The sequence below is a fragment of the Lithobates pipiens genome, unplaced genomic scaffold (genome assembly GCF_037356315.1).
Source record: "Lithobates pipiens isolate NorthernLeopardFrog02 unplaced genomic scaffold, aLitPip1_a1.2 Scaffold_16, whole genome shotgun sequence".
NCBI lineage: Eukaryota > Metazoa > Chordata > Amphibia > Anura > Ranidae > Lithobates > Lithobates pipiens.
Window position 1 is genome coordinate 495,510,059 of NW_027507748.1, and position 144,179 is coordinate 495,654,237.

General features: G+C 42.0%; 1 protein-coding gene across 1 annotated transcript; it reads left to right on the forward strand.

Annotated features, from left to right (window-relative positions):
- The first annotated feature begins 15,078 nt into the window (after nucleotides 1–15,078).
- On the forward strand, nucleotides 15,079–120,262 carry RBM26 (RNA binding motif protein 26). Its single transcript, XM_077483059.1, has 24 exons — nucleotides 15,079–15,375; nucleotides 21,419–21,537; nucleotides 28,267–28,403; nucleotides 36,159–36,244; nucleotides 38,943–39,092; nucleotides 49,117–49,322; nucleotides 51,250–51,510; nucleotides 53,193–53,435; nucleotides 53,922–54,062; nucleotides 54,261–54,425; nucleotides 55,413–55,521; nucleotides 56,987–57,146; nucleotides 62,567–62,746; nucleotides 63,656–63,727; nucleotides 71,128–71,250; nucleotides 77,658–77,732; nucleotides 81,754–81,921; nucleotides 84,567–84,671; nucleotides 88,224–88,424; nucleotides 98,135–98,221; nucleotides 112,198–112,311; nucleotides 114,507–115,468; nucleotides 116,458–116,517; nucleotides 117,784–120,262. The coding sequence occupies exons 1-22, from the start codon at nucleotides 15,317–15,319 to the stop codon at nucleotides 114,594–114,596; spliced, it is 3,051 nt and encodes a 1,016-aa protein (XP_077339185.1). The 5' UTR covers nucleotides 15,079–15,316; the 3' UTR covers nucleotides 114,597–115,468; nucleotides 116,458–116,517; nucleotides 117,784–120,262.
- Nucleotides 120,263–144,179: the final 23,917 nt, after the last annotated feature.

Below are 144,179 nucleotides of genomic sequence, written 5' to 3' on the forward strand. Positions count from 1 at the left end.
ACAGCTAACCATTGATGTCCAGTGGCATCCAGCTTAGCAGAAGTCAAAAGGTAGGTCAAAGGATTATTGTCTGCCTTCACTACAAACTTGGCCCCATATAAATAATCCTTCAGCTTGTCAACTACCGCCCACTTCAAGGCCAAGAAGTCTAATTTGTAAATTGGGTTATTCAGAAGGAATGAGGCTGCAGCTGACACATGTCACCAGTCTGAGCCCACCATTTTGTTCTTGGTAGAGGACTCCTCCCAACCCATCACGACTAGCATCCACATGAAGCTCATAGGGCTTAGTTGGGTTGGCATAGGCCAGGATTGGGGCTTCTGTAAGACTCCACTTCAAATGCTGATAAGCATCCTCACCTGGACGTGTCCATTGTTCTCTGATGGATTCTCTCTTCCCTCTTGTTCCAGGCTTCTTCACCTTCATCTTGTCTTCTTCCTCACCTGAAACAACTTGCAACAATTTATTGAGAGGTCTGGCAATCTTCACAAATTTAGTAGGAATCGTAAAGTGTAGTGCTAAATAATTATGCGTGAATCTGTGCACACATTAAACTTGTGACAAAAAAAAGTACAAATGATTCCAGTTTTCCAAAAAACAGTGCACTCCAATATTACTGTGTATTGGTGTCTATTTCTATATATGCAACAGTAAAATAACCAAACACGTGAATGAAGTAAAAAGAAATATTCTGAAAAATTTGTGAAAAATAAAGTCCCAAATGTGAAATAGGGATTCTGAAGAAATAATCCAAGAAAAATTCTGCTGAAATATCACCCAGGTGGCGATACCACCACCTTAGCAGATGTAGGCTTACCGGATGGTGTTGACCCAAGTGAACATATGTTCAAAGGGTCGTACGTGCTTATCACTCTGGTTGTGCAGGACACGCTTCCCAGATTCTAAGTTGATCACTCTCACTATGGAACTTGCCTTCCTCCAACTCCTAAATATGTTTGATCTTTGCCACTTAAAAGAGATCTCCGACACCAACCGAAATCCACACACTGGGTGAAAAAAATATGGCCAAAATAGCGTGATACCATTTAAAAATAAAATTTATTAAAAATGGTAACAAACTTACATTTATGTAGTTACTCAAGCGCTTATCAATAAAATGTAGGCAGTAATGGAGTCCTCCCGACGCGTTTCGTCCACTAGAACTTCGTCTGGGGTATACTGCCACTACTGCCGAGCTCCCTTATATAAGATACAACCTGTAAATGAGCCAGATTCCATCTCCCTGTGTCACCGCTGATCACTTCCAGTTTGTATCTAAGCTGGCCGCCTGGCGTGCGTTCCACGCCTCTTTACTATGGTGTAATTATGCGTTTCATTTAAAACCTGTGCTTAATATATTGCCAAACAGAAGGTACTATATGCCAGAACCTCAGTTAGCTTGTTGGTATACTTAGTTCATTATTTTTATGTCGAGGGAGAACGTATCAAGGCTCTCTTATCCGTCTCAGATTGGTATGTGGAGGCGATGACCGGAAATAGCCCTGGCGTCACTTCCGGACGTTATAAATCACATCGAGGCTTGTGTTCCAAGCCTCGATGTCAAGACTACTGTGAGCCACAAACAACTATTGGGAATGTTTGTGACGTCACTTCCGGGTCCCTCCATCACTTCCGGGCGTTCCAAGATGGAACCTGCGTTCCAAATTCATACCAGAAATGTCAACAACGTCACCACCGGCCATCCTGTATCACATCGAGGCTTGTATTTCAAGCCTCGGTGCCAGTACTGATGTGAACCAATGACTACTATTATTAAGAATCTTCACAAAGTTAGCCCCAAACCTTCGGTAATATGAGCAAAACCCCAGAAAGCATCTTAATTCCTTCACAGTCTCAGTCTAGGCCATGAAGTGACTGCTTCTGTAAGTGACTCTTTCTGGCCCCCTCTCCTCTGTACTGATGCGTGTGCTCAAACTTGTACGTCAAGTGGGGGATCTTTTCTACTCTCCCATAGACTGCACACAAAGCTTAGATATAGTCCATGGCTTTACAGTCTGGCTTCTCCCTCTTCAAACTCCAAATTACATCTGCCGCAGGGCTTCTGAGGCTCTCTCTTATCCTCTGTCTTTTCACTGCCTCTAGCACACTCCATTATTCCACTGGAAGGATGGCTTGATCCATCCTATTTTCAAACTCCTCTTTTCCTTCTGGGGTTGGTGTGCGACCAGAGAAGAACTGTAGCTTTCTGTACCCTTGATTTGCCAAAATATTAGTACTTTTTATCAGACTCTTAAACAGCTGGCTCATGTCCATATACAAGGAAGCAGGAAGCATTCCCACCACAGAAGCATCTACTTCTTCCTCTGATCCAGAACTTGCTGAACCATGTCTCGAATGCTCTTCAACATGAGTACCCACTGTCAGCAAGGGTATCACCTGAGCCTCTAATCCGTCAGCTAAACTCACTGTATCTTTCTGGAATCCAGTGGGAACACTCTCTCATCAATCTATCATGGCATAGGTGTAATCTTCCTAAAATTCAGGCCTCACATCCACGACGTAGGATCCTTGCTCTGGAACAGCCCTTCTTATCAACTGTCTCACCTCTCTTTCAGCCCATCCAATTCCAGGTACCTTCACCACAGTGGCCAGTTCCAGTTGACTTCCCTGCTCCCACGCCCAACTGGTCGCAGTGACCAAGTCCATCTTCCCCTTCTCTCTGGGTTGGTCACAGGACTCGCTTGGGCTTCCCATGAGGGGTATCCCGGATGTGCCCCCAAATGTAGCGCTGCCCTCTTGAGGGTTGCAAGTTATATCAGTACCCCCCCTCCCCCCGGTTCCCCTGGCCCTGTGAGCCCTCTGCCACCTCGGGTTCATACATTTTGCCTTTTTAAATGACAACAAGAAGGAAGTAAATACACCAGAATTGATTAAACCAGTAGTTTGTTTACTTAATGAAATGAAGAAGAAATTAGAGAGTCAACTCAAGTTTACACTTTGAAATGCTATTTCCTGTATGACTGTTGTCAGTGACTAAATGACAATCACCTATCAGATTTAAACATTTAGCAATAAATATTATAATTTCTGTACACAACAAAAAGCATTTAATGACTATGTGATCAGACTACAGGAGAGTAGAGCAATGGCCCTTATTAATGTCAAACCCCTCACTACTGATCCTACACACATAACTTTTAGCAATGAGAAACTGTATTGGAATTCAACCTGCTCTTTCAGAGAGTTTTTGGTGAATTATAGCTCTATGAGCTCAGTAAAACAAATCTCTAAAGGGAAGGAGGTAAAAAGTAGTCCTGTATTGCTGTGCGGTGGTCCAGTTGATCTTCAGCTAGCCCTTGATGATTAATTGCATGCAAGGAGTTTTTGAGTGAAAAAGCAAAGCAAACTGAATCAAGAGTTGTGAATAAACTGCAAACAATCTTCCTGTATAAAACAAACTTTAACTGGATTCACAGTGATCACTGACTTAAAAATGTTGCTCTCTGTGGAACTACAAATAGCAGCAGGCAATAGGAAGTAAAGATGTCTTTATATAGTGTCTATGATGTTTGGTCTAGATCCTTGGCACTAAAGATGATAAGTTGTGCAGGAGACAATGGTGTCTATATACAGTGTCTATAAGGATGGGCTATTGCCCGCTCACCACACTGGAACAAGAGATGATGATGATGATTCTTGGGAATGTCGCTCAGGGGATGGTGTCCGGCCTCCGCTGCACCATGCTACAGCCCACCCGAATCTGATATCACTGCAGAATAAAGGAAATAGGAGCGTCGCCAGGCTGTCACCGAACAGCTAAGGGCAGTTGCCTACAGATTTCCCTCCGTATGTCCGCTGGATAGTTCTGCTGGTGCAGGCCACGACTCAGCTGCAGCTCACACTATGACAGAATCCCTGCACACAGATCCATGCCGGGTCCCAAGAGTGCGCAAGCCTCAATCCATAATTTTTATAGTCTCTCCCAGCAGTCTGTTCTTCATCAGCCAACTGATAGCCATACGAACTATATATCCCAAGATGCTTTGCTCTGCCTTATCTCTGAATAAGAAGGTACAGTAACAGATCAGCATCACACTCAACACTAGAGGGAAATGGCTCCACCTGCAGCAACACTACACAGTGTCTCCTGATTGCAGGAATATGTACATATCCAGCTCCTGGCTACACTTCCCCGAGCCCAGGCTCTGTCCAGCGATTTCCACAAGTGTCCCGGCAATTCGGGATTCTCCCTCCTGATTGGTTGACACACAGCAGTGGCGCCATTGGCTACCGTTGCTGTCAATTAAAGTCAGTTAGCCAATCAGGAGAGAAAGGGGACAGGACTGAACTGCAACTCCGTGTCTTAACGGACACACGGAGCTGTGACTCGGCTCAGGTGCCCCTATAGCAAGCTGCTTGCTATGGAGACACCAAACGGGAGGGGCCAGGAGCACAGGAGAGGGACCCAAGAAGAGGTAGGATCTGGACTGCTCTGTGCAAATCCACTACACAGAGCAGGTAATTATGACATATATGTTATGAGACTTTACAATCACTTTAATCTGATTTCACTACACTACACTGCCAGTGTTACATGTCAACTAAATCAAAGTTCAGATTATGTTATATCAGATGAATAAATTGCAGGGATGCAAATTCATGTGTTTTCGGTGTACTCATCTTTACTAGTGAAATGATGTGTTTGTTGTACCATGAAATACAGATCACAGTGGGGAACAGAGCTAGTGAAATTGGCCCAGTTTCATGTGATAGCTGGAACCAACGACAGCGATCACATATGTATACAAGGGCTGCATGTTGCAACCAGTACTTTGTTTCCTCGCACACCAATTGGTGGCATACTGTTTTTGGAATACTATATGCATGCAAGTGCTGCTAGCTAGTGCCTCTAATCACTAGCCACACCAGCACAATGTCACTATACTAGGTCCTCCATCCAGTGTCTCTGATTGCCAGCCACCCCAGTACAGTGTCACCATACCAGTACAGCCAGCCAGTATCCCTAAACATCACCACATCAGCGCAGTGTCGCCAGATAAGTCAGCTAGCCAGAGTGATCGCTGCCACCAGTACAGTGTCTATTCAATATATATTTTTTGAAAAGAATGGCATTGTAAAACAACAATACAAAGAAAAAAAAAAGGAAAGAAAAGGGAATAATTATGCTTAATGACCATGGCGTAAATATTCTTAAGTTAACCAGATTTGATAATTCCCATTCCCACTTGTATTTTCACAAAAGAGAAAAATTAAAATTGCCTAAATATAACATGCCAACATTTTCGCTATCAATGGCAATTTTTATATACATATACTGTATGCACGCATAAAAAAAAAAAAAAAAAAAAAGACATAAACAAACAACAACACCAAACAAAAACAAACAACAACAAACAACCCACAAACAAAAAAAGGGGGAGGGGAAGAGCAAATTTAATTAAATATAGCATCGAACAGACAGGATCCCAACAGTTACAAAAAAGATAACATCTGAGGAGACTCCAGCAACTCCACCCACAGGGCCCAGACTTCCCGGAAGTTACATTCACCATTATTTGCCATACATACCAGCTCTTCCATCTGCATTATATGATTCATGTCTACTACCCATTCCTGTATTGTTGGTGTTATTTGGGACTTCCAATGTCTTGGAATTAAGGCTCTTCCTGCCATCAAAAAAAAAAATCCCTTTTTAATTGATTTATTTGACCCAGGAATTAAAGAGAGAAGCGCTACCGTTGGGAGTCTCCTGCCAATTTTTACCAGTGACCACATGATTGAATATTAAATATATTAAATATAGCCTACCAAAATGGATTTATTTTTGAACAAGACCACCATAGATGTAATGATGTGGCACTCGATTCACCGCATCTCCAGCATAGGTCAGACATAGCTGGATTAATTTTATTTAGTAAGACTGGACAGTGATACCACCTCGTCATAAACTTATAGTTACGTTCCTGTGAATAAGACAACAAATTTATTCTAAAAGTGAGGTAGAACACCTATTCCCAATCTTCATAGAACAGATTTTTACCTAATTCTCGCTCCCAGTCTCGGACATAGAAAAGGCGATCTGGAAATTGAGTGCAATCATAAAATACTGTACGTTTTAGATAATGCATGAGAACATTTTGAGTCAGAAAGGCACATCTCCTCAAACTGAGTTAAGTCCCTACAGATACTTAAACTATTCAGCCCTATAAATTACATAGCTGAAAGATGAAGCTATTCAACTGCTTGCGGAGGTGGGAACTAAGCTCACCCATGGTTTTCAAGTCTCTATCCACACATGAAGGACAAATAGGCAAAGGATGTAGTGGTTGACAGCAAAGACATTTTTTTATTGGCATTCCCGGTGGAAACCTTAGGTTACCCAATATTGGAGTCAATGGCCCTGGGAATGAAGATACATTGTATGTTGTGATCAGATATGAATCCCCAAATAACTGAAAGAATACTGGGCCCATTGGAATGAAAATTTATCAGCAAGAGAAACTTGAATGTCCTCCGCAAGAGTAATATTTAGACAATGTGATTTTGCTGCATTCATTTTAAAATTGCTTAGAGTACCAAAAAGTTCCAATTCCTTTCAAAGTACCAGAAATGCAATTATTGGATTAGTTATGTGGAGCAAGAGATTGTCCGCAAACAAACTTATCCTGTATTGCTTACCAACAATTTCAACACCGTCCGTATTGAGTTTTTAGCATGCAAGGCCATTGCCAAATGCTCCATTGCTAGTAAATACAGAAGTGGCGAGAGGGTACACCCATGGCGGGTTCCATTCGATAAATTAACTAGTTCCAAAAGTAGGCCGTTCACTCTAATACAAGCTGATGGAGCAGAATACAAGGCCATGACTTTTTTAATTAACCCTGAAGATAAACCTAGTTGTTCTAATGTTGCTTTCAAAAACTCCCAATCTAGGCGATCAAATGCCTTTTCCGCATCTAGCGAAATACTTTTTGTAGCTGGCAGTGTGAGATAAGAGATGATATTTTAATAGTGTTATCTCTTGCTTCTCGAGTTGGGACAAAGCCCACCTGACCTAAACCAATAATAGAAGGAATAACTGTTTGTAAACGATCTGCTATTATTTTAGCATATATTTATTCAACATTTATTAAAGAAATTGGACGATGAACATACGGCAGGGTCTTTCTGGTCTTTATGAATGAGAGTAATATGAGCTTCCTGCGCTTGATAAGAGAAAGTGCATGAATCGGAAATTGAGTTGAATATAGTGTCCAAAATTGGTGATAAAACTTCCTGAAATTGTTTATAAAACACAGTTGAAAAACCATCAGGACCTGTACTCTTACCTGATGGAAGGGCCTTAATTGTTTGTTGAATTTCCAGTGTAGTGAAAGGCATATTCAATAAGTTAGCAGTATCCTGATCTAATCTTGGAAGGGCCGTATTCAAAATGTATTGGGCCATTATTTTGCGTCCCTTTGTGTTGGTAGGTACCGTGAGGGGATTAGTACTATTATAAAGCGTCCTATAATATTGTTGAAAGGTCAGAAAAATTTACAGTGGTGTGAAAAAGTGTTTGCCCCCTTCCTCATTTCCTGTTCCTTTGCATGTTTGTCACACTTAAGTGTTTCGGAACATCAAACCAATTTAAACAATAGTCAAGGACAACACAAGTAAACACAAAATGCAATTTTTAAATGAAGGTGTTTATTATTAAAGGTGAAAAAAAATCCAAACCATCATGGCCCTGTGTGAAAAAGTGATTGCCCCCTAAACCTAATAACTGGTTGGGCCACCCTTAGCAGCAACAACTGCAACCAAGCGTTTGCGATAATGTGCAATGAGGCTTTTACAGCGTCCTGGAGGAATTTTGGCCCACTCATCTTTGCAGAATTGTCCTAATTCAGTTACATTAGAGGGTTTTCGAGCATGAATGGCCTTTTTAAGGTCATACCACAACATCTCAATAGGATTCAGGTCAGGACTTTGGCTAGGCCACTCCAAAGTCTTCATTTTGTTTTTCTTCAGCCATTCGGTGGTGGACTTGCTGGTGTGTTTAGGATCATTGTCCTGCTGCAGAACCCAAGTTCGTTTCAGCTTGAGTACACGAACAGATGGTCGGACATTCTCCTTCAGGATCTCTTGGTAGACAGCAGAATTCATAGTTCCTTTTATCACGGCAAGTCTTCCAGGTCCTGAAGCAGCAAAACAGCCCCAGACCATCACACTACCACCACCATATTTTACTGTTGGTATAATGTTCTTTTTATGAAATGCAGTGTTCCTTATACGCCAGATATACTTGGACACACACCTTCCAAAGAGTTCCACTTTTGTCTCATCGGTCCACAGAATGTTGTCCCAAAAGTCTTGGGGATCATCAAGATGTGTTGTGGAGAAATTGAGACGAGCTTTGATGTTCTTTTTGCTCAGCAGTGGTTTTCTCCTTGGAACTCTGCCATGCAGGCCATTTTTGCCCAGTCTTTTCCTGATGGTGGAGGCATGAACGCTGACCTTAACTGAGGCAAGTGAGGCCTGCAGTTCCTTGGACGTTGTTGTGGGGTCTTTTGTGACCTCTTGGATGAGTCGTCGCTGCGCTCTTGGGGTAATTTTGGGCGGCCGGCCACTCCTGGGAAGGTTCACCACTGTTCCATGTCTTCGCCATTTGTGGATAATGGCTCTCACTGTGGTTCGCTGGATTCCCAAAGCTTTGGAAATGGCTTTATAACCCTTTCCAGACTGATAGATCTCAATTACTTTCTTTCTCAATTGTTCCTGAATTTCTTTGGGTCTCGGCATGATGTGTAGCTTTTAAGGATCTTCTGGTGGACCTTACTGTGTCAAGCAGCTCCTATTTAAGTGATGCCTTGATTGTGAACAGGTGTGGCAATAATCAGGCCTGGGTGTGGCTATAGAAATTGAACTCAGGTGTGGACAACCACAGTTATAGTATGTTTTAACAAGGGGGGCAATCACTTTTTCACACAGGGCCATGATGGTTTGGATTTTTTTTCACCTTTAATAATAAACACCTTCATTTACAAATTGCATTTTGTGTTTACTTGTGTTGTCCTTGACTATTGTTTAAATTGGTTTGATGTTCCGAAACACTTAAGTGTGACAAACATGCAAAGGAACAGGAAATGAGGAAGGGGGCAAACACTTTTTCACACCACTGTATGTACCAAGCCCTTTTTAGGGCATCGAAAGTTTGGTTATATACATACAATTTGGTTTAGTGTGAATTGACCTGGCCAGTGATCTACCTGCCTTATTACCAAATTCATACATAGTTCTATGCATTTGGTCTTTATGTTTAAAACATGCCATGTCAAGTATATGTAAGAAGATCTTTGTGTTTCTTTTCTAATAGCTGAAATACATGAGCCTCAAGCAGGGCCGGACTGGGAATAAAAACCAGCCCTGGAAAAAATGTCATACCAGCCCCATAGCATTATTATACCAGCCCGACATCATCATTTTAAAGCACATTTGAAGAATGTAATATATATATATATATATATATATATATATATATATATACATACATATATATATATATATAAAGATTGGGGTTATCAGGCTCAACCGGTAGGTGCGTTTACCAGTGAGTACGCTAGTACAATATTGTATTTTTAAGGGCCTGGTAGCCCACTTTTATTTAAAAGCATGGAAAAGTTCACAAATACATCAGTACCCATGCAGGGGGGTTCCACCATTACTGTATCTTACACACTCAATATTTTAGCCTCCTGGCTTACATTCTTCCCATACGGCTGATTCCTAGGTCTTAGGTCTGCTCCTCAGATGCAAAAGAGTTTCCTAGAGTTAAGCTCTCTCCTAGCTCGCTCCTGATCAGCGCCATGCTGCTCTGTCACCAAGTACGTCTGCCTCTTGCAGACATGCATACTCTGGCTGCCCCCTGCAGCCTCTAACTCCTCTCCGAGCAATGGGAGTCCACCTGACTTCCATGCACAGACTTCCTATCTGTTGGGTGGAACCCTGAGCCATAGGCAGGTCACAACTAAATAGCCCAGCACACAGCATCCAGGTAGCACAGGGTCCTCCTCAGAAACCTGAGAAAAGTCCTGTTTGGGGTTCATACGTCTCCCAGGCTCCTCCCATACACGTTCAGGGATCTCTGATCCATGGTCCAGTTCGGGTCTTGGTCCTCTTCCCCCAGGCTAATTTAAGCTCACCTGAGACAGACAGCCTTTGCTCTCTGCCTGGGAAACACAGACAACACTGGTCTGTGAGAGCGAAAGGTTGGTAAAAAGCTGTTAAAAGGTATTTGTGGAAGCTGACAAGCTGTAGGCTTGCTCAGCCTGGTAGTTAGGGCCTGTATATATTGTATAGTTAGTGCCAAGACACGGCTAGGTTTTTGTTTTGTTATTTTGTTCCCATTTGTTTCCTGGAACACTGTACATATATAGCATACAGACATATATAACACAAACAAACACCACACTGTTTGTCACTACCTCACTTCTCACTTTAGTTAGTATCTGTGCCTGAAAGATTGCTCATTCCAGGGAGCTTTGTACCTGCTACCTGACCCCCAGGCTAATATATATATATATATATATATATATATATATATATACAGTGGTGTGAAAAAGTGTTTGCCCCCTTCCTCATTTCCTGTTCCTTTGCATGTTTGTCACACTTAAGTGTTTCGGAACATCAAACCAATTTAAACAATAGTCAAGGACAACACAAGTAAACACAAAATGCAATTTGTAAATTAAGGTGTTTATTATTAAAGGTGAAAAAAAATCCAAACCATCATGGCCCTGTGTGAAAAAGTGATTGCCCCCTAAACCTAATAACTGGTTGGGCCACCCTTAGCAGCAACAACTGCAACCAAGCGTTTGCGATAACGTGCAATGAGGCTTTTACAGCGTCCTGGAGGAATTTTGGCCCACTCATCTTTGCAGAATTGTCCTAATTCAGTTACATTAGAGGGTTTTCGAGCATGAACGGCCTTTTTAAGGTCATACCACAACATCTCAATAGGATTCAGGTCAGGACTTTGGCTAGGCCACTCCAAAGTCTTCATTTTGTTTTTCTTCAGCCATTCGGTGGTGGACTTGCTGGTGTGTTTAGGATCATTGTCCTGCTGCAGAACCCAAGTTCGTTTCAGCTTAAATACACGAACAGATGGTCGGACATTCTCCTTCAGGATCTCTTGGTAGACAGCAGAATTCATAGTTCCTTTTATCACGGCAAGTCTTCCAGGTCCTGAAGCAGCAAAACAGCCCCAGACCATCACACTACCACCACCATATTTTACTGTTGGTATAATGTTCTTTTTATGAAATGCAGTGTTCCTTCTACGCCAGATATACTTGGACACACACCTTCCAAAGAGTTCCACTTTTGTCTCATCGGTCCACAGAATGTTGTCCCAAAAGTCTTGGGGATCATCAAGATGTGTTGTGGAGAAATTGAGACGAGCTTTGATGTTCTTTTTGCTCAGCAGTGGTTTTCTCCTTGGAACTCTGCCATGCAGGCCATTTTTGCCCAGTCTTTTCCTGATGGTGGAGGCATGAACGCTGACCTTAACTGAGGCAAGTGAGGCCTGCAGTTCCTTGGACGTTGTTGTGGGGTCTTTTGTGACCTCTTGGATGAGTCGTCGCTGCGCTCTTGGGGTAATTTTGGGCGGCCGGCCACTCCTGGGAAGGTTCACGACTGTTCCATGTCTTCACCATTTGTGGATAATGGCTCTCACTGTGGTTCGCTGGATTCCCAAAGCTTTGGAAATGGCTTTATAACCCTTTCCAGACTGATAGATCTCAATTACTTTCTTTCTCAATTGTTCCTGAATTTCTTTGGGTCTCGGCATGATGTGTAGCTTTTAAGGATCTTCTGGTGGACCTTACTGTGTCAAGCAGCTCCTATTTAAGTGATGCCTTGATTGTGAACAGGTGTGGCAATAATCAGGCCTGGGTGTGGCTAGAGAAATTGAACTCAGGTGTGGACAACCACAGTTATAGTATGTTTTAACAAGGGGGGCAATCACTTTTTCACACAGGGCCATGATGGTTTGGATTTTTTTTCACCTTTAATAATAAACACCTTCATTTACAAATTGCATTTTGTGTTTACTTGTGTTGTCCTTGACTATTGTTTAAATTGGTTTGATGTTCCGAAACACTTAAGTGTGACAAACATGCAAAGGAACAGGAAATGAGGAAGGGGGCAAACACTTTTTCACACCACTGTATGTACCAAGCCCTTTTTAGGGCATCGAAAGTTTGGTTATATACATACAATTTGGTTTAGTGTGAATTGACCTGGCCAGTGATCTACCTGCCTTATTACCAAATTCATACATAGTTCTATGCATTTGGTCTTTATGTTTAAAACATGCCATGTCAAGTATATGTAAGAAGATCTTTGTGTTTCTTTTCTAATAGCTGAAATACATGAGCCTCAAGCAGGGCCGGACTGGGAATAAAAACCAGCCCTGGAAAAAATGTCATACCAGCCCCATAGCATTATTATACCAGCCCGACATCATCATTTTAAAGCACATTTGAAGAATGTAATATATATATATATATATATATATATATATATATATATACATACATATATATATATATATAAAGATTGGGGTTATCAGGCTCAACCGGTAGGTGCGTTTACCAGTGAGTACGCTAGTACAATATTGTATTTTTAAGGGCCTGGTAGCCCACTTTTATTTAAAAGCATGGAAAAGTTCACAAATACATCAGTACCCATGCAGGGGGGTTCCACCATTACTGTATCTTACACACTCAATATTTTAGCCTCCTGGCTTACATTCTTCCCATACGGCTGATTCCTAGGTCTTAGGTCTGCTCCTCAGACGCAAAAGAGTTTCCTAGAGTTAAGCTCTCTCCTAGCTCGCTCCTGATCAGCGCCATGCTGCTCTGTCACCAAGTACGTCTGCCTCTTGCAGACATGCATACTCTGGCTGCCCCCTGCAGCCTCTAACTCCTCTCCGAGCAATGGGAGTCCACCTGACTTCCATGCACAGACTTCCTATCTGTTGGGTGGAACCCTGAGCCATAGGCAGGTCACAACTAAATAGCCCAGCACACAGCATCCAGGTAGCACAGGGTCCTACTGAATAGAAATATATATAGAAGGCAGATTTAAAAGCACATAGGGCTTTATATATATCTATATATATAGATATATATATATATATATATATATATATATAAGCAAGCCCCGCCGATGGTGGATCGCACGCTAGACACGAGGCAGATAGCCCGAGGCAAGGAAACTAAAGAAAGGATTCCGAGGTGGTCCAGCACCGTCTCCGGTTGTGGAGAGGCCCAGCAACTTCGTAGCTATCCAGGGGAGGATCCTTCAGAAGAAGGCGCTGTACGGGTTGGCTTCTTAGCAAGAGCCTGGTAGGGCTGAGGGACCTAAGTGAATCCAATCTCGTAGGTATCACCAAACCGGCTGAAAGATCCAGGTATCACACAAGTGTTCTACAAGTTCTAGTTTCCTACATGTTCTACATCAACGTCTGTGGCAGAGACTTGTTCCTGATTTAAGCACCTTGTTGGTTGCTAGGCCTTGTGAGAGAGGGACTATTCAAATTGAGTGAACATCCAGCTGTGAATAGCTATTCTCTGGATTTAGTCAAAGTAAGAGAGTTCTTTATTATTGACTTTGACGATAAGAGTACCTGAACCTTTCCTCTTAAACCTCTGATCCTATACTAAGAGACTGTTCGTTAACTACATTTTTGCAAATAAAAATCCCTTTAAGCGGATCTGTCGTCAGTCTCTAAAGTTTCTGGGACATCTACCACAGGAACCCCTAGACACAAATCGAGGTGAAGAAGGTAACGGTAAGCCCAATCAAACCAGAATAATAATAATAAAAGTGTGTCTTTACTAGCTGCTTTATATCCTTGGCACCACAACTGCTTTATAACATGGGTACCCCAACAGTCAGGCTGCTTTATATCATTGGGTACCCCAACTGCTTTATATAATGGGTACCCCAACTGTCCAGCTGCTTTATATCATTGGGTACCCCAACTGCTTTATATAATGGGTACCCCAACTGTCCAGCTGCTTTATATCATTGGGTACCCCAACTGCTTTATATAATGGGTACCCCAACTGTCCAGCTGCTTTATATCATTGGGTACCCCAACTGCTTTATAGCAGGGGTACCGCAACTGCCCAGCTGCTTTATATCATGGGTACCACAACTGCCTAGCTGCTTTATATCATGGGTACCACAACTGCCCAGTTGCTATATCATGGGTACCCCAACTGCTTTATATCATGGATACCACAACTGCCCAGCTGCTTTATATCATGGGTACCACAACTGCCCAGCTGCTATATCATGGGTACCCCAACTGCTTTATATCATGTTTTTTTTTAAAAAGCCTATGGCGTGGAAAACACACCCAAAAACTTCCACCCGGTGCCAAAAAAGTGCACACACATCAAGAGTGAACACAAATACGTGCAACAGGTGTCTGCTGTCCTCCACAAGAAAGGGCCTTACCCTGATCCCCCGGGTACGCCAACTGATTTATATCATGGGTACCCCAGCTGCTTTATATCATGGGCACCCCAACAGCCCAGCTGCTTTATCTCATGGGTACCCCAACTGCCCAATACCATGGATACCCCAATAGCCCAGTTGCTTTCTAGCATGGGTACCCAACCTGTCCAGCTGCTTTATATCCTGGGCACCCCTACTGCTTTATAGCATGGGTACCCAACCTGTCCAGCTGCTTTATATCTTGGGTACCCCTACTGCTTCATAGCATGGGTACCCAACCTGTCCAGCTGCTTTATAGCATGGGACCCCAACTCACTTTCAAGCTGATTTGCATACTGGGTGCCACAATTGTGCCCCTGCTTTAAATCATGGGTACCCCAAACGGCCAGCTGCTTTATATCATGGTTGAGCAAACTAGCCATGGTTACCTAGAACTGTCCAGCTACTTTATAACATATTCCCCACAAGGCGGACGTACTGCTGTCAATAACAGCTCCTAGAACCAATCCTATCGTGTTTAGAGTCACTGCCAAACAGCGATCACTCGTCTCCGAAGTCGCCGGTAGTGCGCATGTGCGGACGTACGTGCTGACGTAGACGTAATGTGGTGTTGCGGTTGATGGTGGCCGCCATCTTACAGATTGTGGGTCTTCAATGGTTTACATTATACGGTATCGTTAGGCTGACCAGACCCGAGTCAGTGGCGGAGCCGTATAGTTCGTACATTGTACAGCAAACCGTCTACCTGAAATAGGAAGCAAGCAGGACAGCGGCTTGTGTGTTGTAGTTCTCCCCTCCGCTCTCCGAACACAGGAGAGGCACGAACATGATCATAGAGGACTTCGAGGCCCTGAAGACCTGGCTCTCTAAGACCTTGGAGCCCATGTAAGTGACCGGACGATGGGGAAGGGGGCAGCCTACACCGTGCATGAGCTCTGCTCCCCCCAATAAATACCGTGTGACCCTCCCAGTGTACTGCGCCCCAACTTCTACACAGCAATCAGAACTCAGGGAATGCGTCTGATCCTTATTACCTGACTGCAACATTGATTGGCTAATAAGTGGGAGACTTCCAGGTCACCTTCCCCATCCCCTGTCCCTATGTCATCTCAGTGATTGGGGGACTTCCAGGTCACCTTCCCCATCCCCTGTCCCTATGTCATCTCAGTGATTGGGGACTTCCAGGTCACCTTCCCCATCCCCTGTCCCTATGTCATCTTAGTGATTGGGGACTTCCAGGTCACCTTCCCCATCCCCTGTCCCTATGTCATCTCAGTGATTGGGGGACTTCCAGGTCACCTTCCCCATCCCCTGTCCCTATGTCATCTCAGTGATTGGGGACTTCCAGGTCACCTTCCCCATCCCCTGTCCCTATGTCATCTCAGTGATTGGAGACTTCCAGGTCACCTCCATACCCTCTGTCCCTATGTCATCTCAGTGATTGGGGACTTCCAGGTCACCTTCCCCAGAAGTGCGTGATTAATCGCGAAACGATTGTGATCTCGATTCACCCCCCCCCCCCCACGCGATCTAAGTTCTGGGTGACCCGCGATTGTGCCGCTGGTTCCACGTAACCAGCGTGGAACGCAAATGGCGGATATCGGAACTGACGTCAGCCATCGGAACTGACGTCAGTCATTGGAGCGTGCGATGTGGCGTGCCGCTGTCTGGTTGTGGGTGGGTACAGTGGCCAGGAAACAGCACGCTGTTTGCACTGTGATCGCTCAGACGGAGTGATCACTTGTAAACAAACCGGCGTCATGTCATGACGCCGGTTCCTCTCTCCCCCTCTGTACTAATCTGTATAGTGGAGGGGAGAGATCCAGAGATGGAAGCAGCCATCCCTCCATACCCTGCCAATACTCAGCGATACCCTGCCTGTTCATTTTTCAAATAAAACAGTTTTTTGAGAATCGTGATCTTCATTCTAAGCAAAAGAATCGTGATTCTCATTTTTCCCAGAATCATGCAGCTCTACCCTGTCCCTATGTCATCTCGGTGATTGGGGACTTCCAGGTCACCTTCCCCACCCCCTGTCCCTATGTCATCTCAGTGATTGGGGGACTTCCAGGTCACCTCCCCACCCCCTGTCCCTATTTATCTCGGTGATTGGGGGACTTCCAGGTCACCTCCCCACCCTATGTCATCTCAGTGATTGGGGGACTTCCAGGTCACCTCCCCACCCCCTGTCCCTATGTCATCTCAGTGATTGGGAGACTTCCAGGTCACCTCCCCACTCCATGTCATCTCAGTGATTGGGGGACTTCCAGGTCACCTCCCCACCCCATATCCCTATGTCATCTCAGTGATTGGGGGACTTCCAGATCACCTCCGCACCCATATCCCTATGTCATCTCAGTGATTGGGGGACTTCCAGGTCACCTTCCCCATCCTCTGTCCCTATGTCATCTCAATTATTGGGGGACTTCCAGGTCGCCTTCCCCATCCCCTGTCCCTATGTCATCTCAGTGATTGGGGGACTTTCAGGTCACCTCCCCACCCCATTTCCCTAAGTCAACTCATTGATTGGGAGACTTCCAGGTCACCTCCACTGCCTCCTGTCCCTATGTCATCTCAGTGATTGGGGACTTCCAGGTCATCTCCCCCACCCATATCCCTATGTCATCTCAGTATTTGGGGGGACTTCAGGTCACCTCCCCGCCCTGTCCCTATGCCATCTAAGTGATTGGGAGACTTCCAGGTCACCTCCCCACCTCCTGTCCCTATGTCATCTCATTGATTGGAGGACTTCCAGGTCACCTTCCCACCCCCTGTCCCTGTGTCATCTCAGTGATTGGGGGACTTCCAGACAGGGTGGATTTGTTTTAAATCAAGTTGATTTCAATTACAATTTAAATCATAATTTAAAGGTAAAGTCCAGCTGCAGCTTGTTTGGCTGGGTTTCTCCTCTGGGTCACAGGAGTTCAATTCGTTTTGCACTCATGTGACTAATTTTCAGCAGAAAGCGGACTGAAGTCTGCTCTCTGCTGACTTCACACAGATCAGTCCAGGTACCGTGCCATCCCAACTCTGGAAGTCTGGATCTGCCAGGTGCCTGGACTGATGGCTGTCTCAGCCTCTCAGCGAGCCGCTGAGATGGCTGCTCCCCACAGCTCAGCGCTCCAGTGAGCGTGGAGGAGGAGAGCTGCTGATTGACAGTCAGCAGCTCTTTGCTCGGGGAGGTGAGAGAACCGAGCCATCAGCGGTGTTCGATGGCTCGCTTCTCAGTGCAGAGACACCAGGGGGCCGATGCTGCATCCATCTAGGTAAGTATAATGGGGAAAAAACCCAAACCCATACCCCTTTAAATCTCTAGTAAAAAGGCTTGATTTAAAGCCACTCCGATTTTAAAACATGATTTTAAAAGAGAAACTTTCATCTCTGTCCCGCAGTGTCTCCTCCAACCCGCTGTTGATTTACCGCTGGACAGAGATGAGGTTCAGGTAAGTATTAGGGGAGGCTGCTACACAGAAGGCTTTTTATCTTAAAGTCGTGTTTCACTTTAATTGAAAAGTGAACTCATTGCCTAAATATAAGTCCAGAGTTCTTAGAAATGAAAAGAAAATGTCAGTCCTTATTCTTCGATCATACTTGTACATTGTTATGCTACTCCTCCACTATTCACCATTTATTTAAAATCGGTGGTTAAAGTGGTTGTAAACCTCCATCTCCAAACCGCAGCCCGGGGGTCAGATGCGTCCCTTTGCTTGCTTTTATGTGGCCCTTGGGGTGCTATTTTATTCATTAACAACGAAGGGCACAGTTCCTACCAGTGACATCAATGATGGGGCACAGTTCTCCCAATAACACCAACGATGGGAGCACAAATCCTCCACTGACACCAATAATGGGGATTAATCATTCCCACTGATGCTGGGACATATTGTACTCCCAATGGTCACAGTCCACCCCCACCCCCAAATTGTAAATTGGCTCTTTGTTTAGAAAGTTTGGAGACCCCTGTTCCATAGTGCGTACTTGACTCAGTTAACCACTTGACTTCCGTAAGCTTTTACCACCTTTGTGACCAGGCCATTCTTTGCTTTTCAGCACTGTGCTACCTTAAAGGGGAGGGCCACCCTGAAAAACAAAAAAATGTTAAAAATTACAAAAAATCTAAAAATGAAAAAAATTATTTTTTTTTACTTACCAGAAATGCCTGTTGCTAGACACTTTCTCCTAATCTTCCTCTTCCTCCTCCGCGGAGATCTTCTGTCTTCTCTCTTTGTCGCGGCGTCTTCTGGGTAATGAGTCGCGCTGTGTTCTGGGAACTGTGTGTTCCAGAACACAGCGCATCCCATTCAGAAATCGCTGCGGGACTCGCACATGCGCAGTAGCTGCGGGACTCGCGCATGTGCAGTAGGAAACGGGCAGTGAAGCCATAAGGCTCTGCTGCCTGTTTCCCTTACAAGGGATGGCGGCGCCGGGACCCGAGAGCCGAGGGACGGGTCGGCCTCGGGCGGCCGACATCGCGGGCGCCCTGGACAGGTGAGTGTGTTTATTAAGTCAGCAGCTGCAGTGTTTGCAGCTGCTGACTTTTTTTTTTTTTTTTTTTTTTTTTTTTAATAACCGGCCCTCCGCTTTAAGTGGCAATTGCTTGTCATGCAACACTGTATGTAAATGAAGCGCTGTACCTAAATTTAATTTTATATCCTTTTTTTTCACTCAAATAGAGCTTCTTTTGGTGATATTTGATCACCACTGGGTTTTTAATTTTTTGCTATATAAATAAAAAAAAAAGAATTGCAGATACTTTCTATTGTAAAACATATTCAATATAATCAAAATATCTTCAAAAATTTAGGCCAAAATGTATTCTGCTACACGTCTTTGGCAAAAAAAATCCTAAGTAAAATCCCACTTGTCAACCTGCTGCAGTACGTTTACTGGGGCAGGTTGGCTCAAACAGGCAAAATCACCTACCTGCATATTAGAGCTGCACAAGTAATCGTCAAGAATCGTTATCGCGATCTTGACTAATGTGTTTCACAATTCTTTCTATGCAAAGAATTCTCTCTGCTCTTCTGAAGCCACAGAAGCCTCAAAGGAAGAAAAAAACTGAGCAGTCTGCCAAGAATCAAAACATTCTTTATCAGTTGAACTTAAGTATAAACATTGTAACAATTTGTCAATGGAATAATCTGTGTGTGAAAAACTAAACCTTTTTCTGACATTTGTTGGTTTTAATTTAAAATAATTTTTTATTTTTTTTTGCTAGGAAATTACTTGGAACCCCCAAACCTAATATATAGGTTTGTGTTTTAGTTGCACAATTAAGTGTAAAAAAATTGTGATCTCAATTCACCCCCTCTGATGTTCTATATTGCAGAGTTTGCGGATTCTTTCATATAAGCTCACTCAGCTGTCCAAAGAAAACATCCAGGCAGTCGGCCAAGTTTTTTTTTTTGTAACTTGCAACATTGTAACTAAGCTTCCCTCTTAGATCAAAGAGATAGAACTTCTGTGTAAATAAGGCAAACTGCCAAGTTTTCAACAACTTATAAATGCAGGAAGCTTAAAGGGATTGTAAAGTGAATTTTTTATTTATTTTTTTGTAAATAACAAACATGTTATACTTACCTCCACTGTGCAGCTCGTTTTGCACAGAGTGGCCCCGAACCTGCTCTTCTGGGGTCCCTCGGCGGCTGTCTGCTTCCTCCCGCAGGTGCTTCTCACGTTCATGCGAGCTCCCTCGCATGGTGAGAAGCATCTGCGGGCGCGCTCCCGTGATACAGCCGGCGGCTATAGCTGCTCGCTGTATCACACGGCCCGGCGCTCCGCTTCAGTGGATGTGATCGACAGCAGCGCGAGCCAATGGCTGCGCTGCTTTCCATCCACTCCAGCCAATCAGTGGCCAGGCTGAACGGTGGAAAGGACGTTGGGGTATGAGCGCAGGACTTTGGAGGGGTGAGGTAAGTAAAACGGGGGGGCTGGGGGCGCAGGCACTGTGAGATGTTTTTTCACCTTAATGCATTAAGGTGAAAAAACATTTACCTTTACAACTCCTTTAACCACTTGAAGTCTAAATCTTTTTCTGACACTTCTTTCTTAAGTTAAAATCAATATTTTTTGCTAGAGAATTACTTGGAACCCCCAAACATTATATATATTTTAGCAGAGACCCTAGGGAATAAAATGGCAATTGCTGCAATATTTTATGTCACTCTGTATTTGCCCAGCGGTCTTTCAGATGCAATTTTTTGGGAAAAAAATACACTTCAATGAATAATAAAAAAATGAAACGGTAAAGTTAGCCCAATTTTTTTTATTTATTTTTTGGTTTTAATGTGAAAGATGATGTTACACCGCGAGAATTGTGATCCATCTTCCACGCAAAAAAAGTGTGATTCTTATTTTCATCAGAATCGTGCAGCTCTACTGTACATCGTGACTGCTGTCATTTGCTGCAGCACAAGCCGATCAGCGGGTATCGGCCAGTGATTTACAGCCAGCACCCGCTGATCGACTGAGTGAATGACAAAAGAGAGCCCTGTGTAGGTAAGCAACACAGGGCTCTATACAGACAGCAGCAATGTGCTGTTATGTTTTGTTTTTCTCCCTGCAAAGCAGCTCTACCCAAAACAATTTTTTATGCTTTGCTTAGTTGGGACGTGAGAATTTCGTTTTGTTGATGTCTTTGACACAGTTAGAGAAGTTTCCATGCTTTCTTTAGGACTAGCATCGGGTCAGAAAGTGAGGGGAATTAAAATGAACAATAAAAATAATTTGTAAAAAATAAAAAGTAAGCAAGGGAAAATCTCCCCAAGTATTGGGTAGCAATCAAAATCTAACCTTTCCACCATATTTACAAAGCTAAAATAAAAAGCTATAAAAAAGTTTTTGATTGCAATTGAACTTTATTGTATGTTTACGTTCATTCCCTTAGCGTTGTCGTAATTTTTATGTTTACTTTGTTTTTGGATTTCAGTTGTGATGCTGATCCATCGGCTCTTGCAAAATACGTTCTTGCGTTGGTGAAAAAGGATAAAAATGATCGAGAACTGAAGGCGCTGTGTATTGATCAGCTTGATGTTTTTCTTCAAAGAGGTACCTTTCTTTATTGAAAGTTTTTTTTTTTTTTTTCTCTCCCTATTAAGAACACATGCAAAGCTTTTGTGTTGACTGATCATGGTACTTTTTCTGTATGAGAAACGTTTGCTATTTATGTGGCCTCAAAACACATGGGATAGAATACAAATCTTTTGTGGCTCCTCCCTCTACTTATCTTCATTTTATCATGCATTCTTTTCATTTTATTCTATTCATGCTGAGCACCAGCTTTTAGTGAATTGTAAATGATTCGTTTGGACCAAGCTATTCTAATCACTATCACTAACTGATGAAATAACTATATACACCGTTCCTACAGCGCCTCAATGATGCAGGACATTTTTTAGCGTCCTGCCAGCGCACCGTTCCAGTGTGCAAGCACTCTGGCTTTCACACTGGAGTGAGAGGAGAGGCGCATTGCAGGCACTATTTATAACTCCTTTAAAGCACCTCAGTGTGAAAGCAGCATATTTTGCGCTGTAATCCAGCAGTTCCATGGGAACCTCCTGTTCTGCTCCTGCAACAAAATCGAGTAGTGCTTAGCACTGCTCAGCCATTCACATGGAATCTTTGTATTCTACGAATTAATATACAGCTTCCTCTAATTAGTAGAGAGGTGGGCAGATAAAATCCCAGTGTCTGCCTCAACCTGAGGAAGCTTTTTATTCCTACATTGAATACATAGCTTCCCTGTGAATGGCTGAGCAGTGCACAGCCCAAATGCATTTTGTTTTGGGGGCCGGAAGTTCCTGTCTGCTTCTTGAATACAGCGATGTATACTGTATGTAGCTGAGTCTATATATTATTAGTATGCAGGATTTATATAGCACCAACTGTTTGCACAGCTCTTTACTACATGAGGGCAGACAGTACACTATCAATACAGGAGGGATCAGAGGGCCCTGCTCGTTAGTTTACAATCTCTAGAAGGGAGGGTCAAGTGGAAACAAAAGGTAATAACTGTTGGGGTGTGAGCTGATGGAGAAAATGGGGGGGGGGGCATTGTTAGGTGTGGTTAAGGGTAGGCTTCTCTGAAGAGGAGGGATTTCAGGGATCGTCTAAAGGCTAATAGGGTAGGAGATAAGCGGACAGATTGGGGTAAGGCATTCCATAGGATTGGAGAGGCTTTAGAAAAGTCCTGGAGGCGAGTATGGGAGGAGGTGACAAGAGAGCTAGAGAGCAGGAGGCCTTGAGAGGAACGAAGAGAAGGAGTAGGTTGGTATTTATAGACTAGGCTAGTGATGTAGCAGGGGGCTAAATTGTGGATGGCTTTGTACATAGTTGTTAGTATTTTGAATTTAATTCTTTGGCCAAGTGGAAGCCAGTGGAGGGATTGACAGAGAGGAGTAGCAGACACAGAGCGATCGGTAAGGTGGATGAGTCTGGCAGCAGCATTCATGATGGATTGAAGAGGTGATAGACTATGTAGAGGTAAGCCAATGAGAAGGAAGTTGCAGTAGTCGAGGTGAGAGAGGACAAGCAAGTGAATTTAGAGCTTTGTTGTGTCATTGGCTAGAAAGGGGCATATTTTGGAGATGTTGCGGAGGTTAAGGCGGCAGGATTTGGACAGTGATTGGACGTGGTGCTTAACCACTTCAGATCCAGGCCAATTCTGACATTTCTCTCCTACATGTAAAATTCCAAATTTTTTTGCTAGAAAATTACATAGAACCCCCAAACATTATATATGTTTTTTTAGCAAAGACCCTAGAGAATACAATGGCGGTCATTGCAACTTTTTATCTTGCACGGTATTTGCGCAGCAATTTTTCGAACGCATTTTTTTCAGAAAAAAAACAGTTTCATGCTTAAAAAAAAAACAGTAAAGTTAGCCCAATTTTTTTGCATAATGTGAAAGAGGAGGATACGCCGAGTAAATAGATACCCAACATGTCACGCTTCAAAATTGCACGCGCTCGTGGAATGGCGCCAAACTTTGGTATTTAAAAATCCCCATAGGCGACGTTTTAATTTTTTTTACTGGTTACATGTTTTGGGTTACAGAGGAGGTCTAGGGCTAGAATTATTGCTCTCGCTCTAACGTTCGTGGCGATACCTCACATGTGTGGTTTGAACACCGTTTTCATATGTGGGCGAGACTTACGTAGCAGGGGCGCTTAAAAATGTTTTTATTTTTTTTTTTATTGTTAATTTTTTTTTTCATTTTTTAGTTTTACACTTAAAAAAAAAAAAAAAAAAAAAAAAAAAATTGATGACTTTTATTCCTATTACAAGGAATGTAAACATCCCTTGTAATAGGAATATGGCACGATCGGACCTATTTACAGTGAAATATGGGGTCAATAAGGCTGGGAAGAATAAAAAAAAAAAAAAAACGATCATGGCTTCCTAGCCAGATCGGCGTCGTTAATTTGAATACCGAGGCCGGGCGTGACGTCATAACATCGCGCCCAGCCTCCGAACGATCATAGAGACTCCGGGGACAATCTAGTCTGCCGGAAATCTCTATGATCACATGCTGGGGCCGGCGGATCCTGTGACCGACTCACCGATGGAAACGGTGAGTCGGTAGAAGCACCGGAGGGCGGCGGGAGGGGGGGCGTCCCCTCCCGCCGCCCGTTAGAACGATCAAGCAGCGGAACAGCCGCTATGATCGTTCTTATGGTGTAGGGAATCACCGGCTGAAAACGGCAATATCTGAATGATGTCTGTGGACCCAGGCATCATTTAGATATAACCAGCGAAACCCCATGACGTCAATAGACGTATTGCGGGTCTCAAGTGGTTAAAGGAGAGTTCAGAGTCCAGGACTACATCTAGAACCTTGGCATGTGGGGATGGGCTTATAGTTGTGCCATCGATTTTTGACAGAAATCAGGGGAAGGGGCATATGGGGGAGGAAAAATTATAAGTTCGGGTTTGGATAGATTGAGTTTGAGGAAGTGGGGTGACATCCAAACTGATATAGCTGATAGTAAATTAGTGATACGTGAGGAGACAGAGGGAATGAGCTGAGGGGTAGAGGAATATATTTGGGTGTCGTCAGTGTAGAGGTGGTATTGGAAGCCATGGGAGGCTATCAGCTGACCCAGAGAGGAGGTAGATTGAAAATAGGAGAGGTCCAAGAACAGAACCTTGGGGGACCCCAACGGAGGAAGTAGAGTTGTAACAAACGCTAAAGGTGCGGTTGGATAAGTAGGAAGAGAACCAGCGAAGAGTACAGTCACATAGACCAAAGGCATGACGTTTTTTGAGGAGGAGGGGGTGGTCAACCGTATCAAAGGCAGCAGAGAGGTCCAGGAGGAGGAGTACAGAATAGTGTTGATTGGTTTTGGCCGTTAGTAAATCGTTTGTTAATTTTAGGAAAGCAGTTTCTGTGGAGTGTTTGAGGATGAAATCCAGACTAAAGGGGATCAAGAAGGCTATTATCAGCGAGGTGGAAGCTCAGACGGTTGCAGACCAGACGTTCGAGGAGTTAGGATAAGAAGGGGAGCAAGGAGATTGGGCGTAGGTTGTTAAGATTTAATGGGTCCAGTGAGGGCTTTTTAAGTATGGGTCTGACAAGTGCATGTTTTAGAGAGTTGGGGGAGATGCCAGAAGAGGGAGAGATTGAAGATGTGGGGTAGAGAGTGTAGCATAGAGCCAGAGGGTGAACGTAGCATTTGTGAGGCAACAGGATCCAGAGGGCAGGTGGGAGGGTGGACATTAGCAAGTAGTTTAGTCTATAGTGGTGGGGTTGAAAGAGGGAAGTAATGATTATGCCTGTGGGCATGATGTGTAAAGCGTGGAGGGTATCGGAACAGTAGAGATCTCCTTGCAAATTGTATCAATCTTCTGTTTGAAGTGATTGGTGTTCTCCTGGGCAGTGAGTGAGTTGACAGGTGGAGGCTGAAGTAGAGAGTTGAAGGTAGAGAAAAGTTGACGGGGACGGGATAAGTTGCTAATGAGAGTGATAAAATAGGTCTGCTTGGCAGTGAGGAGGCTGGATTTGTATTTCTGGAGGGCAGATTTATATTGGTTGAAATCTCTCTGAGACTTAGTCTTATGCCACAGGTGCTCATTAGCACGACTAAGTTTTTATTTATTTTTTATTTAATTTTTTTCAGACTTCTAGTATCATCTATTGGCCAAGGTTGAAGGGGTCGGGCCTGTGAGTGAGTGGGGTCAGTGAGTACAGTGAGGCTTGAAGTGAAGAGTTGCAGACAGAAGTGGCTAGGTTGGTGCAGGATAGGGGTAAGATTTTGTCTTAGCCCTTGTACACACGGTCAGACATTCCGACGGAATATCCGACCGACAGTTTTAGAGCTGGGCTATAAAATTTTCCAACATGATCCGATCGGACTTTGTCCAATCGTTTGTAGAGAATTCCGATCGGACAAAGTGCCATGAATGCTCAGATCAAATTCCTAGACCAAAGCTATTGGCTACTAAATTACGTCATCACATTACTAACGATCGGATTTTCCATCAACTTTGTCCGACTGTGGGTATGCAACACCAGTTTCGGACAAAATCCGACGGATTTTGTTGTCGGAATGTCTGACCGTGTGTACAAGGGCTTAGATCAGGGGTAGGGAACCTCGGCTCTCCAGCTGTTTTGAAACTGCAAGTCCCATGAGACATTGCAAGACCCTAACAATCACAGGCATGACTCCTAGAGGCAGAGGCATGATGGGATTTGTAGTTTCAAAACAGCTGGAGAGCCGAGGTTCCCTACACCTGGCTTAGATCTTGTCTGGCTGAGATGGGTTGAGATGACTTATATACACTTTATACAGCCACTGCATCTATTAGTGAAGGTAATGGTTCATGTGGATTGGCTTTAACTTGGTAACAGTGCGTGAATTCCTCTTTCATTCCCTAGAACATCTGAAGACTTGGACTATTTTATTGTTTAGCTTAAAGTGGTTCAAATGGCTCAAGGCTTTTTATTTTATTTTTTTACCTTCATGCACGAAGGTAAGTAAACTTCTGTGTGCAGCAGCCCCCCCCCCCCCCCCCAATATTTGGCTGAGCCACATTGCGTTCCAACGACGTGCACAAGAGCCTCGTCTCTCCAGGGACTCTCCCTCCTTATTGGCTGAGACACCAGCAGAAGCCATTGGCTCCTGCTGCTGTCAATCACAGCCAGTGAGGAGAAGGGGCAGGGTCGAGCCCGGGGCTTTGTGTGTGACTTGACACGCAGAGCAGTGGCTCAGGAGCAGGCCTTTTTGGGTGCTCCATAGCAAGCTGTTTACTTTGGGGGCAGAGTGCAGTAGGGAGGGGCCAGGAGCAATGGCGGGGCACCCCGGAGGAGGGGGATTTGAACCGCTCTGTTTTTTTTTTGTTTTGTTTTTTAAACGTTCCTTTTATTCCTTTTTAATATCACTTTAACCACTTGCCGACCAGGCCATAGCCGAAAGATGGCTACTGCGTGGTCGGCTTATTCTGGGAGGACGTCCATGGATGTCCTCCCAGAATCTTGCTCCCGCGTACCCCTTGGGGTGCGCTCCCGGAAAAATCTGTGACCGGATCTGGCACATCACGGCTCACGGTAAATGGCCGCTAGTAGCAGCATGTCAGGACACCGGTTCCTCCCTTCCCTCTCTGTACTGGTGTGTACGGTGAGAGGGGGAAGATAGCGCAAAAAAAGAAAAAACCCAGCCTTGATTAAATACCACCAAAAGAAAGCTCTATTTGTGTAAAGAAAAAAAGACAAACATTTCATGTAGGTACAGTGTTGCATGACTGAGTAATTGTCATTCAAAGTGTGAGCACCGAAAGCTGAAAATTGGTCTGGTTAGGAAGGAGGGCACCAGTGGTCAAGTGGTTAAAAAGGAAGTAAACCCTGATGAGTTTACTTCCTCTTTCATTCCCTGCAAAGGCAAAGCATAATGGACTACTATGCATCGCATAGTAGCCCATTATGTGTCACTTACCTGACACAGGAGCCAGCGATGTCACCGCTGTCCCCTGTAGTCCGGCGGATCCATCTTCTCGGTGGGGTTTCGCTGCTCAGCTGCTGTCATTCAGCGAAGCCGTGATGACGTCACTCCCGCGCATGCGCACGGGAGCCGACACGCGCGGCGTCTTCGTCGTTGACGATGCCGCGCTCAGTGCGCCTGCGCGCCGCTGTCTACCGCGCATGCGCCGTACACAGCAGTGCCTGTCTTTTGCCAAAGTACACGGTTTAGGAGATATTTCTTGGACCTACAGGTAAGACTTAATCTAGGCTTACCTGTAGGTCAAAGTGTGTTGTAAGGGTTTCCAACCACTTTAATATAGTTGAACGAAACCTTTTAAAAAAAAAAAAAATACTTTTAAATTGCTCACTTGCTGAAAAAAACAGTCAACCCATTGTGAACACAATGTGAAATCCTTGTGCCCGTCATCTGCTCAGTTTGCAATGACTCTGTTATACAATCCCTTCCTTTGTCAAACAATATAATATAATTGAAGGTAACTTATGATGCTGGTAACTATGAGCCCAAATGCGTCTTGGGTTTGTGGTGTCCAGGGTTTTCAAAGCTCTTTGTGAGAAACATGGTGACAACCTCAAGCATGGCGCTCCAGTGAAAGGGCTTCATTTTTTTGTTTTAAGCACACGAAGCATCAGCAAACCCACTAATGTTTTATCTGTATATTTTACATTTTGCTGCTACTTTTTCACTGAGTTTTTTTTGTCCCCCAGGCTTTCTAAAGTATAAACAAATCATAAATACTTTTCAGCTAAAACAGTTCTCTTTTTGTTTGTTCAAATAGTTGACTTTTTAACATATATTTTAGAAACCCAAGGCTTTGTGGATAAATTATTTGAAGCTGTGAACACCAAGAGTTACCTCCCACCCCCTGAGCCTACATCAACAGTCACTGTAAGAGAAGATGCATTGGAACATCAGGAGAGAGAAGTGAGAAGAGAAGAGGTATTCATTTATAGATTGTGAATCTTTTGTTATGCTTCTAAAATAGCCACATTCTTTAACGGGCAGTTTTCATGACAATAAAAGTATTGTATGGAATGTATACCAGTAGCTAGGGTTGCACTGGTGCCTATACTGAGCATTTATGTGAGTACTTGTACACTGTACTGCAAATGCTTCAATGTTTAATCTGATACCTGTTGTGCTGAGCTTCACGTCCTCAGCATAGCGCGGGGGGGCAAGAAATATAAATTGTAAAAAATAAAATTGAAATAAACTACTGACAGTCCACGCCTCATCAGTGCTGTATATTAGTGCCACTGTCGCATAACATAAAAAAAAAAAAAAAAAGTATCGATACTTGTACTTGGTCTTAAACAAAGTGGTATCTGTGCAATCCTATCAGTATCAGTCTGTTTAGCCAAATACTGCTAAACTGCTGAGTTAGCTTGGATCGCTGTCTCCTGCCTGAGTTGCAACATTCCTATGAGTTGTCTTTACCCCTTATGGCTTAAAGTATTACTAAACCCACAACGGTAAAATCAGTCTGTATAGTCTGTAAAGCATGCTTATTATACTCGCCGTGGAACCTATTGGGGTAATCCTCCACATTGCCTTAAAAAAAAAAAAAAAAAAAAAAAAAAGAAGCTGTTTGATACGGTCTTCTCTGATCCTCCCCTTCTTCCACAGTTCCCAATCCATCTCCTTATAGAACAGAGCCTTGGGGGCACTCTGCACATGCTCAGTTTGTTGTGTACCGCTAGAGAGTTTTTTTGGGGGAGAATGGCCATGTGCTGATCACATGCAATCAGCACTGCCCAGACAGAAAGTCAGGGGTCCTACAGCCTCATAGAAGTGTCAGAGGAGAATGAAAACTCTTCCTACAAGCTTTAACCAGTGCTCTGACAGACAATGATAGAAGTCACAAGACTGCTATAATACTGCTGATAAGAGGTATTTAGCAGTTTATATTTACAAAAATAATTGCATTTCTATGTACTGTGGGAGACCAGATACAGTGAATGCAGGGTCCTGGGTTTAGTAATACTTTAATAATCCTTTTTAGAGTTATTTCTTAAAATAGTAGTCTTGCGAGCTACCAAATCAAAGATCCCCTATTTTATAATAGTGTGATGACAGCTGCTAGCACTAATCACGTCCCATACTAACGTGTGAGAATCACAGATAAATAAATCATGTACTGCACTATCCCCTTAGTTCTGCTGAACTTGATTTATTTATTTATGGAGTTATTTCTTATTTTTATTTTTTCCAGTAGCAGTCTGTTTAACCAAATACTGTTAAAAACTGCTTAATTATAAATGAAGTTATGTTTACATATCAGGCAAAATGTCCAGGGATCCTGCTTGGTGCTTACAATTCTAGCTTTGTCATAAGAGTTAATCGGTCCAATTCTGTCTGCGTCTCTGAAGGGAAGAGGAGTTGCACCAGTTTCCAAAATAATGGTCCACTCTGCAACAGTATATAACAAAACACATTTACTCACCTTTTTTATGGCTACAGTATCGGCATGGTGTCTCCCACCAGCTCTATGCCTGCGAACGTGGCCGCTCAGTTCTTAGGTTCTCTCTGACCACCCTCGGCCAGTTGATTGGAGTGCTGGGCAGAAGGAGGTGGGAGTAGCTGGCTCAGGCTCTCAGTGGTGTGCTAAAAGGCTGAGCCCTCTGCCAGTTGGGTATCTGGGTGGATCCCGACATTATTATTTGGCATACAACTAGAGGCTGGAGCAGCTCAGCTGCTGGCTTTTGCCCATGGTCAGCTGATTCTGGGTCACAGGAGTGCAAGAGTAAGTGCACTCCTATGACCCACAAGAAAAGTATGGCCAAAAGAGTTTTGCCATACTTGTACTTCATGAAGTGATTAGAAGAGATCTTTACTCCTTATGATTCACTCCTACTATTGTTTGCTACAAAATGAGGCTTGCTCAGGGTAGGAGGGGGTATATGGGCTTCCTTTTTAGCTTTGTCAGTTTCCAGTCTCCTGATGTTAGTAGTCACTATGTGGGTTATAGGCCACCTTCAGGTGATGGACACTGGCACGCCCTAAGACAAAAAAGTGCCCTCCCTATATAACCCCACCCAGTACTTGGAGTAACTCAGTTTTTTCATCAGTGTCTAAGGTGTTGGTCACTAGTAAAGATGTGCTGTGCTGAGTTTCACTGGAGTAATCCTTGCTGGGGCTAGCCATGCTGACTGGATCCATTCAAAGTGTCTCTTCTGGCCAGATTGAATGGCATCCGGGCCTCATATCCGAAGAAACAAGGTTTTGCCTGTGAATGCTTCTCTTTTTTTAGAGAGCTGGCCCCTGACATCCAGTACTTTTGGTAGTAAGGCCATAGTTTTTTTTACTGACTGGGTGCTGTTGCAGGTCCAGGATTGTGGGTTTCCTCAAGGATCCCCAGCTCCTGGAGGTTTAACGGAACCCACCGTGAAGGGTGAAGATTGGGTCTATTGGTTTACCACAGAAAACCCTGCGGTGGGAAAGGTCAGTAGCGTTTTCTGAGAAATTTTTTGAATTTTCTTATGAATGTCTCCTTTAACCACTTGACCGCTGGGCACTTAAACACCCTTAATAACCTGACCAATTTTCAGCTTTCGGTGCTCTCACATTTTGAATGACAATAACTCAGTCATGCAACACTGGACCTATATGAAATTTTTGTCCTTTTTTTCACACAAATAGAGCTTTCTTTTGGTGGTATTTAATCACCGCTCGGTTTTTTATTTTTTGTGCTATAAAAGAAAAAAGACCGAAAATTCTGTAAAGAAAAAAATTTATTTTTCTTCGTTTTTGTTATAAAATTTAGCAGATTAGTAATTTTTCTTCATACATTTTGGCCAAAATTTATACTACTACATATCTTTGGTAAAAATAAGTACAAATTGGTGGATATTATTTGGTCTTTGTGAAAGTTATAGAGTCCACAAGCTATGGTGCCAATATCTGAAAATTGATCACACCTGAAGCACTGACGGCCTATTTCAATTCTTGAGACCCTAACATGCCAGAAAAGTACAAATACCCCCCAAATGACCCCTTTTTGGAAAGAAGACATTCCAATGTATTTAGTAAGAGGCATGATGAGTTTTTTGAAGTTGTCATTTTTTCCCACAATTCTTTGCAAAATCAAGATTTATTTATTTTTATTTTTTCACAAAATTGTCATATTATCAGTTTATTTCTCACACACAGCATATGCATACCACAAATTACACCCCAAAACACATTCTGCTATTACTCCCGAGTACGGCGATACCACATGTGTGAGACTTTTACACAGTGTGGCCACATACAGAGGCCCAACATGCAGGGAGCGCCATCAAGCGTTCTGGAGCACCCAGGTCAATTCTGACATTTCTCTCCTACATGTAAAAATCATCATTTATTTGCTAGAAAATTACATAGAATCCCAAAACATTATATATATGTTTTTTTAGCAAACACTGTGGAGAATACAATGGTGGTCGTTGCAACTTTTTATCTCGCACGGTATTTGCGCAGGAATTTTTCGAATGCTTTTTTTTTTTGGAAAAAAAACAGTTTTGTGCTTAAAAAAAACACAGTAAAGTTAGCCCAATTTTTGCATAATGTGAAAGATGAAGTTACGCTGAGTAAATAGATACCTAACATGTCACTCTTCAAAATTGCTCGGGGAATGGCGGCAAACGTCGCTGCTTAAAAATCCTCATAGGCAACGCTTTAAATTTTTTTTACTGGTTACATGTCTTGAGTTAGAGGAGGTCTAGAGCCAAAATTATTGCTCTTGCTCTAACGTTCACATCGATACCTCACATGTGTGGTTTGAACACCGTTTTCATATGTGGGTGGGACTTACGTATGCGTTCGCTTCTGCATGCGAGCACATGGGGACAGGGGCACTTTAAAAAAATAAATAAAAATTCTTATTGTTCATTTTACTTTATTTTAGTTTGACATTTTTCTTCCCCAAAAATAAATTTTTTGATCACTTTTATTCCTATTACAAGGAATGTAAACATCCCTTGTAATAGGAATATGGCATGACAGGTCATCTTTACAGTGAGATATGGGGTCAATAAGACCCCGCATCTCACCTCTAAGCTGGGAAGCCTGAAATAAAAAAAATAAAAAAAGATTCTGACTTTGATCGTATTGGCGAGTCGGTAGAAGCACCGGAGGGCGGGGGGAGGGATGTCTATGGCTGGGTATTGCAGGGTATCACCGAGTATTGGCTGGGTATCACCGAGTATTGGCTGGGTATCTCCGAGTATTGGCTGGGTATCTCCGAGTATTGGCTGGGTATCTCCGAGTATTGGCTGGGTATCTCCGAGTATTGGCTGGGTATCTCCGAGTATTGGCTGGGTATCTCCGAGTATGGGCTGGGTATCTCCGAGTATGGGCTGGGTATCTCCGAGTATGGGCTGGGTATCTCCGAGTATGGGCTGGGTATCTCCGAGTATGGGCTGGGTATCTCCGAGTATGGGCTGGGTATCTCCGAGTATGGGCTGGGTATCTCCGAGTATGGGCTGGGTATCTCCGAGTATGGGCTGGGTATCTCCGAGTATGGGCTGGGTATCTCCGAGTATGGGCTGGGTATCTCCGAGTATGGGCTGGGTATCTCCGAGTATGGGCTGGGTATCTCCGAGTATGGGCTGGGTATCTCCGAGTATGGGCTGGGTATCTCCGAGTATGGGCTGGGTATCTCCGAGTATGGGCTGGGTATCTCCGAGTATGGGCTGGGTATCTCCGAGTATGGGCTGGGTATCTCCGAGTATGGGCTGGGTATCTCCGAGTATGGGCTGGGTATCTCCGAGTATGGGCTGGGTATCTCCGAGTATGGGCTGGGTATCTCCGAGTATGGGCTGGGTATCTCCGAGTATGGGCTGGGTATCTCCGAGTATGGGCTGGGTATCTCCGAGTATGGGCTGGGTATCTCCGAGTATGGGCTGGGTATCTCCGAGTATGGGCTGGGTATCTCCGAGTATGGGCTGGGTATCTCCGAGTATGGGCTGGGTATCTCCGAGTATGGGCTGGGTATTGCAGGGTATTGCACTGCAGGGTATTGCAGGGTATTGCACTGCAGGGTATTGCAGGGTATTGCACTGCAGGGTATTGCAGGGTATTGCACTGCAGGGTATTGCAGGGTATTGCACTGCAGGGTATTGCAGGGTATTGCACTGCAGGGTATTGCAGGGTATTGCACTGCAGGGTATTGCAGGGTATTGCACTGCAGGGTATTGCAGGGTATTGCACTGCAGGGTATTGCAGGGTATTGCACTGCAGGGTATTGCAGGGTATTGCACTGCAGGGTATTGCAGGGTATTGCACTGCAGGGTATTGCAGGGTATTGCACTGCAGGGTATTGCAGGGTATTGCACTGCAGGGTATTGCAGGGTATTGCACTGCAGGGTATTGGGGGGTTAAATTTCAGTGAGCAGCGCTGTGGGCACTGCAGATGAAGCCCACAGCGCTGCTGACACCGATCTCTTTCCCCTCCGCTGTGCCGATTGGTACAGAGAGGGGGAGGGAGGAACCAGCGTCATAACATGACGCCGGTTTGTTTACAAGTGATCACTCCGTCATGTGACGGAGCGATCACGTTTTAAACGGCCACGATGAGCGTCCGTGTACCGTGATCCACAGGACCCGGCGGTCATGGATGCTCTCGAGTGCGTGGCCCAGGGGCGTGCGAGATATATGACGGCCTCCCAGAGTTAAACAACCGCCCTGTAGCTGTCATTCGGCTATGGGCCGGTTAAGTGGTTAAAATCAGTAAGATGTTGTCATGCCTATGTTCCCCCACTGGGGGGCTGTATTGAGCACTCATCACCTCATGCTGGAAACAGTGCTGTGTCAGAGCTAAAATGCTTCCTCCTCCAGTTGGACAACAGGACCTCTGGTACGCTTGGGGGGGGTTTCTCCCCGCTTATCACCCCCCTGTGCTGACAGTCTCCCCCTCTTGGAAGGAGCCCTTAGAGCCGTCTGGTTTTGAACGGCCCGACTGGCTATCTAAACCAGCCTTTCTCAAGCAGTGTGCCGCGGGATTAGGGCTGTCAGGTGAGCCCTATCCCCTGCCGAAATGTACATTGGCACTGTGAGAAGCTCCGTCAGCCTCAAAAGTGAAAGTAAAGTGCAGGGGAGTGTGCTGTGCTCTCTGCTTCCCCCTACAGTGCAGTACCCGGCTGAATGAGGAAGCTGGAAAGGTAGAGTACTGTGCTAAAAGCTAGATTCGTTTTAAAAGGGCTTTATTCATGTGTCTGTATGTATGTGCGCATGTGTCTGTATGTATGTGCGCATGTGTCTGTATGTATGTGCGCATGTGTCTGTATGTATGTGCGCATGTGTCTGTATGTATGTGCGCATGTGTCTGTATGTATGTGCGCATGCGTCTGTATGTATGTGTGTGTGTGCGCGCGTGTGTCTGTATGTGTGTGCATGTGTTTGTGTATGTCTGTCTGTATGTGTGCATTTGTGTGTTACTTTTAATCTGGACACCCCCCCCCCCCCATTCCTGTACCATCAGAACTGCTTTTGTAGGGCTTGAGTGGGATAGCAGCCAGGACTGCTGCTCCTCTGAAAAGCAATCCATGCACAGATCACTTTTCAGAGGCATTTGAAAGGCAGTAAAGAGGCATTATTTTGCCACCTCACCACCTGTTTTAAGCCCGTAAATGTAGCATCACTATACCGCAACTGTGCAATCCACACAGTTGCGGGGTAGTTGCAGTGCAGGCCCGTTCACCCTGGGTATACCTCCAACTGCAGCCGCATCGGTGTTCTCTGATGCCCAAACATGAGGAGGCACGTTTTTAAACAAAGAGGCGGCATTAAAAGGTTGAGTGACACAGGCATTTCCTTTGACACATTATTTTTTTTTTTTTTTACTGCTGAATTAGGCTGGGCATTAATAGCAGCAATTGTGCTGGACTATAGCCTTAGCAGTGTATGCATTCCTTCTGCTGCTTTGTGCATCAGGCTATGGGCGGAAGGGGGACAAGGAACAACTCAAAGGGTTCTAGAGGATCTGTTATTTCACGACAACCTAAATCCATGTCTAAAGAGGCATCCTCCTCTGAGAGGAGTGTGTCCGGTCAGAGTTAACCATCAGGGGGACTGGTGTTGCAGCAGCTCTGGACACTTCAGTGTGTATATGTGTGTATATATATATATATATATATCTATCATTTTCACCCAGGAGTTTTTTTTTTCTTCTACCATCTTAAGTTTCGAACAGAAGATTGATGCTTTATTCGCTTCCCGCTGTGGCCCCAAGCATGGCAGATCCCTGTCCATTGCTTAGGATCCTCATACTGAGGAACAAGGGGAGAGAGATCATGAAGTTCTCTAAAAGGATCAGGAAGAGGCTGATGACTCCCGGAGAGACTGTTGGGTACACTCCCTTACTTAGTCAACATAGGCCCTTAACCTGAAATCCTGGCATTTGTTCATGCCAGATGGCCTTTGCATTACCATACAAGTCTATAGGAGTGCATAGTGCACTTAAGACAACAGATCAGAGGTAGGTCAAATTAACTAAATGTGTTAGACTGATGCCAATAACCTAAGTATTAACTCTCCTGAATTCAGACCAGTACCCCATTCTGGTATCTTTTGATGGGTTCCCATACATAAAATTTGCACTTATGAACTCAATTGAATAAGGCTGCCGGTAAATGCATCTACTTTCCTTATGACAAATACATCACTTTGTATCTTTTGGGCTTTGGTAAGAACTTCCCTTTTTGTATTTCTTTTTAGAGTAGAGATGAAGAAAGGGAGAGAAGAGGCTCAAGAAGAACTAATCATAGTCCCCAGCCTTCAACTACTCGTCATAGAGAAAACAGGTAACTTGATCTTAATGGCAGTGGGTACTTCTTGTGTATGCCTTGTCCAATTTTCAAAAAAATAACCTTCATTGCTACTTGGGTCTATGTGTTGTGTGTTTTTTTTTTGTCATTTTACTTCTCACTTATGCAAGGTGATTAGCTTAAAGTGGTTGTAAACCCTTACAAACCACTTTGACCTACAGGTAAGCCTAGATTAAGGCTTACCTGTAGGTCCAAGCAATATCTCCTAAACCTATATGGTTTAGGAGATGTTTGCCCGAAAACGGGCACCGCTGTTTATGGCGCATGCGCCGTAGACAGCGGCGCGCATGCGCACTGAGCGCGGCATTTCCAGGAATGGAGCTGCCGCGCGTGTCAACTCCCGTCCGCATGCGCGGGAGTGACGTCATCGCCGAATGACAGCGGCGGAGCTGCGCGACCCCACCAACAAGATGGATGCGGCGGACTACAGGGGACAGCGGCGACTTCGCTGGCTCCTGTGTCAGGTAAGTGACACATAATGGGCTACTATGCGATGCATAGTAGTCCATTATGCTTTGCCTTTGCAGGGAATGAAAGAGGAAGTATACCCATCAGGGTTTACTTCCTCTTTAAGATCCTGGCCCACTTTCCCATGCCATTACATGCACTAGCACTTTTGTTTTGAACAGCATGCTTCAGTGGGCTTGGATTCCCAGCTAATAACTTGGCTTGCAGTTTAAAGCAAATGTGGGCTGTATCCCTCATTCTTTCCGTTAATGCCATATAGGAGACGTTGTTTTTTTTTTGTTTTGTTTTTTGTAAGTTGACAGCGACCATCATGTTTGATGGATTTACAACAGGGGTATTTTTGTTGGATTTTTACTTTTTATTAATAAAGGAGATGTTTTGGTTGTCGTTTTTTAGGTTGCACCTGTGTTTTTTTGGGAGAGTGAGTAGAGCTACTAATTCACATGTGTGTTTGTGGGGGGTGCTACCTGGAGGTCTCCTTAGTCACTCTCTGACCGGCCGCTCCCTTTGAGGGCCTGTGGCCTGGTATTTTTTAGGAGGGGGGTGGAGGTGCATGCTTGTCTCTCCTCACCTGTCCAGGCCAGCTAAGCAGCATGCTTGAATTTAGGGTCCGGTATGGATTTTCTTTTCGAGGGACCACACGTTTTTACAAGGGAGGGGAATATTTAAATTGCTGGCAAATTACATCATTCATTGCCAGCTTTTTAAAAAAAACAAACACCAAAAAAATAAAAACGGACATGATATAGCCCTCCCTTAACCACTTGGGATCCGCGCTATTGCCAAATGACGGCATTAGCGCGGATCTACTTTTCCGGGACTACGTCTATTGACGTGGTCCCGGGTACGAGCGGCCTGCGCGCGCCCTGTGATCGGCGAGTCCGTGAGACTCGCCTGATCACCGATCCGTGCAAGGGGTCGATCCCGACCCCTTATCACGTGATCAGCTGTCAGCCAATGACAGCTGATCATGTGATAGAACGGAGCCGGTAATCGGCTATTATTCCTCCTCGCGCTGACAGCGCGAGGAGAGAAAAAAAAAGCCGATCACCGGCGGCCGTGATCGGGACATCAGTCCCGATCACGGCCAGCAATACAGCTGACCACCTGCCCCCTGCCAGTGCCCACCTGCCCACCGCAGTGCCATCCTGAATAAAAGTGCCACCCACAGTGCCACCCACAGTGCCACCCACAGTGCCATCCAGCAGTGCCACCAACAGTGCCACCCACAGTGCCCACAATGTGCCTCAAAGGTGCTGCCCATCAGTGCCCAGCAGTGCCGCCCATCAGTGCCCAGCAGTGCCACCTATCAGAGCCACCTATCAGTGCCACCTATCAGTGCCCATCAGTCCCATCTATCAGTGGTACCTATCAGTGCCCATCCGTGCCACTTATCCGTGCCACCCATCCATGCCATCTTATCTGTGCCCATCGGTGCCGCCTTATCTGTGCCCATCGGTGCCGCCTTATCTGTGCCTATTAGTGCTGCCTTAACTATGCCTATCAGTGCCCACCAATGCAGCCTATCAGTGCCCACCAATGCAGCCCATCAGTGCCCACCAATGCAGCCATCAGTGCCGCCTAATCAGCGCACTTCAATGAAGGAGAAAAACTATTAAAACATGATTTTTATTTTTTTTTGCATCTTTTTTTGTTTGTTTAGCAAAAAATAAAACTCCGAGCTGTAACTAAATACCACCAAAAGAAAGCTCTATTTGTGGGAAAAAAAATGATAAAAATTTAATTTGGGTACAGTGTTGTATGCCCGCGCAATTGTCATTCAAAGTGCATCAGCGCTGAAAGCTGAAAATTGGTCTGGGACTGAGGGGGGTTTAAGTGCCCAGTAAGCAAGTGGTTAATCTATTGAATAGAGATGGGCTCTGGTGCATTTGGAATCTTACCAGGAAGCCGACGCACATGGCTAATCACAGGCAGTGAGACATTTCCTGGTCCGCAGCTGCACAGATTGGGCTATTTCTCACTGCATGTGCTTAGTGGTGTACAGTGTTAGCTTCCTGGTGGGATCCCGAACACGCCTGAGCCCATTTCTACTATTGAAGATTAAAAAAATGTTTTGCCTTTACTTTAATCTGTATATTCAGAAGGGTAAGCCTAATTTCTCATTGGTATTGCTGCTGCTCAGCCCCTTGCAAATGTATCTAATGATTTTATTTTTGAAATCTTTCTATCTGTCACTTCTAAACAGAGAAAACAACCGAAGACGAAGTAATTCTGAGAGAGAGAGCAACTCTACTCAAAACTCTTTTAGGTCTGGAGGACAAGAGCCAAAACAAGATGTTGACACCACATCATCTCGTTTAGGTGGTAGCAAAATACAGAGTTCAAAAACTACAAGGTAAAAACTTTTTAGTCTGCTTGCTTTTGGAAGAGTTAAAGTGTAGCTCTTTAAAAAATGTTGTTTTGGGCAGGGTAAGGCCTCATGTACACTGCTGCTGGTAAACGGACGTTTGGGAGCAGTTGGCCATTTTTTTTTCAGCTGCCCCTGAAGTCTCCTCTTATATTATCAGTACATGTACACAGGGTCGTTAAGTCGTTTCTAGACAGTTGAGTTTAGAAGCATTTTTTGGAACACAGAAAATGCGTTTAGGACTGATGTTCAGCGGCATTTGAAATGCCAAATGCCTGTAACAGCTTGTAAACAGGGCATTTAGTTTAGACGTTTTTGTGTTTCTTTAATTGTACATCACGGGACACAAAGCCATAGTAATTACTAAGTGGGTTATAGTCCACCTTCTGGTGCTGGACACTGGCACACCCTAAACAGAAAGTGGCCTGCCTATATAACCCCTCCCATACAGGGAGCATCTCAGTTTTTTCACCAGTGTCTAAGGTGTTGGTCACGAGTGAAGATGTGCTGTGCTCCACTGGAGCAATCCTTGCTGGGGCTAGCTATGCAGCCGGATTCATTCAACGTTCAAAGTATCCGAAGAAACAAGGTTTTGCTTGTAAGCACTTCTCTTTTTAGAGAGCTGGACCCCGGGATCCAGTACTTTTGGTATTAAGGCCATAAAGTTATACTGGTGGGGTGCTATTACAGGTCCAGGATTGTGGGTTTCCGAGGGTCCCCGGGTCCTGAAGGTTTGTTAATGGAACCCAACGTGAAGGGTGAAGTTTGGGTCTGTTGGTTTTACCACCGAAAACCCTGCGGCAGGAAAGGTAAGTGGAGTTTTCTAGGAAACCTTTACATTTTCTTATGAAATGTCTCCTTTTAAAGAGGGATTCCACCAAAAAAAAAAATATTAAAAGCCAGCAGCTATAAATACTACAGCTGCTGACTTTTAATAAATGGACACTCACCTGTCCCGGGTTCCAGCGATGCCGAGATCGATCGCTCGGCTCTCGGCTGCTGTAGTCACCATTCTAGGTGAGGGAATCAGGAAGTGAAGCGAATCGGCTTCACTTCCCGGTTCCCTACTGCGCATGCGCGAGCCGCGCAATAGGAAATCTCCGCGCTGTCACTGGGACCCGTGTGTGTCCCAGCAGACAGCGCGGCAGGGCAGGAAATGGCGTAGACTCCCACGGGAGTCTATGCCCGGAAGTGGGTGAAAATACCTGTCTTTGACAGGTATCTCCACCCCCCTCCCCCCTGAAAGGTGTCAATTGTGACACCGGAGGGGGGGAGGGATCCGATCAGCGGAGGTTCCACTTTAGGGTGGAATCCCGCTTTAAAGTAAATGTTGTCATGCCTAAGTGTCACCACTGGGGGGCTGTATAGAGCACATACTTTTTCATGCTTTGCTCAGAGATCATGCTGTGTCACAGAAGCAGCAGACTTTTTTTCCTCTGGCTAGCAGGCAGACCTCCAGTAAGGTTGGGGGGTTTTGCTTCCTCCAGACACCCCTACCTGGGCTGAACTCTTCCCCTCTTCATGAGGCTAAGTATAAGGGAGAACTGAAAACAATGGGCAATAACATTTTCTTTCATTGCCCCTACTCTCAATCTTAAGATTGATGGTGCAATTTCTTGCTGAATGGTCTGCTCCCCATTTATGTACCCTTGCGGTTGTAAGTGTTTGGGTTCGCTAAAGCCTCCTCAGTATTTTCCCCCCTAAAAAGTTTTCACACTTTATCCTATGGTGGAGGAAATTCACTATGTAGGGTATACCAGCAATTAACACTGCTATATCTTCTGTGAATAATAGTTTGACTTGTCCGGGAGACCATGCTCAAATGCTTAGGGATCCAACAGATAAATAGTTGAAATTCCTATTTAAAAAAAAAAAACACTTTTTTTTTCTCCGGCAGATTGAGTGTTTTAGCCTGTAATCGTCGAGAGACTCGTTTAACCACTTCAGCCCCGGAGGATTTGGCTAGCCAAAGACCGGAGCACTTTTTGCGATTTGGCACTGTCACTTTAACTGACAATTGCATAGTCGTGCAATAGCAGCTTTCTTTTGGTGGTATTTGATCACCTCTGGTTTTTATTTTTTGTGCTATAAACAAAAAAGAGCAACGATTTTGAAAACGCATTTTTTTACTTTTTGCTACAAAAAATATGAAAAACATTTTTTTTCCCTCAGTTTAGGCTGATATGTATTCTTCTACATATTCTTGGTTAAAAAAAAATCACAAGCATTTGGTTTGCGCAAAAGTTATAGCGTCTAAAAATAGGGGCATTTTTATTTATTTTTTTGCTAGTAATGGTGGCGATCAGTGATTTTTATCATGACTGCGACATTATGGCGTACACATCGGACACTTTTGGCGCTATTTTGGGACCATTCACGTTTATACAACAATCAGTGCGATTAGAAATGCATTGATTACTGTGTAAATGTGACTGGCAGGGAAGGGGTTAACACTGGGTGGCGCTGTAGGGGTTAAGTGTGCCCTAGGGAGTAATTCTAACTGGGGGGGGGGGGGGGGGGGCTGTGATTACAGGGAGCTATGATCAGTGACAGTGTCACTAGGTAGAACGGGGAGATGCTTGTTTACATTAGCATCTCCCTGTTCTTCCTCTCTGAGGCGATCTCAGGACCCGCTTTTGGACTCGTGGTGGACGTGCCCGCTAGCCAAGCCTTTTTCGCATGGGGGCCGTGGCTAAATGGCGTCAGACGCCGGCCACACGTGGAGGAAGTAATTAAGGCTACACGGGCAGAGCTGCAGTCTGGTGGTGGAGGGACAGAGCAGAGTGGTTGCTGGTCAGGTTTGGTGACATAGGCATCTTCCTTTTGTTGACAACATTGTACTGTATAGCTAGGACTAATAGCAGCTATTGTACTGTAGCCTAGCAAGTGTTACATTCATTTGCTGGTAGTGCCTCTGCTTTGTACTGCAAGTTGAGCCGTCAGGGTAAGCTGTTATTGCAGTCGCTCAAGACGCTTCAGCCCCTGAGTATGTTACACGTGAAGTGTTGTCCTCTGCCATTGCTGGCTTAGAGAAAAGGCTTGATGCGATTCCCCCCCCCCCCTTCAGAGCAGGGTTAAACGCAGTAGATCCCCTTCAAGTGCTCAAGATCCTCTTCTGGAGGTTCAGGATGCCGGGGGTATCAGGCAGATCTTCCTAGGGATATGAAAGATACTGGCTTATCCTCTTCTGGGGATCCTAACAAGGAAGGAGTATCACCACAGGAGAGCTTGCTTGTGCACGCTCTCACTAAGTTGGTTCGTTCAACTTTTTTGCTACCTGCAGCGCAGGCTTCTGATGATCCCATCTCTAAGTTATGATCATTAAAACCTCCTCCGGCTGGGGATGCCTTTCCTATCCATTTGTGGCTAAGAAAACTTATGTACGCAGAGTGGGAACACCCGGATATGCAGTTTTATCCTCCTAAAAGATTTGCCAAACTGTATCCTATGAAAGAGAATTTCTATAAGAAATGGGGGATTCCAGCGGTTGATGCTGCAATTACCTCCGTAAATTAGAACCTCACATGTCCGGTTGATAATGCACTCCTGTTAAAGGACTCAGCGGATAAGCAGCTGGAGCACATTTCTAAGAACCAGGTGGCATTAGCAGGTTCAGCAGTGCAGCCGGTTTTGGCCGCAATGGGTGTATCCCAGGCCATTAGGGAACAATTTGAGGAGATGCTTACGTTTTTACCTGCTAAAGAGGTTCAGCGGTATGCTGATTTAGCATGAGAGATCCCTCCATTCAGATTTCACGTATGATGTTGGGACTAGCGCATTCTCGCAGAGTTCTTTGGCTTAAGAGTTGGTCAGCTGAAGCACCGTGTAAGAAGCTCCTAGCCAGTTTCCCTTTTCATGGTGAACGGCTATTCAGCGAAGATTTGGATAAATACTTACAAAAGATTTCCTATGGCAAAAGCTCTCTGTTGCCAGTAAAGAAGAAATTTTTACATTTCTCATTTAAGCAGGCCTCTTCTCCTGTATCGGCCGCAAGGTTCAAGGGGGAAACCCCAGGGACAGCACCAAGGTCAGAAAAGATCTTGGGGAAAGAAGCCCACCAAGCAGAGTACTAAAGCCTCCTTATGAAGAGGCGCCCCCCGCTCGCTCGGATGGGGGGGAAGGCTCCTGCAATTTTCAAAGATCTGGCAGGAGAAATGTCAGGACAAATGGGTGGCTTCTGCGGTGTCTCTAGGTTACAAACTAGAGTTCCGAGTTTTGCCGTCTCCCCAGTTTCTAAGTTCCCAAGGACCCAGAAAAGAAGGCTCTCCTAGCACTGGACCATCTGCTAGCCAAGGCAGTCATATCAGAGGTTCCCTTAGAGGAACAAGGCACAGGTTTTTATTCAAACCTCTTCACGGTCCCGAAACTAAACGGGGAAGTGAGACCTATTTTAGATCTCAGAGATCTAAATCAGCACTTGAGCATCCGATCCTTCAACATGGAATCAATTCGGTCTGCAGTAGCCATTCTCAGAGGAGAATTTTTGGCTTCAATCGATATCAAGGATGCCTATCTTCATGTGCCAATATTTCCCGCTCACCAGCGGTTTCTACGCTTCGAAGTAGAAAACCGTCACTTTCAGTTTGTGTCCCTGCCATTCGGTCTAGCCACAGCTCCTCGAGTATTTTGAAAGATTCTGGCTCCTGCTTTAGCCAGATTAAGGGCTCAGGACATAATGGTCCTAGCCTATTTGGACGACCTACTCTTCCTAGATCATTCAGTTTATGGGTTAGACCACAGTCTGGAGACAATGGTAAACTACCTGGAATCTCTAGGCTGGGTTCTCAACCTAGAAAAGTCCTCCTTGAGGCCATCAAGGAGAGTACAGTACCTGGGACTAATCATAGATACCAGGCAGGGAAAATGTATTTCTACCTCCAAAGAGAATCGGTTCCATTGTAGAACTAATTCATCTCCTCAAAGCAAAGAAAAAGCCTTCCATTCGCTTGTGCATGAGATTATTGGGGAAGATGGTGGCCTCCTTCAAAGTCATCCCTTACGCACGTTTCATTCAAGATTGCTACAAAGCGCAATCCTGTCAGCCTGGAACAAAAAGGTTTAGGCCTTTTGATTTTCCGATTCAGCTTGCTCCAGAAGTACGTCAGAGCCTGAATTGGTGGCTGATATCCGGCAACCTTCAAAAGGGAAGGACATTTCTACCTTCCACCTGTAACCACGGATGCCAGTCTTTTAGCCTGTGGAGCAGTCTTGGAAGAGGATTCTGTCCAGGGAAAGTGGTGCAGGTTGGGAAAGACCTTGCCTATCGCTATTTTGGAAATTCGGGCAAATCCGTCTGGCTTTAAGAGCCTGGACAGTCAGACTGAAGGGCTGTCCTGTCAGGATTCAGTCCGACAACGCCACGGCTGTGGCTTACATCAATCACCAGGGGGGCACGAGGAGTCGTGCAGCCCAGAGAGAGGTGAATCACATTTTGTCTTGGGCAGAACACAATGTCCCTTGCCTATCGGCAGTGTTCATTTCCGGGATAGAGAATTGGCCGCCAACTGTTTCCAGGAGAGTGGTCTCTTCACCCCGACATCTTTCTTGCGATATGTCAGAGATGGGGTACTCTGGACGTGAACCTGTTCGCGTCCAGATTCATCAACAAAGTTGACAACTTTGTGTCAAGGACAAGGGATCCACTAGTTTGCGGAACAGATACATTAGTCTTCCCATGGGATCAGTTTTCTCTGATCTGTGCATTTCCTCCAGTTCTGCTACTTCCGTGTCTTCTTCGCAGGAACAAAGGGAGGTGATTCTCGTGGCTACAGCGTGGCCCAGAAGGCCTTGGTTTGCCAAGATCATAAGGATGGCAGTAGGAGTTCCCTGGACTCTGCCATTACAGCCGGAACCTTCTTTCACAGGGTCCGGTATTCCATCCTACCTTACAGACGCTAAATTTGACGGTCTGACTATTGAGACCCACATCCTAAGGGGTCGTAGGTTATCTCCTTCAGTCATATCTACCTTGATTAATGCCAGGAAGCCAGCTTACAGGATCATCTACTATAGAGTCTGGAAGGCATATGTTTCCTGGTGCGGATCCAGGGGTTGGCACCCCAGGAAATATGTTATAGTTAGAATTCTTGAATTCCTACAGATGGGATTAGAGATGAATCTGGCCTTGAATACCATCAAGGGCCAGATCTTGGCTTTGTCAGTATTTTCTCAGCAGCTTTTAGCTTCTCACTCTTTAGTGCGTAGCTTTGTGCAGGGGGTAACGCGTATCAGTCCTCTGATCAAGACACCCCTGAACTTGGTCCTGTCAGCTTTACAAAAGCAGCCTTTTGAACCTTTACGTGAAATTCCCTCGGATCTGTTGGCCAGAAAGATGGTCTTTCTGGTTGCCATTTCTTCTGCCAGAAGAGTTTCTGAACTAGCAACTCTATCTTGTAAGGAGCCATATCTGATTATGCATAAGGATGAGGTGGTTTTACACCCTCATCCTGAATGCCTGCCAAAGGTAGTGACAGGTTTTCACTTAAACCAAGATATTGTTCTTCCTTCTTCCCAGAGCCTCAATCTAGGGAAGAGAGGTTGCTACATTCCCTTGATGTGGTTAGGGCGGTCAGAGTATATTTAAGAGCGACCGCTCAAGTTCGTAAGACAGATATTTTGTTTGTTCTGCCGGATGGTCCAAGGAGAGGACAGACAGCATCTAGATCCATTATTACTAAGTGGATTTGTCAGCTCGTTGTACATGCTTAAATGGTTTAAAGAGGAAGGTTCCTCCTTTTCATATTAAGGCACACTCTACCAGGGCGATTAGTACCTCCTGGGCGGTGCATCATCAGGCCTCTGCGGCTCAGATCTGTAAAGCCGCGACATGGTCTTCAGTTAATACATTTACCAGATTTTATCAAATCGATGTTAAGGGTCAGGAGGATTCTGCCTTTGGGCACAATGTACTGCAGTTGCTATGGGACATCCCACGTAGTAAGTACTATGGCTTTGTGTCCCCTGATGTAAGAAAATAAAATATGATTTTTAAAACGGCTTGCCTGTAAAATCCTTTTCTTTAATGTGCATCAGGGGACACTGAGGTCCCTCCTTTCTTCTCCTTATACACTTTGATTGCTTGGCTATAAAACTGAGGACTCCCAGTAGTGGGAGGGGTTATATGCGGGAAGTTCACACCTTAAGGGGCGTGCCAGTGTCTAGCACCCAATACGCTGATATAACCCATGTAGTAAGTACTATGGCTCTGTGTCCCCTGATGTACATCAAAGAAAAGGATTTTACAGGTAAGCTGTTTTAAAAATCCTATTTTTCAGTGTGTAACTCTGCTTTCTGGGCTAGCTACTGCACCTTGAGTGCTTACAAAGGTTCTGGCCCCTCTTCTAGCCAGATTAGGGGCCCAAGGTATAACGATTATAGTTTACCTGGATGATCTGTTCTTGATAGTCCAGTTGGTAGCCCGCTTAGACCAACGTATGGTCACCACATTCAACTACCTGTAATATCTAGGTCGGTTTCTCAGCCTAGGGGAAATCTTTAAAACCATGAAAAGGGCTAAGATACTTGGGTCTGATCATAGGTACACCCAGAAAAGGGTATTCTTGCCCCAGGCAAAGATCAGTGCCATAAAGGAACTGATTTAGGTGAATTCTTCTATTCAACTTTGCATGTGGTTGTTGGGAAAGATGGTGGCTTCATTCAAGGCTGTTCCTTGTGCTCAGATTCATTTGATACTATCGGCTTGGAACAAAGGGTTCAAGCTCTAGATTCCTAATGTATCTGACTCCAAAGCCTATAGCCACATCACCCTGAAAGTGCCCAATCTCATCTGATTTTGGAGGCTAAGCAGGGTCAGACCCGGATGGACCACCTGGAAATACCAGGTACTGTAGGCTGGAGCCTCAGTTTATGGTTAATATATAAAATTCTGCAAAGGGGAAAATCCTTACTTCAGTTACCACGGAAGTGGTCCAGATCAGAAATGACCTTGCCCATTATCATTCTAGAAATTCAGGCAGAGCACTTGGTTCTGAGGGCCTGAATGTTCAGTTTACAGTATTGTCCTGCCTGGATTCAATCCGACAGTCCACAGCAATGGCCTATATTCATCAGGGGGGCACAAGAAGTTTTGCGCCCAGAGAAAGGTGAATCATATCCTATCTTGGGCAGAAAACAATGTACTTTGCCTATTGGCAGTCTTCGTTCTAGGAATAGAAACTTGGCAGACTATTGAATCGCCAGCAGTTGTTCCCGGGAAAATGGTTCCTTCACCTCGATATCTTCCTGTCAATATGCCAAAGATGGGGGATTCCAGACATAGATCTGTTTATGTCCAGGTTCAACAAAGAAATCGCCAATTGTGTGTGAAAAACAAAGGATCCATGTGGAACAGATGCCTTTCTTATCCCCGTGAAATCGGTTCTCACTGATTTATGCATTCCCTCCTATTCTGCCTGCGTCCACAACTTCTTCGCAAGATCAAGCAGGAAGGAAAGTGGAAGTTCCGCTCATCTGATCCCTCTCCCCCTCCGGTGCCACAATTGGCACCTTTCAGGGGGGAGGGGGGTGCAGATACCTGGATAATCCAGGTATCTGCATCCACTTCCGGGACAAGCTAGCCTCAGCTAGCCGCAGATGCCCCCACCCCCCGTTGTGTTCTGGGAAACACACAGTTCCCAGGACACAGCGGGGACCAGTGGTGACATGCAGCGCGACTTGTGCATGCGCAGTAGGGAACCGGGCAGTGAAGCCGCAATGCTTCACTTCTCAATTCCATGACAGAGGATGGCGGCGGGGGCAGCGGAGAGACGAGCGATTGCTTGTCATCTGCCGCCGACATCGCTGGACCCTGGGACAGGTAAGTGTCAATTTATTAAAAGTCAGCAGCTGAAATATTTGTAGCTGCTGGCTTTTAATATTTTTTTTTAAAGGTGCAGCTCCTCTTTAAAGACAACTGCTCAGATTCGGAAAACGGATGTTTTGTTCGTATTGCCTGAAGGTCCTAAAAGAGGACAGGCAGCATGGAAATACTGTTACTACTATTCTAAATGGATTTAACAAGTAATTGTTCTAGCTTATGGTTTAAAGAGGTAGTTCATACCCTCTCAAATCAAAACGCACTCCTCTAGGGCTGTTAGTGCTTTGTGAGCAGTGCATCACCAAGCCTCCATGGCTCAAATCTGCAAAGCCGCAACTGGATCTTCAAGCCATACATTTAGCAGATTCTATCAGGTGGCTGTAAAAAGACATGAGGATATCTCCTCTGGACACAGTGTACTGCAGGCAGCAGTATAAGTCCTCTGTTCTCATGGTGCACTACTTTTTGTTGCGTCTCCCTCCTCTCAGTTGGCATTGCTCTGGGACATCCCACATAGCAATTACTATGGTTCTGTGTCCCGTGATGTACGATTAAAGAAAATAGGATTTTTATAACAGCTTACCTTTAAAATCATTTTCTGTTGAAGTAAATCACGGGACACAGAGGTCCCGCCCTCCTTTTTCTAGTATACACTTGTATTGCTTTGCTACAAAACTGAGATGCTCCCGGTATGGGAGGGGTTATATAGGGAGGCAACTTCCTGTTTACGATGTGCCAGTGTCCAGCACCTGAAGGTGGACTATAACCCACATAGTAATTACTATGGCTCTGTGTCCCGTGATGTACTTCAAAAGAAAAGGTTTTTACACGTAAGCCGTTATAAAAAAAACTAATTTTACAAATGCGGCATGTAAACGTGGCTAAACGGCCGTTTTTAAAACTCAGATCCTAGCTGTCAAGTTAAATTGTTGAGGAGAGGTTAAACAATGTCCCGTGTACATGAAGCCTGAGGCAAGGCTTGAGCTCCAGCTGAATCGGCATTTCTGTGGTAAATGTCCTTCGGTAATATCAACATGTGCAATAAATCTTTGTGTATATGTTTAGCTGTGAATTTATTTTTGGTGTTTGTTTTTTTTTTTCCTTTATTTTTTTTTTTTTTTAAGTAGTTGATTTTGTGTTGCATTACTTTGGCGGTTGGCAGAAACAAAATACATATATTTATAATTTTGCATTCAGGGGTAGAGATGACCGCAAAAAAGATGACCGTTCCCGGAAAAGGGAGTATGATCGGACTATGCCTCGTCGAGACTCATACAGGGATCGGTACAATAGAAGAAGAGGTAGAAGTCGCAGCTACAGCCGAAGTCGCAGCTGGAGTAAAGAACGACCACGTGAAAGAGATAGAAGCCGCAGCAGAACAAGGAGTAGGACTAGGAGCAGAGGTTGGCACTTTATAACCTAGAACATCAACTTCAAACACTTATTGTTCAATACTCAACAGAAATGTTTTTCATGCATTACATTTTTTTTTAAAAGAATGTAGGCAGCGCTTCTAGTACCAGGTGCTGTTTTCCGTCTTTAACACAATTTTTTAAATAATTGAGTGCTTGCACTGCTTCTGAACTTTAGTGCAGTAATATATTGGGGATCTCACCAACTTTAAAACAGATCTAAACCCAAAACCAACAATTTAATATTTTTGCACTTGACAGTTTTCAGATGTGGTGCCTGTGTTAATGCTTTCTTTGTTCTTATTTGCACCTGGTAATCCTACAAATAACAAATCCCTTAGTTATCTCCATTACATGGGATGGGGAAGTGAGCACTGTACAGAAGAAAAATAAAATTGGTTTTTGTTCTCAATTCAGCTCACAGAAAATGACAAGGACTCTGCATTTCTGGCAAGTTCAATATGTATTTTCTTTGAATGGATTCTTAGCCTGAAAAAAATAAAAAATAAAAAAAAGGCTGCAACCACCACATTTAAGGACTGTTAAGCTATATTTCATTTTTATTTTTCAGTTAAGTTATCCTTTAAATTTAAAACTGTTATTTCACGATTTGCTGCCACATACTAACCTGTACTTTACCTTGACTGCAAGGGTATAATACATTTAATAAAATTATTATTTAAAGCACAACTGTACCTTTTTTTTAGTTCCTAATTCTGTGAGTGCAACCCGCCTTGTTAACTACATAACTTCCTCACAATTCAGAGATTTTGACTGTGATGGCACAGCTTTTGGGGGAAAAAATAAATCCTCTCCATGCCCTCTACCTATAGTGTCATGTGTGTTCTCAGTTGAAATGGGTGTCGGCTAGGATGTTTTCCTTGTAAAGGCTGTGCTGCTCCATGCGCTGTGATAATGAAAGTTCAACAATGGATCCGTTGGGCATGTGAGTATGTTCATTGAGGGCTACCCTGGTAAGAAGGGAAAAGAGAGAGGTGAAGTTACTCTTTAGGTAGTGGGGAATGTTGACTACAATGCATGCATGGCTTAAGAAAAATAGCATTTAAAAGGCATTTTTCATAAAAATTGTCATTTGAGGGATAACAACAGTAATCTTTTGTTGATTCAGAGTGAACTGACTACAGATGGTAAATTTAGCCTGTGTGCCCAAGTTTTGCAGATTGGCTTATGTTGCCAGAGTGACAAATGGTATTTGTGCTTGTTTAGAAAGTATTGTGCCTTATACAAGTCTGTGCACACATTGTGTGGGGACCTGCTTTTTTTTTGGCACTAAGAAAAACACTGGTCTCCGCAATGGCACTCTGTAAAATAACACAAGGAAGCAGAGAGGTAAACACCTGTTGCAAAAATGGAAGGCACTGGCAGTTCAGAGCAGGCACCAGCTTGTTCTCCTCTGCAGGCTCTGAACTAGCCCCTAGTTCCCTCTAGCAATTTTAAAGGAAACTACAACTGGTATTGTGTGAATGTTAAATGGAGGTCAGCCCCTCACACAAAACATTTAAGTCAGCAGCTACAAATAATGCAGCTGCTGACTTTTAATAAATGGACACTTGCCTGTCTAGGGAGCCCACAATGTCAGCATCGCAGCTGGTTCCCTACTGCGCAAAGTGCAATATGCTTACTAATTGGCCCGGCGGTGGAGGAAGGAGGGGGAGGGGGGGGGGAAATTTCAGAGAGACGGCGTGGGACCTGTTAAAAACGGGTACCAAACCCCATCCCCCCCCCGAAAGGTGCCAAATGTGTCAGTGGAGGGGGGAGACAAATAAGTAGAAGTACCACTTTTGGGTGGAACTCCGCTTTAATTAACTTGTTTTGAAAATATTTTTTTTTTTTAGCTTTAATAACAAATATGCTTTTGCCAGTTGTGCCTAATGCTTTCAAAATGATTATTCCACAGATAAAGATTCAGGAAAACCAAAATTTGAGCTTGACCGAACAGAAGCATCAGACAGTAACTATCAGGCGGGCTCCTCCATTCCCCACATTGGTTCAGCTCATTATCCTGTGCCAACACTTAGTAGCACGATCACAGTTGTTGCACCATCACATCATGGGAACAGCACAGCTGAAAACTGGCCAGAATTCCATGAAGACCAAGTGGACCACAGTAGTTATGGAAGACCTCCCATTCCCAAAAAGCGCTGTAGAGACTATGATGGTATGTTTTCAGTCTTGGTAGTATGTGTCAAGCTATACATATTGAGATATGAGTTTCATTGTTTCATTACTGTATCTATTGTCTTTTTTGTTTTACAAACTGTTGCTTACACGTTTAAAATCTGAATTCCAGAAATTCAGCAATTTTTCTGAGAGTGAAGATGCACTTTGAGTTAAGTCCAAGGGGCTGCAGGTCATCTCCTGGGCTTCTCTTTATTATTTATATCAGACAGGTTTATTGCCCTGCCTGGAATTACACTCCAGACACTGGGGTACTGAGAGGGGGGGAAAGACACAGCAGATATGCCCACCCCCTCCCCTCTGCTACTTATTCAGAGAAGCCTAAGAAAGAAAATTACTTGGAGCCCCCGAACGCACGCACGCACGCACGCACGCACGCACGCACGCACGCACACACACACACACACACACAATTTTAGCAGAAAAATCTAGAGAATAAAATGATGATTGCTGCAATATTTTATGTCACACAGTATTTGTGCAGTGGTGTTTTTAAAGCAATTTTTTAGGATAATTTGAACACCATTTACATATGCGGGTGCAACTTCCATATGCGTTTTCTTTGCTGCGCAGGGATGGGGGCGCTTTAAAAAAAAAAAAATATTTTCCCTTTTTTATTTTTATATTAAGTTGTGTTTAGAAAAAAAAATAAAAAAATTCTCATTTTTATTGCTGTCACATCCCTTGTGACAGTAATAGGTGGTGACAGGTACTCTCTTGCACTTCAAATTATTCAGATCATCGTTTTCGGCGATTCTGAATACTGTATATTTTTTAGAAACCGGCGCCATTGGCAGCCAAGTAAACGGGAAGTGACGTCGCTTCCGTGTTTACAATCGGGAGGCTGGAACGAAGACGTTTCTGGCTTCGTTACAGTCTGTCCCTAGCCGCCAGAAGCTGCGGATGTTCGATCGGATCTCCCGTGCCACCGGGAGGCCCGGAAAGAGCGGTGAGAGGCGGCGCTCCCCCGGGATAACAACCGGAAGCTTTTAGCCACATTGGTTGTTATCCCTGGATAGCCGATCGCCCACTCTAAACAACGGTATCTGGATGATGCCTGCAGCTGTGGGCATCATCCCGGTATAACCCCTGAAAGCCGAGTACGCACATCTGCGTATGCTCGGCGGGAATGGGTTAAAGCTGTCGGTTAAGAAATATAGAGATATAAGCACAGATGTCATGCACCACACTGGACTTAACTCGTAGCGTGCCTTCATTTATTATAAAGGAGGTGAATTCCTGGAAATTGTCTTTAAAGCCCAGTTGAGATTTCAAACATTATTTCCCCCTGTACCCTTTAATGTTGTGATTTGGTTTTGCAGGAAATTCCTTTAAAATTGCTTTTTTTTTTTTTTTTTACTTACTGTGAAAGTTCTGCATTCAAGTTTTGCTGTATTATTTGCTGGTTGATTAACATCCACATCCCTCAGCACAAGTGTCTTTACACAGACTTGTATTGCAATGAAGGGGCAGGGGTTGGGTTCTTTATAGAGCCACATTGCTAGCAGCAGAATCCATCTATTTCTCTCCCTATTAGTCTGGAAGTTCCCTACATACATTACACATGCAGAATTAGTGTTAAGATAAGTTGGTATCTTTTTTTTCTTTTAATTTACATGGAGCGGAAAGGATGTTCATTATTAAATATACTTCTATTTTCAGAAAAAGGATTTTGTATGAGAGGGGATATGTGTCCATTTGATCATGGTAGTGATCCCGTGGTTGTTGAAGATGTCAACCTACCTGGAATACTGCCATTCCCAGCACAGCCACCTGTTGTAGAAGGACCACCTCCACCAGGACTTCCACCCCCACCAACACTTCTTACTCCTCCTCCTCCTGTAAATTTGCGACCTCCAGTTCCTCCACCTGGTCCTCTGCCACCCAGCCTTCCACCAGTGTCAGGTAATGCTTTGTGTAGATATTTGCTACATGTTGTAACTATATTTGTTCTTTTTTTTTTTTTAAAGGCATTGTACTAAAAGGAAATCTTTCCTTTCACCATAAAGTAGCAGGTCCTCCTCATAGCTGCCTTCTTATAGTAATACATGTCCTGCCACCCCTATCTGGAACACTTGGAAACTCCTAGTACTTCCCAGTACGTGGCGCATGTGACCACCTTTTCTTTCACCCACTATGCAGTGCACGTTACCCCAATGGCCAGTTTCCAGCCTGGGGCACTGGTGGAGAGTCAGGAACAAGGTTGGTTTGTAAGTAAGCTACAATACAGACAGTCAAGGAACTTGTAGAGGAATATCTTTTTAGGTGTGAGGGCAAAGCAGAAGGGGAACCTATTACTTTTCACATTTTCAGGGTCCATACAAATCTTTTCCCATGCATGTACTGGTTTTTTGGTTTGATGATTTTTTTTTTTTTCTTTGCTTTTGATAGGCCCGCCACCTCCTCTTCCGCCACTGCAACCTGCTGGCATGGATGCTCCCCCAAACTCTGCCACCAGCTCAGTTCCTACTGTTGTGACTACTGCCATTCACCACCCACCTCCCCCTGTGGTCCCACCACCTCTCTTCTCAGGTATGTGTGCTGTGTGTGTTTTTTAAGATTTCAGTTTGCTCCCTTAACAATTTAAACATTTCAGTAGATTTGTACGCAGAAAACAAGTGTGCTTACTTTAGTGGCCCTGTGTTTTGATGTATAAGATTTATGCATGACTAGGTCTTTTATAATTTGTACTTTTTTTTTTTTTTTTTTTTTTTTTATCTGCAATTTCAGGAGCACCGATACCTTTGTTCCCAGAAACATATGAAGCTGATGTTTATAATCCAGAAGCCCCAAGCATGACAAACACTTCTCGACCTGTGTACAGGCATCGTGTGCATGCACAAAGACCTAATTTAATAGGCCTAACCTCAGGAGACATGGATTTACCACCAAGGGGTACAAACTTTTTTTATTTTATTTTCTTTTGTTTTTTTAAACTCTTTGATTTTTTTTTAATGTCTCTTTCTTAAAAGCTGCCTGTGAAAGAAAAACAATACTTACCAGTCCACCTTTTTTTTTTTTTTTTTTTTTTTTTTTTTTTTATTTATTTTTTTTGGATGGTCTCTTTAAAGTGGTTGTAAACCCTTACAAACCACTTTTAGGTAAGCCTAGATTAAGGTTTACCTGTAGGTCCAAGAAATATCTCCTAAACCTATACGGTTTAGGAGATATTTACCCGAAGACATGCACCGCTGTCTACAGCGCATGCGCCGTAGACAGCGGCGCGCAGGCGCACTGGGCAAGCCGCAGAGCGCGGCGATATGCCGTGAGTGTCGGCTCCCGTGCGCATGCACGGGAGTGACATCATCGCGGCTCCCGCGAATCACAGCGCTGGAGCAGTGAGACCCACAAAGAAGATGGACGCTCGGAACTACAGGGGACAGCAGTGACTTCGCTGGCTCCTGTGTCAGGTAAGTGACACATAATGGGCTACTATGCGATGCATAGTAGTCCATTATGCTTTACCTTTGCAGGGAATCAAAGAGGAAGTAAACCCATTAGGGTTTACTTCCTCTTTAACTACTTTTGAATGGCTGCATATTTAAAAATACCTTGTTGGTACAGTTACCTCTCAGTGGGTACTGCGTGACCTTGCAGATACCCTATATCTGACTAATCTCCGAGAAGGAATCATTTTGGTTGGATTTTTTTAAGCAGATTGCTGTTGTTGCCTGGCATTTTTACCGATTTGGTTGGACCCTGACCCATTAGCCTTCAAGCGAGGCTATACTAATTCCAGCTATTTTATATAAATAAGCATTGTAATTTTTATGCCTGATAAGTTTTAAGAAATTCATGTTTATAGGTTAAATAAGCTGTTGGTTTATGCCGATAAAAATTGTGTGATTTAATATATATATATATTTTTTTTTTTAACCACAGAAAAACCTGCCAATGGTAATGTAAGGATTGTTGTTGAATCTGAATCTAGGAAAAGGAATCTTCCACCTGGAGAAGCTGCAATACCCATAAAAAAACCCTGGTTTGACAAGTATGTTTCATTCATAAATGATCTACCGTGAGAATTGTTGATAGTGTTGCATGTTTATAGCATGATGTTTTAAATGTTAAATATACAAAATGCATTGTGGGGATGTTCCTACATGGTACCTCAGCACTGAAGCTTGAGAATTGACTTTTAGCCGCCAGTTTTACCCTTCAGTTCTCACTCTGTCCCAGAAGGGCTTTACCAGGATAATCCACTTCTCCAAGCAGAACAAGCTTCTAAAGAGTTTGGAAATAGGAACACAGGGCCAGACTTTCTGTGAAGAGAATAACCAAATTCTTGAGATGGCCATAGATGGTGCAAATCTCGGCCGGTTCAGCAAGGACCAATTGAGATTCAGACCATCTATGGTCAGGCTGGTACAACCCTTGGTTGCAGGAAAGAAAATCTCACCATCTATGGTCGGCTTTATCTGCATTCCCTAGAATACATCTGCATACAAATGTACCCTATCACATACGTAAAAGACGTTTGTTTAAATTTAACACTCATGTGATTCCATCTCTCCACCCCCTCCTCTCGTTCTAATTGATCTCGCTTTGAGCTTCCTTCATTAACAAGGAGGTGAAGGCCTCAGTTTCTTCACCACAAAAAGAATGTATCATACTTTTTGTCTACAAGTCCTCTATCGCCTACAGATACCAAGGGGAACTATAAACTTCTTACATTATGCTGTAGGATCGCCCTGAAACTGAATAGGACTTATCCTGTTTCCCTTTGTGTGCAGGAGATGCCTCAAATTCAAACTTTGTCATCCCTACTTAAAGGGACTTTAGGAGTCCCACTGTCAGAATACAATAGCGCAGAAAGGGCGATTCCTTCAATCACCTCGAATGTGTGGATGGGGAAATCCACTGTGAAAGGAAAATGCTGTCAGCATTGCCTTTTAGTGACTCACTCACTGTTCAGATTTTTGGCACAGTTTTGAGAATAGAAGACGACAGAGACTGTGCAGAGCAGGATGAGAGAATGAAGTACTGGATCTTAAACCGTATAGCTACTTATTTTTTTTTATGTTTCATGTCGCCTAATAAAAGGGGCCAGCAGAAAACAATCTGTCGGAAATTAATTTTCTGACTAAAGTTCCACTTTAATTGTGATGGTTGGGTTCACTCCTTCACATCTTCCATGGCTGAGGAATACGGTCAAGCTCATGATGGATGTCTATTGGAAACGATCCTCCGCAATATCTCCTTTTATAATACAACAATTTTTTTTAAAAAGCTTGCAAACATTCTTTACTATGACATCATAACGTCTTGGTAAATAATATTATGTATTTTCCAATAAATGTATAAAACATAAAAGTATAATGGCTCAAATGTTATAAATGTATTGCTTTTAATTATGGTGTATGTAGCATGACTTGCCAGTGTGGACATGTCTTGTAATTGCATTTTGTGACATTCAATTAAAAATATAAAAGATGTAATTTCAATTGTTTCTATAGACAAAACTTCAATAGAGGAAACCCTCCCAACTTTCCAAAAAAGGCTCAATTTCCTAGCGAGAATACCAAGCTGGAGTTGAGGAGAATTCCTTCAGAGTTGAACAACATTAGCAGACTAAATGAGCATTTCAGTAAATTTGGAACACTGGTCAATTTGCAGGTATTGTTTGATTTAAGCTGCTGTTTTGATTTTTATGTTTTAGTTAATTAGGCTAATCCAGTTTGGGCAAGTGAATTGGGATGTATTTGTAGCTGTGTGCTTCACTTCATATTGGTGCTCAATATTCACGGCTGATGCTACCATTAGCTGGAAGTGAGGGGTGCAGAAATTAGTTCTTGTCCCTGAAAAACCCATCCACCTGCTCCTCTCCTCCCCCTCCTTCCTCCGATAGCCACTCCATCCTCTGCTCTCTGTCTGTCACTGTGTGCGGACAGTGCAGTTTATGGCTCAGGAAGTGTAGCTGTCCTATGTGGTCAGGATCCATTCCTCTTGCTGCTCCGTCCAACTCCACCTCCAGCATGCCTGCAGCTTCACACACACCCTTTCTCTCGCCCCTCCCTCCTGCCTCGTGTGTTCTGCCTGTGAAGGGGAGGTGGGCGAGAAGATTAAACAAGCAGCCGACAGCCATGCTGATATACTTACTGAATGAACCAGAGAGCCCCCAGGAGCACTCCAAGTGATCTCTCTGTCTCTGTTTGTGTATGTACAGAACATCTTCTAGAAAATCACCCTTTGCAGAGAGAATGAAGATGACTCTCATTTCCCCTTTTGGGTTAATTTTATGTGTTGGTCACAGCATCACATAGCTGCAATTTTATGTATTTTGATAAAATGTTATTGATCTAAAAATACTTTTAGATACTCTTTATGCACAGTAAATGTGTTGTATGTACCCATCTTTTGAGTACTTCACATTGCAACTCATTTTTTACAAAAAAAAGTGGGTTACAGAAACCACATCTTCATAAGCTTTTTTGGAAGCTTTCACAATTGTCAGGTAGATATATATAATTTTATGATAATATAACAGCACCTCACCCAAAACTATTGATAGTGTGAGCCACACTTAAAGGGGCAGCAGTTGTATGTTAACTAATTATAGTTTGGCGCCTTCTTCATTTTGATTTATTCCAGTGGCACCAGCCTGATCAAACACGGAGTTGCTACCTGGACAAGATGATCCTTGGCTTTCTGATCGTCTTCAGGGGCATCTGGCCCTTTTGTCATCAGTTGTGGCAGCAGAGCATCTGTACAAAGATGCTGGAATTGTTTGCGCTTTCCTTAACCACTTAACAACCGTCCATTGCCGATTAACGGCATCAGGGCGGTTGTTTAACTCTAAGAGGCCGTTAATTAACGGCCTCCTAGAATTCTGCTCTCGCGCGCCCCCTGGGGCGCGCACACGAGAGCATCCGTGACCGCTGGGTCCAGTGGACCCGGCGCATCACGAATCACGGTAAACGGCCGCTCATCGCGGCCGTTTACCACGTGATCGCTCCGTCAAATGACGGAGTGATCACTTGTAAACAAGCCGGCGTCATGTTATGACGCCGGTTCCTCCCTCCCCCTCTCTGTACCGATCGGTACAGCGGAGGGGGAAGAGATCGGTGTCAGCAGCGATGTGGGCTGCATCTGCAGTGCCCACATCGCTGCTCACCGAAAATTAACCCCTCAAATCCCTGCAAATACTCTGCATTACTCTGCAATTCCCTGCAAATACTCTGCATTACTCTGCAATTCCCTGCAAATACTCTGCAATTCCCTGCAAATACTCTGCATTACTCTGCAATTCCCTGCAAATACTCTGCATTACTCTGCAATTCCCTGCAAATACTCTGCATTACTCTGCAATTCCCTGCAAATACTCTGCATTACTCTGCAATTCCCTGCAAATACTCTGCATTACTCTGCAATTCCCTGCAAATACTCTGCAATTCCCTGCAAATACTCTGCAATGCCCTGCAACACTCTGCATTGCCCTGCAACACTCCGCATTGCCCTGCAACACTCCGCATTGCCCTGCAACACTCCGCAATGCCCTGCAACACTCCGCAATGCCCTGCAACACTCCGCAATGCCCTGCAACACTCCGCAATGCCCTGCAACACTCCGCAATGCCCTGCAACACTCCGCAATGCCCTGCAACACTCCGCAATGCCCTGCAACACTCCGCAATGCCCTGCAACACTCCGCAATGCCCTGCAACACTCCGCAATGCCCTGCAACACTCCGCAATGCCCTGCAACACTCCGCAATGCCCTGCAACACTCCGCAATGCCCTGCAACACTCCGCAATGCCCTGCAACACTCCGCAATGCCCTGCAACACTCCGCAACGCTCTGCAATACCCTGCAACACTCTGCAACACCCGCCAATACCCTGCAACACTCTGCAATGCTCTGCAACCCCCGCCGATACCCTGCAACACTCTGCAATGCTCTGCAACCCCCGCCGATACCCTGCAACACTCTGCAATGCTCTGCAACACCCGCCGATACCCTGCAACACTCTGCAATGCTCTGCAACACCCGCCAATACCCTGCAACACTCTGCAATGCTCTGCAACACCCGCCAATACCCTGCAATGCTCTGCAACGCAGTACTCTGCAACACCATGCTCTGAGATACCCAGCCATAGTCGGTGATACCCTGCAATACCCAGCCATAGACATCTCCCGCCGCCCTCCGGTGCTTCTACCGAATCGCTAATACGATCAAAGCCAGAATCTTTTTTTTTTTCAGGCTTCCCAGCTTAGAGGTGAGATGTGGGTCTTATTGACCCCACATCTCACTGTAAAGAGGACCTGTCATGCCATATTCCTATTACAAGGGATGTTTACATTCCTTGTAATAGGAATAAAAGTGATCAAAAAAATTATTTTTGGGGAAAAAAATGTCAAACTAAAATAAATAAAGTAAAATGAACAATAAAAAAAAATGTTTTTTTTAAAGCGCCCCTGTCCCCATGTGCTCGCATGCAGAAGCGAACGCATGCGTAAGTCCCGCCCACATATGAAAACGGTGTTCAAACCACACATGTGAGGTATCGCTGCGAACGTTAGAGCGAGAGAAATAATTCTAGCCCTAGACCTCCTCTGTATCTCAAAACATATAACCAGTAAAAAAAATGTAAATCGTCGCCTATGGGGATTTTTAAGTAGCGACGTTTGCCGCCATTCCACGAGCGTGTGCAATTTTGAAGAGTGACATATTAGGTATCTATTTACTCAGCGTAACTTCATCTTTCACATTATGCAAAAATTGGGCTAACTTTACTGTGTTTTTTTTTTTTTTTAAGCACAAAACTGTTTTTTTTCCAAAAAAAAGCATTCGAAAAATTACTGCGCAAATACCGTGCGAGATAAAAAGTTGCAAAGACCACCATTGTATTCTCCAGGGTGTTTGCTAAAAAAACATATATAATGTTTTGGAGTTCTATGTAATTTTCTAGCAAATAAATGATGATTTTTACATGTAGGAGAGAAATGTCAGAATTGTCCTGGGTGCTCCAGAACGCCTGATGGCGCTCCCTGCATGTTGGGCCTCTGTATGTGGCCACGCTGTGTAAAAGTCTCACACATGTGGTATCACCATACTCGGGAGTAATAGCAGAATGTGTTTTGGGGTGTAATTTGTGGTATGCATATGCTGTGTGTGAGAAATAACCTGATAATATGACAATTTTGTGAAAAAAAAAAAAAAAGTAAAAAGAATCTTGATTTTGCAAAGAATTGTGGGAAAAAATGACAACTTCAAAAAACTCATCATGCCTCTTACTAAATACCTTGGAATGTCTTCTTTCCAAAAAGGGGTCATTTGGGGGGTATTTGTACTTTTCTGGCATGTTAGGGTCTCAAGAATTGAAATAGGCCGTCAGTCCTTCAGGTGTGATCAATTTTCAGATATTGGCACCATAGCTTGTGGACTCTATAACTTTCACAAAGACCAAATAATATCCACCAATTTGTACTTATTTTTACCAAAGATATGTAGTAGTATAAATTTTGGCCAAAATTTATGAAGAAAAAATTTCTAATCTGCTAAATTTTCTAACAGAAACAAAGAAAAATTCGTTTTTTTACAGAATTTTCGGTATTTTTTCTTTTATAGCACAAAAAAAAAAAAACCCAGCGGTGATTAAATACCACCAAAAGAAAGCTCTATTTGTGTGAAAAAAAGGACAAAAATTTCATATAGGTCCAGTGTTGCATGACTGAGTAATTGTCATTCAAAATGCGAGAGCACCGAAAGCTGAAAATTGGTCTGGTTATTAAGGGTGTTTAAGTGCCCAGTGGTCAAGTGGTTAATGTGTTTTTCAGCCCATGTGTTTTTGCACAGCCTTTGCACAAAATATAGGGCAGCAAGGCCCAGTGTACTTTTCTCTGTAACAAATGCCTGCCCAAATTCAGTGCCATTTTTGGAGAAATATATTTCCATAGTCACCAATAAGGTTAGCAAGGCAGCCAACCACATCATTTTTCACCAAAGGATTCCCTGGACGTTTCAAAATGTACACTGGTGACCTTCAAACCTCGGCTGCAATAAGCAAATAAGTCATCTTCACCCAGCTGAGGAGCTGACGGGTAAACTGACCAACCCACAAGGAACAAAGAAACCTCTATACAGCCTTCTTTCAGAGGCAGGTTCTCCTGCACATTGACTTCATAGTAAACTTTGCCCTCAGTTACTCTGAGTGGCTCGAGAGCTTGATCACAGAGATGAGACCTTCTCAGAAAAGAGGTCTTCCTCCAAAGCCTCCCTCTCTCCCTCTTTCCCTCTCTCCTCTCTCCCGTCTCCTCTCTTCCTTGTCGGCACTGAAAATAGCTTTACCTCTGTCTGTTAAATTCCTTCCTATCATCTACCTATACATTGATGTATAACAGAATTACTTTATTCACTTAAAGTGGAAATAAAGCAAAGAAAAATATTTATTATACTGCAGCTTATCAATAATTAGATGGGTGGCTGCATTTGTTTTTGTTTTTAGGTTTTCTCTTTTATTTTCACCTGGTGATCCTGCTAGTAAGTGTTGTTTTTTCAAAAGAACACGCTTTCTTGTAGCTGCAGCAGTTAGAGGGTTGAATCAAACAAACCATTTAACACTGGAAAAGAGGGGGGGGGGGGGGGGTTTGGCAAAATTACATTTTGCCTAGGGTGTCAAAAATCCCTGCACCTTGCAGGTGTGTGTGTAGTGTAGTCTCTGCATACTAGATCTGGGGATAGTAATGTCACTTGTACTGTAACTCCTTAAGTTTAGCTTCCCTGCCCTGGGACAGTCTTGTGTTTTTGTCGTGGGTTCTGTGCCTCCCTCCCCTTGCTGCTTTTTGTTGAACAAAAGTGCTTTTTTCTTGGGAAATATTGGGTAGCACCTTCACTCATCTGAACCACTTCTCTTATATAGCCTGGAGAAAAGGTGCCTCTAGCGGCCAGGAGTCTGTTTATTTTCTGCCGATTATAATAGGTCCATGGCAGTGAAAAGGATTAAGATCAAGCAAAGCAAATTCATATTAATACTGCGTGAGAACTGCTACTGTTAATCTTTTTCCCTTTTAAAAAATATGAGCTTTTATAATTTACAGGTTGCTTATGAGGGAGATCCAGAAGCTGCTCTTATTCAGTTTGCAACACATGCAGAAGCAAAGGCAGCCATCTCAAGCACAGAAGCAGTTTTGAATAACCGGTTTATTAAGATGTATTGGCACAGAGAAGGGCCTTCTCAGCAAACACAAGCCCCAGCATCTGCAAATATATTTGCAAAGGTATAAAAAAAACTTATAGGTGTTTTCCATTGTACAATAGTAAGGTTGAAATCTGATAACAATAATACTAATTGCAGTCATTTTAGGAACAGGTTGGATGATCCTGCTCAGAATATGCTCTTCTTAAGCCAGCCATACATGGATCGAAATGTGGCCGGTTCAGTAGGTACTGCCCAAATTTTGACACTTGTATTGGCAGAGAAGTTGTACAGCAGTCTACCATTCAGCTTCTGTATGCCTGCCCTCTCTGATTTTTTTTTTTGTCCCCATCTCCTGTAAGGGCTTGGAAATCTTTGTCAAAAAACTTGGGGGGGAACTGGGGCTTTTTTTTTTTTTTTTTTCCTACAAGCTGGTTGAACAAAAGACTAATGTATGAGCTGCCTTACTGGCTGAATCAATATAATTGATAAGCTAATTCCCTGACTCTTTATTTCACATTACTTTCACAAAGGTGATTAAGCGGCTGTTTTATTTTTTTTCAGGCAGCCATTGAGTTTACTATCATCGTTGGGGACTTTAGATTCTCTGTTATCAACAATGATTGTAATAGAAAAAGGCAGTCCAAATTGCAGTTAATTATGGCAGCCGGTCATATTTTAGTTTACTGTAGTCAGATTCGTTTAAGATGGTATTTAATAGCAGTTGGTCTACTGCCTTGCTAATGTGGATGCAGAATAGGTATGATGTTGTCATTTGCAGGGTACTTCTAACTTTTAAAATGAATCACTAAGGGATGCATTGTGTGGAACTGTAATAACTGCTCTAAGTTGCCCTTGATTGGCACACATTTATTTTACTTTCCAAATGCTTGGAGATCGTGTTTGTGTTTTTGCAGATTTGCTAATGCTGCATATTATATTTCATTTGGTCTTTGTTCATTGCACTCAGTTTCTATTTTATTTATTGCAGACTGTAACCAAAGTACCAATAAAAGAAAGGCTGGGTTTTATTGCAAAGCACACAACTGCAACCACTGAAAAGGTCAGTAAATCACTTTAGAACTAAATCCATATAAGTTTGGTCAAAGTGGGGAAAAAAATAAAAGCAGAAGGGCTATTGCTTACTAATCAATTTGATGTGGCCCTTGTGTTGCTGGTTTCTGCGTCGTATGAAATCTCCATCCTCCGATCCAGGAAGATTGCAGCGGCTGGGTAATCTAGTTGAAGGAGCTGTGACCGGTACTTGAGGGGTGCCTGAATATGGCTGCCTTTTCCACCCAGTTCCTTCATTCATAGAAGTCGTAACACAGCTTTTATGAATGGAGGACTCACGGATGATTGAAAGGTCCACTCCTGCAATTCATAGACCACGTTTAATATGCTGCATTTTCACCTACAACTAAAGCACTTGAATCAATGGATTGGTATCCCCAGCTGTGCCTCTCAGAGGAAAACACAGATACTTTAAGAAACGTTTTTCCAGTGTCTGCCATGGATTAAGGTGACTTTTCCTTCAGGTTCGAGTACTGTGTCTCTAAACCTTTCCTTATGTGTCTTTGTAGCAACCACCTAGTCATCTGGCATTAGTTTTTAGATGCTTCCAAAATGTTAGGATCCTGAATTGGGGAGTTGTAGCCAACCTTTTGGAGATTAGCACTATTCTCTGTGAGAACAGAATGGAGGCCTTAAGCTTCTGTGAAAAATGTATGCAAGTGCAGTGCATGCAAGGCCACAGTTTTCTGCTTCTCCACTATTTTGTGGACAGTAGGAGGTGTGAAACCCCGCTGTATTTCAAATGCAACTTTTTTTTTCTTGTGACCTTTACAGGAGCATTTGGCAATGGCTGTATGAATGTGAGTTAGGCCCCTTTTACACAGATGATCCGTTCAGCTCCGCCTGTCAGTTTTTTAGGCGTTCCTGAATGGACACTCCATAGAGGTCCATGGAAGGATGGATGTCAGCAGTGACATGTCCACTGACATCCGACCTGCTCCGATCCGAAAAAGTGTGATGGAGGAAAAACTTTTTTTTCCATCCGTCTGCAGATCGTATCGGGCGACGACGCACTCTATGGTCAGTCATGCGATCCCCATAGGAGAGAGCGGCACTCTGACAGGTCCGTCCCTGCACAGTGTGCAGAGACAGCCCTGTTATCTTCCTGCTAGCGGGGATCGAATGGAGCTATCCCTTGTTGAGAAGAGCGGGCTCCGTACACGGACACGTCCCTGTGAAGGAGCCCTTAGGCACTTTTAGATTGTAAGCTTCTTATGGGCGGGGACTGATGTGAATGTGCAGTAAATGTGTAAAGCACTGCATAAATTGACAGCGCTGTATAAGTAAATTAAATAAATGGCCAAGCTTCTGGCCATCCAGAAAACATGTCCATACAGACGAGTGCATACTTATAAGATCCTGACATTGGGCTTCTGGATATATCAATTTGTATACTCTTAAAGGGGTATTCAGCTTTTGAATATACCTTTTTGGTGACAGGTAAAACAAGAAGCGGTATATTTTAAAACCGCTTAAGTGGACCCTGGTGCTATCCAATGCTCATTTACAGTCCCTTGACTTTTTTCTCATTTTGTCATGTTACAACCAAAAACAAATGTATTTTACTGGGATTTTACGTGATAAACACAAAGTGGCACATAATTGTGAAATGGAAGGAAAATAACTGGCTTTCAATTTTTTTTCCACTGTGTGAAAAGTGTGGCGTGCATTTGTATTCCACCCCCTTTACTCTGATTCCCCTAACAAAAATCTAGTGGAACCAATTGCCTTCAGAAGTCACATAAAAAATAGAGTCCACCTGTATGTAATTTTATCACCGTATAAATACAGCTGTTCTGTGAAGCCCCCAGAGGTTTGTTGGAGAACCTTAGTGAACAAAGAGCATAATGAAGGCCAAAGAACATGCCAGACAGGTCAGGGATAAAGTTGCGGAGAAGTTTAAAGTAGGGTTCAGTTATAAAAAATATCCCAAGTGCTAAACATCCCGCAGATTACTGTTCAATTCATCCGAAAATGGAAAGAGTATGGCACCGCTGCAAACCTACCAAGACAAGGCTGTCCACCTAAATTGACAGGCCGGGCAAGGAGAGCATTAAGCACTTTGCAGCTAAAGGACCAGGCCCCTTTTTGCGATTCGGCACTGTGTCTCTTTAACTGACAGTTGCGCGGTCGTGCAACGTGGCTCCCCACAAATAGAGCTTTCTTTAGGTGGAATTTGATCACCTCTGCGGTTTTTATTTTTGCTCTATAAACAGAAATAGAACGACAATTTTGAAAAAAATTCAATATTTTTTACTTTTTGCTATAATAAATATCTCCAAAAAATATATAAACATTTTTTTCCCCATAGTTTAGCCCGGAACGTATTCTACATATTTTTGGTAATTTCGTATTTTTATTGTGACTGCAACATTATGGCGGACAATTTTGACACATTTTTGGGACCATTGGCATTAATACAGCGATCAGTGCGATTAAAAATGCATTGATTACTGTAAAAATGTCACTGGCAGTGAAGGGTTTAACACTAGGGGGCAGTGAAGGGGTTAAGTGTGACCTAATGTGTGTTTATTACTGTAGGGGGCGTGGCTTGGTGTAACATCCCTGATCGTCGTTCCCTGTGACAGGCTCACTAGGAAGCACGGGGAGAGGTTTGTTTACACTTACCTCTTTACCTTATTCAGCTCTGTGACCTGATTGCAGGACACCGGCGCCAATTGGGTCCCACGGGCGCGGTCACGGAGCTCAGGGCTGGGCTCTTAAAGGGGCAACGTACCTGTACGTGCTTGTGCCCATCTGTGCCATTCTGCCGACGTATATCGGCGTGAGGCAGTCCTTAAGTGGTTAATTAGACAAGCAGCCAAGAGACCTATGTTAACTCTGGAGGAGCTGCAGAGATCCACAGCTCAGGTAGGAGAATCTGTCCATAGGACATCCATTAGTCGTGCGCTCCATAAATCTGGTCTTTTTTGGAAGTGTGTCAAGAAGGAAGCCATTGTAGAAAGAAAGCCATAAGAAGTCCTGTTTGCAGTTTGAGAGAAGCCATGTGGGGGACACAGCAAATATGGAAGAAGGTGCTCTGGTCAGATGGGACCAAAATGGAACTTTTTGGCCTGAAAGCAAACTGCTATGTGTGGTGGAAAACTTTGCACATCAACCTGAACCCAGCATCCCCACTGTGAAACATGATGGTGGCAGCATCATGTTGTGGGGATGCTGTTCTTTAGCAGAACCAGGGAAGCTGGTCAGAGTTGATGGGAAGATGGATGGAGACAAATACAGTCTGCAAAAGACTTGAGACTGGAGTGTAGGTTCACCTTCCAGCAGGACAATGACCCTAAACATACAGCCAGAGCTACAATGGAATGATTTAGTTCAAAGCATTTTCATGTGTTAGAATGGTCCAGTCAAAATCCAGACTTAAATCCAATTGAGAATCTGTTGCAAGACTTGAAAATTGCTGTTCACAGATTCTCTCCATCCAATCTGACAGAGCTTGAGCTATTTTGCAAAGAAGACTAGGCAAAAATGTTACTTTCTAGATGTGCAAAGCTGGTAGAGACACCCCCAAAAAGACTTGCAGCTGTAATTGCAGAGAAATGTGGTTCTACAAAATATTGAATACAAATGCACGTCACACTTTTCACTTATGTGTAAAAAAAAATTAGAAAACCATTTATCATTTTCTTTCCACTTCACAATTATGTGCCACTTTGTGTTAGTCTATCACATAAAATCCCAATAAAATACATTTACGTTTTTGGTTGTAACATGACAAAATGTGGAAAATTTCAACGGTTATGACTACTTTTCCAAGGCACTGTACCAAGCTAAGGCAAACTTTTAATGACACTGTCCATGTGTCAAGCTGGCCATCGTGGAAGAAGAGCGACAGGCAGACATAAAGGCTCACCATTTTTACAAAATACTTGCATCCTCTGAAAACTACTTCCTGTTCCTGTTCTGGGATACGTGTTCTTGGTGTAATTATCCCAGTTCTGTGGGCGCAAAACTAGGGCTGGAATTTGGACAGCCTGGAAGGAGGTGGAGAGTTTTTCCCTGCCCCCTACATTCACACAGGACTATAACAAAAAAGAAAATTGCGCTGGACAAAAGAAAAAAAAACAATGTAAATAGCAGCAACACCATGTGAGATGCACACCAATAGCAATAAATATCAAAAAAAGTTGCGCTCCTAAAGAATGATTTAAATCTAAAAATGAATCCATTCATAATGTGAATAAATATCGATTACTTTAAATCATATCATATGGAGAAAGTGTCCAAAAAGAAATAGGAATAAATCCGTCCACAATCCGTGAAGAAATCAAGTGACAACTTGTAATACTTTCCACAATATGGTGGCTTGTGCTGAATAGATCCCACCACTGAGTGAAATGCACGCTTACCAGCGGTGAAAACTTTAACGCATATGACCATAACCCGGCCAGGGCCTTTTCCTCAGAGGGTTCTCACCAAACGATCCAATCAGCACCTCTTCTGTAAAGGTCTCCCAGCCCTACTCCTTCAGCTCTCCACTGTTACCAAGTAATATGGCAAAGGGTAGATATGTTTGCTCAAAAGAAGAAAAATGGAGCAATCATAGGTAAAACCCGTAGGGTATTTTATTCAAAAAATGCTGCAGCTTTAAAAATCTGCATAAAAATTGTGGCCAGCCAGCTACAGAAAACATGCCCGTGCTGACAAACAGACGGACGTAGCACGCAGTGACATCAGCACATCGCTCCTGCCAATGCATTTCGTCACAGGGTTGACGTCATGGGCCACAATTTTTAAGCAGATTTTTAAAGCTAAATGTTATTTGTTTCTACGCTGCAGCTTTTTGGCAGATGCATTTTCTCAAACCTCACCAACTGTGTCTGGGGGCATGGGCTCTTCACTCAGTCGTTTAAGGAATTTTTTGATGGTGGGGTACCCTGGATAGGGATCTAGTGATGTCCAGGTTCAATGCGAAGCAGGGCATTTTTGTCCCCAGGACCAGGGATCTGCAAGCATTTCTGGTGGATTCTCTGGTGACTATGGGACCAGTGCTCCATCATTTATGCCTTCCTGCCATTAGTTTCTGCCTCATCTGCTTAACGGGATTTGAGTGGAAGGAATTACAGTGATTTCTGATTTGCCCCAGCCTGGCCCTGGAGAATTTGATACTCTGACACTGTGAACATGTAGGCGGTTGACCCTTAAATTCTCATGGATTGACCCAACCTTCTTTTACAAGGTCTTCCATCTGTCTTTACATCAGCTGGCTTTAAGTGCAAAAAATACGAGCAGCATTGGTCTCCCAGATCTGAATGCATATACCACAAATCCTGTCTTTGAACCGGAATGGTGGACTGGCAAATCCACAGGACTGCCAAAGACTAAATTGCCCTTTTAAAGAAAGCATCTCAGACAACTTATAAACCATCATCCCTTGGCTCAAACCGTACGACATGAATTGCCATCTACACTCCCACCAGTGGATAGGACTGACTTTACTTTGCTTCCAGGCAATGTGCAAAGGCCCCGCCTTCTCCTTTGTTCCAGGGCCAAAGACCCCTCTTTTGGCTAACCCACCAGACCTCAAACATGCCTTTAAATTGGTTATCAACTTGCAAGCATTAGGTTTTTGTTTTTCCTCCCTCCCTCAAACCTAAGTTTGATTACTTGGTCCTCCCAGGAGTGGTCCTGACACTAGAGTTCGTTCGTCATCGTTATTCGTTATCATTTGTTGCTTTCTGTTCAGCAAAATCCATAAACATTCTTAGAGGAAAAAAAGTAACTTTGATACTCTTCCTAGAGCTGGCAATTATGTTTGTAGTGGCTAGTTAGGCCTGAGATCCATCTTCATTATATTATTATTATTATTATACAGGATTTATATAGCGCCAACAGTTTGCGCAGAGCTTTACAACATGAGGGCAGACAGTACACTTAGAATACAAATCAATACAGGAGGGACTAGAGGGCCCTGCTCGTTAAAGCTTACAATCTAGAAGGGAGGGTCAAGTTGAAACAAAAGGTAATAACTGTGGGGGATGAGCTGATGGAGAAAATGAAAATACAGTTGTTAGGTGTGGGTAGGATATTATGTGTAATTATATATATATATATATATATATATATATATATATATATATATATATATATAATATATATATATATATATAATATATATATATATAATCTGTATGAAGGTAAAAAAAAAACTCAGTATGTAGCTCCCCCCAATACATGCCAAAGCCCGATCTTGATCGTGCTATGTGCATGGAGTTGAGACTCTCCTGGGTCTCTCCCGCCTCGCTGACTGAGATGCAGTTACCATTCACTCCTGCTGCTGTCAGTAACAGCCAGTGAGGAGGGAGCAAGCGTTAGGGCTGAGCTACACTCTTTGTGGCTTATGGACACAGAGCGGGCTTGGGTTGAGAGCAGGCACGAGTGCCCCCTTAGAAAGCCTCATCTGTTAGTAAAAAAAAAAAAGCACACTGTTAGACCCCTTTCACACTGGGGCATTTTTCAGGCGCTTTAGCGTTAAAAAAAAAAAATAAAAAAAAAAGCAGCACCTGAAAGAAGCCTCATCTGCAATCCCAATGTGAAAGCCCGAGTGATTGTGATGTGAAAGTCCTGCAAGCATCTTCTTTGCAGAGCTGCAAAGAAGCTGCTTGCAGGACTTTTTTTGACGCCCTGCCAGCACATCGCCTTGCCTAAGTGTGAAAGCACTTAGGCTTTCACATTGGGATTGCAGATGAAGCTTTTTTCAGGTGCTTTTTTTAAATGCTAAAGCGCCTGAAAAACATCCCAGTATGAAAGGGGTCTTCGGCACACAGTTAATGCTTCTATTTCCCCTACCTGTTAACCCCTTCCCAGCCAGTGCCATTAGTACAGGGACAGTGTAAAGTATGATCACTGTATTAGTGTCACTGGTGACGTCAGAGTCAGTTACTCAGTTCCCACCCAGAGTGTCATATTGGCTGCCGCACTATCACAGGTCATGGACAGAGCACTGTGCTGTTAGTAAACATTTGTAGGTCCCAGCCATAATTTTTTTTGGCGGGACCTGCTAACCAATTTTTGCTGTAGTGAATGACCGCACAGACAGGGCAGTGCGCGCCCGCTTCCTACCCGGAAATGCTGGATCAGGTACTTGTAGGCTTGGAAGATTAAGGATCTGTTGCGTAGGACTGTGCCAGCTTTCTCTTTGCTGAAGCGTTCCTTTGTATCAGAATACAAATGTCTAACTCTTCCCACCAATCCATCCAGTAACGGGAACTGTTTTTTGCTGCAGCACTGTTAAAATGCAAAGAAATGTATTGTGTAAAGGCCCTCCACTGTCCACATCAGATTAAGAGCAGGTGCTTTCTGTTATTCAATATGAAAGTTCCATTCTGTTTTGTTTTAATGATTTGTACCTCCTTGTTTTATTTCCAGGTCTTATCCACATCTACTGGGCTTACAAAAACTGTTTACAACCCGGAAGCTTTAAAAGCCATACAGAAATCTGTTGTCTATTCCAAGTCAGTTGACATCAGTGAAGCACAGAAAAAGAAACAGGTGATTTTGCGTCATACTAAACATTTAAATGAATGTGAATTTGTATTTTTTTTTTTACCCACAGTTAAGCCTATAATAAGGTTTACCTGTAGTTAAAATAAATATCTCCTAAACATGCACCGTATAGAAAATATTCACCCTGGATGCAGCCGGTGGCATCACCGATGCAGGCACTCTGAAGGTCCGGCATAACTTGCCAGACCCTCAAGAGTTTTGTGCCAGGAACCAAGGGCATGTGCATGGGAGTGATGTCATTGCGACCCTGGCCAATTGCCTAGCAGGAGCACACAAACCTGGAAGAAAGACTGGGAGAAAATGTCGGCGTTGACGGCGCGCCTCTGGAAGGCTTCGTTCCATGGTAAGCATTTCTAGCACATGCGATGCATACTAGCACATTATGCAATTGCCTTTCCAGATGTTTTTTTAAATTACTGCTTTAATGTATTGGTGACGCTTTTAATGGTCCTCATACTTGCAGCAGGTAGAAGTGCTGAAAATATATTTTTTCTTTTTTAAGTGACACCTATTTCTCAAAAATGTTATAGCAATAACAGAGGGACAGAGTGTCTGTGATTTCCTGATGTTAAATGAAAGAAAACGTCCCCTGCATCTCTTTTAGGCTACTTTCACACTGAGGCTCTTTACAGGCGCTATTTTTAGTAAAAAAAAAAGTCCTGCAAGCCGCATCTTTGCAGCACTGTAGGAGTGGTGAATACACCGCTCCTAACGGGCCCCTGTCCATTGAAATCTGGTGGTTTTTAATGCTTTTCTGGCCTCTAGCGAGGGTTAAAAACACCCCCTAGCTGGCAAATAGCGCAGCTAAAACAGCGGTAAAGCGCTGCTAAAGATGGCACCGATTTACTGCTGACGCCCACCCCAGTGTGAAAGTAGCCTTAAAAGTTTATTTCCTCTTCCTGTAGCACAGTAGATTTGTAGAGGATACCTGATTTAAGGCACTGCATTTTAGAAATCTGTAGATTGTTCAAAAGCAGTCACTGAGCTTGGAAATGTGCCTGCGTTTAAAAAAAGTAATGGGTAAATCGCAGCTGATATGTGTGTTTAAATTGATTTATAAGTTAAAGCTGAACTCTAGAAATTCAGCCATTTTCTAAAATGTTTTAGATTACTAGGGGTGAAGACCAAGGTAGTACTTTTACAATTTTTATTTTTAGTGAGTTCCAGAAGCATAGCCATCGGTATACCTTTGACGTTCCAGCGCTGGACCGTCTGGTCTCAGCTCCTGAAGCTGCAGAGTAATATGCAGCTGCTCTGCCCACTCCTCCTGCCAAATCAGAGTGCTTATATTATGTGAACCCAAATACTTCTGTGAAAGGGCAGCAGACTGTGTGAAAGAGCAGTGTTTCTCCTGTCAGAGTGCAGGGAGTATAGCGATAGTGTCTCACAAATGTGAGTACATCCCTCACATTTTTGTAAGTATTTTACTCTATCTTTTCATGTGACAACACTAAAGAAATGACACTTTGCTACAATGTAAAGTAGTGAGTGTACAGCACGTATAACAGTGTAAATTTGCTGTGCCCTTAAAATAACTCAACACACAGCCATTAATATCTAAACCGCTGGCAACAAAAATGAGAAAAAGGGAAAATGTCCAAATTGGGCCCAAAGTGTCAATATTTTGTGTAGCTACCATTATTTTCCAGCACTGCCTTAACCCTCTTGGGAATGGAGTTCACCAGAGCTTCACAGGTTGCCACTGGACTGGAGATCTCTTCCACTCCTCCATGACGACATCACAGAGCTGGTGGATGTTAGAGACCTTGCGCTCCTCCACCTTCCATTTGAGGATGCCCCACAGATGCTCAATAGGCAGTGGTCGTCTAATACGTGTGTTTGGGGTTGTTCTAATGTTGGAGTACTGCCCTGCGCCCCAGGGAGGTGATGCAGGGAGGGGATCATGCTCTGCTTCAGTATGTCACAGTACATATTGGCTTTCATGGTTCCCTCAGTGAACTTTAGCTCCTTATAGCCAGCAGCACTAATGTAGCCCCAGACCATGACACTCCCACCACCATTCTTGACTGTAGGCAAGACACACTTGTCTTTGTACTCCTGCTTGACACCTTCTGAACCAAATAAGTTTATCTTGGTATGGTTCCAGTAATTCATGTCCTTAGTCTACTTGTCTTCAGCAAACTGTTTGCGGGCTTTCTTTGCATCATCTTTAGAAGAGACTTAATTCTGGAATGACAGCCATGCAGACCAATGTGATGCAGCGTATGGTCTGAGCACTGACAGGCTGACCCCACACCCCTTCAACCTCTGCAGCAATGCTGGCAGCACTTATATGTCTATTTCCCAAAGACAAGCTCTGGATATGATGCACACCAAGTTCTCAAGCGCTAAAAGCTGTCAGTCAAATGTGTCAGTGCAGCTGCCTAAACCACTGGAAAAAGACTAGAGACAAACAAAAAAGCAGCGCTCTATCGGTAAAGTCATAAGTTGCATAAATTACATGTGGACTGATAAATAGATGAAAAATAGTTTATTGCACTAAGAACATGAACAAACCCTGCACAGTTCTCTGTAGGACTGTGGGATGTTTAAAATAAATGCAGAAAACAGTCATGTAGCATAAAAGCATCAAAGCGAGTGGAATGTTTAAAATGTTTAAAAAAAAAAAAAAAAAAGCAAAATGGTACCACACTGTAAACTGGGTGGGTAAGAGGCTGGTGATATACTCCAGATGGCTTGCTGTTAAGATGTGGATAGTAAAATACCTGAGCCAGTAGGACCCGTCGGTGTGGCTTCCACCTTGAACACCCACGGAGCCTGGTCTCCTATGTACTGTCATTGGGCGGTTCACATCTTCTCCCCACCAGGCTGCCACCGCTCTCCATGTGGTTCAGGTATTTTACTATCCATACCTTACCAGCAAGCCACCTAGAGTATTTCACCTTCCTCCTACCCAGTTTACAGTGTGGTACCGTTTTTTGCTTTTTAAAAAAACAAAAAAAACATTTCTCTTTCGTTCATTGATGGACACAGCACCTTTATTCTTGACCTTAGGGTTATGTTGCCACCTTCAGGAGAGGCCTAGGCAGAACACATAAAAACAGCAAAGCTGTACAGTACCACCTAGGGCAGTGATGGTGAACCTCGGCACCCCAGATGTTTTGGGACTACATTTCCCATAATGCTCATGCACTCTGCAGTGTAGTTGAGCATCATGGGAAATGTAGTTCCAAAACATCTGGAGTGCCACGGTTCACCATCACTGTCCTAGGGGGTGGTCCTACTGGCTATAACCCCTCACTCTGCTACCAGCAGCTCAGTTTTTTTTTCTGCCTAGTCTAGAAGGACCTGGCCCCCTGTGGGGACCAATGGTCCTTGGAATTTTTTTCTTTTTCTGCTGTTTTTTGATTCCTGTGATCTACAATCAACAGCCAGGCTTGGTGACAGGCTGGATAATAGATCCTGGTAGTCTCCCCGGCTTGGCCATCAAGCGTGTGCAGACCTTAGCTACGTGCTGGGTCAGCCACTACCTGCCCCGTCTGGTCCAGGGGCAGCCGGTGAGCTATATGCTCTGGGGCATACAAGACCGGGCTACTGCTGTCCTTGTCACAGTGTGCCGTTGCCAACAGCAGCCACCCCATCCAGCAGTCCCGGCAGGAGGCGCAAGTATGGTTCGACCTGTTTCGGCAGGATGGTGTAGCTGGGCATTCCGTGGGAGGCCGACTAGGTCGTCTCTCCCTGTCCCTTTCCCTGCTCCCCATGCTAAGGGGACGCTGTGTGACTGGGCATAGAGGATGCAGAGTACATACCTGGCCAGGGGTCCTCTGGGTCCTGGCAGGGGGCTGTGCTGGGTGGTTGGTGGTCCGCTTGCTTTTTCCCTATTTTAGTGCTGTCCTTGAGGTATCTGTGTGCTGCATGTGGGAACTGGGAGCCGCGGCTATTTCTCGGTGGCCGTGGCCATGTGCTTATACCATTTTTCCCGGCAGTTGTGGGTGCTTTTGCTGAGGAGGCCGGCGACCATTTTTTAGTAGCTTCAGAACTGTTATACTGTTATATAGTGCTGGGCGCTGGTTAAACCTGGGACAGCGCGAATTAGACACAGGACAACTCATGGCAGGCAGAGGGGAGAGCGGACGGCGGCAGCACAGCGCAGTACCTGGATCAGGGTGGCGAGTCCTGCGGGAGGCCCCCTCAGTCTGTGGCAGCGAGGAGAGTGGGATTTTTTGGTCACTTGCCTTAGGTCCCCAAGGGTGACAGGTGAGAGAAGCTGGCGCGTCTTCCCCAGACGTCCCTGTTATAGCAGCCGTTTCCCCTGCACCTGCAGTGCCTATGGACGCTCTGTCGGCAGTCCTGGAATCTTTTGTTGCCAGGATAGAGGCAGCGTGCGGGAACAAGGGGGGTAAAAAAAAAAGCTACCTCCCCCCGTCCTCTGGGTATAACTCTGATTCAGACTCGGGTCCCGCTGTGGCAGGTGGCCCCTGTTCTGGCGTTTCAGAGGATGCGGACCAGGACCGTGAGGATAATTCCGTGCCTGGGTCACAGCAAGAAAAAGTGCTAGTAGGAGCACTTATCACAGCGGTGCGAGATACCTTAAAGATGGAGGATACGGTGGGGGCATCTGCAAAGGTGTCTGTCCCTTTTGGGTCCCACAAGCCGGCCCGCACTGCTAAGGCATTTCTGTATTTAACTTATTTTGATACGTTTATTTACAAGGAGTGGGGAAGCCCGCAGCAGGCCTTTTCATTCCCGAGATGGATGGCAGTGCGTTACCCCTTTGAGGAGAGTTTCCTGAAAAAATGGACATCTCCTCCGGTTGTTAATCCCTTGGTATCAAGGTCAAATAAGGTTATTACGATTCCGGTGGAAGGGTCCCCCTCTTTCAAGGATCCTGCCAACAGAATAGCCGGTCCATGTTTACAGTGGTGGAGGTCAGCATCCGTCTCAGGAGCGCGGCTTCCAGCCACGTGCATGGGCTCTTGCATCACACGGCGGGTGCTCTGCCAGCGACACGCATGCCCTATACTTAAAGCACCCTCTGTACAGCTACGGCGATTCACGCAGGGGTGCCATTCTGCTGCAGTCAATCGAGGGCAGTCGGCAAGTGGTTAAGTGAGCAACTGATTCTTGTCAAATGTTCTGTGTGACATTGAGCTTGCTGGTTTGGCCAGGCTAACAGAATATTACATCTTATTTAATATGTTTTCTTTGATAAATATTTGGGTAATATCCGTCTAACCTAGCATATAGTTAAACAGACTTCTCTCTGGTAAAGCAACCAAATGGAGTATTCTGGCAAACTAACAGAACGTTTATTTTCATATAGTTCAAACATGAAAACATGCAACGTTCATCATTAACCCTTTCATGCCTAAGAGTAAAACAAATCTTGAATGCCTAACCACGATTTTGCAACTTTGACATGTGTCTGCAAAACCGTACATATCATCACAACTACTTTGTGTAGCCAGGTGGATTATACCATGGGGTTTTTTTCAGGACAAATTGGGCTTTCGTTTGGTTGTAAATGGTAATGGATATCTCCTGGTTTATTTTTTTTTTTATAAAAGCATAACTGGCCCAAAAAAACAATATTCTTTCATTTAGCTGTATGTTTCTTGCTACTACCATAACCGTCCAAATAACAACCCAAAATTATATTCTGCTCCTGACAATTGCAGCAATACCACATTTGTTTTTGTACCCGCAGTACAGCTGAGAAACAATGGTGTGCATTTTGCTTATATATATATATATATATATATATATATATATATATATAATCTATCTCCTACCTAAAACCGACGCTAACTGACACTTATACTAATTTGAAAAAAAAATCCTGTCCACAAAAAATTACTGATCTAGATACTAACCCTGGCTCTATTTTTTTTTTTTTTTTTTTTTACCCGCTTTTTTTTTTTCCTCTGTAAGGACCGAGGAAGATGCAATGTATCTCTTGCCTCCATTCACAGAGTGGGAAAACGGGGCAGCCTTCATTCACAGTGACTCATCACTGTGATAGCCTATCGGAGGCTATTACCGCGATCAGGTGACCCGGAATCGAAATTTAGGGGCCCGAAGCTCTTGGTGAGACTCCGGTTTCTGTGCTGGGGGCGCTCTGTGTACCATGTTTCCAGCACAAAGGGAGATGCACAAATATGCGTCCCCACAAAAAAAAAATCCCAGTCCAGTGGGGCTGCATATTTGCGTACACTCAGCGCCAAGAGGTTAAGGCCACTTTGTAATGCATACCTGTTATTATGTAGGGTATGAGCTGTCCTGGTGTAGAAACTATGCATCCACTTGTGAATCACATTAAAGGAAGTGCATCCACATTTTTTTCTCCTATATCCCTACAGCGACATCTGTTTAATTCGTCATATTTAGACTTTGCTATTTTAGCCATTTACTAAATTTTCCAAAATTTACAGGAAACACTGAAACTTCAGCAAGATGTAAGGAAGAAAAAGCAGGAGATTTTGGAAAAGCACATAGAGACACAGAAGGTAGGTTTTTTAACTGCGGAGTTTAGCTTTGCACCTTTTTATAGCAAAGCCCTGTATTCACTGTCATGTTTTATTTGATCACTGAAAAATCTATTCAGACGTCTTCTATAAAGTTATTAATATTTGCATTTCAACCAAGGCAGCACGTTTAACCCCTTCTTGTCTGGAATCATTTGTCACCATTTGCCATTTTCAGTACATAGATTTGACTGGTGATTGCGTTTGTTCAATTGCACAAAAAGTATAGGTTTGAAGTCAGTTTTTGCCTTTCCTTTGGCAGCATGAGTTGAAGAAAAAAAAAAATTTTTTTTTTTTTAACATTATTATTTCTTTTTTTTTTTTTTTTTTTTTTTTTTTTTTAAAACACATTTTTATTCTGAAACAATTGCATTTGACATAAAGGTGAAATATTTCTTATTATTTATTATTATTTCCACATACTGTGAAACAATACATTTGATTGGCTTGTCAGCCTGTATCAGAGAAAACTGAGCGAGGCAGCCATTTTGGGCAGATCACTAAATTCAGTTCACTGCTTTGTCACGTGTCTGTCCTGTTAGACCTGCCACTGGGATCCATCCTGGCTATGTCTCTGGAGCTGTGTCTATTAACAACCCAGTCCCAGAGATTGGAAAACGGCCACTGTGCAGGGATCCTGGCACAAATATAATAGGAAGATATAAGACTGTTGTTGGAATGCTCTGCAGATTAGGCCATAGATCATATGCATTGGTCACTAGAATTTTAAAGTGTGTTGATCAAAATTGGACTTCTATAACTGTGTCATAATCCTGTAAAATTAGTCGTATACTTACCGGTAATTAAAGCTCATATCTGCAGAACAACTTGAGAACTACCATTGCTTGTCTTTTATTTTTGAAGCTGCAAAGTCTGGGACTATCCTACTTACCTTAGCTTTATTGGTTGGTGACTTGGTATCCTTTTTTCACTTTTTTGCACTAGAAAATTTCTTAGTACCCCCAAACATATATATATATTTTTTTAAAGCGGACGCCCTAGAGTATAAATTGGTGAGTGTTGCAGCCGTTAAATGTCATGCGGTATTTGCGCAGAAATTTTTCAAATGCACTTCTTTGGGGGGAAAATATTTTTTTAAAAGATGTTATTGCTAAAAAAAAAAAAGATTTTGGTAAAATATAAAACATGTTACACTGAATAAATGGATAACCAAACGTGTTACGATTTAAAAATGTGCACGCCCATGCAGCTTAGATTTGCACAGCTGTTTGATCTTGTCTTCTCTTATCAAATACTAGCAGTCAAATATTTAATTAATGTAAATGACAGAAAAAAGTTGTAACTTGTTGAGTCTTTACAAATTCTAGTGCTAGAATTACTGCCCATAATATGACGTTTGCGGTGATACCTCACGTGTGAGACATTTGCTATTTGCACGCAGGACCAGCGTGTGTGTTCACCTTTGCACGGCAGGGATGGGGGTGCTTTAAAAAAATGTTTGTTTTTTTGTTTTGTTTTTTCATTTGCAATGTTGCTTTCATTTTCTTTTTTTTTTTTTTTATCACTTATTGCCATCATAAGGATTGTAAACATTCCTTGTGACAATAGGCAGTGCTCTTTATAAAGATATTTGGGTTCAAAAAGGTGCAAGATCCCTCCTCTGCCCTTAAAAGCAATTGATCACATCAGGATCAATGTTATCAAATGCTTTCCGTTTTTAAAAATGGCGCCTGGGAAACCAGAGGTGATGCATGCTCATCGCTCCTTGTTTCCTATATCCTAGAGGCGGACAGAGTGGTTCCAGTCTTTAAGACAAAAAACAGAACATTCCATAGCTCAACTCACCACTCTGCTGACCAACCGAATGAACCTGTCCAACAGTCTGCGTTAAAAATGGGTTTAGTTAGCACACATTTCCAAACGCATGCGTAAGCTGCAAGGCCTCTTCATGGCATCCTGTGTATGATTGCAGTCCTAACGCTACTGAATTTCTGAGAGTCTCCACAGTAGGAGCATGCACATTCTAATGGGATAGATGAGGTTGGCCTGGAGGTAGCCCAACCCCCCTTAAAGTAACAGGAGTACGCTGGACACCCAGCACATAGCACAATGGCAGCAAAGGGGTCCAGTGTGTCCCCTGACCATATTTATCCCAGTAACAAACAAATGGCCCCTGCCCCCACCTGTAGCTGATCTTCACAGCAAGGAGCACATGGAAGGGCAAACGCATGAAAGACAAAAACAGAACATTCCATAGCTCAACTTACCAACCAGTCTGGGTCTAGTCTTTTTGTCCGCTTCTATGATCACCAGTAGCGCTGACTGATCAGCAGGAGGAGGGAAGTACCCTCTTGCTACTTGTGAAAGAGATCCATCCGCTAGTTAGCCACTTGGATTGCTCTTTCAAGAAAGCTAGCCTGTGGCTCTAAACCCTGATACCTGCACGCCGCAGGGCTAAAAAAACAAACGTTTGGGACTGCATTTCCTGGGTATTGGGCTATTAGGAATTGAACATTCCTCAGAAAGGACAAGTAAGACTGTCATAGTGCAAACCAAGTCCACAATGGCAGCTCCTGTATTTCTATTCTGATGGGCTCAGTTTAACGTGGAACTTCAGTCACAAAATTACATTCTGCTACATCATTTTATGCTGGCCCCTTTTGCAGGTGTAGGTATGTAAAACATGAATAATAAGTGCCTTACTGTTTAACCAATTCCATACCACACAAATTCTGACACTTCTCTCCTACGTAAAAATCATATTTTTACCCCCAAACATTATTTACAAGCTTACATTTTTTTAGCAGACATCCTAGGCAATAAAATGGTGGCTATTACAGTATTTGCGAGGTAATTTTTCGAACGCAATTTTTTTTTGGGGGGGGAATACATTTTCATGAATAAAACAAAACCCGTAAAGTTAGCCCATTTTTTTTTTTTTGTATAATGTGACAGGTGATGTTGCGCCAAGTAAATAGATACCTTACATGTCATGCTTTAAATTTGCGCACACCTAGTGGTATGGTGCCAAACTTCGGTACTTTAAAAATCTCTATAGGCAATGGGTTAAAAAAGATTTTACTGGTCACCTGTTTAGTGTTAGAGGAGGTCTAGTGCTAGAATTATTGCTCTCCCTCTAATGTTCGTGGTGATAATCATGTGTGGTTTGGACGTTGTTTATATATGCAGGCACGACGTACACATGCGTTCGCTTCTGCGTGCTTCCTCACGGGGACAGGAGTACTTAATTTTTTATTTTTTGATCACTTTTATTCCTATTACAAGAAATGTAAACATCCCTTGTAATAGGAATGGTGTGTGACAGGTTCTCTTTATGGAGAGATGCAGGGTCTATAATCCATGCTTTTCTTACCAAGATCTTGGCTTTCTTTACTTGTGCTTTCCAGACGTGACGTCAGAACGTCGCGCTCGTGCCTCCGGGCCCATTTGTCCCTTGGACATCTCTATACCTCTCTTCTGGTGCCGGCCGATTCATTCTCTGGGTCCCGGTCGCACGGGAGAGCCCAGAGAAGCCCCGGAGAGCGGCGGAAGGGGGGGGCGCCTGAACAGCCGCTATGATCGTTCTTATTTTGCTCAGAATCGCTGGCTCTTAACGATATCTGGATGATGCCTGTAGCTGCAGGCATTATTCAGAAATCTCCACTAAAAGCAGAGGATGACATTCGGTGGTATGAAAGTGGTTAAAATTCAGTAATACTCTGTCTCGCCCTACTCTACACATGCTCAGTTTTGGCACCATGTCTAAAGTGTAGTGGCTGATCTGCTGACAGCCTGAAGAGTTACTGCTGCTCAGGGGCTCATGAAAATGACAGCCCCTGGCAAAAATGTACAACACACACTGATTTTGGCAGCATAAATGCCAATGTGCAATGTATGTAACTTGTTAAAGAACACTATTTTTTTATTACCGGTAAGTTGTTATGGGAAAAAGTTCCACTTTCTCTCTGTTAAAACTATTAACACTCATGGCAGATTTTGTGTAGAGCATGTTTAAATCTTAATGTGTCGGTATAACTTGCAGATGCTTATATCTAAACTCGAGAAAAATAAGACCATGAAGGCTGAGGACAAAGCAGCAATCTTGAAAACTCTGGAAACCTTGACTGTCACCATTACAAAATTAAGAGATGAACTAAAGGCTGTATCATCTACAGGAACAGCTCTTAAGAGTAACAAAAGTAAAGTTCAGGTATGTTTATTTATTTATTTATTTATTTTTTGTTACGTACTTGCGTGAATCTATGCACATGTTTGTAAGGGGGAAGTTTTACTGATATAAGGGCTAGTGTTTCAAACTGCCATTTTATTAGACATGCTGTCTTTGAACTGATCCAGGCCTAGAGTTGACAAAATCTGTGATAGTTGTTCTGCTACATATTATCAGATATCAACAGGTTGCTATTCTTGAGAGCCTATACATGGTCTTCCAAAACGGGGAAAAAGAGAACAGCAGGGATGTGATTAGACATATTGGGATGCAATCATGACCTATTCTGTTAAAGGACATTTCAACTTCTTCCTTTGTCTTGTGTGACTTCAATGAAAATTGTTAGACCCCTGTAAGCAAAAAAGAATTCTGGTTGGCCACACGTCCAGTAAAATCGCCACTTTTTTTTTTTTTAAGCAAGTCCATAAAATCATGTCCAAAACACAAATGGAGGAGAACGGCATCAACAGCTAATGCGTTTCACGCTCCCTTAGCGCTTAGTCATAACTCACTCATAGCTTCATTCAAAAGCTTATTTTATCAGAATTACTTCGAGATCCCTGGAAGGAGTGGGGTCTCCATGTCACACCTTATAGGAGGCTGTTTTGGGGGTACTTTTGTGCCATGGCATTCAACAAATGTGCAGACATTATTGTTGCTCATCTAGGTATTTGGTGGCTAGATGAAAGCCACAGCAATTCTGCATATGTTTGGGAAATTCCTATGCATGCGCACACAGTGTGGGTATCTACAATGTTCCTGATGCTTAAAATCTACCAGGTCTTGGGGATTTGACAGAGACCTGTAGCATATCTTGACATGAGGTATGTAAAGATAGTGCTGCAGGAGAGGCACAGCGAAAAATTAAAAAAAAATAAATACACAAAACTCTAAATAAGCCAAATTCCTCTAAAAATCTGGAGGTTATTTTTCACATACAACTTTACGGACCCCCAAAAACATTTTTTGAAAGCAAATGACCTGTAGAAGAAAAAAGTGTTACAGATTTTTTTAGGCTTCGCAATAGTTGCGTAAATGTTTATCAAATCCTTATACACAGAAAGTACACCAAAATTAGCAGAGACAAAAAGAATAAAGATTTCTACTAAATTCCCTACTAAGGTCTTGTTCACATGGGGCATACTAAAGCATACGCCCATGAAGGGTCATGTTTACCTATACACCATCCATACACAATACAGATATGGCAGCGCAAGCGTTGAATGAGGTAAAGTACGTTGACCACCCTTTTACTTTCAATGATTTTTATTGAAAATTTTTAAATAAGACAGAAAAAAAACGTTCATTAGTTATTTTGACAACTAGAGCCCTGGTATAAGCTTACATAAGTAGCAAAAAAGTAAGCATTCTTTAAATTTTCAAAGCAAAATAAAAGGAAACTGAGTATTCTCAGACCTTATCCTTCTAGAACAAGATTTGTGGGTTCAACACATAAAGAGGAGTTCCAGCCCCCCCCCCCCCAAATTTTTTTTTTTTAAACACTCCTCCGTACTTGTCTAAACACACAGCAACATTTAAAACATATCTTATGTGTGGTCCTTGTAGTTTGTTAAATTATTTGAATCCTAACCAGATCCTGGAGGCAGACAGGTTTCTCTGTCAACTGTGTGCATCTGAAGCCCTCTTCTCTTCATTTCTGGGATTCAGTGCAGCTGGCTACCCAGCATGCACCTCCCGATCTCGCACCTGCGCAGTAATGCCGGTCTGGAAAAAACAAGAGATTTAGTCACTAGGTGATTTGCATGGACTACTGGGATACATGACTCCCCTATCCCAGGAGTCCTTGCGAATCTCATAGTGACGAAACTACCTAGGTGGCTGCAGCTGGACGTGCTGCTGAAAACGCAAGCAAAAAGATATTTACGTTAAAAAAAAAAAAAAAAAAAAAAACGAATTGCCATGGCCATAAGATACATTACACATGTAAAAAATGGGTGGAACTTTGCGTTAAAGGAAGTTCTGGTTGTAGCTTTAGACAAGCTTTTTGAAGTCTATTTTCGACTTTAGAGCAACAACCAACAAGAGGGGCTTCCAGGAAGTTGCTCAAAGTTTATAGAGAATTAGTAAATGTCTACTTTATACATAGCTTTTTAGTGTAGGGTCTACAACCTGAAGTCTGAGGGGGCTATATAAAATGACTCCACACCATGGCCTGTGTTTTACACCCCACTCCTAAAATGCAGGCCACAGCAATGGGGGCTGTGGTGTCAGTTATTTTTGTATATTACTGGAGAGAAAACTATGTTTGAAGTTGAGGCTATTCACATGTTGTTAATTATTTTCAAATTTTTGTCTAATTTCATTTTTTCAAATATTGCTCAGTTTGCTTCTAACTCCCAAAAGCAAGTAGAGTGCTATGTACATTTGTAAAGTGCATTTTTTTTTCTCTTAAAGCAGCAGTATGCCTGCAGTAGGGACCATACAACTGCTTTATAACTGGGGGCATGAACATACAAATTGTTGCTGTAGAAAGTCATTACCTAATGTTGGTCAAACTGAAAAAAGGACAATTCCATCAACTTCAACGAGCTTGCTGTATCCAGATCCGTACATTGTACTTTTCAATGTAGCTTTATATAAATGTATTTTCAAATGTTTTCTTTCAGATGCAGAAAGAGCTACTTGACACTGAACTTGACTTGTACAAAAAAATTCAGGCAGGTGACGATGTTGCGGAGTTGAGGAGAAAATATATGGAGTTGCAGCTTGAGGTATGATTGTTTATCCATTTTGGGGAGTAATGTTACAGTTGATAGTGGGATCAATTTACTGTATACAGTATGTTGTACTGTGTTTGGGAAGGAAATAGTTAAGCCCTTATTACTAAAATAAAATGGGATAAAAAAAAAAAACTGAAATGCATTATTCATTTTAGCCATTGGGTGGCACTACAGCTGTGCAGATTATTTCTATCTTTCATTAGTTACAAATTTTTGCTTTCTTACTGCAGGTCTAAACTCCTCCTAAAATACCATATTTGTAATTACTGTTGCAATTGGCTATCAAATCGGTTTAACATGAAGAAAAAATAAATTATGCTAGTGTACTAATTCTAAAGATTTTTCACCAAGAATGTATTATATACACATTGAGTTGAGATTTTACTAAAACTGGAGAGTTCAAAATCTGATGCAGCTGTGCTTAGAAACCAGTCGGCTTCCAGGTGTTTGTGTTTTTTTTTTTTTTTTTTATGTAAAAGCTTAATTGAACAAGCTGAAGAACCTGATTGGCTACCCATGCACAGCTTCACCAAATTTTTCACACTCCAGTTTTAGTAAATCTGCACCACTGTATTCCTTCTTTAGTAGCCAGTGATATCATAGCCATGACGCATTATAAACGAAGATATGATGCATCATTGGGGCTAGGAAGTCCTAAGCATTTTTAGCCCTGTACCCCTTCAAGGTTCCGGATAGAGAGGCTATTTGAGGAAAGTTTCCTGTTAGGGCTTGTCCCAGTACTGCCTTGTTTATCTTCTAGATAAGGGGCAGTTGAGCTGGTTCTTAACGCTATCAGATCTGTGTTCTTCCTTTCTACTTTGATGAGAAGCTCTACCTTTACTCTGCCTAATCTTGGTATAGGCAGGCTCCATGTACCTCATCTTGCCTGTTCCTGACTTGGTGGAATTGAACCTTGGTTTTCTAAGGGGGGGGGGGGGTTCAGGGACCACACCATGGAGAGTCTGGACAAGTCTAACTTGGGAATCTTTGAGTGGTCCTTGCTGGCAGACCCCAACAGATATGGAGGCCATTTTGCACTCTGGGACCTCTATGGGTTGAAGTTCTATTTCAAAAGCTGCTTTATGCATCCATATACCTCCTTGGTACAGTGGAGTTTATTTACTAAACTGGAAAGGGCAAAATCGGGCTCGCTTATGAACAAACTGAGCTTAGAACCTGATTGGTTTCTATGCAGAAGTGAGCCTGATTTTGCACACTCCAGCTTTAGTAAATAAACCCCATTGTGACCATTATGGTCACCTGCTGATTTGCCACTATTTGCATGCAGCTTAACACTTTTTAATAAGCTACAGAAGTTGAATCCACTGCAGATTTTTGGATGTCCATGAGTGCTGAACGAATTTTTATCAAAACTATACTTCAATCATAAAATAAAAATAACTTTCATTTGCTCCCAAACAAGCTCAACCTCATCTGCAAAATTCATATTCTCTCAATTCTGTACATCCTGCAATTTCAATGTAACACACACACACACACACACACACACACACACACACACACACACACACACACACACACACACACACACACGCTATAAAAAGTCTACACACCCCTGTTAAAATGTCAGGTTTTTGTGATGTAAAAAATGAGATGAGGAAAAATAGTTTCAGAACTTTTTCCACCTTTTTAATGTGACCTATAAACTCTATAACTCAGTTGGAAAACAAACTGATATCTTTGGGGGGGGGGGGGGGGTTAAAAATAATAATGCGGTTGCAGAAGTGTGCACACCCTCTTATAACTGGGGATGTAGCTGTGTTCAGAATGAAGCAATCACATTCAAGCTCATGTTAAATAGGAGTGCGTACACACCTGCCATCATTTAAAGTGCCTCTGATTAACCCCAAATAAAGTTCAGCTGTTCTAGTAGGTCTTTCCTGACGTTTTCTTAGTCGCATCCTACAGCAAAAGCCATGGTTCACAGAGACCTTCCAAAGCATCAGAGGGATCTCATTGTTAAAAGGTATCAGTCAGCAGAAGGATATAAAAGAATTTCTAAGGCGTTAAATATACCATGGAACACAGTGAAGACAGTCAAGTGGAGAAAATATGGCACAACAGTGATATTCACATGTAAGGATGAGCTCCGGCAAAGCCTGCCAGGAAGTCTGCACCGGGCTGCGCTAATCACAGGGAATGAGACATTTTTGTCTCCCGATCTCTGTGGTGTGAACAATATGTTCTTTTTGTGCCCTTGAAAGACTGATGCACATGCTGTGAATGGGGCCTTAAAGCGGACCAGGAGTTAGAGGAAGTAAACCCTGATGGGATTACTTCCTCTTTGATTCCTGGTAAAGCATAATGGACTACTATGCATCGCATAGTAGTCCATTTTGTGTCACTTACCTGACACAGGAGCCAGCGAAGTCACCGCTGTCCCCTTGTGTACAGAGCCTCCATCTCCCCGGTGGGTCTCGCTGCTCCGACCCTGTCATTCGACGAAGCCGCAATGACGTCACTCCCGCGCATGCCCACTCGCGGCATATCGCCGTTGACAGTGGCGCTCAGTGCGCCTGCGCGCCGCTGTCTACGACCGCAGTGCCCGTGTTTTGGTAAATATCTCCTAAACCGTGTAGGTTTAGGAGTTATTTCTTGGACCTACAGGTAAGCCTTATTCTAGGCTTACCTGTAGGTCAAAGTTGTTTGTAAGGGTTTACAACCACTTTAAACGACAGATCTCCCTGCAGTGCACTTTTTTTTTTTTCTCGCGCTTGTGAGAATTAGCTGACAGAGGAGGGGTCAGGAGAGTGGAGCAGGGCTGTGGGGCGTGACTGTAAAACTGAGGATGGGAGGGGGCTGGAAGTGGGCAGAGATAGGAGACTGCAATGGTTAATATAATCTATTATAAAAAAAAATCCTATCATAATGTAAGGTAGTACCATACCTTCCTCGTGTGTGCCGTGTGTTTATCAAGAAACTTTTTATCAATCTTCCTTAGCTGCCATTGAAAGAAAAAAAGGCCTCTATTGCGCAGGGGCAGCCATGCCGAGCCCATGCCGAGCTTCCAGGCCCTAGTGTACATGTTACTAGAGTGGCCACAGCGAAGGTTCGCCGCCTCTGCTATAATAATGTGTGTACATCCGAAGAGATGCGGCAGGTTCTGCTGCGCATGCGTGGTAGGAAACACATTAGGGCATGTGCAAGATTTATTTGGAAGGTGGGGTGGAGCAGATGGCAGTAATCCAGGAAGACTGTGGCTTGGGCTTTATTTGCCCTAACAAGAAATGGCCGCTCACAGTATCTGTGAGACCTATATAAGTAAACGATTTGGACATAAAAAGGGTGAGCTGCAATTCACTACTGTTTCCAAGTTAGGATGTATAATGTTTGATCTGCATACTGATGTTTTTTATTGTGTTTTAACTATCTTGACTGAAGTTCCTCTTTAAGGATAATTTTGAGAATCTTTTTTTTCCCCTTGACTGAAATGCCTACATTTGCAAATTCTGTGAAAAGTGCCAAAATACAGTGCAAATATGTAGCTTTACAGTTGTAGTTTTTATATCCTGTTCTTTGTAGGCTGCAAAACGGGGTATCCTGTCTTCTGGGCGTGGAAGAGGGGCACATATGCGGGGAAGAGGAATGGCACGTGGAAGAGGGAGAGGAAGAGGTCGAGGCAGAGGCATTTCAGTTCATGCTGTGTTAGATCATCGTCCAAGAGCTTTAGAGATATTTGGTTTTACTGAAGGTGAAAGGGAAGATCTCCTTCCTCATTTTGCAGTAAGTTAAATTAAGTTTTCTATTGAAATTTTCTATTTTTAATAGTAACATATCCTTTTTATATCACTTTAGTATATATGTAATGTAGAACAGTGTTTTGGATACGTAAACAGTTTTGTTCATTCGATTTTTCTCCCTTGGCAAGTACATTGCTTACATTTTTTCATGCAGTACATCCTGTATTATTTAGGATCAAAAAGCTAAACAAATCATGTACCGTATGTTCTTACCTAAATCTTGCTATTTTTTTGTGTATTTTTACCACATCTGTTTAGTAGCACAGCATGAAACAACTATACTTTGCCTCTGTGTCAGTGGTCCCTGAAATAAGACTGGTTGCTGCTACTTTTTGTATAGGGTTGACTGGCCTCGTATCTGCCCCTCTAGGTTTCTGTGGGCATCCAGTAGTGGGTAGACCTACTAGGCCTCCTCCCTACAGCTCTGCTCTCTGCACAGAATACTTGCAGTACTGTTATGATGATGCTGCTACTTTTACATGGTGATAAAGGCATTTGGTACACACAAAGTGGGTTTATAACCTTTTCACTTTTCAGGGAAAAAAATGCATTCATTGTCATAAAAGATATGGGTAATAAGTGTATGTTCCTGATAAGTAACATCCCTGATAGGTTTATGTAGAAGTGCTTCCCAAGAGTCCTTGTGCAAGTTAACATGGAGAACCTTTTTTGACCAGTATCCGTATCCAAAGCTTTAGCACTTTGCGACACGTTCACCACATTTCACCCAGGTCTGGGCAGCCCCAACAGCAATGGATATGTGAGTAAGCATTTTGCTATCCCAGCCAGCATGAAATACCAGAAGGACATGACCTTAAGAGTTTTTCAAGAGCAAGCACATTACAATAGGATTTAAATAAAGCCTCCCACATCTTGTGCAAATCCTCAGGGACCAAACCAGTGTCAGTTGTGTTCCCATCAACAGTATAAGGAAGTTTGAGCACCAGTCTTTCGTTGGATAGAAGAGTATAGCTAAGAGACAAGGCTGTGGGTCAGGGGACAGGTTAGACATCTAGTCTCAAAAGCTGTCAATAGCAAGGGTTGGTCACGGTTTTTAATCAAAGATTCTAGAAAATGACAAATTTGAAGAAAAAATTTCACTTTGGATTTTCATAGGAATCGCTAAGCTATTTAAATGAACAGATTCTCTGCCTGGTAAATAGGGAACAGTCTGTCATAAGGGGCTTTTAGGTGCCACCATTGAAAGGTCTGTGGATTCTCAAAGTCCGGGGGAAGCAGAGGGCAATTAAAGAGTGGAAGATGTGGGGATATTAAGCATGCAGAATATTTCATAGGGTCCCATACAGTAAGGGCATAGGTCAACAGAATTTAGGGGGTTTGGGAGAAACGCAGGGGGATCTAAGGTATAGAAGAAAGGAGGATTGGGTGTCAAGCTTATTTCTTATAAGCTGTCTTGCACTACAACCTTCACCTACTCCCTACGCAGCTAGCATTTGAAGTGAAAAAAATCACCCAACGAAATGTGTATTTTTAATGTGCCACACTTAAATGCAAATAAATCCATACTATCTCATGCCTTAAATCATATATTACATACCCACGCACCCACTGTATATTACCAATTGCAATAATCCATAATAACGTGGATCAAACTGTGTATCACATTGGTACAAGAATCCCAAAAAAAAACAAAAAAAAAAACACAAAAACCAATCACCAAATGAGAACATAGAGAATCAATAACTTGAAGGCAGTGTATTTACAAACAAATGACAAAGAGCATAGAGTGCATATTCTTTTAACCTTGTGCAGTATGCAGTCATAAATATACGCTGGTGACAAAACGATTGTGACTTCCACCTTTCCCGGTGGGTACACACTCATCTTCTTAAACAGATCTTTTTATCAAAGGGTCATGCAGAACATGCCCCCTTTAAAGGCAGAGCAGAGCTAACTCCATAGGCAGATTCAGCTCACTCGATGCATATATGTCCATGCCTGAAGATGAACTCGCAAAGATAACCGGAAACCATTGTGCTCTCTATTACATCCAACAGGCGTATTAGGCCTTATGCACACTGGGCATTAAAGGTTGCTTTTAAGGGTGTTTGTCTATTTTTTTTCTGCCGAAATAAAAACCCAGGGCCTGCACGTTCGGGGGAGGAGCACTTCAGCTAAAAATAATAAAATAAGAAAATAAAATAAAAGCTTGATGCACCTAAACACCCGCTTGGCGTGGCCAATTAAATGAAAGCGCAATAAAAGCTTGATGTGACAAAACTCGCAAGACAATGTATATGCTTGCCTGGTAAACTTGTGGCTCAAGGTGTGGGAGAACTTTACCAAACTGACAAACAACCGAAAAAACAATTTTTTTGTTTGGGATGCACACATATCATGTGGTCTATAGTAGATACCACTAAATAAAACAAAAACCAACAAACCTATGTGTTATAGATTAAGGTGCTGCTATAGAAGTCCCCCAATTCAAAGACCGATTTATATTAGACTTAGCTCTCACCTGGTATATAGTCATGTATAAGTATTTGAGTATAAATCACACAGAGTTAAGTGGTCAAAAATTCCACTATAAGCGTGTTCAATACAATATATAAAAATAAACCACGTCAATAATCAGATATTGACCCTTTTAGATTGGGTGTATATATAATAAAAATGACAAAAGAAGATATCCAGAGAGTATATCTGAATGGTACTTGCCAATAGTACCAAGAAATGGCCCATGGATACCAGACCAAGTTATTAAATTGGTAAGTATAGAGGCGAATGGAATATCTAAAAGAGGGGGCATGGGAAACTGACTCATATGACGTCGGCCCAGAATGCCCGCTCTTGCGCCCCCGCGATCTCTGTAAAGAGCCGCAGCTCTTTAAACATGTGATTGGCTGTGTCCAGTCACAGCCAGCCATATGTAAACACGGAGATGCCGGTAATTTGCGCTACTCACCTCACACTGATAGTGTGTGGCGAGGAGAGCCAATCAGCGGCATCTCCTCACAGGGGGACATCTACACATGTAATCAGGGCACTGATTACAATATAGCGCCAAAAGTGAAAAAGCAGTGCAAGCAATCCGTGCTCATCAGTGCCCATTAGTGATACCAGTCAATGCTGTCTATCACTGTTGCCCATAAATGTGGTATATTAGTGCCTCTGCGTCGGTGCCCATAGGTGCCTCTGCGTCGGTGCCCATAGGTGCCTCTGCGTCGGTGCCCATAGGTGCCTCTGCGTCGGTGCCCATAGGTGCCTCTGCGTCGGTGCTCATAGGTGCCTCTGCGTCGCTGCCCATAGGTGCCTCTGCGTCGGTGCCCATAGGTGCCTCTGCGTCGGTGCCCATAGGTGCCTCCGTGTCAGCACTTTCCTCCCTTCCTGCCCAAGCCAATTTTCAGTTTTTAGCGCTGTCACTTTTTAAATGACAATTGCACAGTCATGCTACACTGTACCCAAACCACATTTTATCATTTTGTTCCCGCAAATATAACTTTATTTTGGTGGTATTTAATCACCTCTGCGGTTTTTATTTTTTGCTCAACAAAAGATCGAAAATTTTGAAAAAAACAAAAACATTTTTTTCTTTTTGTTTGTTATAAAATCTTGTAAATAAGTACGTTTTCTCCTTCGCTGATGGGCACTGATGAAGCTGCACTGATATGCAGGACTGATGAGCATTCATATGTGACACTGATGGGCACTAATGACACTGATGGGTAATTATGGATGGCACTGATAGTGATTTATTGATGGCACTAATTGGCATCTGGGTACTGATTGGCATATCCCTGGTGGTGCAGGGTGGCATACCTGGTGGGTGTCCTTTCTGGGCATACCTGGTGATCCCAGCAGCATCGTGGGGGGGGGGGGGGGGGGGTGGTGGTTGCGCTGAGGAAAATCTATTAAACTGCTTTTGCTGTTTACACTGGACACCGCTGATTATGTGGTAAAGAGGCTCTTTACTGAGATCAGCACACCACGGAGCTCGGGATCGTGGCTTATCCTGCTGGACGTCGTATGATGTCCTGTCAGGATAACTGAACCACCACACGGATGTCATTTTGCTATAGGTCAGGTGGGAAGTGGTTAAATACCACCAAAAGAAAGCTCTATTTGTGTGAAGAAAATGATAAAAATTTCACATAGTGCAGCATGACCATGCAATTGTCATTCAAAGTGTGACAGTGCTGAAAAATGGCCTGAGCAAGAAGGGGTAAGTGCCCTGCGTTGAGGTGGTTAATTGAACAGCTGAAGTTAGAAGCTGATTGGCTACCGTGCACAGATTTTGCACTCCAGTTTAGTGAACCTAACACAGTGTGTGGTAACCTCCAGGCAGTCCTAGGCAGCACCTCCCACATGCACAAACTTATTGTTTTGGAACAAGTATATACAGTGCCTTGCGAAAGTATTCAGCCCCCTTGAACTTTTCAACCTTTTGCCACATTTCAGGCTTCAAACATAAAGATATAACATTTTTAATTTTTTGTGAAGAATCGCCAACAAGTGGGACACAATTGTGAAGTGGAACAAAATCTATTGGATAATTTAAACTTTTTTAGCAAATAAAAAACTGAAAAGTGGTGCGTGCAAAATTATTCGGCCCCTTTACTTTCAGTGCAGCAAACTCACTCCAGAAGTTCAGCGAGGATCTCTGAATGATCCAATGTTGTCCTAAAGGACTGATGGTGATAAATAGAATCCACCTGTGTGTAATCAAGTCTCTATATAAATGCACCTGCTCTGTGATAGTCTTTCTGTTGAAAGCGCAAAGAGCATCATGAAGACCAAGGAACACACCAGGCAGGTCCGTAATACTGTTGTGGAGAAGTTTAAAGCCGGATTTGGATACAAAAAGATTTCCCAAGCTTTTAACATCTCAAGGAGCACTGTGTAAGCGATCATTTTGAAATGGAAGGAGTATCAGACCACTGCAAATCTACCAAGACCTGGCCGTCCCTCTAAACTTTCAGCTCAGACAAGGAGAAGACTGATCAGAGATGCAGCCAAGAGGCCCATGATCACTCTGGATGAACTGCAGAGAACTACAGCTGAGGTGGGAGAGTCTGTCCATAGGACAACAATCAGTCGTACACTGCACAAATCTGGCCTTTATGGAAGAGTGACAAGAAAGCCATTTCTCAAAGATATCCATAAAAAGTCTCGTCTAAAGTTTGCCACAAGCCACCTGGGAGACACACCAAACATGTGGAAGAAGGTGCTCTGGTCAGATGAAACCAAAATCGAACTTTTTGCCCACAATGCAAAACGATATGTTTGGCGTAAAAGCAACACGGCTCATCACCCTCAACACACCATCCCCACTGTCAAACGTGGTGGCAGCATCATGGTTTGGGCCTGCTTTTCTTCAGCAGGGACAGGGAAGATGGTTAAAATTGAGGGGAAGATGGATGCAGCCAAATACAGGACCATTCTGGATGAAAACCTGTTGGAGTCTGCAAAAGACTTGAAACTGGGACGGAGATTTATCTTCCAACAAGAAAATGATCCCAAACATACAGCAAAATCTACAAAGGAATGGTTCACAAATAAACGTATCCAGGTGTTAGAATGGCCAAGTCAAAGTCCAGACCTGAACCCAATCGATAATCTGTGGAAAGAGCTGAAAACTGCTGTTCACAAACGCTCTCCATCCAACCTCACTGAGCTCGAGCTGTTTTGCAAGGAAGAATGGCCAAGAATTTCAGTCTCTCGATGTGCAAAACTGATAGAGACATACCCCAAGCCACTTGCAGCTGTAATCGCAGCAAAAGGTGGCTCTACAAAGTATTAACGCAAGGGGGCCGAATAATTTTGCACGCCTCACTTTTCATTTTTTTATTAAAGTTTCAAAAATCCAATAGATTTCATTCCACTTCACAATTGTGTCCCACTTGTTGGTGATTCTTCACAAAAATAAAAATGTTATATCTTTATGTTTGAAGCCTGAAATGTGGCAAAAGGTTGAAAAGTTCAAGGGGGCCAAATACTTTCGCAAGGCACTGTATAATTGATCAATTTCATCTATGTAGTACACATTGTTATATAGTATTGCAATTGGTGATATATAGGAGGTGCATGGGTAGGTAATATTTAATGTGCTAAAGCAGAATGATTTTTTTGCTTTTAGAATGGAAAATGTTATACATATTTATTTAGTTGGCAAGCTTAGCTCGGAAGTTGGACCCCATTACTATACAGGATTTATATAGTGCTGACAGTTTACGCAGCGCTTTGCAACATAAGTGCAGATAGTGCAATTGCAATACAAATTAATGAAGCAGGAATGACACAGCCCTGGTCGTTAGAGCTTACAATCTAAGAGGGAGGGTCAAGAGATACAAAAGTTAATATCTGTGTGGGATGGGCTGATGGAGAAAATAAATGTACAGTTGTTGGGTGGGGACCGGATAGGCTTCTCTGAAGAGATGAGTTTTCAGGGATCATCTGAAATTGGACAGAGTAGGAGCTATTGTGGTAGAGAGTTCCAGAGGATTGAAGGGGTTCTGCAGATATCCTGGAGGCCAGCATGTGATGAGATGACAAGGGAGCTAAAGAGCAGTATGTCTTGGGAGGAATGAAGAGAACGATTTGGTTGGTGTTTTGTGACTAGGTTAGTGATGTAGCTGCATTAAATTATAGGTGGGTCTTGTAAAAACTAGGTGTGTAAAACTGACAGCAGGTATCTTCCAGTAGATCCCTAAAAGTGTTAAACAGGTGACGGTTAAAGCTTAGGGTGTCCTTCTATAGACCTATCCTAGTGCTCAGCTTGAGTGCAGCTTCACACTCATTTAAAAAAAAAAAATCTGTAAATTGATCAGCCAATTGAACAACATGCTTACATAATCAGTGAATTGCATGTACTTAACAGCAATGCAATAGTTTTCCATTCTGTTTTGGTTCTTTAATTCTATACATATTAAAAAGACTAATACAACATTACATTTGACACAACAGCTAAATGGGTTAGGCTATTGCTTTATGTATAGTTATGTGGGACCTTTACATGCAAAGTAAAGAAACTTAGGCCGGGTTCACACTGCTCCGACATGTTGATGGCGGCAGGGGCCTCTTCCCGACAACCGTGGGCAGTGTTTGTGTGGGTCTGAGGGCAGGTGGCTTATTGGAATCTGGAAGCCACTAGATCCCGCCCACCTTTATGTGAATGACTATTGGGGTACATTGTACCCCTACCCATTCACCAATAAAGTGTAAAGAAAAAAGTAAAAACCGTGCACAGGTTTTTAACAAAGTCCTTTATTAAAAATGAAGACTGTCCCCCGTCATAGCTCCGTGTCTTCTTTCTCCGGTCATGTCTTTTATCGCTGGTTATTCTCCCTCTGCTCCCTCTGCTGTCTTCTGCCCCTTATGCCATCACCGCCTCATCATGAGGCGATGTTATAAGGGGGCGGTGTCTCCAGGTGATATCACCACATGGCCACACCCCATGTCTTTATGTAAACTGGCAGAGAACGGAGGCGACACAACTGCGGGAGCTAGCATTCGGAGAAGAACTGGAGGAAGAAGACATCGGCAGCAGAGGGAGAAGAACCAGGGGAAGAAGGCATCCGCGGTGGAGGGTGATAACATCACCTGAGAAAGAAGACACGTTTGAGCTATGACGGGGAAAATGTTTTCATTTTTAATAAAGGACTTTGTCAAAAACCAGTGTACTATTGTGTTTTTTTTTTCTTATTTTTGACACTTTTTTTTGGTGAATGGGTAGGGGTACAATGTACCCCATACTCATTCACATGGGGGGGATCCAGGGTCCCCCTTGTTAAAGGGGGCTTCCAGATTCCGATAAGCCCCCTGCTTGCAGACTCGTACAACCACTGCCCACAGTTGTCAAAGAGGGTCTGATATCGATTTGGGGGGGGGGGGGCGCTTGGGGGGACCCCATGCCGTTTTTTTGTTTGTTTTTTTTTTTACTTGGCTTGAGGGTTCCCTTTAAAATCCATACCAGATCGGGGGGGGGGGGGGGGCTCCCCCATGCTTTTTTTATTGTTATTATTATTTTTTTATATTGGCGTGAGGTTAAAGATCATCAGAGCATAAGTCAGATCAGTTAAGACAATAATCCGACTTGGATGTGACTTGCTTTCAAATCTATTAACTGAAATCGTACCCAAGTTGGACCAAAGTAGTGCAGGAACCTTTTTCAAAGTTGGACTGAGTTGTGTTGGACCAGTTAAGACTTCTCTCATAGGGAACTGTTGATTTATACACCCCTTCCGACATGTGCTCCCAAAGTCAGAGCGTATGTCGCACCAGTGTGAACCGAGCCTTCGTCCTGACCAACACAAGGAGTTTAGGTCAGCCATGCTAAGTTAAAATAATACATTTTTGAGATTCTCGTAAAGCCTTATTCACACTGGCACTGTCATACCTGTGTTTTTATATGCATTTTGAGGAGATTATATAAATACATAATTTTTCATTGACAACGCAGTCTTTTTTTTTTTTTGTTGCGTTTTTAAAGAAAATCTAGTTTGATACTTTAAGCGCAGCTAACCTGCTTTTAACTTTGTTTATATGTCCCAGGTAACTTCCTCTGCATTTAGAAAAGCTAAACGCAAGTGTGCCAGCTTGAATGAGGCCTGTGATTTCACTGTCACTTGTGGTTATCACTTAGTTCATTAAGTTAAAGAAGGCCTTCACTCCAAAAAAGAACTTTGTTATTGTGAACCCCCTCCCCCACTCCATAAAAAAAAATATATATATTTTTAATCATTAATCCTGTCCACCCTCTTACTCAGTTCTAGCTTTGGCAAGAATGGCTCGTATACGGCTCTAGCAGCCTCCTGGGATATTCACTTCAGATATCTCAGTAGGCATTAACTTGCAGACAGCGACTTGATATGAGAGGACCTGGTAGTGGGTCATCGGGGTGCCAGCTGCAAGAACCTGAAAGAGACAACTGGCTCCCGATGACCTGTGTGAAGTTAACAGCATGGGACCATGCATGTGGCAGATTACAGCAGGACAGCGCTGGTTTCGCTGGGAATTTTTAGGGATAGGTAGGCTAAGTTCCTCTTTTAAGTTTTCAAGATCTAAAAATAACAAATACTAGATTTGTTATGAAAGGCAAAGGTAGATTTAAAGTTAACTTACACTCCCAAAAGGGAGTTTATTCCTTCCCCTTCTGCTACCTGAAACAGGTGTTTGTTTGTGTGGTTTTCTCTTTTGCTCACCCCCTGCCACCTGGCTCACCTAGGCCTGTTCCTGCAGCCCCTGGCAATATTGCGTCTAATCTTACAGGAAGTTGCAGGACCAGGGACACAGAGCGGCTAGAGGACATGCTCAGTGTGCCTCATTGGAGACAGGATGCCTGTACCTAATAGAGGTAGCCTACTCCCATCAGTGAGGAGCACCAAGATGGCCATTCAGGACTTGGGCTATTTAACCTCAACATTGGATTGCAGTGGGACAATGCTGAATTTGCTAGACAGATGCTTTGAAGCGAACCCATCACTACAGGTATAAGGGGGGGAAAAAAGGGATGTTGATTTAATCTTTGACCTATACATGTGTTTCATGTGACATAGTTTCTGTTTTCATGTTTTGTTTTGTTTTTTTTGTTTTTTGCTTGACATTGATTCCATCAATTGGTGGTTTGTATCCAGCTCTGTTTTCAAAAGCATATTTCCCTTTGTATACAGCAATGCTGTTACTCTGGCATCTAACAACATAAAATTACATCATATTCATGTTTTATGACAGCAATATGGAGAAATTGAAGACTGTCAAATAGATGAATCGTCTCGTCACGCAATAATTACTTTCAAAACCAGAGCAGAAGCAGAGGCAGTAAGTGGCAATGCTTTGTTTACATTTTTGTGATAGCCATATGTTTGTTCTTTTTAAAAATGCAAATGCTTCTGATTTCAGGCATAAATTCCTATTTTTTTTATTTTTTTTGGAAACCCTCTAATATAGGTGTGGTCCTATAGAAGAAAAAACATAGCCATAGCCCTAAGGTGAACCTATATTCAAATGTTAACAAAGCTATGTTAACAGTCTTGCTGAGATGGATAAATAACGAGTTAAGGAAGGGTTAAAATACTTTAATAAAAGCATAGGCAGGTGGTCATCATTTTGACTGACAGCTGTCGGGAGAGAAAAACAGGCTGGGGTATTCAATTACAGTTTTACTGTGCAGTAAGCGCTTGTCAGCAGTATTGCAACTGTTTTAAGCTCACAAGTTTTTGCGTGAAGAAAAGAGCGACATCTTGGTCTAGGCAATCAATGAACTGTGCTTGCAGCATTCCCTGGTCATCTGCTACTAATAACAAATTGTGCTCAGAGAGCAAACAATTATTAGCCAGTTTCCAAGCTTTTAGAAAGCGATCCACTATTTTTCTGTTTTGGAGCATTTTGCTTCATTTTGGGATGCTTCCTTAACCCTTGTTAACTGCTGATTAAATGCCATGTTTTATAAGATTGGTAACCACTCGACAAATGTAACTTATTTCTTAGTGGGCTCAGACTCGCTGATCACAGAGCGCGCCGCGTGCGCCTTTCAGGGGCCGTGCAGGACGCTTGTGCACGGGACGACGTCCATAGAAGTCCTGGCAATGCAGGTCCGCGCTGTAGCTGTCATTTGGCTATAGCGCGCATCCCTAGAGGTTAAAGATCCCTTTTGTGTCCCATTGCCAAGCCCTTCCTGCTTACATGGACATGCCAGAAACTATCGGTTTATGTGTGTGTATTTATAATATAAATTTTTATATACTGAGAGAGGAAGTCTTGGAAGCGCTAAGGCACTTATTTTTTATTTTTTTATTATGTATTCACACTTCCTATATTGTCGTTAGGTATTAGGTTTTGACAACACAAGTTTAGAGGAAATTCTTCTCCAATGAACTTTTAACATAGCAAGTAAGAACATCTGTCCAAAAAATGCCATGCCCTTGTTAGTGTTTTGATTATTAGTTGTGACTATCATTTTACTTTTCTAGGACCTCTGGTATTTGAGAGATCTAAGCCTTCATTGTATTCGGCATGTTTTTCATTCAAAAAGTAAAAAAAAAATTAATGATCTCAAAAGTCACTAAAAAAAAAAAAAAAAAATATATATATATATATATATATATATATATATATATATATATATATATATATATATATATATATATGTATGTATATATATATATATATATATATATATATATATATATATATATATATATATATATATATATATATGTATGTGTGTGTGTATATATATATATATGTGTATATATATATGTATGTGTGTGTAAATATATATATATATGTGTTGTATGTATTGTACACATACAGTGCCTTGCAAAAGTATTCACCCCTTGGCTTTTTACCTATTTTATTACATTACAGCCTTAAGTTCAATGTTTTTTTTTTTTTAATCTGAATCATATGTGATTGATCAGAACACAATAATCTAAGTTAGTGAGGTAAAATTAGAAAAATATATACATAAAACTGTTTTTCAGAGATAAAAAAAAACTGATAATTGGCATGTGCGTATGTATTCACCCCCTTTGTTATAAAGCCTTTAAAAAGCTCTGGTGTAAACAATTGCCTTCAGAAGTCACATAATTAGTGAAATGATGTCCACCTGTGTGCAATTTAAGTGTCACACGATCTGTCATTACATATACACACCTTTTTGAAAGGCCACAGAGGCTGCAACACCTAAGCAAGAGGCACCACTAATCAAAAACTGCCATGAAGACCAAGGAACTCTCCAAACAAGTAAGGGACAATGTTGTTGAGAAGTTAAAGTCAGGGTTAGGTTATAAAAAAAATATCAAAATCTTTGATGATCCCTAGGAGCACCATCAAATCTATCATAACCAAATGGAAAGAACATGGCACAACAGCAAATCTGCCACGAGATGCCCCCACACCAAAGCTAACAGACTGGGAAAGGAGGGCAATAATCGGAGAGCACAGAGACCTAAGGTAACCCTGGAGGAGCTGCAGAGTTCGGCAGCAGAGACTGGGGTATCTACCTAGGACGATAAGCCGTACGCTCCATAGAGTTGGGCTTTATGGCAGTGTGGTCAAAAGAAAGCCATTACTTTTAGCAAAAAGCAAAATGGCATGTGTTGAGTTTGCGAAAAGGCATGTGGGAGACTTCCAAAATATATGGAGGAAGGCGTTCTGGTCTGATGAGACTAAAATGTAACTTTTTGCCCATCAAAGAAAACCCTTTGGCGCAAACCCATCACATCACCCAAAGAACACCATCCGCGCAGTTAAATATGGTAGTGGCAGCATCATGCTGTAGGGATGTTTTTCAGCAGTCGGAACTGGGAAATTGGTCAGAGTTGAGGGAAAGATGGATGGTGCTAAATACAGGGATATTCTTGAGCAAAACCTGTACCACTCTGTATGTGATTTGAGACTAAGACGGAGGTTCACCTTCCAGCAGGACAATGACCCAAACACACTGCTAAAGCAACACTTGAGTGGTTTAAGGGGAAACATGTAAATGTGTTGGAATGGCTAGTTAAAGCCCAGACCTCAATCCAATAGAAAATTTGTTGTCTGACTTAAAGATTGCTGTTCACAAGTGCAAAACATCTGACTTGAAGGAGCTGGAGCAGTTTTGCAATGAGGAATGGGCTGAAATCCCATTGGTAAGATGTGGCAAGCTCATAGAGACTTATCTGAAGCGACTTGGAGCTGTGATAGCCGCAAAGGTGTCTCTACAAAGTATTGACTTTAGAGGTGTGAATAGTTATGCATATTGACTTTTTCTGTTATTTTGTCATATTTGTTTGCTTCACACTAAAAAAATAAAAATCTTCAAAGTTGTGGGCATGTTCTGTAAATTAAATGATGCAAATCCTCAAACAATCCATGTTAATTCCAGGTTGTGAGGCAACAAAACACGAAAAATGGCAAGGGGGTGAATACTTTTGTAAGGCTCTTTACATATTGTGTGTATGTACAATATTTCACAAAAGTGAGTACACCCCTCACATTTTTGTAAATATTTTAATATTTTTTATATTGTGTGACAACACGGAAGAAATGACACGTTGCTACAATGTAAAGTAGTGAGTGTACGGCTTATATAACAGTCTAAATTTGCTGTCCCATAAAAATAACTTGACACATGTCCAAATTGGGCCCAATTAGCTATTTTTCTTCAGTGTTACAAGGTCCCAGGTGTTAATGGGGAGAAGGTGTGTTAAATTTGGTTTTATCGCTCTCATACTGGTCAAGTTCAACATGGCACCTCATGGCAAAGAACTCCCTAAGGATCTGAAAAAAAAAATTGTTGTTCTACATAAAGTTGGCCTAGGCCAGTGATGGCGAACCTCGGCACCCCAGATGTTTTGGAACTACATTTCCCATGATGCTCAACTACACTGCAGAGTGCATGAGCATCATGGGAAATGTAGTTCCAAAACATCTGGGGTGCCAAGGTTCGCCATCACTGGCCTAGGCTATAAGAAGATTGCCAAGACCCTGAAAGTGAGCTGCAGCATGGTGGCCAAGACCATACATCAGGTTAACAGGATAGGTTCCACCCAGAACAGGCCTCATCATGGTCGACCAAAGAAGTTAAGTGCGCATGCTCTGGACTTATCCAGAGGTTGTCTTTGAGAAAGACATATGAGTGCTTCCAGCATTGCTGAAGGGGTGGGGGGCGTCAGCCTGCCGGTGCTCAGACCATAAAACACACACTGCATCAAATTGGTCTGCATTGCTGTCGTCCCAGAAACAAGCCTCTTCTAAAGGTGATGCAAAAGAAAGCCCGTAAACAGTTTTCTGAAGGCAAGCTGACTAAGGGCATGGATTACTGGAACCATGTCATGTGGTCTGAAGGGACCAAGATGAATTTATTTGGTTCAGATGGTGTCAAGTGTGTTTGGCAGCAACCAGATGAGGTGTACAAAGACAAGTGTCTCTTGCCTACAGTCAAGCATGGTGGTAGGAGTGTTACGTCTGGGGCCGCATGAGTGCTTCCAGCACTGGGGAGCTCCAGTTCATTGAGGGAATCGTGAATGCCAACATGTATTGGGACATACTGAAGCAGATCATGATCCCCCTCCCTTCGGAGACTGGGCCGCAGGGCAGTATGCTAACATAATGACCCCAAACACACCTCCCAGATGGCTACTGCCTTGCCAAAGAAGCTGAGGGTAAAGGTGATGGACTGGCCAAGCATGTCTCCAGACCTAAACCCTATTGAGCATCTCTGGGGCATCCTCAATCGGAAGGCGGAGGAGCACGAGTTCTCTAACATCCACCAGCTCTGTGATATCCTCATGGAGGAGTGGAAGAGGACTCCAGTGGCAACCGTGCGGAGACTGATGGAGTGAGTTGAGGGGTGGAGAAATAGATTTGTGTGTCATCAGCGTAGAAATTATATTGAAAGCCATGAGAGGCGACCAGCTGACCCAAGAAGAGGTGTACATTGAAAATAAGAGGTCCAAGAACAAAACCTTGGGGGACCCCCAATGGAGAAGGGAAGGGGAGCGGAGTAAGTTGAATTGTGAGTGACACTGAAGGTGAATTGGGATAGGTAGGAGGAGAGCCACTGAAGAGCAGAGTCACAGAGACCAGTGGAGTAAAGTTTTGTTTTTTTGTTTTTTCAGGAGGAGGGGGTGGTCGACCGTGTCAAAGGCAGTTGAAAGGTCCAGAAGTAGGAGTACAGAATAGTGTCTGTTAGTTTTTGCAGTTAGTAGGTAATGTGTGAGTTTTAAAAGAATAGTTTCTGTGGAGTGTTGAGGGCGAAATCCAGATTGAAGGGGATCAAGAAGGTAATTCTTAATGAGGTGGTCACTTGGTTGTAAATCAGGCATTCAAGGAGTTCAGAGGAAAAGGAGCAAGGAGATAGGGCATAGGCTATTAAGATTGGTAGGGTCCAAGGACTGCTTTTTAAGTATGGGGTTGACCAGTGCATGTTTTAGAGCATTGGGAAAAAATTCCAGAGGTGAGGGATAGGTTGAAGATATGAGTTAGAGAGTGTAGGATAGAGTCAGAGGGCGACCTGTAGTGTTTTAGAGGGAATAGGGTCCAGGGGGCAGGTGGTTAGTTGGGCATTAGAAAGGAGTTTAGCAACTTCGTCTGTAGTAGTAGATTTGAATAAGGGGAGTGTCAATTGTTGTAATGGGGTCTTAACTGGGGGAGATGCCTGTAGAGTGGAGATTTCATTACGGGTTGTATCAATTATATATATGTGTGTGTGTGTGTGTGTGTGTGTGTGTGTGTGTGTGAGATAGATAGATATAGATAGAGATATAGAGATAGATAGATTATGTATGTGTGTGTGTATATATATATATATATATATATATATATATATATACACACACACACACACAAATATATATATATATGTGTGTGTGTGTGTGTATGTATGTGTGTATATATATATAGAGAGAGAGATATATATCTGTATACAGTGGGGGCGGAAAGTATTCAGACCCCCTTAAATTTTTCACTCTTTGTTATATTGCAGCCATTGAGCAGTTCATTTTAATTAATGTACACACAGCACCCCTTATTGACAGAAAAACACAGAATTGTTGACATTTTTGCAGATTTATTAAAAAAGAAAAACTGAAATATCACATGGTCCTAAGTATTCAGACCCTTTGCTCAGTATTTAGTAGAAGCACCCCTGATCTAATACAGCCATGAGTCTTTTTGGGAAAGATGCAACAAGTTTTTCACACCTGGATTTGGGATCCTCTGCCATTCCTCCTTGCAGATCCTCTCCAGTTCCCTCAGGTTGGATGGTAACCATTTTTAGGTCTCTCCAGAGATGTTCAATTGGGTTTAAATCAGGGCTCTGGCTGGACCATTTAAAAACCATCACGTGGTGTTGTGAAGCCACTCCTTTGTTATTTTAGCTGTGTGCTTATGGTCATTGTCTTGTTGGAAGGTAAACCTTCGGCCCAGTCTGAGGTCCTGAGTACTCTGCAGAAGGTTTTCATCCAGGATATCCCTGTACTTGGCGCATTCATCTTTCCCTCAATTGCAACCAGTTGTCCTTCCCTGCAGCTGAAAAACGCCCCCACAGCATGATGCTGCCACCACCATGCTTCACTGTAGGGACTGTATTGGACAGGTGATGAGCAGTGCCTGGTTTTCTCCAAACATACCTCTTAGAATTAAAGCCACAGCATTCTATCTTGGTCTCATCAGACCAGAGAATCTTATTTCTCACCATATTGGAGTCCTTCAGGTATTTGTTTTTTTTAGCAAATTCCATGCAGGCATTCATGTGTCTTGCACTGAGGAGAGGCTTCCGTCGGGCCACTCTGCCATAAAGCCTCGACTGGTGGAGGGCTGCAGTGATGGCTGACTTTCTACAACTTTCTCCCGACTGCATCTCTGGAGCTCAGCCACAGTGATCTTTGGGTTCTTCTTTACCTCTGTCACCAAGGCTCTTCTCCCCTGATAGCTCAGTTTGGCCAGACGGCCAGCTCTAGGAAGGGTTCTGTCCCAAACGTCTTCCATTTAAGGATTATGGAGGCCACTGTGCTCTTAGGAACATTAAGTGCAGCAGAAATTTTTTTGTAACCTTGGCCAGATCTGTGCTTTGCCACAATTCTGTCTATGAGCTTTTCAGGCAGTTCCTTTGACCTCATGAATCTCATTTGCTCTGACATGCAATGTGAGCTGTAAGGTCTTATATAGACAGGTGTGTGGCTTTCCTAATCAAGTCCAATCAGTATAATCAAACACAGCTGGACTCAAATGAAGGTGTAGAACCATCTCAAGGATGATCAGAAGAAATGGGCAGCACCTGATTTAAATATGAGTGTCACAGCAAAGGGTCTGACTACTTAGGACCATGTGATATTTCAGTTTTTCTTTTTTAATAAATCTGCAAAAATGTCAATTCTGTGTTTTTCAGTCAATATGGGGTGCTGGGTGTACATTGAGGGGAAAAAGAAATGAACTAGCAAATGACTGCAATGTAACAAAGATTGAAAAATGTAAGGGTGTCTGAATACTATATATATATATATATATATATATATATATATATATATATATATATATATATATATATATATATATATATATATATATAATTTTCTCAACAAATTTGACTTGCGTGACATTATGATTAGACCATGATCTGAACTCATGCTGCATGCTAATGAGTTTTGAATGCTTGAAAGATATCATAAATTTATATGTTCAGATTTAAAATTTATACCCGAGGACTTCAATATCACACAATTCATGTTCAGATGTCATTGAACATGTAATTGTTTCTACACTTCACATTATTCTGTACTTGAGTATTGTACTATAAATCTTGTGTGACTCTGCCAGTTATTTGGGCATGTTGCTAACTCTGATTTATGCTGCTTCATGTTACTTTAATTTGAGCATACAATTTCCAAAGCAGCCACTTTGTGCAGCGGGCACCAGTCAAGACTCCAGTATTTTAATACTAGATCCTTTCCATTTTCAATTACTAAGGCTGTTCTTCAAAGGCTATTTGTCTTTCCAGCTACTTCACTTTCCTGATAATTCCTTCCCTGTTCCTGTCACAATAAGCATTGCAAATACTTTTTGTTCTGAATATGGAGTTTACTTATTGATTAAATCTATTTTAAATAATTAGGTATTGTTGTCACAGTAGCATTTAGACCCATTGCAAAGGTTTTAGCAGCAATTGGTTAAATAACAGAGTAAATTATAAAATACCTTCCATGGTACAGGAACTAGAATCTGTAAAATTTGGGTGTATGCATGCAAAAGTTATTTCATTAAATTAGAGCTATAGGCAGTTATAATACCTTCATAGGAAGTTATAATATCTTCAGATTAATCCATATAAATATTCATTGTCATATTTAAAAAAAAAAAAAGTTGAATATAATTTAAGCATTTATCTTAGTGTAGTTTTAAGCCAGTGTTTCAACATCCCTATATTTCAATATCCCTTTGTAGCACAATTTTTTTTCGAACTAACACCTGTTTGTAGACCTCGTCCTTATAAATTCATAATGTAATATTTTGAAGTTCACCGGTCACTAAATGGTGGCTTCAGTAGTTTTCTTTTTTTCAAGGCCTATTCACATAAAAAATTGGTGCATGAAAGGCATGTTCTGTATGCATTCTCAGCACTGCAGGGGAATTTGCCTCCCTTCAAAGGGACATGTGGGGGCCAATGCATTAATAGCACCTTAAATGCATCTTGCAAATTAAAGCACCAACCAAATGTTACTGCAGTAATTTTATTTTTTAATTTCCCAGGTGGAAGTGTGAATACTGTGCCAGTACTAATACTTGATGTATACGCTAGTTATTATGCCAGAAGTAGATCCCTTTGCGCTTTTTAGTATCTTACATACTGTGGGGAAAATAATTATTTGATCCCCTGCAGATTTTGGAAGTTTGTCCACTTGCAAAGAAAAAGGGTCTATATCATCTATCATCCTATATCTATCATAGGTGTATTTTAAATGATGGAGACAGAAGATCAACCAAAAATCCAGAAAAAAAAAGCATACAACAAATGCCATAAATTAGTTTGCAGTTCAATGCGTAAAATAAGTATTTGATCCCTAAGATGATCCTAACAGAGGGAAGATGTTTCTTATAGTTGGTGACCAGGTTTGTACATATCTTGGGATCGATTTTGGTCCACTCTTCTTTACAGATCTTCTCTAAATCCATTAAGGTTTCTTGGCTATCGCTTGGGAACTCGAAGTTTCAGCTCCCTCCATACATTTTGTATAGGATAAAGGTCTGGAGACTGGCTAGGCCACTCCATGACTTGTTCTTCTTGAGCCATTACTTTGTTGCCTTGGTGGTATGGTTTTGGGTCATTGTCATACTGGAGGACCCATCCATAACCTATCTTCAGTGTTCTGGCTGAGGGAAGAAGATTCTCATCCAAGATTTTCTAATACATAGTCCCGTCCACTGGCCCCTTAATGCGGCAAAGTTGGCCTGCACCTTTAGTAGAGAAACATCCCCAACGCATAATTTTTCCACCTCTGTGCTTGACTGTAGGGATGGTGTTCTTAGCAAGTCGAGTTAATGCTAAAGAGCTCACCCTTCTCTGAATTATTTAGATGTTCGTTGGCATAACTGTACATGTACCTTCTTGAGGGGGGGCTTGTCGTGTTTGGAAGAAGAAAAAAATGCTGACTACGACCCTAAGAACACCATCCCTACAGTCAAGCACAGAGGTGGAAACCTTATGCTTTAGGACTATTTCTCTGCTAATGGTACAAGACCAACTTTGCCTCATTGAGGGGCCAATGGATGGAGCCATGTATTGTAAAATCTTGGAAGAAAACTGCCTCCCCAGAACACTGTGGGTCATGGATGGGTCTTCCAGCATGACTATGGGGGTTATTTACAAAAGGCAAATCCACTTTGCAATGCAAATGCACTTGAAATTGCACTGAAAATGCACTTGGAAGTGCAGTCACTCTAAATCTAAGGGGTAAATCTGAAATGAGTGGAAGCTCTGCTTATTTTACCATCCAATCACGTGCAAGCTAAAATGCTGTTTTTTATTGCCCTTGGATCTACAGCGACTTTACTTCCAAGTGCACTTGCAGTGAAAAGTGGATTTGCCTTTCATAAATAACCCCCAATGACCCAAAAGATACTGTTAAGGCAACAAAGGAGTGGCTCAATAAAAAGCACACTAAGGTCATGTAGTGTCCTAGCCAGTCTCCAGACCTTAATCCTATAGAAAATGTATGGAGGGAGCTAAAAAATCGAATTGCCAAGAGATGGCCAAGGAACCTTAAGGATTTGGAGAAGATCTGTAAAGAAGAGTAGACCAAAAATCTCTCCTGAGATGTGTGCAAATCAGATCACTAACTGCGAGAAACATGTTTCTGCTGTGTTTGCCAACAAGGGTTTCACCAAGTACTAAGTCATGTTCTGCCTGGGGATCAACTACTTATATTACTCAATGAACTGCAGCTTTTTCAGGATTTTTGGTTGATGCTCTGTCTCTACCATTTAAAATACACCTATAATAAAAATGGTACAGTATTTTGACCTACTTTTTGTTCCCATCTTTGGACTGATTCGAGGGGCCAAAACACTTCCATCCCTAGCTGGTCGCAGCCGTTTACCATAGAGCTGACCCAGAAACAGTCCCTAGTTATCTCTGACCTTCAGAGGCCTGGAGTGCCGTCATTCCAGTGGCAGCAGATGTAAACACTGCTGTTTTTTTTTTTTTTTTTTTGGAAAGCCCGAGATCACTTCTTTTTTTTTTTTTGAGATCTTAGGCTTTCCATCCTAGAGGAGAGGTCTAGGAAATTATAGACCCCAGCTCTCTCTGTAAAGAGGACCTGTCATGCCCTATTCCTATTACAAGGGATGTTTACATTCCTTGTAATAGTAATAAAAATGATTACATTTTTTTTTGTAAGGGAAAGTATAAAAATAAACAATTTTAAAAGAAAAATTTAAAGCACCCTGCAGAACAGCAAACATATGTAGGTCACGCCTACATATGTAAACGAAGTTCAAACCACACATGAGGTATTGCCACGAACGTTAGAGCAAGAGCAATAGTTTTGGAGCAAGACCTCCCGTTTAACCCTAAACTAGTAACCTGTAAAAAAAAAAAAAAAAAAAAAAATTTAAAGTGTAGCCTATGGAGATTTTTAAGTACTGAAGTTTGGCACCATTCCTTGAGTGTGCGCAATTTGAAAGCAGTGACATGTTTGGTATCTTTTACTCAGTGTAACATCATCTTTCACATTATGCAAAAAAAAATAAAAAAAAAATCGGGCTAACTTGTAACAGTTTTTTTTTCCCCCCCAAAAAAAACGTGTTTGGAAAATTGCTGTACAAATACTTTGTAAAATAAAAAAATGAAACAGCTGCTATTTTATTCCCTAGTAGGGATGAGCTTGGGTGAGTTTGCATGCTCCACGTGCAGAGCCCGCCAGGAAGGCAGCGCTGCGCTAATCACAGGCACTGAGACATTGCCCGATCTCTGCAGCCACGCATCAGGGCAATGTCTCACTGCCTGTGATTAGCACAGTGCTGCACCGACTTCCTGACGGGCTCTGCACGTGGAGCATGCGAACACGCCTGAGCTAAAAAAAAAACACGCTAAACCTGCTAAAAAACATATATAATGTTTGGGGTTCTGAGTAATTTTCTAGCAAAAAAATTGTTTTTTTACACGTAGCATAGGAGTGCCAGAATTGGCTTGGTTTAGAGTATGGTTAAAGTGGAAGTCCATGCAAAAACTAAAATCCCTGCATCCACCAGCATGTTAACACTAACCTATCTATCCCTGAAAAGAAAAAAAATCAGTATACATACCTTTTCTACAAGCGATCCAATGCGATCTCCAGTGGCAGAAGCTCTGATCCCACACTGAGCTGTCAGCCGTGGCTTTGCTGTGGAGGCAGATGCAGAGGACACGTCTGTCAATGAAAGCCCCATAGTAACTCAGTGGGTGAGGTCACTTCCCATTAAATTCATATCCGTTGTCTGATGTGTACTCAGCAAAGCCACTGGAGAGCAGGTTGGATCGCCTGCAGAAAAAGTATGTATACTCATTTGATCTTTACAGTGCTAGAGAAGTTAGTGTTACAATGTTGGTGGCTATAGATGCAGGGATTTTAGTTTTTTGCATGTACTTCCACTTCAAGCAATATTCATTATTTGATGTTTGGAGGACAACGAATCCTTCTGGAAAAAGCTATACTTTTTGTTCTCCAATGCACAAGATGCTTACCAGAACAGACCATTTCCATACAAATTTTCCTACACATCCAAATGCTGTTTCCATGGATATACCATCCATAACATGTCAATAGAAACACAGAGTAGGGCATGGTAGCATGCACACACAAGTGCCCCATAGCAAGTGGCTTGCTATGAGGGAACGCTGCAGGGGGGAGAGGAGCAGAGAATGCCCGTCGGGAGCCCCAGAAGAGGAGGACCAGGGCTGCTCTGTGCAAAAACATTCCACGGAGCAAGTAAGTAGAACATGTTTTTAAAAAATGTTTTACCTTTTTTAGTATCATTTTAAAATGTTTTAAAGCCAATTTACAGAAAGGGATACTATTCAAATGAGCATTCTCTGAACTCTATAGCTGCAGTCACTATGGCAAAAGTTATTTCTAGTCTCCACCCTCCAATCTTTTCTTCCTCTGCTCAATGGGGGGTTGCTGCACAGAGGCTTTTTAAATTTCATTCATAGAATGAATCAAGGTAAAAAACCTTGAGCCTATAGAACCACTTTAAGCCTTATGGCTTAGCCAACAAATTCACACCTAGTACTTGTGGGGTACTTGATCTGAACCATTTCCCAGACACTCAGGGTCTGCCTTTGTGTTAATTTAAAGCTTGACTTATACCTGTTGCTATCTGTGTTCCTATTACCAACAGTTATGTAGTGCAAGAGCTAGCTTGGCTTGATACTAATTGATATTCTTTTTGAAAGCCCCCAAGATATATAGTTTTGGTAAATCTCCAAATGGAATTGTACAGAGATTGTAATGTGTGTATATAAAGTAACTGGCTTAAATTAAATAATTCCAGCTGTTTTTTGCATAGTTACATTGGTCTTGCTTGGACCAATGTAATTCTGCATATACCATACCCGTGGGACTCCCCTGGAAGCTGAAAATCATTGTTGTAGACATATCTACTAAAGTGTTCTTCACTAGCTTCTAGGTACTGTACTGGGTGGCTGATGTTTGTTTGGGTGCCTTTCAGTGAGCGCTTTGCATTATCTTGATGAAGGTAAAGCGTTCTCTAATTGGACAAGCTGAAGAGATGTGGCAGTGACCTCATGCCCTCCTCATCGAATCGGCAAATGCTTTGTATTTTCTTAATGAATTTACCACTCCACCTCATCCACAGAATGAGTGATGCCCATGCCGAGTGGGCAACCTCCAGTATTCATAATAAAGCAGGGCAGTTATTCAACACGGGACCCAGAAACTAGTGGAGATCATTGTAGTAGCGATGCTTTCTGCAGTGATTTCAAGCTTCCAGGGGGATCCCAGAAGTAAGGCCTTCAAAAAAAGATACATGGGTCCAAGCTGGACCAGTGTAAATATGTAAAAAAATTAAAAGAAAATTAAATATCCATGCCTGAAATAAAAAAATAAAAAAAATGCCTTTCAGACATGTCAAGTGGGAATGATATGCTTTCAAAATTTGTAATAGTTATCTATAATTGCAAATATCAATTTTACATTAAAGTGTTCCTAAAGTCTAAAGTTTTTCATTTAAAAATAAACCTCTTCTACTTACCTACTCTGTGCAGTAGTTTAGCCCAGATACTTATCTTCTCTGGTCCCTCGCCAGCTCTCCTGGCCCCTCCCTCTTGCCCCCACAGCAAGCAGCTTGCTATGGGGGAAGCAGAGCCACTGCTGTGTATCCATTCAGACATGGAGCTACGGTTCAGCCTCTCTCCCTCTCCCCCCTAATCGGCTCACTGGCTTTGACAACAGCAGGAGCCAGTGGTGCCTCTCTGCTGTGTTAGCCGATCAGGAGGGAGAGCCCCGGGCAGCCGAATCCCTCCAACAGGGCTGGATCAATATGGGTTTAGGTAAGTTTTATGAGGGGGGCTGTGCACACAGGTTTTTTATCTTCATTAAAAAAAAAAAACTGACTTTACAACCACTTTAAATACTTTACTGTACTATGCACATCTACAATGAGTAGATTGTCTGGTCCTGTACACTTTAAATCATCAGTACATCAAAATGTTTAATTTCTTAATTAAAATATGATGCATGCATGTGATAGTTTATTTTGGTTGTACCTAATTTATGATTTTCTTTAGTTAAGCTTTCAAATATTTGTTTTAGGCTGCAGTCCATGGAGCACATTTCAAAGGGCAGGACTTAAAGTTAGGATGGCATAAACCAGTACCTAATGCCTGCACCACAGAGGTGGAAGATGCAGAACAGGAGGAGGAAGAAGTGAGTGTTCACTATTATAGATTTACCTGTGTTGCTGAGTTCATATATAATTAGACTACTGATAAAAGGCATTGTTTCTTATAACGGGCAGATGTTTTTTCTGTTCTGGTCAAAACCGCTGTTCTATTTAACTTGGTGTAAAAGAGCTCTGCAGTGTTTTGGCAGGAGCTTTTTTTTTTATTGCAAGTTTCGCTGCCATCACTAACACACTTTTTGCAGTGTACTCCAAATCCCTTTCATTAACAAACTCCATGTTTTTCAATGGTATTTCTTAAGAGGCAGTAAGTAACTGTAAGAGCTGGGGTTAATTGTTCACTGGGGAAATGCAGCATTGCCTCTTTTGTTTATGCCCTTTGTATAGGAAGTTGCCACTAAGGAAATACTACTCTATCGTCTATACTACCCATCAACATTATGTTCCAGATACCTCTTGGTGTCTGAAAGAAGTGGACCCTGTGGACTTGACATACATATTTTTTTTTTCTTGGGTCAGAAGCTAAAAACTTTATTTCAATGGTGTTCCAACTGTGTCCTTCCTGCCTCTTGAGCTTCCCCTATACCCAACAACTCAGAAGCTGCTTAGAGATTGAAAAAAATATTTACTATATACTCCAACTGGATCATCATACTTGGTGTGGGTATATTAAGTAGAAAACATTGCCTTTATTTCTTCTGCTAATGAATATTATAATAACAATTTTATATATTTCAGCAGAAACTTGATTTAGCTATTTTATTTTTTGAAGAGGGATATCGTTCTTATGGCAGCAACTAGCTACCATAACCCCCGTATCCTCTTTTTCAGTGAGCGGTCTGGTTTCAGATAAGTGGTCTCCACGGCGGATTCGCTGCAAGATCACTTTTATTGTCGGCGGGAGAGGGGACCCACCGGAGCCATCAGCGGTGGAGGCGATCAGGGTCCTCTCCCTGGCTTGGTATGGAGATGAGTGGGGGCCCCTCCCGTCGCCTGTAAGAGTGATAAAGCGGTGGAACTGCCATTATGATCTTTCTTATCGTGCACAGAATTGCTGGCTTGAAAAAATTATACCCGAATGATGCCTGTAGCTGCAGGCATCATTCGGATATCCCCACTCAGTGTCAAGGACGTCATATGATGCCCTAAGGTATTGAAGTGGTTAAATGACATTTCATTTTATTTTTTAGCGTTTTAGTGTAAATATGAGATCTGAGGAATTTTTGACCCCAGATATCATATTTAAGAGGTCCTTGTCATGTTTTTTTCTATTACAAGGGATGTTAACATTTCTTTTTAATAGGAATAAAAGTGACACCATTTTTTTTTTCTTTGAAAGAACAGTATAAAAATAAAAGGTAAACTAAAAAAGTTTTAAACGCACCCCATCCCGCAGAGCTTGCGTGCTGAAGTGAACGCACATGTGAGCAGCTCCCGCACATGAAAGTGATGTTCAAACCACACATGTGAGGTATCGCCCACGATCGTTAGAGCGATCAAAACATGCAACCTGTAGAATTTTTTTTTAACCGTCTCCTGTGGAGATCTTTAAGGGTTAAGGTTTGTCGCCATTCTACGAGCGGACGCAATTTTGAAGCGTGAAATGTTTGGTATTAATTTACTCGTCGTGACATTATCTTTCAGAATATGAAAAAAAAATTGGACTAACTTTTTACTGTTTTATTTTTTAATTCAAATTTTTTTTATTCTTTTCCAAAAAAAAGTGCACTTGTTAGACTACTGTGCAAATACGGTGTGACAAAGTATTACAACAATGCCATTTTCTTCTCTAGGGCGTTAGAAAAAAATATATATAATATTTGGGGGTTCTAAGTAATTTTGCTAGCAAAAAAAATGTTTTTAACGTGTAAACACCAAATCTCAGAGGCTCGGTCCATACAGTGCATTTGGAAAGTATTCAGTGGTAAAAATACCAGGCTTCCTCTGACTGGCCAAGAAGCACTCAGCCTGACTCCATTTTGTTCCAGCAGTAGACACAAGATTTCCTCAGATGCTGCCACAACACAGTGCTACATATTTTATAAAGCTGATTATACTGTAGTACAATGCAGCGCTCATAGCAGCCACATCACTTAGTAAAGGAAATAGTTTGGGCCAGCTTGGCGAAAACAAAACCATTTCAAGTGTCAGAAAACCTAGATTTAGGCAGTGCATTTTGTTTGCTACAAAGTTTCTTGTTCATAATTTTGCATTTTCTCAGTTTCAGGAAGATTCTGTTGTGAATGACTCTTTACTGCAGGATGATGATGAAGAGGAAGATGACAATGAACCTAGATCTTGGAGAAGATGAAGGAGTTCACCTATCGCTCAGCTGTAAACATTACCTCTGACATTGAGATCACCTAATGCGCTTTTCCATAGGACATTTTCAGCATGTCTGTGAACATATATAGCGGACACTTGGTTTAGAAAGCTCATCTAAGACTTGAAAGCCTTCTGTTGTCACATTTCAGTTAATGGTTTAATGCATTATAATACACAAATGCAACATTTATTAGCATACTTTTGCTGGCTGTACAATTTTGGTTTAAGTTTTAATTTAAAAACAAACTTGTCAAGGGCAAGTTGAAAATATTCATGATAACACAATTTGCTTTAAACTCTGTGGAAGTTTGAGAAATCTAGATGAATACTAAACAAAAATCTCAGTTGTTATGTAAACATAATACATAGTGTTATGCATAGGCTTTACTATGTAGTAGCCTTTCTGTTCACTTTATTTTGTGTACGTATTTTACGTATGGGTTTTAATAACATTGTGCAATTGCTTTGCATATGTCTTTGCAACTTTAGTATGTTGAAAAAGAATTAAATGGAATGGTCAAAAAAAAAAAAAAAGGAAAAAAAAAAAGAATGACAATGTAGATTTGTTGGCAAATAAACCAAAAAAGGAAAAAAAAAGAAAAAGGAAAAAAAAAAAAGAAAAGAAAAATCGGAAAAAAAAAAAAAAAATCTAACCGTTCCAGTAGTTGTCTCATCCCAATACTTGTAAATATCTTGCTGTTATGTCAAATTAAAACTTTACCATAACAAGTACAAAATCCTGTTGTATGAAAAGTGCATTGTTTTCATATGGTGATTAAAAAAAAAGCTCTTATTTGCATACATGCTGGCGTTGGTGGGCGCTGAAGTTTCCTACCCTGCAGGCTTAAACTTAATTTGGTAAGTAAAGTGTGTGTTTTGTTTTTTCCTTGACAAGTGTATGAAGGTTTTTGTTGCACCACTGTAAAATTGCCTAGGTGCGTAATTTATGAACCACTGAAGCCCAAATCAAAATATACACAAAAATTTTATTTTCTAAGTAAATTATTCCGCATATAATGCCATTTAATGGGAAAAACTAGTGTGCTTTAAAGTGCATGCCCCACTTCCAAGAGGGAAGCAATTCAAATGTTGACAGTGTTTCTGGAAAATCTGCTTAAAGTGATAGTAAAGCTTAGTTTTAAATGTATTTTATTTTAAATAACACACGTCTTATACTTACCTGCTCTTTGCAACAGTTATCGGAGTGCCCCCATAGCAAGGCACTTGCTATAGGGGCATTCGTTCATTCTTGCTACTGAGCCACACTATGTCTCAATAAGACACACAGAACTGGGCTCGGCCCTGCCCCCCACTCCCTCCTCACTAGCTGTGATTAACAGCAGCAGGAGCCAATTGCTTTGGCTGCTGTGTCTCAGCCAATGAGGAGGCAAATGCCCAGGAGAGCAGTCACATTGGTGCACATCGGTGGATCAAGTGAGTATTAGGGGGGCTGTGGGGGGAGTTGCATACTGAAGGTAAAAAAAAAACCTTCAACCTTTTAGAACCACTTTAAGACTGAATTTTGTGAAAGTTATAATTTGTCTTAAGTCCCAATTTTGGCTTTATTCAAAGATCTATTTTTTGGGCTTATTAGAAAGCTCAATACATTCTGCACAATGTAGCACTCTTCATTAAAAGTTTTAGAAAACACATTTTATACTTTCAACAAAATACTTAGGATACCTCCAATAAATGTATTGATATATAGGGTATAATGAAAAAAATATATAGTTTACAATCTTATGGGTTTTTTTTTTTTGTTTTTTTTTGTAAAATGTTAGTTTTGCAATATTTAATATTTTTTTCCTTCAAATGGCTAAAATATTTATTTTTCTTCTGTTTTAAAGATTTTGTGCCTTAAGACCGTCATGTTATCTGACATGGTGTTAAACAGCTACTTGACAAAGGTAATGGAGTGCTGGAATTTACTTTACTTTACTTTTTTCTTTTTCTTTTTTTTTTTTTTTCTTTTTTTTTTACGGTGCAAACGGGTGGGGTGGGGTGGGGTGGAATATATGTTGGAATTCAATACTGCAGAATACATTAAAAAACAATAAGTTTGTGCTTTGAAATTATGGCTGTGTATTTACTGTTCCTTGGGGGTCTGCTGTCAGTCCATATATTTCTTGATTAGTTTTAATGTAGAAGAATCTATCAATTTCATCTGCATCATTTTCAAGTTACTTAAGTTTTTCAGATATTTTTTTAGAGCGGGTATGGTTTTCAATAAGTTGGCCAACTCGTATACTTGCTTGAGGAAAAGGAACAGTAAAGCACAACCAGTGCGTTGATTACAAAGCAGGAAGCAGAGCCCCTGCATATGTAATGTGCAAAAATATGTACATGTTCAGTATAACTACAAACTAAATATAAGGTTTTTAATAATGTGCAGTGTTATTATTTACATCATATGGGAGTATTTTGCAAGCATATATACAAAAAAATGAACACGCCTACATGTTAACGTATGTTAATATATTCGGCCTTAAAGTAATAAATTATGTTCTGAGGCAAAAATTATATTACAGGAACCACACATTTGAATTAAACATGGTTGTTTTAGAATTGCCAATTGAGAACATTGGGAATCAAACAATTCAGGAATCCAAACAAGTATGCTACTTGAAATCTTGAGCTTGTTTTATTTGAGACAATTGAGGTTGTTTTTTTAATTTTGTTGATTTACTTGTGTGTTTTTTTTTTTTTTTTGTTTGTTTTTTTGGCTTACTAATTTCAGCAACCCACTGTCACTAATGTTTGATGATTTTTTATTTTTTTTTGGTAAATGTTACTATTTGGCATAGTTCATGGTTTAAAAATCTTTTTTGCTTCTCACAATTCTTAGTATGTAAATATTGAATTTGTAGGCCAACCAGAGGTTCTGTTTTAACCCTAAGGTTCCTTCAGAGGTTGCTAGGGGTTCCTTGAACTGTGGCTCATTGACATTTCTTCAATGGTGTCTGTATAGTTCTGAGGCCAACGCCACTTGAAGAGCCAAAGATTTTTTTTAAGCCATGTGTAAGAGTAACATTCATTCCCTGACATCTGAAAATTGTTTCAGGGATGTCTCTGGAATAAAAAAGGTTGATGTGGGTTATAGTTTTCCAGATATGATACTTATGAAAAAAGATGCTTAATTTAAAATAACTTTTTTTTTTTTTTTAAACTTGCAGGTTGGCTGTGGATGTTTTTTGTGAACTCATCTGGAAATTATACCTATACTTTTTATCCATCAAAGTGCTTTATTTTAAAATTAGTACTACCTGGTACACACACAAATTTTACTTTTGTCAGATTGTAGTTCAAGTTGATCAGTGTGCTTTAAGAAAAGTGGTACATTAAATTGGCCTTTGACCTTTAACTTTAGAAACATTTGCTGTTTATGCCCCACTTTTTTTTCATATTTAGGCATTAGAAAAGAAACTTTTTGTATTGACAGAATATATTTGTTGTGCATCCATAATTACATTGTAGCCTTCGCTAAAGTTCTAATGTTAATTTTACAATAGCGTAAGCAAAATTTTTCCAGTATAGAGTCAGTGTGATAGGCTTAATACCCTGAACATAGTAAGGAAGAAAAAAAAAAACCTTAAATGGCCTGCAATGGCTAAAGTGGACTCATTAGAAAGATCGCTGCTGTTGTAGGTGAGTTCATGCGCTACATCTATAGTAAATCAGTGATATTCCAACTGATTAGAATGACATTGATTTGAATCTAGCAATCATTAATTGTACAAAAAAAATTAAGATAGCAATTTTCATTATTTATATTTTGTCTAGTGTGATTTATTAACAACTATATACATTTTCTAGGATTTGTCCTGGTTTCTTGAAGATTAGTCTTTTTGAACTCACAACTTGTTTCTGAGATAATGGGTTTCAATAAACTCTTGTTCTATTCCAGAGCCCAGTCTGAGGTATAATTTCCTTAATAGAATAGTTTGAGAGAAAAATCTTAGTGGTTTAATATCAGTTGGGTAATGGTGTGATGTCAAGTTGACCTGAACAGGTTCAAGAAACTATTCAGAGAAAATTATATAGGGAGTATCTGGTGTATAGATTCCCTTTCCCTGGATATACAAACACACACATGCACACAAACACGCACGCACAAACACACCATATTTTAAGGTTATTCAACTCTTTAAGGTTAATGCGCTTATAATCGTCTTTAGGTTCATAAGCTATACAGCAAGTCCCCTACATGCGAACGAGTTTTGTTCCCAGAGTGTGTTCATAAGTCCAATTTGTAAGTGCAACAATGTTCACCAAGGTACCCAATAGAGCTGCACGATTCTAACCAAAACGAGAATCGCGATTTTTTTTTTTTTGCTTAGAATAAAAAGATCACGATTCTTGCAATGTAAAATCTTTCACATTGTACAAAAAAAATGGGATTTTACTGGTTAGGTTTTTTTGTTTTTTCTAATTCATTAAAGTACTTAAAAAAAAAAAAAAAAATTACATTTGAAAGACCGCAGTGTAAATAAGTGTTTATACTTAAGTTCAACTGATAAAGAATGTTTTGATTCTTGACAGACTGCCCAGTTTTTCTCTTCCTTTCTTTTGAGGGCTGTGGCTTCAGAAGAGCAGAGGGGATTATTTGCATAGAATTGTGAAACACTTTAGTCGAGATCGCGATAATGATTCTTGACGATTAATTGTGCAGCTCTAGTACCCAACTAACACAACTGGCTATAAAGTAGTATACTATAGTAGGTTTAAAATGCATTACTTTTCATACAAATATACTGTACAGTGAAGTACACAAAAGCACAACCACTTGTAAAGGATGTGCACAGGTGACAGTGTATGCCAGACTCATGAACTAACTTATGTCATTGGAAATGGGAATGCACGCTTATATCTTTGAAAGTTCGCAGCTTGGAGGTTCGTATGTAGGGGACTTTCTGTACATATAAACTAAATTATTTAACTGCTAGCATCTAGCAAAATACAAGCTCAAATCCATACTTTTTGTGGAAAGTGATTATTTGGTGAGTATTTTAAATACTTTGACCAAAAAACACATTAATTCATGTAAGCTTCTGATGCTTTCTGGAATGTGAAGGTGAAAAAAATGCTGCTGAAGAAATGGAGAAAATGGTCATTTATTTTCAATGCAACTATTAGCACTGAATTGTTTTAAGAATACAATAGACATGTATAGTTTTTCTATAAATTTTTATTTTTTTTAAAAAAGATCCTAATGTTTTGGTTTTATCAGAATAGATCAGAACAATACTCAAGAACCAAACCTAGTAGAGTATTTGTCCTGGATTGTGGTTTTGAATACATTTTGTATATACTCCCTTTTTCTGGCAATTTTTTTGTAACTTTCATTAGGGATTTTCAAAGTCTTCATATTCAATTAAATAAGTGAACTTCTAATTGGAGGGCCTTGTTGAAATGCATCATTATGTACATGATTGTTCAAAAATGTTTTCATCCACAACTTAAAAAATTATACATATACCATTTAATCCAGTCATATTTGTCATTGAATGGGCCGAACGTTTTAAGGAAACCATTTTGGTGCTAAAGCAAAGGTTTTCCATGCAACTGGATGTGTTACTACTATTAAAACATTTTATTTGTTGCATATTTAACCTTTTTTCCCTAACTAAACAATAAAGGTTCTATTTTTATCTATATTGTTTTGTTTCTTTCTTGATATATGCATAAATATCAATTCCAAAGATGTATGAGAATTTATATTGAAATTAGGTTGGATTGCATTTCTTCATTTTTTTTGTGTTAACTCATTACTCAAAAGGGACATTCAGACTTGAGCTTTGTGGTAACACAATGCATTTTGTGCAGTGCAGAATTGCAGGAGTGAGCGATGCACCAGTGCTGCAGCACACAGACATGGCTTTGTAGTGTGCAGCATTAAGAATAAATTTTCCACTCTGTTGCTTTATGTTGGCAGCCTTTTCATAATGAATGGACTGCCTTAAAGCTGAACTCTGGGCAGAAATTGTATTACCTGCAAGCACTGGTGCTTTCATAGCTTTTAATATAAAATGCATGTTCTTTCTTTCCCCGATGTGTCATGTTTGATAAATCCGGGGTGCATTTTTGGAATCAGAGCTTCGTTCTCCTAACATCCATGTTGCAAGACTAACAGCTATGCTATGTATCTCCCTGGCCACCGGTCTTATCTCTACCCCTCTGTAGTTCTTTACAGCAAGCAATGGCGTACTTGTGTCCCTGCTCGCTGTAGTGGAAGGACTCTGAAGTCTGAGACTCCCCGTCTGAGCTACTCACTATGCGTATCAGGATAGTGACTGGCTGTGTAGGTGGGTCTGCGATAGTCTTCAGCACCAACTCCGCCATGTGCTCTGCCTCCTCCCCTCCACAAGTTTGCTTTACACACCTCTAGTTTCCTGCATTTCCCCTTGCATAATGGGGAAATGTAGTCCTTTTTCCCTGCTTAGATGTGAAGTGTATCGCCAGGAAGGAGTACTCTTTTCCAAGGGTCTCATGGCAAAGTAAGGGAACGTTATTTAAACTGTTAGCGGTTTAACATTGCTTAGGAAGAGGGATCTGTATTTGCAATGTTATCTAAATCCTGGAGTTCAGATTTAAAGCAACACACATTCAAATGTGATTTTTACACACTCCAGATGTGTGAATCCAGCCCAAAAAAAAATCATACATTAAACATTATGATGAATAAGCTGACATTAATTTCCATATCAACTAGGCAGGTCTAGGTCTCTTACAATCAGAAGCTGGAAGTACCAGCTCTCGATCATATGATCACAAATGGTTTGTGTAACGATAAATAAAATGGCTAGGTTGAGGTTAAGATGAAAAATGCATTCTAAGTTTGTGATGCTCCTGTAATTTGTAATTAAGCTCACCTGTATCAATTAACAGGTGCTGATAATATAGAAAGCACACCAGCAACCCGTTTTAAAATGGTGAAAAATTTACTAAGGCCCTTTCACATGGACGATCTGTTCAGGTCCACCTGTCAGTTTTTCAGGCGGACCTGAACGGATGCTACATAGAGCTCTATGGAGCGTCGGATGTCAGCGGTGACACGTCCACTGACATCCGACCCGCTCTGATCAGAAAAAGTGTGACGGAGGAAAAAGCCGTTTTTCCATCTGTCATGGGATCGGGTGACGACGGACATAGGGGAGAGCAGCGCTGTGACAGGTCCGTCCCTGCGCAGTGTGCAGAGACAAACCTGTCATCTTCTTGCTCAGCGGAGATCGCCCGGTGATCCCTGCTGAGCAAGCGGGTATCAGCATTGATCCGCCCCATGTGAAAGGACCCTTAACCCAGGGGTTGACAAATTTGCTTGGAATCTAGGAGCCAGCTAAAAAAGTTAGGAGCCAGGTCCGTGACGGCGATCTGGACCTGTCCCTGGCCTGACATGGAGACGAGTGAGGGGAAGATAGCCCCAAGCCCCTCACCTGTCTCCAAGTCATTGCCCATAGCTATTAGAGGGACATTTTATTTGTTTTATTTTTTCAAATGACGATTTTTTTTAAAATTGCATTTTAGTGTAAATATGAGATGTGAGGTCTCTCTGACCCCAGATCTCATATATGAGGACCTGTCATGCTTTTTTCTATTACAAGGGATTTTTACATTCCTTGTAATAGGAATAAAAGTGACACACATTTTTTTTTAAAAAGAACAGTGAAAAAAAATAAAAATAAAAGTTAAAATAAGAAAAAATAAAAAATGTAAATGCGCCCTGTCCCGCCAAGCTTGCGTGCAGAAGCGAACGCATATATGAAAGCGATGTTCATACCACACATGTGAGGTATCGCTGCGATCGGTAGAGTAAGAGCAATAATTCTAGCCCTAGACCTTCTCTGTAACTCAAAAAGTGCAACCTGTAGAATTTTTTAAACGTCGCCTATGGAGATTTTAAAGGGTAAAAGTTTGTCGCCTTTCCATGAGCGGGTGCAATTTTGAAGCATGACATGTTGGGTATCAATTTACTCGGCGTAACATTATCTTTCACAATATAAAAAAAAATTGGGCTAACTTTACTGTTGTCTTATTTTTTTTTATTAAATAAATTATTTTTTCCCCAAAAAAAGTGCGCTTGTAAGTATGCTGTGCAAATATGGTGTGACAGACATTATTGCAACGACCACCATTTTACGCTCTAGGGTGTTAAAATAAAAAAGAAAAGTGTGTGTGTGTGTGTGTGTGTATGTGTGTATGTATATATATATATATGTATGTGTATATATGTATGTAATGTTTAGGTGTTCTAAGTAAATGGAAGGAGATCCATTAGCATTAATGGTTGTAATTCCAACGGCCACCACAAGAGGGCGCCAGATTCCAGAAAATAGGATCACAGAAGGGAATAGCATCACAGAAGGCCTCAAAGCCGGGGGCTCAATTACCGGCCGCCGCCGGCGCGGCCCGACGCAATCACGCTGGGGGGGTCCACGGAGACAGGATACCCCAGCTGTGCTGCCCCAGGCGCCAGTCGCTAATTCTAGTCGCCAATGCGACCTGGCGCCCGGGTTTCGTCGAGCCCTGCCTTAACCTTTCTGTTGTATGTCTGTGTGCCACACGGAGCATGAAGAAGAGAAAGTGCAGCAAAGAATTGTCTGTGGATTTGAGAACAAAAATTGGAAAAGCATGGACAATCTCAAGGTTGCAAGTCCACTTTAATGTTCCTGTGTGGACGAAAGAAAAATTGATCAAAGAATTTGCCAAAACGTACCCAAGGAAGCCAAAATCCTTTTTGAGAGAATGTGTGCCATGGACAGACTAAACACAATTGCAGCTTTTTGGTAAAGCCCATAATTGTACTGTTATCAGAAAAAGTTCCTACAGTTAAATGTGGTGGAGGTTTACTGATGTATTGTGCTTGCTTTGCTGCTTCATGCACTGGATGTCTTGACTGTGTGCATGGCATTCATAAAATCTGAAGACTACCAAGAAATTCTAGAGTGCAATGTAGGGCCCAGTGTCAGAAAGTTGGGTCACCATCAGAAGTTATGGATATTATAGCAGTACAATGACCCAAACCACATGTCAAAAAGCACTCATAAAATGGTTTAAGACCTTGAGCAATTGTGGATGGATAAAGTCGCGCTACGGACTATTCCCTTATCTGTGACTAGAATAAATAAATTTTAAATTAAAAAAAATTGTGAATAGGAATATTAGTAAGGGGTTAAAGCAGCCTATGCCTCCGCCCCTTGAGTGGGGGGGGGGAGGTAAAAATGGGCTATGGCGCTAAAACCCAGTGCATGTGCAACTCTGTGCATTTGATGTAACAGTGCTGTCAAAAATTATTAATGTGTCTAATGTATGCATATAAGTGCTAGTGCTGCAGTGGCCCATGCATATGCTCTGCTTATATTATTGATATCAAATTCATGAAAATTCATAACAAACATACAAGAAATACTAATAATGATAATCAAAACAATCCAAAGTGTGCAAATTGATTAATCTCAGCAAGCATGCAAAATTCGTGCAGAATATTTAGTCCCAAAAAACGTCTTTCAGCCTAAGAACTTTTCCAAAATCGCATTCCGGAATCGCTGGAAAGTCGCATGCTGTAATATTTCAAGAAGTGGTAGCAAAGTAAGGTGACTAGTGCAAAAAAAGTGCCAGTAATCAATGTAGAGAGAAATGTAGAGAGAAACACTCTTCCCCGGTGCGCCACTTAGTATTGTAGAAATGTGATTGCTCTCACCAGATCAACGAGCTTTCACAGTATAAGCCACTGTGCTGCTAACTGAATGCTGCTGCTGGTGCGCTGGGGGAATGTTCACTCTTCACTTCAAATGTACTCCGTGGTTATATACATGGGGGAAAGAGAAGCATATCCATGGTGCAAATACGTTTTTTTAAAACGCTTTTATTTGGTTTTAAAAAGAGTTACTCACATTTGCTCGTAGAGTAATTTGCGTGTGTTCTTGTATGTTTGTTATGAATTTCCTAGGAATTTTCATGAATTTGATATCAATAATGTAAGCAGAGTATATGCATGGGCCACCGCAGCACTAGCACTTATATGCATACATTAGACACATTAATAATTTTTGATAGCACTGTTACATCAAATGCACATATACTTGTATACACAGAGTTGAACATGCACTGGGTTTTAGCACCATAGCCCATCTTTCAATTTTCTATCTTTTACCCCCCCCCCCCCCCCATTCAAGGGGTGGAGGATATAGGCATAGGCTGCTTTAACCCCTTACTAATATTCCTATTCACAATTTTTTTTAATTTAAAATTTATTTATTCTAGTCACAGATAAGGGAATAGTCCATAGCGCGACTTTATCCATCCACTTTTCTTAGTGGGGACTTTTTGTTCCCAATTCAAGTTGCAGCAATGGACATTTTTAAATATGTCAGTAGTAGAATGGTTAATTTAATGGAAGTGTTCAACCAGGAACATGTGGTTATCAGGCAGGATTTAGACAGCCTATTTAAACATCTGAAACACTGCCTTGAGAAACAATTAAGAGTATGGTGGGATGTGGCCATACTTGAGATGTATATAGCCGAAAAAATAACTCCCAGAGGGTTACGATGGGATGTCTCCCCAAATGATGCGATTAATGACAAGAATTTAATGGAAGAATGGTATAAATTCTTTAATCAAAGTGAGACCAAGCTTTTACAAAAAATAGTGATGAGACGTCAGCACAAATTAAAGAATATAGAAATGGAAGTATTACAACTTAGAGACCAACTTATACCATTCAAGGAGACAGCGGAATACATCGATAAAGAAAAAGGACTGCAGGAGGCCATAAAAAAGTGTGACAAAAGTGCAACAGAAGAAACAGAAAAAATTTAAAAGGGACGTGTTGGATTATAAGAACCAACAGGTCCATAAGTGGCAAACAGATAGTAACTATAGTGATGAAGATAATGAAATATCAGAAATGGAGGAATCAAGGGAAAATTCAATCCATGGTGAGGAGCAACAGTGGCACCAGCCCACATAAACACAGAATGGTACAACATGACCAGATATTCCCTTTTCTCCAGTATACAGGAGACCATAAAGTAGGATCCCAGTAGAACAGGACCAGAATAGATATCGAGGCAACCGTACCCCCTATACACCTAATATCCCAAGACACCCTAATAGATACTCCCCTTTGAGGGAGTACCCCCAACATACCCCTTTTAGAAATAGAAGGTATGAAAGGGATTTTTTCACGGGACAGGAATACAGACCACCGAGAACAGCAGATATACGATATGGTCCCCAGAGAGAATGGAAACCTTTCCGATACTCAGGAAGAAACTATCAACAGGGACCCCCCAGAAGAAACGGAGGATGGAACCCGAGATGGACCAGACAAGAAAACCCAAGGAGAAACTATGGGGAACACGAACGCCATTGGGATCAAAGAAGGGAGGAACCATACAGAACATCAGGTTGGAGAACAGAAAACACACACAAGGCAGGAGAGGAGGCCTCCAGAAAAAGAAGGGAACAGTAGGAGAGGGTATCTATAACCTAAGCCAGGTGAATTTCACAGAAGAAGAACTCAGAGTGTTAGATATGGGGTTGAAATTTGCCCCAGATAAGGGACTTGATAAGTTTGAAACATACATTGATCTTCAAAGATTCGTGAGAAAACTCAATATTAAAAAATTATTTGGGATAAAAAAATCTTCATGCAAAGGAAGATAACACAGTTTATAAACATTCCCAGTTAAGAAATAATTCTACTTTCAACCCCAAGGTACCACAAGATGAAAACCATAAGAGTATTCAAGAAAATGGTTGAAAATGATCTGAAGGACCTAGAAGTTAAGAAAACTAAAGGGAGAAATATATGGGAGACCATTAAACAAATAGAGAAACGTGAGGGTATAGTTATCAGACCAGCTGATAAAGGAGGGGGCTTAGTCATACTAAATAAACAAGATTATGAAAAAGAAATGGAAAATTTACTCAACATACCCAATACTTACAAGAAATTAAAGAAAAATCCATAAGCGGAATATGAAAAGAAGCTCAAGAAATATGTGGAAAAAGGAAGGAACCTGGGTATTTTGAATAAAAAAGAGGGAAGGTATCTTACACCGAAGGCAGCAAAGACCCCAATCATGGATTACATCCCCAAAATTCATAAGAATCAATCTAATCCACCAGGAAGACCAATTATAAGTGGAATTGACTCCCTGTTCTCCAGATTAGGGGCCTACATTGACAGTTTTTTACAATCATTGGTGACAAAAGGAAAATCGTATTTACGAGACAGTAAACAACTTATGGGAGAATTAAGAGGATTGACAATTAAAGAAAGCGACATATTGGTCACAATCGATGTAGAATCATTGTACACAAATATTGAACAAGAAGATGGACTCAGCAGTGTTGAGTGGGCGCTGCAACAGCAATCGGACTTGAAACAGGAACAGATTAAATATCTAATGGAGGGTTTAAGAATGGCAATGAACCATAATTACTTTTGGTACAAAGGGACTTATTACACCCAGACAAAAGGTGTAGCCATGGGGGCCAAGTATGCCCCAAGTGTAGCAAACCTGTTCCTAAACAGGTGGGAAGAGGAACAAATACATGGAGTACACAGAACCTAAAATTGTACCGTCGATACATAGATGACATCATAATAGTGTGGGGGGGGCACACCGGAACAACTGCAAGATTTTTTTGACGAAATTAACAATAACATATACAGTATAACATTTACAGGTAATTATAATGATTACAGTGTGAACTATTTGGATCTACAGATCTATAAACAAGAAAATAGTTTGGGCACACGCACCTATTTCAAGCCTACTGATCGTAATGGCTACATCCCTACAAACAGCTGCCACTACCCGAGGTGGTTAGGGAACATACCCAAGGGCCAGCTCATGCGATTACATAGGAATTGCAGTAAGAGTACAGACTTTGACCAACGGGCAGAAACAGTCATTGAAAGATTCAAGAGGAAAGGGTATGAAGAAAAGGGCTTACGCAAATTGAAGAACGAAGTCAAACGAATGGAAAGAAACAAACTATTAGAAGATAAGAAAGGAGAAGTGAAACACAATAATCTGCAAGTTGCCTTTCTCACCGGGTACAACAGACAGTACAAAGATGTAGAATACATCATTAAAAACATTGGCCCATTCTGAAGGCAGATAGTTCACTTAATGCCATTTTACCAAAAAAAACCTCGCTTTACCTATAGAAGGGCACCTACACTTCGGCACAAACTGGTCAAAAACACAGTGGACCCACCCAAACAAATAAAAATCGCGGGAAATTTAAAAGGATTCTACAAATGTGGAAAATGCCTCCCCTGCAGAGTCAGTAAGAAGACTGATAAAAAGAGAACCAATTTTAAATCATCCTCTAACGAGAGAGAATACAAAATAAACAAGCTAATTACTTGTAGTAGCTCTTATGTCACCTATGTCATTGAGTGCCCCTGACTTAAACAATATGTAGGGAGAACTACAAGGGAACTACGAGTCAGAATAGGGGAACACATTACGAACATCAAAAAGGGGTTCCATAAAAATAGTGTCTCCAAACATTTTAGGGACTTCCACAACCGTGACCCAGGGCAGATGGTGTTCTATGGAATTGACAAAATAAGAGGCCATTGGAGAGGAGAGGATAAAACAATTAAAATATCTAAAAACGAGACCAAATGGATTTTTAACCTAGACACCCTCCAACCAAGGGGAATGAATGTGGATTTGGATCTCAATTGTTTTTTGACAAATTTTTTATAAAAAATACCCCCTCTTAACTGAGGCCTCTCATTTGCCTATGCACTATGATATTTGGATCGAATGTTGTGTATTCATAATCACAACGTCCGGATCAAATGTTATGCATCTAATAAAATTAGGATAGAAACAACATTGATATATATTTTCACAGAAGTTAGGACGAAGCGTTGCACATTCGGCAATGACAACGGTTGGATCGAATGTTATGCATTCAACAGTATTAATGTGTAAGAAGAAAAAATAAACATTAACATATATCCCTCCAACCCTTATGAGTAAACATAGGCCCCAATTGGCCCCCCAGACCAAACACTAAGCAACAGGAAGCCGACAACACCGAAAAAAAACATCTTTTTCCCTTTTCCCTTTTTCCTCTTTTTCCCCTTTAGGCCTTGGGGCATCTTAGGCCATATAGAAACCAGGGTTGAAAACGACGTATTTAATACATGATGTTTTTTACATACATAACAATATGAGCACAAAAACCACACATCAACACTCTGTAGAACTACTACAACCGACATTATTAGTTCAGGCCAGATAAAGAGCCCCCCCTTTTTTTGGCCCCATGAAACAACAACAATGATTTTTTAACCCATTATAAGAAATTGGGCCTTTTTCTAATTAATTAACCATGGCAAAATAATTTGAAAAAACCTTGAATCTTTACATCTCCCTCTTCTATAAATATAACCCTTCTGATTACAGAAGGAAAATCTCCTCTTCCTGATATTTTTAATTTCAATTATAATTAATTTTTTTTCACATTTTTAGTATAACTAACAACAAGGATCTCTAGTTTCATATTTAGAATTTAATAAAAGCATAATTAGTGTTCTTCCATTAGCAAACTTGGTACTCACATATGAAACATTGGGGCTTAACAGTTTTCACATATTCATTTATTTTAATTTAATTTTAATCTGTAATGTTAACCTAACTTTTCATTTGTAAAGCTGATTCAATTTTTTCTTATATGTCATGTCTATATTTATATAAACATCTCGGGATCGTATTAATTTAGGAATTTTTATATATGTATTTTTTATATCTGGTTAGTAGCAAGCTCATCCAGCTATGAGAAGTAGGCTACAGTGCTCCACACATGCACATACAATTATCAAATGTAAGGGATACGCCATTACATATAATAAAATAGTCACACACTTCCAATGCGCAGTACACACATTGGAGGAGAAATAAGTAGATCGCAGGATAGGGAATTCCCATATCTAAAATGGCGTGGTCTGAGCCGCGCAAGCGCAGTGGAGCACTGCACCCTATTTAAACATTAAGGTGCACCAACATGGCCGCTCCAGAAGACGTCACTCTGATGAAACGCGTAGGGCGTGGCCACGTACGTGCACCTTTCCTATAGCCAGCAGCAGTAGCGGCCGGCAGAGTTTGCCTTTTTGTTTGTTTTTTACACGCAAATTACTCTACGAGCAAATGTGAGTAACTCTCTTTTTATAACCAAATAAAAGCGTTTTAAAAAACGTATTTGCACCATGGATATGCTTCTCTTTCCCCCATGTATATAACCACGGAGTACATTTGAAGTGAAGAGTGAACATTCCCCCAGCGCAGCAGCATTCAGTTAGCAGCACAGTGGCTTATACTGTGAAAGCTCGTCTAACCCCACAGGGGTAGTTGATCTGGTGAGAGCAATCACATTTCCACAATACTGAATGGCGCACCGGGGAAGAGTGTTTCTCTCTACATTGATTACTGGCACTTTTTTTGCACTAGTCACCTTACTTTGCTACCACTTCTTGAAATATTACAGCATGCGACTTTTCCAGCGATTCCGGAATGCGATTTTGGAAAAGTTCTTAGGTTGAAAGACGTTTTTTGGGACTAAATATTCTGCACGAATTTTGCATGCTTGCTGAGATTAATCAATTTGCACACTTTGGATTGTTTTGATTTTTTTGATTATCATTATTAGTATTTCTTGTATGTTTGTTATGAATTTCCTAGGAATTTTCATGAATTTGATATCAATAATATAAGCAGAGTATATGCATGGGCCACCGTAGCACTAGCACTTATATGCATACATTAGACACATTAATAATTTTTGATAGCACTGTTACATCAAATGCACATATACTTGTATGCACAGAGTTGCACATGCACTGGGTTTTAGCGCCATAGCCCATTTTTCAATTTTCAGACCTTGAGCAATTGGCAAAAAGAGTGGTCCACAATTCCAGTAAAGAGGTGTAAGAAACTCATTGTTTTCAGTTATTTTTTTCAAGGAGTGTGCTACCAAATTTTACATTGAGGATGCAAATTTTGTCAGGTCCATTTTTGGAGTTTTGCATAGAATGCATCAGATTTGGCCTTTGGTTTCTCCACTTTTTTGTGTCCTACCAATACAAACAGAAATAAACACGAATGTCTAAACATTTGTAATTGCAACAATTGGTGCATTATCTGACAAATGCAGGGGTGCCAGTATTTTTGGCCTTGACTGTGGTATTGCTGTGATTGTCAGGAGTAGGTAAATTTGTTTTGGGTTGTTTGGTGGTAGGCCATGTTAATGGTAAGAAATATACAGTTAATTGATATTAACCACTTCCCGACTGGCGCACGCCGCTGTACGTCGGCAGAATGGCACGGGCAGGCAAATGGGCGTACCTGTACGTCCCTTTAAATTTGCCGCCCTGCCATCGCGAGCATAATGTTGCAGTCACAATAAAAATAGCTGATCGCCGCCATTACTAGTAAAAAAAAAATTAATAAAAATGCCATAAAACTATCCCCTATTTTGTAAACGCTATAACTTTTGCGCAAACCAATCAATAATCGCTTATTGCGATTTTTTTTTTTACCAAAAATATGTAGAAGAATAAGTATCGGCCTAAACTGAGGGAAAAATGTTTTTTATATATATTTTTGGGGGATACTTATAACAAAAAGTAAAAAATTATGCGTTTTCTTTCAAAATTGTCGCTCTATTTTTGTTCATAGCACAAAAAATAAACACCACAGGGGTGATCAAATACCACCAAAAGAAAGCTCTATTTGTGGGGAAAAAAAGGACGTCAATTTTGTTTGGGAGCCACGTCGCACGACCGCGCAATTGTCAGTTAAAGCGACACAGTGCGAATCGCAAAAAGTGGTCTGGTCTTAAGCCAGCAAAATGGTTCGGGGCAGAAGTGGTTAAACATGCTTATTCTCGGTTTGTTGCATTAAAGCCCAGAACTCTGCATGTTTTGGGCACAAGTGTGTCCTTCAGATTTTTGGACCTTTACCCAAATTACATAAATACACCGCTCATAAAAATGAAAGGAACACTCTTAAATCCGAGTACAGCATCAAGTCAGTTCAACTCCTGGGATATTGATCTGGTCAGTTAAGTAGAAGGGGGGGGGGGGGGGGCTATTGATCAGTTTCAGCTGTTTTGGAGTTAATGAAATGAACAGGTGCACTACATGGACAATGAGACGACCTCCAAAACAGAAATGGTTTTACAGGTGGAGGACCCTGACTTTTTTTTTTTCTTTTCCCTAGTCCTTTTTTCTAACTTTCACTAGTTTTGCATTTAGCTAGGGTCAGTGTTACTAATGGTAGCATGAGGCGATACCTGGACCCTCTAGAGCAGAGATTTGCAACTAGCGGACCTACAATTGACTTTGCCTCTTGGTCTCATGCTTGTGGCTGTCGGTCTTGCTATGCCTCATGGGACTTGTAGTTCTGCAATAGCTGGAGATCTGCTAATTGCATATTCCTGCTATAGAGGTTGCACAGGCAGTATAACTCCTCCAGCATGGCACATCAATACATCCCATTGCCAGAAGGTTTGCTGTGTCTCCCAACACAGTCTCAAGAGCATGGAGGAAATTCTAGGAGAGCTGGACAGTGCTGTAGACAGTCCTTAATCCATCTGCAGGACCAGTATCTACTATTTTGTGCAAGGAGGAACAGGATGAGCATTGCCAGAGCCCTACCAAATGAACTCCAGCAGGCCACTGGGGTGAATATCTCTGACCAGACTTCATGAGGGTGGCTTGAGGGCCCCATGTCCTCTAGTGGGTCCTGTGCTCACTGCCTGGCACTGTGGCGCTCGATTGTTATTGAACACCAGAATTGGCAGGTCTGCCACTGGCACCTTGTGCTTTTCACAGATGAGAGCAGGTTAATACTGAGCACGTGAAAGGGTCTGGAGAAGCTGGGGAGAATGTTATGCTGCCTGTAAAACCCCAAACATGCTCATCCATGTCTTTATGGATCTTGCTTTGTGCACTGGTCCAAATCATTTGGTGGAGGGGAGGGGGGGTTATGGTGTGGAGTTGTCTTTTAGAGGTTGGGCTTGGCCCCTTAGTTCCAGTGAAAGGGACTTTTAAGGTGTCAACATGCAAAGACATTTTGAACAATTTCATGCTCCCAACTTAGTAGGAACAGTTTGGGGGTGGCCTCTTTCTGTTCCAACATTAATGCACACCAGCACACAAACAAGGTCCATAAAGACATGGATGAAAGAGTTTGGGGTGGAGGAACTTGACTGGCCTGTACAGAGTTCTGATCTCAACCTGATAGAAGACCTTTGGGATGAATTCTAGCGGAGCCTGCGAACCAGGCTTTCTTGTCAACATCAGTGCCTGACCTCACAAGTGTGCTTCTGGAAGTTTTCTCAGACACACTCCTAAACCTTGTGGACAGCCTTCTCAGAAGAGTTGAAGCTGTTATACAGTAGCTGCACCGTGTGGGCCAACTCAATATTGAACCCTACGGACTAAAATTGGGATTCCATTAGTGTGTGTGTATATATATATATATATATATATATATATATATATATATATATATATATATATATGAGAGAGAGAGGCAGGCGGCCTAGTGTGTGCGTATTATACACACACTCCCAGTGTCGAGATAAGGTAAGACCGGGCCACCGTGTACCTTTGACAGTTACTGTAGTGCAGCCATTCTCAACCAGAGTTTCCGACAGAGGTTGCTAGGGGTTTCTTGAGCTGTGGCTGACTGACCTATCATCTGATGATGCCTGCCTAGTACCGGGTTACCTTCATTATTTGCTTTACACTATATTAGGTGTACCCTGAGTATTCCTTTAGTGAAACTTTATTTTGAATGTTTATACAATAAAACTAATAAAATATTACATAAAAATAGTGCAAATCAAATTTCATCCAGTGAAGTGACATCCAAAGTGACAATGTATCACAGTGCACTTGACTTGCCTGTACAGAGTGCAGGTGACAATGTATTGCAGTGCACCAAGAAATGAGTGATGTTCAGAAAGAGGACTTCCACCTCTTAAAGAATGGCTGCTTAGCGACTCCCTATGATCTCCTATTACGGGAGATCACACACGCTTTCAGCTCTATACCCACCCAGGGCCTTTAATGGATCCAGGTGAACTCATACTTCACGAACTTCCACCGCCCCAATAGGGCACGATCATATAGGGACCCAAAGTGAAATAAAAGCCTCCATAGCATAAAATCTTTGTTGTATTTATTGTAAAAAGATTGTAGTTACTGGCATAAAAAAAAACAAGCCAACCAACTTAAACCGGCAGCCCGTCTCCCTGAGACCTCAGAACCTCTCTCCCCCTACATGTTTTGTCACAAAATTACATTGTCCTGGGGCATGGGCGGCATGTTGACTCACCACAATATTTACATCTCTGAAAAACAACCAGACCTTGTTCTGAGCTTTGAATAGCTCTTTCAAACAGAACTCCAAAAGGGCCCACACCTAGTACGGCAAATAGAGAATTTCAAAGTCAATTATGCTCTGTATGATATCAAAGAGCAAAGAGGTAGTATTTAAACCTACATCTAACCGATGATTTTTTTTTTTCCCCAAACATAATATGCCTCTATACAATATGAAGGTAGTAATAAAACTACCTTCTAGGTGCCCTAATTAGATCTGACTTTCATTTATGCTGGATGGTTGTAGCAAGTCAACTCTTGTCTGGATTATTAACCTTTTGGGCAAAATGTAATAAAGGTATTTAGATAAAAGCATACACCTTTCTCACAAAAAAAGGAGTTGTAAAAAAATCTCTCCCATCTGCCTTAAAAAGACTGGAAGGAGATAAAAAAGCATAATAAGGGATACCTATTAAACTGATTCAGTCCCAGAAGATTTTACCCCCTTCCTGACCAGAGCACTTTTTGCGATTCGGCACTGAGTCGCTTTAACTGACAATTGCTTGGTCGTACGAAGTTGCAGCCAAACAAAATTGACATCCTTTTTTCCCACAAATAGAGCTTTGTTTTGCTGGTATTTGATCACCTTTGCAGTTTTTTATTTTTTGTTTTGTTTTTTGCACTATAAACAAAAAAGCGTCAATTTTTTAAAAAAAAAAACACAATATTGTTTACTTTTTTACTTTTTCTTTTTGCTATAATAAATATCCCCCAAAAATATATAAAAATTTATTTTTTCCTCAGTTAAGGTTGATATATATTCTTCTACATATTTTTGGTAAAAAAATAAATAAATTACAATAAGAGTATATTGATTGGTTTGCGAAAAAGTTATAACGTCTACAAAATAGGGGATCATTTTATGGCATTTTTCTTATTTTTTTTTTACTAGTAATGGCGGCGATCTGCAATTTTGTATCAGGACTGCGACATTATGGCAGACATGTTGGGCAATTTTTACACAATTGTGGGACCATTGGCATTTAACATCGATCAGTGCTTTGAAAATGCATTGATTACTGTAAAAATGTAACTGGCAGTGAAAGGGTTAATTGTGTTCCCTATTGTGTGTTCTAACTGAAGGGGCAGGTAGGACTGTGTAGGGGAGATGACAGATCGCTGTTCATACTCTGTATGAACAGACGATCTGTCTGTTCTGCCCTCAGAGAACCGGAAACTGTGTTTACACACGCACATCCCGGTTCTTCGTGTACCCCGAGCGATCACAACCGCCAGGCACTTGCATCGACTCCATGGGCGAGCTTGGCGCACGCGCTCCTAGTAGCCGAATCTGGAAGCAATGTAACATGGTGGTGATTTGCGCAGCCGAGCCATGTTGCTGCAGTATAACTGCGGCAGCTGGTCAGCAAGTGGTTAAAGAAGCATATCGGCTTCTAGTGGAAGTAATCAAGAACATTTGATTTTACTTGATGTTGGATTGAATATGAATAAAATATTTTTAAAATGGAAAAAGATGTGTATATTAATAAAAATGAAACTAAAAGAAAAAATACATTTAAAAAAATTTGTTTTGAATAAGTTAATGAAAAACTATAATAATCGTTTTAGTTTCATTTTTATTATTATTTTTATTACTATACAGTGCCTTGCAAAAGCATTCACCCCCTTGGCTTTTTACCGATTTTGTTACATTACAGCCTTTAGTTCAATGTCTTTTTAATCTGAATTATATGTGATGGATCAGAACACAATAGTCTAAGTTAGTGAGGTAAAATTAGAAAAATAAATACATAAAACTATTTTTCAGAAATAAAAAACTGATAATTGCTATGTGCGTATGTATTCACCCCCTTTGTTATGAAGTCCATAAAAAGCTCTGGTTCAACCAATTACCTTTAGAAGTCACATAATTAGTGGAATGATGTCCATCTGTGTGCAATCTAAGTGTATGATCTGTCGTTACATATACACACCTTTTTGAAAGGCCCCAAAGGCTGCAACACCTAAGCAAGAGGCACTGCTGACCAAACACAGTACTCATGTTTCCACCTATATCTGGGATGGTGTGTGTCCCAGTGAGTGACATGGTCACACCCAGGTCTTCACACACCAATCATGTGACTGCCGTCTGGAACCGCCAATGTATGCTGTTCTCACAGCATACAGTGTTTCGGTTCACTGTATGACTGCCGTCTCCCTTGATCAACCTCTTCCGGGATCTGGCAGACTTTTTGGAACGCAGGACCTCTAGATGGCGTGCGTTCCAGTGAAAGACCCATCCATTTTCCAGGTCTGCCATGAGGTCATACAAGTCCACCCATGGACCCGCCCCATGCCCGCTCTTAACCACTTCCCACCCGGCCAATGCACATATACGGCCGGGTGGGAGCCGTCTACTCCTGATAGGACGTTCAGGAACGTCCATCAGGAGGAGCGGGATCACGCGCGCGCGTGCCCGCGCAGCGGCGCGATCCCGATGCGCCCGTGTCACCGGGACACGGCGCATCTCAGATCGGCAGGAGGGCTCTGTGATTGGCCCTCCTGATCACATGACGGCCGTCATGTGATGTAAACAAACAGCCGGTTGCTAGGCAATCGGCTCCTCCTCTCCTCACACAGAAGTCATCGCTGAGGAGAGGAGAGCAGATTGCTGCAGCCGGCTGATGATCAGTGAGTATGAGCTGTTTTTTACAGCTTTTTACTCACTGATCTTCAGTCTAGTGTAAACACACAACACACCACACAGTGTAAACACAGTCCCCACATATGTCCCCATAACACACATGTCCCCAAAACATACATGTCCCCCAAAAATAAAAACACATGTCCCTAATAATAAAAACATGTCCCCCACATATGTCCCACTAAAATCACTTGTCCCAATGATTATGTGCACACATATGTACGTGATCACCTGCACACATATGTACATGATCATTTGCGTACATATGTCCGTGATCACACAAACCAATTATTATACACTTAACGGATTTTTTTTTACCAAAAACATGTAGCAGAATACATTTTGGCTTAAATTTATGACAAAATTTGATTTTATTGGATTTCTTTTAAAATAGAAAAAAGAAAATATTGTTTTTTTTCCAAATTTCCGCTTTTTTGCGCTTATATCGCAAAAAATAAAAAACGGAGTCGTGAATAAATACCACCAAAATAAAGCTCTATTTGTGCGAACAAAATGATAAAAATTTCATTTGGGTACAGTGTAGCATGACCGCGCAATTGTCACTGAAAGCGCTAGAGCGATGAAAGCTGAAAATTGGGCTGGGAAGGAAGGGGGCGAAAGTGCCCTGTATTGTAGTGGTTAAACAAGCCTGCATGTTCTCTAACACTGCCCATGTCTCATGTGGATGGAGACAGCCATAGACCCTCTTAGGTATATGACAGGACTCTGGTGGGAGATAACATTTACTTTCCACCCCCACAGAAGCCACGGCACTCTAGATCCTAACGACGAACGCAGGCCGCAGTTCTTTTACACAGCTATGAAGACAGATCAGTTATCCTGACATCCCACGCATCTTGGGCAATCCATATTCCTCTACTGCTGATTAAGCTTACACCTGATATTCTACAGCATTTTAGGAGTTTTCTTTCTTAGGTCAATCCATCCTGTTAAAGCAAGAAAAAAAGCAAAAAATCGCGCTACAGAATAATGTGAAAAATTATACAAAATCCAATACTGCTGCAGTTCTAATATATACCAAAGGTTATATACGTGTAGATATGAAAAGAGAGAAAAAGAACCGCACTGTCCCTAAAAATTAATCTTCGGGTATACGCCCCCCGTATTGGAGACTATATATACGAAAAACAAACAGTGAGTGCAGTGCAGTGTCACCTATTGCATATGTTAAACTCATGATACACCTCCTGTATGGGAGACTATGGGAAAACAAACAATAAATATAGTGTAGTATCACATATTACATGTGTTATAAATCACAAGAATTGCAAGAATAGCACCAATACCTATAGATTATACAGAAAAAAGTGCAAAATATATTAATGCATACACTTCAAAAAGGACTATAATATAGCGTAAGCAAGCCAACTGAAAATCTAATTGTGTCCTTCTTTGATAGTCCTTAACCACTTGCCAACCGCCGCACGACGATATACGTCGACAGAATGGCACGGGCAGGCATATGGGCGTACCTGTACGTCCCTGCCTTCCCGCGGGTGGGGGGCCCGATCAGAAATGCTCCGTGACATCACTTCCTCTCCTGTAATGTAAACACAGGCAGAGGAAGTGATGTAATCTCTCCTCCGTGTCGGTATTTTTCGTTCCGGCACCGAGGAGAGAGGATCGGTGAGTTGCACCAACACGACACTACACAGTAGAACATGCCAGGCACACTCACACCCCCCCTTCACCCCCCGATCACCCCCCCAATTACCCCTGCCCCCCCAGTCACAGTGACACCAATTGCATTTTTTTTTTGCATTGGTGTCATTTGTGACTGTAATAACTGTTAGGGCAGTTAGGGTTAGCCCCCTTTAGTTCTAATGTACCCCCCTAACCCCCCCAATAAATGTTTAACCCCGTGATCACCCCCCGTCGCCAGTGTCACTAAGACTGGGTTCACATTGCAGCGGTTTATGAGAACGGATGTGATTCGCACCGCACTGCAGTGCAAATCACATCCGATCTCTGTGCGATTTGAGTTTAGCCATACAGATAGTATGGCTGAATTCGCGCCGCACCCGCCGCAAATTCGCACGGGACCCTTTTTTTGGTCTGCAACAGAATCGGATCGCATGGGTGTTCACACCATGCGATCCGAGTTTGCAGATCGCACTGCGATATGCGAACTGATCTGGGGGTGTCATTAACATTTCACTGACACTCCCAGCAGTTCGCATAGGGCAGTGTGAACTGCCGCCGGGAGGCATGCGATGCGGCAACCCGCCGCGGATTCGTGGCGTTCCCGCATCGCTCCAGTGTGAACCCAGCCTAATAAGCGATCGTTTTTCTGATCGCTGTATTAGTGTCACAGGTGACGCTAGTTAGGCAGGTAGGTATTTAGGTTCGCCGCAGCTTTTTATAGCGCCAGGGACCCCCATATACTACCGCTTAAAGCCCTCTGATTACAGGTGACGCTGGTTGGTTAGTTATTTTTTTATAGTTTCAGGGCACCCGCCATTTATTACCTAGTCTCACTAGTGTACCCCTAAATTTAGGGGTGTCTACTTTCCAAAATGGGGTCATTTGGGGGGGGTTTGTGCCATCTTGGCATTTTATGGCCTTCAAAACTGTAACGCCCTTAGAAAGCCTGAAGGCGGTGCTTGGTTTTCGGGGCCCCGTACGCGGCTAGGCTCCCAAAAAGTCCCACATATGTGGTATCCCCGTACTCAGGAGAAGCAGCAGAATTTATTTTGGGGTGTCATTTCACATATGCCCATGGCATGCGTGAGCAATATATCATTTAGTGACAACTTTGTGAAAAAAAATAAAAAAAGTTTGTAATTTTCCCGCAACTTGTTGCAAAATATAAAATATTCCATGGACTCAACATGCCTCTCAGCAAATAGCTTGGGGTGTCTACTTTCTAAAATGGGGTCATTTGTGGGGGTTTTGTGCCATCTTGGCATTTTATGGCCTTCAAAACTGTAATGGGTAGTGAGAAGTGAAATCAAAAATTTACGCCCTTAGAAAGCCTGAAGGCGGTGCTTGGTTTTCGGGGCCTCGTACGTGGCTAGGCTCCCAAAAAGTCCCACATATGTGGTATCCCCGTACTCAGGAGAAGCAGCAGAATTTATTTTGGTGTGTCATTTCACATATGCCCATAGCATGTGTGAGCAATATATAATTTAGTGACAACTTTGTGAAAAAAAAAATAAAAAATAAAAGTTTGTAATTTTCCCGCAACTTGTTGCAAAATATAAAATATTCCATGGACTCAACATGCCTCTCAGCAAATAGCTTGGGGTGTCTACTTTCTAAAATGGGGTCATTTGTGGGGGTTTTGTGCCATCTTGGCATTTTATGGCCTTCAAAACTGTAATGGGTAGTGAGAAGTGAAATCAAAAATTTACGCCCTTAGAAAGCCTGAAGGCGGTGCTTGGTTTTCGGGGCCTCGTACGCGGCTAGGCTCACAAAAAGTCCCACATATGTGGTATCCCCGTACTCAGGAGAAGCAGCAGAATTTATTTTGGGGTGTCATTTCACATATGCCCATAGCATGTGTGAGCAATATACAGTGGTGTGAAAAAGTGTTTGCCCCCTTCCTCATTTCCTGTTCTTTGCATGTTTGTCACACTTAAGTGTTTCGGAACATCAAACCAATTTAAACAATAGTCAAGGACAACACAAGTAAACACAAAATGCAATTTGTAAATGAAGGTGTTTATTATTAAAGGTGAAAAAAAATCCAAACCATCATGGCCCTGTGTGAAAAAGTGATTGCCCCCCTTGTTAAAACATACTATAACTGTGGTTGTCCACACCTGAGTTCAATTTCTTTAGCCACACCCAGGCCTGATTATTGCCACACCTGTTCACAATCAAGGCATCACTTAAATAGGAGCTGCTTGACACAGTAAGGTCCACCAGAAGATCCTTAAAAGCTACACATCATGCCGAGACCCAAAGAAATTCAGGAACAATTGAGAAAGAAAGTAATTGAGATCTATCAGTCTGGAAAGGGTTATAAAGCCATTTCCAAAGCTTTGGGAATCCAGCGAACCACAGTGAGAGCCATTATCCACAAATGGCGAAGACATGGAACAGTGGTGAACCTTCCCAGGAGTGGCCGGCCGCCCAAAATTACCCCAAGAGCGCAGCGACGACTCATCCAAGAGGTCACAAAAGACCCCACAACAACGTCCAAGGAACTGCAGGCCTCACTTGCCTCAGTTAAGGTCAGCGTTCATGCCTCCACCATCAGGAAAAGACTGGGCAAAAATGGCCTGCATGGCAGAGTTCCAAGGAGAAAACTACTGCTGAGCAAAAAGAACATCAAAGCTCGTCTCAATTTCTCCACAACACATCTTGATGATCCCCAAGACTTTTGGGACAACATTCTGTGGACCGATGAGACAAAAGTGGAACTCTTTGGAAGGTGTGTGTCCAAGTATATCTGGCGTAGAAGGAACACTGCATTTCATAAAAAGAACATTATACCAACAGTAAAATATGGTGGTGGTAGTGTGATGGTCTGGGGCTGTTTTGCTGTTTCAGGACCTGGAAGACTTGCCGTGATAAAAGGAACTATGAATTCTGCTGTCTACCAAGAGATCCTGAAGGAGAATGTCCGACCATCTGTTCGTGTACTCAAGCTGAAACAAACTTGGGTTCTGCAGCAGGACAATGATCCTAAACACACCAGCAAGTCCACCACCGAATGGCTGAAGAAAAACAAAATGAAGACTTTGGAGTGGCCTAGCCAAAGTCCTGACCTGAATCCTATTGAGATGTTGTGGTATGACCTTAAAAAGGCTGTTCATGCTCGAAAACCCTCTAATGTAACTGAATTAGGACAATTCTGCAAAGATGAGTGGGCCAAAATTCCTCCAGGACGATGTAAAAGCCTCATTGCACGTTATCGCAAACGCTTGGTTGCAGTTGTTGCTGCTAAGGGTGGCCCAACCAGTTATTAGGTTTAGGGGGCAATCACTTTTTCACACAGGGCCATGATGGTTTGGATTTTTTTTCACCTTTAATAATAAACACCTTCATTTACAAATTGCATTTTGTGTTTACTTGTGTTGTCCTTGACTATTGTTTAAATTGGTTTGATGTTCCGAAACACTTAAGTGTGACAAACATGCAAAGGAACAGGAAATGAGGAAGGGGGCAAACACTTTTTCACACCACTGTATCATTTAGTGACAACTTTGTGTAAAAAAAAAAAAAAACATTTTTTTTGGTCATTATTCAATCGCTTGAGGCAAAAAAATAAAATATTCAATGGGCTCAACATGCCTCTTATCAATTTCCTTAGGGGGTCTACTTTCCAAAATGGGGTCATTTGGGGGGGTTTTGTACTGCTCTGCCATTTTAGCACCTCAAGAAATGAGATAGGCAGTCGTAAACTAAAAGCTGCGTAAATTCCAGAAAACGTACCTTAGTTTGTAGATGTGACAACTTTTGCGCAAACCAATAAATATACAGTTATTGACTTTTTTTTTACCAAAGACGTGGCTGAATACATTTTGGCCTAAATGTATGACTAAAATTGAGTTTATTGGATTTTTCTAATAACAAAAAGTAGAAAATATCATTTTTTTCAAAATTTGCGGTCTTTTTACGTTTATATCGCAAAAAATAAAAATCGCAGAGTCAGTCAAATACCTTTAAAAGAAAGCTCTATTTGTGGGAAAAAAAGGACGCAAATTTTGTTTGGGTACAACATTGCATGACCGCGCAATTACCAGTTAAAGCAGCGCAGTGCCAAATTGTAAAAAGACCTCTGGTCATTGACCAGCAAAATGGTCCGGTCTGAAAGTGGTTAAACTGAATCCAGAAAAACAGTAAGTTGTAAAAAAACACCACGTGTCACATCTAGTAGTGTTGACTTTCTGGTTCATATTCCAAGCCACGAGGCATACTATAGTGCACCACCACTAAAAATTGAGATTGGCTCCTTACCGGACGTCCTCAAACAGTACGCTCTAAGAGACCAAGCCAGACCATACGTGTTCCTCAATCCTCCAACAAGACTCCACCCTCATCCAAGACCACAATTCAAAGGGGCTCCAATGTGTTTAAAATGAATGGTCCACCATAAGAAGGGAAAGAAAGCGCTCCAAATAGTGTAAAAACATTTATTAAAAGTATCAAATAATAAGAAATACACTTACAAGATTACTGTAAGATTAGGCATGTCACAATGGGAAGCATCGGCCGAACGCAATTCTCCAAAGGTATGTCCTTTCTCCAGCTGGTAGTTTGAGGCAAAAAATAGCGTGTCACACCGCCCTGCGCGTTTCGTGATATATCACGTCGTCTCGGGGCACGAAACGCGTAGGGCGGTGTGACACGCTATTTTTTGCCCTTTCTTCTATATAATCTATAGGTATTGGTGCTATTCTTGCAATTCTTGTGATTTATAACACATACAATATGTAATACTACACTATATTTATTGTTTGTTTTCCCATATATATTCTCCCATACAGGAGGTGTATCTTGAGTTTAACAATCCATCCTGTTGCATCGGTTTTTCCCCTTGTGTATATTCTCTCTGTAGGTACATCTGACAGACCCACGCTAAAAGAGAAATCTTTCTTATTTTACCTTAGAGGTAGGTGTGATTCAGTTTTCCCACACACACTTACCAGTCTTTCACCTTCACTCATGGTAACAAACACCTGTAAGAGTTCTCTGCATGCGTGACCTATATGTTTTATTGCACGCTAACCTGCTCACATTCAAAATGCTCTATCTTTGCCATCAGTCAACATATACTGTTGTTTTCCACCCTTCAGTTAAAAAGGGTGCTCTGGGAAGGGGCATGTACACATGCTTATGTAAATATGTGTGTGCACCCCATTTGTGATTTTGTACTACTGTTCATGTGCTGGCATGGATGCATGCACAGGTATGTGCATGTTAATTGTACTTAAATACAATGCCATTTAATGTGGTGAGATATTTGCGTGCATCCAATAGGTATATATGTATAGTATATTTTTTTCATATATTTATGTCTTCTATGGATTTCATGTGAATCCTTTTTATGAATTTATTTATTTTTTGTGCACAAGTGTGTTTGTGTGTGTGAGTAAGATCACTCCTTTTCACATGCTTCAAACACAAAACACTTTAAACAATATTATTAGTAGTAAACCATAAACCTGTTAAGGTTTTTTAATGTTTTTATGCTATAATGTTTCATTCTTTGTGAATACACTTATATTATTTAAAAATTTAAATATGTATGATTTTAATCATCATATCAATTTGAATCCATACTCCTACTATATGTCTCCAGTCTGTAGCATACATTTTCTATGTGCTCTGTACTATACATATATGTGATCTCTATTCCATTTAGAGCGCTGCAATGTGGACTGGTATAGAGCTAAGGAGAACTAATTACTCATCACATGATATGTTTCCCAACTAGCCACTCCTTTCCATGTTGTTTTATGTTGGTCTACCGTTTTACACAGACTCTTGTCCGTTTTTTTGCAGCTTTTCCTTTTAAAAATGGCACTCCTCGG

What these genes read in the sequence shown, in the direction of transcription:
- RBM26 (XM_077483059.1), top strand. Translation starts at nt 15,317, where the DNA reads ATGATCATAGAGGACTTCGAGGCCCTGAAGACCTGGCTCTCTAAGACC. An exon ending in ACTCGTCATAGAGAAAACAG is followed by an intron (nt 36,245 to 38,942) that starts GTAACTTGATCT and finishes ACTTCTAAACAG; the next exon opens with AGAAAACAACCGAAGACGAA. An exon ending in AGCACATAGAGACACAGAAG is followed by an intron (nt 77,733 to 81,753) that starts GTAGGTTTTTTA and finishes TATAACTTGCAG; the next exon opens with ATGCTTATATCTAAACTCGA.